We start from the raw sequence: 144179 nt of genomic DNA on the forward strand, positions 1-144179 counted from the left end.
CACAAACACTAGTTTACAACAAATACAACAAAATGCATCAGAAAAATACACTAAAGATGGAGACGTCAATGCAATCATAAATAAAATCCAACTTAGCAACAAGTCTTTTGTTTTGCACTTTGCTTTCGTAACGCTTTTAATTTTCTGCTTTTCCTGTAACGGTGTTGGCATTGTTGATAAATTTTTCATTTAACTTTAGCGCAAAAATAAGACGAAAAAACAATTCTCCACGAAGATATACGGCAACTCATAAAGCAACCCGTAAACACTTTAGTTTTGCCGAAGAATTGTAAGTTACATTCTGTCGCAATGTACTGCCTCATAAATATGCTCTGCTTAAATGTGTCCTTGTTGCGCTACATTGTCTGGTACAATGATGGCGGGTGGAAGGCGCGCGCGACTTGCAACAATAATTGTGAAATTTATTATCGTAATGGAGAACTGAATTGACTGCAAAAAAGGGTAAGGAATTCCAACGTCACTATGCCTTTTTTACATTAAATAATCATCATTATTCTAATAAAAATGATATTGCCTTACATTTAATTTATTGCCATGGTAATCCGCTTAAAAACATGACACACATTCAGACTTGGGTAAAATATATGATTTGGAAGTGGTTCGTTTCGAAAAAAGAAATTGTACAATAAATGATCGCTGAAGAAATTGAAGGGTTTGGAAAATAAATTTTATGTTGTGAGAGCAGGTAGAGAGCAGTAGACGGGAGCATAATATTTGTATTTTGGAGCTTTCGACATTGCCCCTATATTTGCATATAGACTTGTGTCTAAAAATAAATGCGATTTAATCGCCCATGACTCGATTAATTCTCTCCAATTTAATGTAAGTATAAACCAGAAAGGAAAGTTCAAAACGTACCCTTCGCCACTATGCACATTTTGTAGAGCTCCAGTCACAAAATAATTTAATTGAAGAAGATCAGTTAAAATTTGGTCTCAGAGGGGGAAATACTATATGGGAGGCATAATCAATTCTGAATAGATTTTCACTAAATTTGATGGAGACACTTTTATCTTTTATACCAAATAACATTACTATAGATTGCATTATATCACTTCGAGAAGGTTTTTTTTTTTTTAAATATATGTCGGAGCCGAATTCTACAAAATGAAAACGTACGTTCCGAGATTCGCTCCATTTGGGCTGATATTAGCCATTATTTGAAAAATAAACCTGAAATCGGATTAAGGATATATATGGGAGCTATAGCCAAATCTTAGCCAATCTCGATAAAATTTGGCAAAGGTATCTCCGAGCTCTATAAAATATCTGGTACCAAATATCATAGTTGCCGGATGAATATTACGAATGTGAGGGACTTAAACAGCAAATCGGATGAAACATATATATGGGAGATATAGCTATATCAGAACCGATTTTCTCCAAATTTCATAAATTTGCTTCTGTGCTAAATTCCGTCGGAGTGACAAATTTTGGGTCATTTGGAGCACAATTAACCTGATATCGGTTGAAGATATATACATATGGGAACTGTATCAAAATTAAAACCGATTCTCACTAATTTCAATAGGTTTCATCCTTGGGCCAAATAAATATTGTTGGAAATTTTATTTCACTAAGGCCTGCATTTTTCTCACAAAAATACAAGGACAGACGGACTGACTTCATGCATGGCAGAACGTGATTCTATGAAGATCCGCAAAAGTAACTATGGGTCTATCTTGCTTCCTTCTCCATGTTACAAACAAATGCACAAAGACATAATACCCTCACCACTATGTTGTCTACTGTATAAAAAGAGAAAATACAATGTTAAGAGTAGCAGGTTCGGAATACATCACCTCCACTTTAACTATATATTTTTTTTTTGGAAATGTTAAAACTTTTGTGGTGGATGCACATCACACTTCATATAATACTCAATTAAAGTTGTAATTCTGAATTTCAAACAAAACTTCTGAATTTTTTCCGAGTATGACCATCTTTGGTCTCGACTTAAGTTAGGAAGGAATACTACAATGTACCGGAGAAGTGTAGTGCTATCTGGCCTATCTATGACAGACAAACATATCGGTGAAATAATCTTCAAAAATGTGAACCGTACTGTAAATTTAAATAAGATTTCAATTATTCTTCTGAAAAACTTTTCTATGGCTCTTATAAGTCACCCTATGTAAATGAGATTGGTGATGAGTGACTCATTGACTGATTCATCAAGGCCCACTGATTCTGAAACGGCTGAATCTAGCTAGAATCAAGAATCATGCATGTAGGTCAATATTGGTGTGTAGGGGTGTGGTACGGCTGCATTTTTTAAAAAGTCGAACCATAAGTGTACTAAACGTTACCGATAATTACATCCATTATAGTGGTCAAACGGATAGAGGTAGCATTATGAAATTTGGAATTAGGGGCGCTGATGGAGTGTAGGATAGGTGTGCCAAAAATTTTTTTTTTTTTGCTTTAATCTTCACATTTGTCGATATTTGGAGCTGGATTTGGAAATATGTACTAAACAAGTAAGCAAAGACTACAGTCGAGCGGGGCCGACCGTTGAATACCCTACAACACTATAATAAACGATACAGTTTATATAGGCGCGATACTCGAAAGAATTCCACAAAATATTGTGACAAATATTAAAAGAAAACCATCAGGTTTCGTTCTCTAATTTTCGAATAATAGCAACTTTAACTAATTTGCTCATTTCCAATTTATTGGTAGATGTTGCACGTAAATGGTCTTCCTAGATCTGGAACCAATATTTCCCAAAGACCTATAATCTCTCAGAAGTGGCAAAAGATTAACATTTATTATTGGTTTTTGACTGAAACGCATCTATATGAGATACAAACATTTGACTATATTCTTCAACGAAATAGTCAGAAGTGCGTCTTTCCTGCATTTGTGAATTCTCCAAAAAGTCACTGGAATGAACATTTTCGTATTTTGTCTACAAAAAACTTTTTCACACATTGAATATTTTTGGATGGCCATCCGAAACTGCTTGGCTTTTGCAATGTCCGGTAACCCCCATTCAAATATGCGTAAGGATCGGGCGATAATTATGACCTGCTGACAATTTTGCAGTTTTTTGGTCCATTTCAACCCCTAAATATATAGCGATCATCTCTAAAAAGAGTAGACATCTATTCTGACCCTCATCTTATCCCCATGTTAAATTTCGTAAGGATCGGGCCATAAATGCGATCTGTATATGATATCCTGATATCCTAACTACTTAGTTTTGTTAGCTGTAGAAATATTACCAAATGTTTATTGAAAATGAAAATATGCCAAAAATATGACAAAATTGAAGAAAATATGAGAAAATTTTACAAAATCAATATTTTCATCATTAGAGAGATATTTTTATGCGATTTTTTTAGACGTTTTTTCTTTCCTGCCAAGAGGCCATTCTGAATTTATGAGAACTGTTGAAATCAGTTCAGCAGTTCTCGACATATAAGAGATCTTTCAAGCATATCTTCTTTGATAGACATATATATAGCACATATTTTGCTATATATCCGATTTGTTGGATGTTAACATGAATGTAAAGATCAGAAGTAACCTTGTCATGGCTTTGTGATTTCGCCGGGATTTCAAATATTCGCGGTTTTATGAAAAACAATTTTTTTTTCAACAAAAAAAATATGGCCTATTTTACCCGCTAAATATTATTCGATGACCACCCAAATTGGTAGGCTTCTTCCCCGCCCTAAACTCTAGCTGCATGCGAAATTCCGCGTCGATTGGTCTATAATTGCGACCTGTATAGCTACTGCAAAATCCGACATTTTTTCAGTATTTGGTCCATTTCAACCCCTAAACATTTGTCGATCATCTCCAAAAGAAATAGGGTTCTATTCTGAACCTAGCCCCACCTCCATTCTAAATTTCGTGAAGATCGGGCCATAATTGCGACCTGTAGAGTGATTACAAATTAACATGGACAGACGGACAGACGGACGGATGGACATACATAGCTAGATCGACTCAACTCGGCGAGCTAGGAAGATCCATATATACTTTCCTATGTGGGAAATCAATATTTCGTGGTGTTACATAATTTTTGGCCCAATCAAACTTATAATACCCCCAACACATAGTGTTGTAGGGTATAAAAAGTACAAAACGTATTTGGTGTATGAAGCAGGGATAGAGCTGGAAAGCTGAAACTTGGATTGAGGGTTTTTGATGCGGTTTATGGTAGATGTTCCAACGAGTTTTTGGAAAGTAATAAAACAAATGTAAATTTAGTAAAGAAAGATGTCTTTCTAGATATGTGTACAATAAGTGAACGAAATGACACTAAATTTGACATGTAGGGTGGGAATAGAAATGGAATTATTTAGGAATTGGGATCACTGTAATTACGATACGATAACGAAAAGTGCAAAAAGTTCTGCATTTGAGGTAAATTGTAGGAAAGGGTTCGAATTGTGATTATATGTAAAGCGTAAAGATAAGGATTTGCATTTTTAAACCCGTAACATATCATCTGCGAAAAGTACCAAATGTTACTAAATTTGTGATAAGTGTAGGAATTAAGCTGGATTTTGCTATAAGGGTAACTGTGAGTTAGAAGGCGACAGTTTAGAAAAGTACGAGTAGGTATGTACGTGTGAATTTATATATATATATATATATATATATATATATATATATATATATATATATATATATATGTATATATATATATATATATATATATATATATATATATATATATATATATATATATGTATATATATATATTTATATATATATATATATATATATATATATATATATATATATATATATATCTCAGGCCAAATAAAGTAAATGTTGGCAAGCCATTTCGAAGTCATATAATGCACTCAATAGCAATGTTATTTGGTATAAATGTTAAGAGGTATAAATGCTTCCGTCAATTTTGGAGGGAATCGATTCAGAGTTGGATATACAGGGTGAGATGAAAAAACTACAACCAACTTCAGACTGCCTTCGTTAGAGCACTCCAGCATTTGAATGTGAATACATCTTTTGTGTCTCGTACCATCTGTCGTTACCGTGATACTGGTAGCGTAGCCCGACGTCAAGGAAAAGGACGGAAGAAAACAGCAACATCAGCAGAAATGCTTCGAAAAGTAAAGAAGCGACTTGATCGAAACCTGCGTCGCAGTGGCCAAAAAATGGCTCATGAGCTGAATATATCGCAATATTCCATTCGCCAAATGTTGAAAAATAAGTTCGGAGTAAAGCCATTCCAAAAAGTGCAAGTACTTATATCGCAACAGAATGAAAATAGACTCAAAAGAGCTAAGGAGTTGCTTCGCTTGGCCGAAAGTGGTGAAATGCAGAATTGTTGTTGTTTGCAAACAAACAAAATTATCGTGTTAACTTGTCGAAGAGGTCAGCTGAAAATGTGCTCCTTTGGTTGGCCACCAGAACTCAAGCGCCGGCCATGGTGATAGTGTGGGCCGCCATAACAGTCGATGGTCGCTCTCCGCTCGTATTAATCGACCGTGGCATCAGAATAAATGCCGAATATTATCGCGAAAATATTCTGAAGGGTGTATTAAAGTCTTGGGCACGCAAAGATTTTGGCCGCAGACCTTGGACATTCCAACAGGAATCGGCACCGTCGCACTCAGCACACGCCACCCAGGAATGGTTACAAAATGAGGTTTCTCGCTTCATTTCCAGCGCACAATGGCCACCAAAATCTCCGGATACCAATTCGTTGGACTATTGTGTCTGGAGTATTTTGGAAAGCAAGATACAAATGTGTCGATCACCTCAAGCAAGCGCTTCGCCGGGAATGGACCAAAATAGCGCAGAGCAACATTCTGGCAGCGTCTGACGGTTTCATTGTCCGTTTGAAGGCCATTATTCGTGTCAAAGATGACCAATTCGAACAAATCTATACTTATTGTAAACTTTGATACTGTTTCCGACATTTTTTTCTTTCTATTAGTAAAATTAAAAAAAAAAATGTAAAATTTATGGCATTTGACTTTGTTGCAATTTTTTATATCTGACCCTGTATATGGGAGTTGTATCTAAATCTATTCCGATTATCACTAATTTCAATAGGGTTCGTCCTTGGGCCAAACAAATATTGTTTGGAAAATTTCATCTTAGTACATGCGACCTGCATTTGGTAGCACTACTAAATATGTGTAATGTAATGTACCATATAGTCGCTGTTCACCAGCTTGACTTTAATTTAGTCCTTTATCGTCTATAGTCATCTTGTAATATATTCAAATTGAATAGTATAATTTATGCCAGTAGAAATTTACTCCACTAAAGTATATTGTCTAAGAACTATTTAGTACTCTGCCTATTCATTCAATGACATACAATTTATTTCCCACCCTTTTCAATGTAGAGCACAATTAATTCGTAGGATACATTACCAATAATTTCATTTTTCATTTCGTCCCATTTACCTGCCTCAAATATAAAGATCATATACTTTTATTGTTATACCTCCACTTGCCTTAATCCTCCATGTGAAAAAATTGCATGGCACCATAAAAATAACAACAATAACAAATAAAATAACTTCTCAAGAATTACTTTCCTTGCAACTTTCGGCTGAGAAAAACCAGTTAGCTGAAGCATAAATTTAATTTCCATTTCACACCTTCACTGGCACAAAAGAAGAAAAAAACGAAAAATATCCACAAAGCGAACGAAGATTCTTTTTGGCCAGAATAAGGAGAAAAAATCACGAAGTAGTGTGACTTCAAGGATGTGCCTTTAATGATAAACTTTAGCGTACATAAGTGATCCACAGAGTGAAAACACACATACCCACATACACGTTGCAGGTTCACATTTTCCATCGGATGCCTTTTATTTTCACATTTTTTTCCTTTTTTTGCTGTCGTTTGAATTTTTGTAAAATAAATTTAAATGAATATTGTTTTTTTCCCTTACTCATTTCACTTTGTAGATAGCAACGAAAATATTCAATGGATGAGCTTCTCTTAGGTGCACTCTTAATAAATGGATTTAAATGTAATTTATCTGAAATTAGAAGTAATCCATTTTGATAATATCCTCAATTATTGTTATACACACGTGGGAAGGTTGGATAGTAGGGCAGATAAGTATATGTGTCTGGTACAAATCGTTTAGATCTACATCAACGGAGAAGTGATGTAAATATTTGAAATTTTAAGCATATAACCCTTTTTGTACTATATACATTTTCATTTAGCTCCCACATGTTGAAGGTTTTGATAACATTTTGCGGAGGCTATAATTTGGTACATGAGACAGGAAACTCCATACAATCGATATAACTTCACGATGGTCCTCATATAATGGTGCCTTCCGAATTTAGGTCTTTTGAAGATTTGACCCTGTTTATCAATGGAATGGGCCACAGTTTGGTATATGAGGTTCTCAACCGTATTGACATTTAGGGTGAGTTAAAAAAACTACAACCCATTTCACACAGCTGTAATTTCCAAGCCACTCATCCGATAGCTGTTAAAATTATTACGATGACAGCTCATTATATTGTTTACAAGCGTGCAAAAGCATTTTGGTGAGCATTTTCCAAAAATAAAGTTATTCGTGATGGAATTCAAGCGCGATAGTGTGATTTCTTTATATTTGGCTGGAAAACCACAAATGGCTATCGTTGAAGCACTCCAGCATTTAAATGTGAATAAAAGAGTTGCTTCGCTTTGCCGAAAGTGGTGAACTGCCGAATTTGGTTTTCTCCGATGAGAGAAAACATTCGTTGTCCAGCAGTTTATAAACAAACAAAATGATCGTGTTTACTTACCAAAGAGGTCAGCTGAAAATGTGCACTTTCGGTTGGCCACCAGAACTCAAGCGCCTGCCATGGTGATTGTGTGGGCCGCCATAACTGCCGTGGAATCAGAATAAATGCCGAATATACTAGCGAAAATATTCTGGAGGGTGTATTAAAGCCTTTGGCACGCAAACATTTTGGCCGCAGACCTTGGAAATTCCAACTGGACTCAGCACCATCACACTCAGCACACCCCCCCTTAGAAACGTTACAAAATGAGGTTCCTCGCTTCATTTCCAGCGAACAATGGACACCAAAATCTCTGGATACCAATCCGTTGGACTATTGTGTCTGGAGAATTTTGAAATCTTAAAAATACTAAAGTGTCGATCACCTGAAACAAGCACTTCGCCGGGAATGGGCCAAAATACCGCAGAGCAACATTCGGGCAGCGTGTGACGGTTTCATTGGCTGTGTGAAGGGCATAATTCGTGCCAAAGGTGACCAATTCGAACAAATCTAAACTAATTCTAAAATTTGATGCTATTTCCGACAGTTTTTGCTTTCATTCAATTAAATTAAAAAAAAATGTAAAAATTATAGACTTCACTTTGACTTTGTTGTAATTTTTATTTATTTTATTTTTATTTTTTATTTAACGATGTCCGTCTGTCTGGCTGTCTGGTGAAATCACGATGCAGCCCACATTATTTGACGTAGATCGCCAAAATTTAGCAGAGCAATTTGTGTTGTGTCTAGGATGGTTGGTACTGAAAATGAGATATATCGATCCACGTTTTGGTATAGTTCCCATATGATAATTTTTCACGGATTTTTCTGAAATTTGGTATTTGTAGGTTATAATGGGTCCTAGTTCGTGTGGCGAGTCATTGTATGTATAGGTCCATTCTTTGGTATAGCCCCCATATATTCGGTACCTCTCGATATTCGGTATTTTGATGATTTTTGTCACATTTGTTTACGGATTTGGTAATTGGTATTTGTAGGTTATATTGGGTTCTAGGTCCACGTTTTGTATAGCCCCATTTAGCCGTATTTCTCGACATTCCGTATTTTGATGATTTTTGGCACATTTTCCCATGAATATGTTTAAAAATTTGTATTTGTGGGTCATAATAAGCTCTAATGTTTCCTCTACCCTAAGGTGGAGGGTATTAAAAGTTTGGCCCGGCCGAACTTAATGTTTTTTTTTACATGTTTTTATCTCACCCTGTATCTCATATAGAGCGAAGGAAGTTGCGTCTAAACCTGGCACGCCGCAATATTTATATCATATTCATTTTAGTCCGATACGAAATAAACAATATTGTCTAATTCCTTCGGAACATAATCATAACAGAAGTCAAAATATATCTAAATTATCGAACATTGGCTGCGGGTATGCATCTGTCGGCATATTTAAGTACCAAAAAATAAAAAAACACACTTCCTGCCTCTTTGAACCCAATTTCTGTTATATTTATTTTAATTCGATTAAATGCGATTGATGAGAAGCCCTAACGAATTCATGTGTAAGAATTTCAAGAGATTTGCTTGGCAATTTTTTTTACCGAGCCCTTGATGTCAATTCAATGCAACATCCATTGGAACGATCTATTGAAACTATTGTTGGAGTATTTCGCTTGCAATTGGCACCATTTGAATTGCAGCAACAACAAAAGCTACGTCACTTAAGTGTCAATGCCTCAAAGTGATTTCAGCAATTTGAATACATTTTATAAATACACATTACTCCTGACCAACATTCCGGAATGACAGGGTGTTTTTTTTCAACCAACAACCGTGGCCATTACATGTTTCCCATTTGGAAATTCTGCAGCAGTTTGAAGGCATCCAACTCTTTTCGATACGAGATTCATTTCATATTCGAATGCGAAATAAAAATTGTACTCAGCTATGCAGAGTTGCGAACGGCCACATTGACACGTACGGGATGTGTAGTGGATTGTGTTAAATGGGAAGAAAACGGAGGGAGGGGCGTTTGTTGTGAAGGGCGAAAGTACCTTGCAACTGTTACGGACATGTAATGGAATTTTAACTATTTACAGACATTTGTAGCTACGTACAATTCCACTCATGTGTATTATAGGTATGTGTGTGTGTGTGTGCATCACGGTATGCATAACCAAATGTCACTGAATTGTTTATTGAAAATTCTACATTCTGTACGCAAACGAAGAGTAATAACTTCGGGAATGCAGAATGTTCGCTAAAGGACAACAAGTGCACCAGCAGCAGCCATAACAACATTGCCGACGATGAAAAATACAGAATTCGTTAAACTTTCGTACACAAGTATAATTGAATCCGTTTCTGTGTGCAACAATAAATTTTTAAAATGTAAGCGAATGACAAAAATGCTAATAAAAACAAGAAAAGGAAAAACATTTGCTAGCGGGAACGTAGCTGGTTTTAGGATCAACATCCAGGAACTAGCAGAAAAAGATTTGTACGAAGATCTTTAATGCGTGGTTCGAACGGGTTAAAAAACACTTAATTTGAGTGAAATTGGAAGGAGAATGTAGATATGGTTTATCGTGGAGTATATTAGTAAAACCATTGCACAATGGACCTACATCAAATATTTTTGTCCAAAACTATTTCAACGTGTTTATATATAAACCCTAGATACCAACAGACATCCATTCATCAAATTTGACATCAATATCATATTTCACAATTCCTTTCACCCAGTGCCTAATTTAGTAACATTAAGTACGCATATCCAAAAACAATCTACATTTTTCCATCTTAGACACAAACAGCAATCGAAAATTAATACCATTTAGAATTTTTCGAACAACCATAGATACTAGCAGACACCTCAATATCAAATTTCTGGATCCAGATCTAGACATTTACGCATTACTAATCCCTTCACCGAATACCAATTTTAGTAGCATTTAATTCTTTTATCTTTAATTAAGTAATATGAATATAACAGCTCAGAATTTTATCTCTATCCCTTCACCCACTATCCGATATATAGGATGAGATGAAAAAACTGCAACAAAGTCAAACGCCATAATTTTCATTTTTTTTAATTGTATTGAATGAAAGCAAAAAATGTCGGAAATAGCATCAAATTTTAAAATAAGCACGAATTATGGTCTTCGAACGGCCAATGAAACCGTCACACGCTGCCCGGATGTTGCTCTTCGGTATTTTGGTCCATTCCCGGCGAAGCGCTTGCTTGATGTGATCGAGACTTTGGTATTTTTAAGTGCCAACCTTATTTTCCAAAATACTCCAGACACAATAGTCTAACGGATTGGTATCCGGAGATTTTAGTGGCGCTGGCGCGTGCTGAATGCGATGCTAAGCCCTGTTGGAATGTGCATGGTCTGTGGCCAAAATGTTTGCGTTCCCAGAGCTTTAATACACCCTCCAGAATATTTTCGCGATAATATTCGGCATTTATTCTGATGCCATGGTCTATTAATACGAGCGAAGAGCGACATCAGCAGTTATGGCGGCCCACACCATCACCATGGCCGGCGCTTGAGTTCAGGTGGCCAACCGAAGGTGCACATTTTCAGCTGACCTCTTTTGCAAGTAAACACGATCATTTTGTTTCTTTACAAACTGCTGGACAACGAATGTTTTCTCATCGGAAAAAAACAAATTCGGCAGTTCCCCAGTTTCGACCAAGCGAAGCAACTCTTTAGCTCTTTTGAGTCTATTTTCTTTCTGTTGCGGTGTAAGTTCTTGCACTTTTTGGAATTTCCATGGCTTTACCCCGACCTCAATTTTCAATATTTGCCGATATGTTCAGCTCACGAGCCATTTTCGGTCACTGCTACGCGGGTTTCGATCAAGTCGCTTCTTTACTTTTCGAACCATTTCAGCTGATGTTGATTCTTCCGTCCACTTCCTTGACGTCGGGCTACGCTACCAGTATCACGTTAACGAGCGTTGGTACGAGACACAAAAGATTTATTGCCATTTAAATGCTGGAGTGCTCTAACGATAGCCACTTGTGGTTTTCCAGCCAAATATAAAGAAATCACACTATCACGCTTAATTTCCATTACGAATAAATTCTCACCAAAACGCCGTTGTACGTTTGTGAACAATATAATTAGTTTTAATAATTTTAACAGCTGTCGGACGAGTGGCTTAGAAATGACAGCAGTCTGAAGTTGGTTGCAGTTTTTTTATGTCACCCTGTAGTACTATTCAATACTTTTCGCACATTCGTACAATTAAAGTATACAATTCCAAAACCATTTCTATATGTCCAGGATATACGTGAACAGCGACCCCAATAGCAATTTTCAGATTTCAAACCATTACTGTTCACCCAATAAAATACATATAAAACCAGTAAACAAGCAGTAAGTTCGGCCGGGCCGAATTTTGAATACACTCCACCACTTGAAACGAATTAGAAAATTTTCAAAAAAATAAAATCCATTAAAAATTCAGTTAAGATCTTTAAAATACCTAAAATCGGAAGGTGCCGATATATGGGGGATACACGATATTGTGGACTTATATAGACAAATCTATGTCTGAGGGTAAAGTACTCACAAAGAACTCCTTTTGTAGATTTTCAGACAATTTCAGACAAAATGTGGCTAAAATCGTCAAAATACCTAAAATCGAATAGTTACCGTTATATTGGGCCTATACGATATCGTGGACTTATACAGATAATTATCTTACAGGGGATAAAGTACTCACAAGGAACTCTTTGTGTGGAATTTCAGACAATACCATTGGAAAATGTGGCTAAAATCATCAAAATACCGAATATCGGGGGGTACCGTTACATGGGGGCTATACGATATCGTTAACCTATAAAGATAATTGTCTGCCAGGGGGTAAAGTGTTCACAAGGAACTCTTTGTGTGGAATTTCAGACAATACCATTGTAAAATGTGGCTAAAATCATCAAAATACCGAATATCAGGGCGGTACCGTTATATGGGGCTATACGATATCGTGGACCTATATAGACAATTCACATTCAGGGGATAAAGTACTCATAAGTAACTCCTTGTGTGGATTTTCAGACAGTTTCGTTGAAAAATGTATCTAAAATCGTTAAAATACCGAATATCGGGAGTACCGTTATATGGGGGATATACGATATCGTGGAACAATATGGACTATTCTCATTCAGGGGTTAGAGTGCTAAAAAATAATTCCTTGTGTAGAATTTCAGACAATTCCGTTGAAAAATGTGGCTAAAATCATCCAAATAATGGATATCGGGGGTACCGTTATATGGGGGCTATACGATATCGCGGGCCGATATAGCCCATCTTCGAACTTGATCTACCTGCAAACAAAAGACAGATCTGTGCAAAATTTTAGCTCCCTATCTTAATTCGTTTTGACTGTAGCGTGATTACAACATACGGACATGGCTAAATCGTCTTAGAATTTTACGCTGATCAAGAATATATATGCTTTGTTGGGTCTAAAATGATTATTTCGGTGTAATATACCCTCCATACTGGTGGAGGGTATAAAAACAGCAAAGTTTACGATTTTTAAAATTGTACGAACTTCAAATGCGAAATTCGACGGAGGTACCGTCATATGGGGCTATACGAAGTCGTAGAGATTCATATGATTTTTATGCCATAGGTTGTAGTACCCATTAAGATCTTCCAACATGAGATTTGAAACGACTTCGATGAATAATATTGCTGAACTTATCCAAATACCTACTATCGTGAGGTATTGTTACACGGGGACTATAGGAAGACGTGCACCTGCCGAATTTTAAATATGAAATTTGAAATAATAAATGACAAATCTAATATACCCTCCATAGAATGGTTGGGGGTATAAAAGCGGTACAAAATGTAATGCTATTTAGTACTTTTCGTGTACTTGTAATACACATTCCCAAAACCAAACTCACTGAGCTACTATTGACAGGAAGCCCAATACAACATTTCAAAATTCCAGCTTCTTCAGTTCACACCTAACTGTTATAAATTTAGTACAGTTCCCTCACTTAGCACACATATATCAAAGTTAGTTTCCAACCTGATTCTGGTATAAAATTTGAAGTTTTTAGTTTTCTCCGTTCACATAATTTCAAAAGGTGCCATTTTAGAAGTTTAGTAAAATTTTAAAAAATTTCCTAAATTTAAAGTTCGAATTTTCAATAACTCTTTGGTACCATCTATCATCTATGATGCACTCCATCAGTGACTCTCATTGCAAATTCTATTTCATTCCGTTTGTCCAATACAAAGTATTCATTTTTTAGTACATTTTAGTATTTTTCGCACGCTTTAAGTACGACTTTCCAGCCTTGTCAATTGCCAACGCACCAAGATTTACCCTAGCAAGATTTAAGGTTCAGCTTTTTTGTCTGGTCGTTGATTCTCCGTCAGTCACTATTCTTTTACATAAATGGCAGATATTACAATACGCGGACCGATCTATACAAATTTCAATTAAAAGTGTAACGATAGTCATCTAAGTCGACGTCTGCTAAGACAACTAATGAAATACAATAAAAACAAGTACAAAAGCTGTAAGTTCGGCCGGGCCGAACTTTGAATACCCTCCACCATTTGGAAAGAACTTGGCATTTTTCAAAAAAATAAAATCCGTTAAAAATTCTGCTAAAATCTTAGCATAGGTAACTTGTGTCATAAGCTATTACAATATTCAAATACGATTCTGTTTATAATTTACCTATAATCATCAAAATACCGAATATAGGGAGGTACCATGACAGTTATAAAACGTGGACTTGCACAGACAATTTTCTGGCATAGGCTGTAATATCCATTACGAACTTCAAATACCAAATTTGAAAAAAATCTGGTGAATAATGTCGCTTAAATCATCAAAATACGGAATATCGGGAGGAACCGTTATATGGGTCTATACGAAAACATGTGACAGCTACATTCGGTATTTTTAAGATTTTAACAAAATTTTTAACGGATTTTGTTGTTTTGAGAATTGCCAAATTCGTTCCAAATGGTGGAGGGTATTCAAAGTTTGACCCGGCCGAAGTTAAAGCATTTTTACTTGTTTCAAATTTCGCATTTGAATATTGTAAAGGTTATTAAGTTGCCTATACAGGTCCACGTCGTCATATACATACGGCTACATTCGGTATTTTTAAGATTTAAAAGGAATTTTAAACGGATTTTATTTTTTTTTTAAATTGCCAAATTCGTTCCTAAGGGTGGAGGACATTCAAAGTTTGGCCCATCTGAACTTACAGCTTTTTTACTTGTTTTAATTGTAGCATGAGCCAAAACATTCATTTATATTTGACTATTTACTCAGAAACACCCAATTATTCTCTGATTCATAATCAACGAATTATCTGCATCCGAAAAATAATTTCCTGCCATCACACTGATTGCCCGATTCGTATCAAATTATTATTATTTTTATTCCATGCACGTATTTGTATAATTCCCATTTTTGCCTTTGCTAAAACTCAAATCCCAAATATGCGCGTGATTTTTTAAAAATTCAAGTGATTATTCAGCAATTTGGCTGTTAACAACGGCAGAGCATGAAAACAGGGATTTAATTCAAAAATGGAGAAGAGTTAAGAATGAGATTATTATTTGAAATTTCAAGAGTAAAAGATTAAATGTGAAATGATAATAATAAATTCGGGATTTTTTACATGATTTATACACCCTGCACCCCACCATGTGGTGGGTTATTATGTCATTGTGCATTTGTTTGTAACATGAAGAAGGATGCGAGGTAGACCCATAGTTGCTTTTGAAGACCTTCATAGAGTTACTTTCTGAGTCGATTTATGCAAGTCAGACCGTCTGTCCGTCTTTCTGTCAATGTATTTTTGTGAACAAAATGCAGGTCGCATTATATAATTGTGCACCAAATGTCTGCGGTTGCCGCATTTTCACATATCCGACCGAATTCAGTCCAGAAGCAAGTACATCAAATTTAATGAAAATGGATTCAGATATAGCTGTAGCCCCATATATATGTTTCATCCGATTTGGAGTTCAAGTCCCTTACATTACCAATATGGAACCCACAAGGATGATATTCTGAACCAGATATCAGCCCAGAAATACCTCTGCAGGATGTACGTTTTCATTTGGAGAAACCCGGCTCCGATATAATTTCTTTTATTGAATATAAACCTTCTCGAGGTGATATCATGCACTCTACAGCAATGTTAAAAAATAAAAATATCTCCATCAAATTTAGTGAAGATCGATTCAAAATTGGATATATTTGCCATATAGGGTGAGATAAAAAACTGCAATAAAGTCCAACGCCATAATTTTATATATTTTTTTATACCCATCACCAAAAAAGGTATGGAGGGTATATTAAGTTCGTCATTCCGTTTGTAACTCATCGAAATAATCATTTTAGACCCAACAAAGTATATATATTCTTGATCAGCGTAAAATTCTAAGACGATCCGTCCGTCTGTCCGTCTGTTGTAATCACGCTACAGTCTAAACGAATTAAGATAGGAAGCTAAAATTTTGCACAGATGTCTCTTTTGTCTGCAGGCAGGTCAAGTTCGAAGATGGGCTATATCGGTCCACGATATCGTATAGCCCCCATATAACGGTACCCCCCGATATTCGGTATTTTGATGATTTCACCCACATTTTTCAACGGAATTGTCTGAAAATCCACACAAGGAGTTCCTTGTGGGTACTTTATACCTCGGCAGAGAATTATCTACATAGGTCCACGATATCGTATAGCCCCCATGTAACGGTACCCCCCGATATTCGGTATTTTGATGATTTTACCCACATTTTTCAACGGAATTGTCTGAAAATCCACACAAGGAGTTCCTTGTGGGTACTTTATACCTCGGCAGAGAATTATTTATATAGGTCCACAATATCGTATAGCCCCCATATAACGGTACCCCCCGATATTCGGTATTTTGATGATTTTACCCACATTTTTCAACGGAATTGTCTGAAAATCCACACAAGGAGTTCCGTGTGGGTACTTTATACCTCGGCAGAGAATTGTCCATATAGGTCCACGATATCGTATAGCCCCCATGTAACGGTACCCCCCGATATTCGGTATTTTGCTGATTTTACCCACATTTTTCAACGGAATTGTCTGAAAATCCACACAAAGAGTTCCTTGTGGGTACTTTATACCTCGGCAGAGAATTATCTATATAGGTCCACAATATCGTATAGCCCCCATATAACTGTAACCTCCGATATTCGGTATTTTGATGATGTTAGCCACGCTTTTCAATGGAATTGTCTTAAAATCAACACAAGTAGTTCCTTGTGAGTACTTCACCCCCTGAGAGAGAATTGTCTATACAGGTCCACGATATCGTGTATCCCCCATATAACGGTACCTCCCGATATTCGATATTTTATGATTTGACCCACATTTTTCATCGAAATTGTCTGAAAATCCACACAAGGAGTTCCTTGTGGGTACTTTATACCTCGGCAGAGAAAAATATCTATATAGATCCACGATATCGTATAACCCTCATATAACGGTACCCCCGATATTCGGTATATTGATGTTTTTTGCCATATTTTTCAACGGAATGATCACAAGGGGTTCTTTGTAAATAAGGGGTTCTTTGTGAGCACTTTACTCCCCGACAGAGAATTCCCTATATAGGTTACGATAACGTATAGCTCCCATATTACGGTACCCCGCGGTATTCGGCATTTTGATGATTTTAGCCACATTTTCCAATCGTATTGTCTGAAAATCCACACACGGAGTTCTTTGCGAGCACTTTACCTCTGAAACGGAATTGTCTATATAGGTCCACAATATCGTATATCCCCCATATAACGGTACTCCCCTATATTCGGTATTTTGATGATTTTAGCCACTTTTTCCAAGGGAATTATCTGAAAATCCATACAAGGTGTTCCTTGTGAGTACTTTACACGCAGACATAGATTTGTTTTTATAGGTCCACAATATGATATATCCCCCCATATATCGGCACCTACCTATATTATATATTTTAAAGATTTTAAAAGAATTTTTATTGAATTTTATTTTTTTGAAATTTTTCTAATTCGTTTCAAATGGTGGAGGGTATTCAAAGTTCGGCCAGGCCGAACTTACTGCTTTTTTACTTGTTAAATTTTATTGAATGAAAGCAAAAAATGTCGGAAACTTTAGAATAAGTTTAGATTTGTTCGAATTGGTCACCTTTGGCTCTAATTATGGCCTTCAAACGGCCAATGGAACCGTCACATGCTGCCTCAAAGCTGCTCTGCGGTATTTTGGCCCATTCCCGGCGAAGCGCTTGTTCGAGGTGACCGACATTTTTAATGCCAACCTTGATTTCCAAAATACTCCAGACACAATAGACCAAGGGATTGGTATCCGGAGATTTTGGTGAGCATTGTACGCAGGAAATGATACTCGCTCATTTTGTAACCATTCTTGGGTGGCGCGTGCTGAGTGCGATGGTGCTGAGTCCTGTTGGAATGTCCAAGGTCTGTGGCCAAAATGTTTCAAAATGTTTGCTTTAATACACTATCCAGAATATTTTCGCAATAATATTCGGCATTTATTCTTATGCCACGATCGATTAATATGAGCGGAGAGCGCTTGAGTTCTGGTCGCCAACCGAAGGTGCAAATTTTCAGCTGACCTCTTTGGCAAGTAAACAAGATAATTTTGTTTCTTTACGAACTACTGGACAACGAATGTTTTCTCATCGGAGAAACCCAAATTCGGCAGTTCACCACTTTCGGCCCAGAGAAGCAACACTTTAGCTCTTTAGAGTCTATTTTCTTTCTGCTGCGATATAAGTTCTTGCACCTTTTGGAATTTCAATGGCTTTACCCCGAGCTCATTTTTCAATATTTGCCGAATGGAATATTGCGATATGTTCAGCTCACGAGCCATTTTTCGTTTTCGGCCACTGCGACGCGGGTTTCGATCAAGTCGTTTCATTACTTTTCGAACAATTTCTGCTGATGTTGCTGTTTTCTTCCGTCCACTTCCTTGACGTCAGGCTACGAGTGATGGTACGAGACACAAAAGATTTATTCACATTTAAATGCTGGAGTGTTCTTACGATAGCCACTTGTGCTTTTCCAGCCACATATAATCACACAATCACGCTTGAATTCCATCACGAATAAGCTCTTCTTTTCTGGTAAATTCTCACCAAAATGCTTTTGTACGCTTGTAACAGTATAATGAGCTGTCAATGGAATAATTTTAACAGCTGTCGGATGAGTGGCTTAGAAATGACAGCAGTGTGAAATTGGTTGCAGTTTTTTCATCTCACCCTGTATATTAGTTCCCTCTGAAACCAAACTGTAAGTGCTCGAAAGCCAAATATTGATATGTGGTATGATATACTTCAAATGCATTTTTGAGGTGTAGCGTATCATATAGTCGGCCACGCCTGACTTTTTACTTCGTATCACAAATTTATTACAAATTTATTGGATTTCAATGTCAGAATTTATTCCTATGCTGACATTTTTAAAAATCACAGTCATATCAATCGAAGAGTCAATGCAGTCTTTCAGCACCTGGCAAAGAGCTGGATAAGTTAAAATAAGGGGTTCCTTCTTTAATTCTAATCCGATACAAACTTTACAAAAAATCAACCCCAAGTAGTGCTCAAACATGTTACAACATCTTGGTGCAAATTCAATTTCTGAGAATTTAAATAGAATGCGGCTGTGCCTTCGAATCGCCGCCGTGGTGGAAATAATGCAAAACAACTGCAAAAATTGTTAACAATTTGAGGAGCAATTGATTTAGTTCCGTTACAAGTGCGTTTAGCTTACAAAGCTTTTTATTTGTGCAAGTATTTCACTTTACGAATAGTACCAACCTACTAACCATAGTTGCCAACAGCAGCTAGAACAGCAACAACGATAAAAATTGCAAAAGGAGCGAACGGTAACAATAACAGCAAAGCAATAAAATCGTTGAGTATTTCAAACGTTAAACCGAAACGGGTACAGGAATTCCTTCTTTTGTTTCGTCCTTGTGGATGTAGAGTGTAGTGTGTGTGTGCGTGTGTATGGGTTTAGTTTTGTTGTTATGTTGCAAACGGGAATCGTGTATATTCGTTTGGTTATTTTGTTGTTGTTACATTTTACCATGTTGCCGCGAAACACATGTGAGTCGTTGCAACGCTGGAGCTGGAGGTTTGCTTTTTTTCCACCATTTGTGTCTGCATGCACGGGAGTATATCAAACTTTACAAAAACGGAAATTTCTCTTGTTTAATATCCTTTTTCAGTAGCTTTATTTCTATGTGCGGATGTAAGCAATGAACTAAATCCTAATATAAACAATAATATATATATTTTTTTTTGTTTTGCATCGAAAGCCCTTCAGCGAAATAGACTGGTGCCTCTTTTCTGTGTCGGGAAATTCAGTGCTTTGAAAATGATTCAAATAAAGTTGAAGTTATTTTCAACGGATTCGTAAAGATTTATTTTGCAAGGTAAGTGGCGTGGAAACTTATAAAAATGAGAAGAAATAATTATGACATTATTATTTTAAATTTTAATAGGAAATGAGCAATATATACACTACAATGTAAAAGATTAAAACTGACTGCCTCATCAACGTCTAGAAGAAAGGACTAGGGCTTAATCTGGAAGTTCGGCGGTGTTTTAGGTTATTCTTACAAATACATATTAAAAAGTTCTAAACACAATACAATTGTGATACAATTCTATACTTTTGTAGTCTGCATCTTAAAATTATTCATGTTTCAAGCATCGTTTGTATACCCTCGGCCATATGGCTAGTGATTTCATTTGATACGGCCAAAACGTTCCTCATCGAAATAACGGTTTTGGACGATAGGTCTCTTTGGACCAAATCCGTTTCAGGACATTCGGAGTCGATCTAGCGATATCCGCCCGTCTGTCTGGTGCGCACGATATCTCTCGATATCGTAATATTATTGTCAAACTTAGATGGAGTTTGGAAATGGACAATATCGGTCCACTCCTTCTTGTACCTCCCCCACAAAAGTTCAAAATTTTCAAAGAAGTTAAGTTTACTGCACAGAAGGAGAAACGATAATCCAATTTTGCTCAAACTTTGCAAATCATAATATTTGCGTCAGTGCTTGGTCAGGACAATATCGTTCAACTCAATCAAGTACCTCTCCCATAAAGGGAAAACATTTTGAATAATTATAAATCTTATAAAATGTGATATAAGTTTCCGATTGTCTTCAAATTACACACATCAATGTATTTGTATTAACCCAAGATCTTGCGTGAAGATGGAATGAATATATCGGTCCACTCCTTCAGTACCTCTCCCACATAGGGTTAAATTTTTTAATAAACATAAAGCTCATAAAAAGCAAAAATAACCGATTCCATTCAGACTTGGAACCACTTAATATTTCCATCAACACAAGATCTGTTGTAAAGACGGTAGAGATCGGACCATTTCTTCTGGCAACCTCTCCACAAAGGGACAACATTTTGAATAACTAAAACGATACGAAAATCCAAAATTAGCATCCGGTTCTCTTCAAATTTCACAAATGCCATCACCTTCTGGTACCTCTCCCACAAAGGGTCACAAATTTCAATATTTATTTCTTTCATAACATGCGAAACGAGTCGGCAATTCTATACAACTTGATATATCTAAATATCTCCTAACCAGAAATCTGATAAGAATATGTAATTTTTTCGGAATATAAGATTTCGTATAAATTTGGATATAAATGTTCGATTCCCTTTAAATTTTGCGCTTACTAATATAGAATCTCCATAGAACCACTTTCTGAGTCGATTTATGCATGTCAGTCCGTCCTTCTGTCCATGTAGTTTTGTGAACAAAATGCAGGACTCATTTATTATGAAACTTTCTAAACAACATTTGTTTGGACCAAGGACGAACCCTATTGAAATTTAAATATAGCTCCCATATATTTCTTCAACCAATTTCGGGTTGAGTGTGCACCAAATGGCCAATATCAGTCCAAGTTACCTGAATTTTGGCAATTTCGACTGAATTCATCCTAGAAACAAGTATATCCAATTTAGCGAAAATCTGATCATGTATAGCTATAACTCTGACATATATTTTATTATATCCTCAACTGATTTCGGGTTACTTGTGCACCAAATGGCCTATATCAGTCCAAAAGTCCTGAATTTTGGTACATCCGACCGAATTCTAGGAGCAAGTACATCAAATTTGGTAAAAATCGGTTTAGATGTAGCTATAGCTCCCATACATATGTTTCAACCGATTTTGTCAAGATCTGTTAAAAATTTAGGTATAGCTCCCTTAGATATCCTCAACCGATTTCGGGTTAATTGTGCACCAAATAGCTAAGATCAGCCCGAATGGAGTGAATTGTGGCAATCTAGAAATAAGTATTTCAAATTGGGTGAAAATCGCTAAGTTTCATCCGATTTGGTGTTTTAGTCCCAAAAATTCGTAATATGTATTCGACAATAATGATATTTGGTGCCAGGTATCAGATGCAGCTCAGAAATAAGTGCCAAGTTCGGTTTAGATTTGGACATAGCTCCCATATATAGCGTCAACCGATTTCGGACTAATTGTGCACCAAATGACCAATATCAGTCAAAGAGTCCTGAATTTTGGTACATCCGATCGAATTCAATCTAGAAGGAAGTACATCAAATTTGTTGAAAATAAGTTCCGATATAGCTATAGGATTCTATATATATGTTTTATCCGATTTGTGGTTTTAAGTTTCTCACTTGCGTAATATGGACTCCACAATAATGATATTTGGTACCACATATCAGATAAAGCTCAGAAATACCTCTACCAATTTTTATCAAGATCGGTTCAGATTTGGATATAGCTTCCATATAGACCTATATCAGATATCATGTTTATTGTGCACGAAATTACTAATATCAGCCCAAATGGATTGAATTTTGGCACTTTCGACTGAAATCAGTCCAGAAACAAGCACTTTAGATTTGGGGAAAATAGGTTCAGATATATCTATAGCTCTCATATATATATTTCATCCGATTTGGGGGTTTAAGTGCCTCACTCCACAAGAATGGTATTTGGTACCAGATAACATGTAGCTAGCATGGAGCTCAAATATAACTCTGTCAAATTTTATCGATATCGGATCAGATTTGGATATAGCTCGCATATATATCTTTATCACATATCGTATATCTCCCTATAACGGCTTTCCTTTAAGCGGTATTATTCCACGCATTGTTTTAACTTTTTCAAGTTCCTTCAAAATGATGGAATGAATTAAATTTTTGCCCGGCCGAACATAGCTGCTTTTTATACCCTCGAGAATACTATGGAGGGTATATTAACTTTGTCATTCCGTTTGTAACTCCTCGAAATACTCATGTGAGACCCAACAAAGTATATATATTCTTGATCAGCGTAAAATTCGAAGTCGATTTAGCCATGTCTGTCTGTCTGTCCGTCTGTCTGTCTGTTGTAATCACGCTATCTTTCGAAGGAATTGAGATAGAAGGCTAAAATTTTGCATGTTTATTTTTCCAGTAGGCAGGTTAAGTTCGTAAATGGGCCATGTAGGTCCACGTCTTCGTATAATCCCCATATAACGGTACCTCACGATATTTTGATGATTTTAGAGACATTATTAACCGGATTTGTTTCAAATTTGGTATTTGAAGTTCGAAATGGATACTACAGTCTATGACAGAAAATTTTCTGTGCAGGTCCACGTCTTCGTATAGCCCCCATATAACGGTATTTCCCGATATTCGGTATTTCGATGATTTTAGCGACATTATTAACCGGATTTGTTTCAAATTTGATCTTCGAAGTTCGAAATGCATACTACAGCCTAAGACTGAAAACTGTCTGTGCATGTCCACGTTTTCGTATAGCCCCGATATAACGGTACCTTCCTATATTCGGTATTTTTATGATTTTAGCGTCATTATTCACCGGAATTGTTTCAAATTTGGTATTTGAAGTTCGAAATGGGTACTACAGCCTTAGACAGGAAACTGTCTGTGCAGGTTCATGTCTTCGTATAGCCCCCATGTGACGGTAACTCCCTATATTCGGTATTTTGATGATTTTAGCGTCATTATTCACTGGAATTGTTTCAAATTACGTATTTAGAGTTCGTAATGCGAACTACAGTCTGTGACAGAAAATTGTGTATGCAGGTCCAGGTCTTCGTAAGTGCATAATAAATGCTACAGCCTATGACAGAATGGTTATTATGATTTTTGCCACATTATTTACCGTTTATTTAAAATTTCGAATTTGAATATGGTTAAGTCATTACCAAATGCCACGTCGTATAGACACCAATATAACGGCTATATTCGGTATTTTTAAAATGCTAACAATTTTATCTTCAAATTCATTCCAAATGGTGGAGGGTATTCAAAGTTACTTACGGCCGAACTTACTGCTTTTTAACTTGTTTTACTTGCTTTTATTTACTGCCGTCGAATTCACCTTTGCATGTAGGTGATAGCAGTATTAGAACTAAATTATCTCATGTCAACAAGACAACGCTTATTGAGATATTAAGAAAATTATGTTCGCCATGTCACACCACTTCCACATTGCCTACTAAGTGCTTATGATGCTCTCTCTTATACACACATCGATTCGAATGATTAATTGTCACTGGAGATTAGGAAACCTCTTGAAGTGCTCCATCATCAGATGATGCCAATTAAGGTGCAATTAAGAATTGATTTCTTGCAGTTGGGCAATACTAATTGGTAATTTCAAATTAGATCATATTGGTTTGTGGAATATATTAACATATGCCATTTGGCCAGCAGCAAACTACGGCCTATTGGATATGCATGATGGGTAGGTAAGTGGGGAGTTGGTGTGTGTTAAGCAATATTATACACTTAGTAAGTCAGTATTATATATTTTAGTCATTATTTCTTCAAAGTTTCAATGAACACTTGTCTGACAACACTCGAACTTGGCTTGATCAACTATAAATGTCCTGTAACGGATTTCGTCCAAAGAATCCTAGGGTCTAATTCGTTACTTCGATGAGGTATATTTTTAGGTCGTATAAAAATATATTTAATTAAGTAATATATTATTCATCTATTTATTTTTTATATCCACGGCCATATGGTTATATCTATATCTAATTTCATACGGCCAACACGTACCTCATCGCAATAACTGCTATAGACCCTAGGTCTTTTGAACAAATTCATTTCAGGACATTTGGAGTCGATTTGGTGTGTCCGTTCGTCCGTCCGTCGTCTGTCTGTCTGGTTGGCTGGAGCGCACGATAACACTCGAAGGAAGTATACGATTTGGTCCAAACATGTTACATCGCAGTATTATTGTCAAACATAGATCGAGTTCGTAGATGGGCAACAACTTTCCTATCCTTCTGGTACCTCTCCCACAAATGGTCAACATTTCAAAGAAAATAATTTACCTAATAAAAAGAGAAGGGATCCTTCGGGTTTGTACAAACTTTGCAAATCACAATATTTTTGTCAGTGCTTGGTCAGGGGCGGGGATGGACAATATCGACCAACTCTATTCAGTACCTCCCCCAAAAAAGGCCAACAATTGGAATAATTATAACTCTTATAAAATGTGAAATGAAAGTCGGATTGCCTTCAAATTTCACATATCCTAATACTTTTATAAACACAAGATCTAGTGTGAAGCTGGGCGACATCATTCTACTCCTTCTGGTACCTCCTCCACAAAAGATCAAAAATTTCAAAGAAAATAATTTACCTCATAGACAGAGAAGGAATCATTCGGTCCTCTCCTTCTGGTACATCCCCCACAACGGGCCAGAATTTGGAATAGCCATGAAGGCCGTAAAACAAGAAAATAGCAACCGATACCTTTCAAACTCGGTACATATAAATGTTTCTATTATCGGTCTACTTCTTCTGGCACCTCTCCAGCAGCAGGTCAATTTTTTTAATAAAAATATCTCTCATAAAATGCGAAATAAACATCCGATTCTCATTAAATTTCACACATTTCAAGATCTGGTTTGAAAATAGGATATATCGGTTCACTCCTTCTGGCACCTCCCTACAAAATGTCGAAATTTAAATAAAATATTGTTACAAATGTAAATTTAATAAATAAAATATTTTGCTGCACTGAAAGAGAAATGATAATTCGATTTTGATCCAACTTTGCAAATCATAATACTTGTATCAGTGCTAGGTCAGGATGCGAAAATGGCATATATCGGATGCACACCTTCTGTAACCTCCTCCACAAAGGGTCAAAATTTTGAATATCCATGATGCTCATAAAACGTGAAATTAACTATCCGATTACATTCACAATGACAGTGCACAGTTCAATATTTCCATCAACACAAGATCTGTTATAAAGAGGTCAACATTTTGAATAACCAAAACGATCATAAAATCCGAAATGAACATCCGGTTCTCCTCATATTTCACATATCCTATTATTTCTACTGACACAAGATCTGCTGTGAAGATGATATATATCTGCGAACCCCCTTCTGGTACCTCACACACCAAATCTGGCACGTTGCAATATTTGTATCATATTTATTTAGGTTCGATCCGAAATGGACAATATTTTCCCAATTTTTGAATAATCATAGCAAAAGCCAAAATATATTTCAATAATCGAACATTGGCTGAGAGTTATTATCCGATTGAAATGAAATTTTCCAAACAATATTTGTTTGGCCCAAGGACGAACCCTATTGAAATTGTTGAGAATCGGTTCCTATTTAGATACATCACCCATATCTAACTTCAACCGATTTCGGGTAAATTGTGCACCATGTGGCCAATATCAGTTCAAATGACTTTGGTACATCCGACCGTATTTAGCCCAGAAGCAAGTACATAAAATTTGAAGAAGAAAATCGGTTCAGATAAAGCTATAGCTCCCATATATATATATATATATATATATATATATATATATATATATATATATATATATATATATATATATATATATATATATATATATATATATATATATATATATATATATATATATATATATATGTGATATCCGATTTGGGGTTCTAAGTCCCTCACATGCGTAATATAAACTCTATAATAATGATGTGATGATAATACTTCTGTCAATTTTTACCGAGATCGGATCAGATTAGGATATAGCACCCATACATCAGTCCAAATGGACTGAATTTTTGGCAACTCCGAATGATTTCATTCTAAAAGCAATTATTTCGAATTTTGGTGAAAATCGGTTGAGATATAGCTAGAGCTCCCATATATATGTTTCATCCGATCAGATTTGGATATAGCTCACATATATACCTTTATCCAATTTATGTTTATTGTGCACGAAATGGCTAATATCAGCCTAAATAAAGGGAATTTTGGCACTTCCGACCGAATTCAGTCTAGAAGCATGTACTTCAAATACAGCTATAGCTCCCATATATGTTTAATCCGATTTGGGGTTTTAAGTCCTCATATGCGTAATATGCACTCTACAGCATTGATCTTTGGTACTGGATATTAGATACAGCCCAGAAATACCTCTGTTAAAATGTATTGAGATCAGATCAGATTTGGATACAGCTCCAATAAATATCTTTATCCGATAGTAGGTTTGTTGTGCACCAAATGATTAATATCAGCTCAAATGAACTGATTATTGGCAATTCCGTCTGAACTCATCCTAAAAACAAATACTTCAAATTCAGTGAAAATCGGTTCAGATATAGCTATAGCTCTAATATAAATGTTTCATCCGATTTGGGGTTTTAAGTCCCTCACATGAGTAATATACACTTCACAAAAATTACATTTGATGCTGGACATCAGATACAGCTCGAAAATGATTCTGCTGAATTTTATCAAGATCGGTTCAGATTTTTATATACCTTCGATATACATCTTTACGGTTATTGTCCACCATATATATATATAATATCAGCCCAAATTGGATAAATTTGTTCATATTCAGCCGAATTATTTTCTTTTGAAACTCTGTCCGGTATATCTATTGCTCCAATAAATATTTTTTAATTTTATTTGGTTCTAAAGCAAAGCAGGTACAAAAGCCTCCCTCAAATTCGTTGAAAATCGATTCAGAGTTGGATATAGTTCCCAGATTGTGACTACTCTAAAGCCTTGATACGCATTCAAATAAGGTTCATAGTTTTTTTTTTTCTTACGGGAGATTTACTGTAGACGCATAGTGGTATAATGTATCATATAGACGGCCCCGCCCGACTTTTGATCTTTCCTTACTGTTTTTTTTGCATTTGTGCATCACGGGAGGTTTTACCCAATTCCTTGTAGGGGTATGTGTATTCCGGCCTAACTCTATATGAATTATGTTAACATAAACCTATACATATATTCTTGAACGTTACATGTTTGAATGCTCTATTGAACTACAATAAATAATGCACAGTAACGGTTATTGTGCCTATGCATATGCATATAATTGTTGTACTACAAACATGCACATACATATTCATATTGGTGGGTACATTTAGCATCACATAAATATTTACTTTCAAACAATGTACATACATATTGCCTCATAGAATACACACCCTAACAAACTTTAACGACAGCCTGTGCTGGGTTTGGATCACGGCGCACATGCACACACATACATAATTAATGGTTACCAATGCTTATAACTCTTCAGGGTGTAAGTGTGCGTGTGTACGTATCGATTTCGGTAACGACGGACTAATTTAATTTTTAATGTTTGTAATTAAGCTGTCATAGTTTGTCGATGTTGTTGTAATAATTATTATCATTTTTATTGGGAGGGGAGGCACAATGATCGTGCATGGCTATGATGATGTATGTGCATAAGCACACACACACACACTCATATGTATACACTTGTTGTTAACAGTACTTGGTGTTGTTGATTGGTTCGTGCTGATGACGATGGTGATGGCAATGATGTTCGTTGGAACTGAGCGCACCTTGCTCTCATTACGGTGCTTAACGTATTTATAATCATGCAATCGATTTATATTAATTGGTGAGTAAACACGAAGGTTGCCATAAAAACCCTTCATGAGAGCAAATGTGGTGAGGGGAAAATTGAATTATTATTAATTGAATAAAGTTAATGGAAGAAATGTTCCACATCCAGTAGAGTATATGTTGCACATACTTATAAATGTATATGTAAATGTGTTTTGCATAACTGAACTGAATTCCACGAGATATGCTTATTAGACAATTCAATACACTGAAGTTTGATAAAGTATCGTTTTTAATGAATTTTTGTGAACATTGTTAACAAACTTAAATTCGAGGAAAGATTTTGTTAAATAAGGGAGTAATATTGAAAAGTTCCTGGAATTGTGATAGGGAGACTAAGGAGTTGGAATATAAATGCCTCTAAAGCCAAGACGCAGTAATCAGCTTCCAATGAACTTCCCTCAGTCCATGTCCATTTATGAAAATATATTTTGACTTTCCCGATATAGACAAACTAATTTTTTTTTTTGGCGGACGGACCCAGGACCCCAAATCCGAAAGTCCGAGTTCAAGACCCAGATCCACTTTCCCGGTGTAGGCAATATAGGTGTCGTTAGAACCTACCTATCGAACAAGTGGGCACATTATGGTGTTATTTATAAGCGGCTCGAAAGTTATAGTCAAATTATCGATTTTTCGAACCCGGATTTTTTATAAAAAAAGCTCATTATGGAGGTCAACAAAATTGATGCCAAAATGCTACAATTTGTGCCGCCTGTATGTTTAGGTATTTTAATAAGCTTTCAAACGACACCTATATTGCCCCCATCGGGTAAGTGGACTTGGGTTTTGAACTCGGACTTTCGGATCTTGGGTTCTGGGTCCGTCCGCCAAGTAAAAGTTTGTTTCTCGGAATCAGGGTAAAAATACCTACCTCTGGACAAATTTTCGAAAAAATTGAATTGTTTTTAATAAACTAGAATTAAGCCTTCCTTTCTAACTCACGACTTATATAAACATTTAACGTGCGTTTGGACCGACGATAGACGACTTCCTGCATTTAATAGGAGAAGTACCCGCTACTTCATGAGCGAAAACTCCACCTTAAATTTTTTTCTTGGACAAAATTTCTAAACAATATTTCGTAAACTGTACTAACTTTTCAGCTGCACCAGGTAACGTATTATTTAAACTTAAGTTTTTCCTTTTTTATTATCCTTTTTTGAAAATCTAAAAAGTTAAAAAGTATAATTCGGTTTTGCCGACAGATGAATACCCTCAGCCAATGTTCGATTATTTAAATATATTTTGACTTCTGTTATGATTATTCGAATTGTTGACCACCTACGGATTAGGCTCCGAAGAAATGGACCAATATTTTCCATTTTGCATCGGACCTAAGTAAATATGACATAAATATTGTCATATTGATCCCTTAATTGATATTGCCATACTTCCTTCACTTTACATGAAATATGTGATAATTTTTAGAAAATGTTAAAGTGTGCGTGATGTACCAGATATAGTGGACCGAAGTATTCCATTTTCATACTTCATCTAATACAGATAAAATATTGGTATAGGCAAAATTACAAGAAAATCAAATATTTATATCCAATTTTATGACAAATCAAAAATTCCATATTCATTCCACGTTTCTGGTTGAGAGAAATATATAGGTATTGCAAGTTGTTAAGAATCGCTGAATTGTTTCGCAAGTTATGATAGATAAAAGTATTGAAAATTGTGATCCTTTGTGGGTGAAGTACCAGAAGGGGTTCGCAGATATATATATATATATATATATATATATATATATATATATATATATATATATATATGTAATATTCACAACAGATTTTGTGTTAGCAAAAGAGTTGAGAGAGTTGGATGCTTACTTCGCTTTCTTTGAGCGTTTTGTTTTTCAAAATCTTGTACCCTATGTGGGAGAGGTTACATCCTTATACCAGATCTTGTATTAATTGAAATATTGAGATGTACCAAGTCTGAATGGAATCGGATGTTAATTTCGCGTTTTATGAGTTTTCATGTATATTCTTTTTTGACCCTTTGTGGTACAGAAGGAGTGGACCGATATATCCCAACTTCACAGCAAATCTTGTGTCGGTAGATATAATGTGTAATAACGTGCGAAATATGAAGAGAACCGGATAGTTATTTCGAATTTTATGATCGTTTTGGTTATTCAAAACTTTTACCCTTTGTGAGGGAGGTACCAGAAGAAGTGGTCGGATCTCTACCGTCTTCATAGCATATTGAAATGTACCAAGTCTTAATGGAATCAGATGTTAATTTCGCGTTTTATGTGCTCCATGTTTATTCAAAATGTTGGCCCTTGTGGGGGAGGTACCATAAGGAGTGAACCGATATAATCCATCTTCACACCAGACTTTGGGTTAATAAAAATATTGAGATGTGTGTATTTTGAAGAAAATCGGACTCTTACATCAAATCTTATAAGACCTATAATTATTCACATTTTTGATCCTTTGTGGGGAAGGTATTTGAAGGAGTGAACCGAAATTATCCCAAAAAGTCCTCAAAATCGTTCATTTTGAAGTTTATCCAAGATAATATTAGTTTAACACTGGCACAATGGTTATATTTCTCATTTACAAAACCACCATACCTTAATTCCAGTTACCAACAGAAGCTCAGTACCAAATTTTACCATTTGGTACTTTTCGTTTACATAGCTATTCATTTCTAAAACCACTTCATATATCGAACCTACGCACCAAATTTGGACCAAAATTCAAATTTGAGTACTATTTAGTAACTTTCGTACATCTACAGTATCTATTTCTACAATCATCTCTATATCCCAATACTAAACACCAATTCTGATTCCAAAACAACTCTCGTGCAAAATTTCAATATTCTAGCTTTAGCCTTTTGGTGTCGGCGTTGACTCTGCTCTTTTATTTTCAATTTATCTAATTTCTAATAACAACGTACTAATTCTTAATTTTCGTGGCGAATTTAGCGAATTTAAGTCGGCCATGTTCACAATGCCACTTAACCTGATATCAAACGGAAACGCCTATTTCCTGTATTAGCCTAAACGTTGGTTACAATTGCTTGGCCAAAAAGAGGTAGCACATCCGACGCAAACTGAAAAGGAACCTTAAAGACGTGATATTTGATCAAAAGTGTAAAAGGGAAGCAGCTATGTGCGGAGGAAACAAGACAAAAGGCCAACAAACACGAAAGTTGGGCATCGAATCGTTTCCAAACGGAAACACTAATGCCCGTACAGGCCAAGTTGAATTGTTTATTCACCAAAATGTCTATATTTAGATTGTGTCGGTACACAGGTTTGAAACATTACGCTAAATGCAAATGTAAACAATTTGCAATTGGCTATTTAGATAAAATGAGGAAAAGAGAATAACATTTAATGTAAATAATTTGTTTAACGTTTTAATGATATTTACAAATTTATTTTGTAACAACAAAGGAAGATGGAGTGGATCTGGGCTGCTGAAGTTCAAACTATAATGGGAAAAATTACAGAGGCCCATCAATGTTTAAAACCAATGGAGCATCTCTATTATAAGTTATAACAATATTTATATGTTATTGTATTTAATTTAACAATTTATATTGACATACAAATTTTTATAATGGAATTCGCTGATATCTTTAGGACAATCCATTTTAAATTGTAATTGTGTGAATAAAACAGTAAGGAATTGTAAAAAAGTCGGACGAGGCCGACTATATGATACCCTAAACCACTATGCGTATTAAGTAGAGCTCACATAAAAAAAAGTTCATATTGGCAATTTATGTGAAGTAGATCATACCAACTATGAGCAAAATAACATTGCTATACTCTGTGTATGATATGACTTTGATCAGGATTATATTAAAAAACCAGTAAGGAAAAGTCGAAAGGCTATATGATACTCTACACCACTACGCATATCTAGTAGAGCTCCCGTAACAAAATAATTCATTTGAGAAGAATTATTTTAAAACAAATAAAACCCAGTAAAGAAAGTCCTAAAGTCGGGTGGGGCCGATTTTATGATACCCTACACCACTTTGCTAATTTAGTAGAGCTCCACATAACAATTAAAAATTTTTATAGGAGAATTTAATCATACACGCTATGATTATAATTATAATTTAAAGTTCAAAGGACTAAATATGCCGAAGCATTTGTATCTTTTAAATTCGGACTTGTATTGCCCATTTGGTGCAAAATTAATTTGAAATCCAAATCGGAACCGATCTCCATAAAATTTGGCAAAGATATTTCTGAGCTGTATTTGAAATATTTCCCTGAATATCGTTGTTACGGAGTCCATATTACGTCTGTGAGTAACAAATACAACAAATCGGATGAACAATATATATGGGAGCTATAGCCACATCTGAACCGATCTTCACCAAATTTGGCATACTACCTTCTAGACTTCATTCGGTCGTTCGTCCCAAATTCATTTGGGCAAATATTAGACGTTTGGTGCACAATAAAAGGCAAATCGGACGAAGTTATATATGGGAGCTATATCCAAATCTGAACCGATCTCGATAAAATTTAGCAAATGTATTTCTGAGCTGCATTTTATATATTTCTCCAAATATTGTTGTTACAGAGTGCATATTACGCCTGCAGAGGACAAAAATAACAAATCGGATGAACAATATATATGGGAGCTAGAGCTATATCTGAATCGATTTCGATCAAATTTGGCATACTTATTTTCAGACCAAATTTGGTTGTATGTGCAAAATTCCACACTATTCGGGCTGATATTACACGTTTGGTGCACAATAAAAGGCAAATCGGACGAAGATATATATGGGAGCTATATCTAAATTTTTACCGATTATCTCCAATAGGGTTCGTCCTTGGGCCAAACAAATGATTTGTGCAAAATTTCATCTCAATCGGATAATCGGAGAGACGGACTGACATGCATAAATCAACTCAGAAAGTGATTCTATGGACATCCTCAAAAGTAACTATGGGTCTATCTCGCTTTCTTCACCATGTTACAGACAAATGCACAAAGACATAATACCCTTACCACTAAGTGGTGTAGGGTATAAATATTAAGTTCGGCTGGGCCAAACTTTTAATACCACCATCAAGAAAACATTTTTTTATAAAAGTATTTGAATTCAAACGTGTTCCTCTTTAAACTACAAATACCAGTAAGACCGTTTGGATAATGATGTTAAAGTGGGTTAGGCCGTTATATGGAGCCATACCAAAACGGGAACCTCTTTTATACAAATCCGTGAAAAAATGTAACAAAAATCATCAAAAGGCCGGACATCGCTAGATCCTCTTAGAATTTTACGCTGATCCAAAATATATATACTTTGTAGGGTCTATTCTGAATGAGAAGTTACAAACGGGATGACTTCCATAGAATGGTGGAGGATATAAAAATTTATATCGGAACCGAATTCCACACAATGGAAACGTCCGGCCCGAAATTCACTCTATTCGAGCTGATATTAGCCACTATTTGCACAATAAACCTGAAATCGGATTAAGGATATATATGGGAGCTATATCCAAATCTTAGCCGATCTCGATAAAATCTGGCAAAGGTATTTCAGAGCTCTAGTATTTCTGAGCTATATCTGATACCAAGTATCATTCTTGTGGGGTGCATATTACGAATGTTTGTTACTTAATTTCATGTTCAGGCTTCTCGACTGAATTCGGTTGAATGTGCCAAAATTGAGGATATTTGAACTTATATGCACAATTAATCCGAAATCGGTTGAAGATATATGGGAGCTGTATCCAAATCTGAACCGAACTTGATACAATTTGGCAGAGGTATTTCTGGGCTGTATGTGATATCTGGTACCAACTACTATTTATGTGGAGTGCATATTACGAATGTGAGGGACTTAAACACCAAATCGAATGAAACACATATATGGGAGTCATAATTATATATCGGTTCAGAAATAGCTTTAGCTACCATATATCAAGGAATGATATCTTTTACCGGATATCTTATAGAGCTCGGAGATTCCTTTGCCAAATTTTATCGAGATTATTGTGAAAATAATGGCTAAAAGTGAATTTCGGGACGTACGTTTCCATTTGGTGGAACTCGGCTCCGACATATATTTTTTTAATATAATCCTTCTCGAATTGATATCATGCACTCTATGCAATGTTATTTGGTATCAAATATAAGACAGTCTCCGCCAAATTTAGTGAAAATCGATTCAAAATTGGATATGTCTCCCATATATTTGTTCCCTCTGAAGCCAGATGTTAGTAGGTGGTACGATATACTTCAAATAAATTCTTTTGTTACGGAAGCTCTACTAAATATGCATAGTGGTGTAGGGTATCATATAGTCGGCCCGCTCGACTTTTGACTCGACTTTTGACTCGATTTTCCTTACTGGTTTCGAAATGCAATTAACTGCAAATTGCAATGGAAATATTTCTTTAGATACACAACAATTTCTATGTAATCAAAATGCAAATAAAGTCTATTGGAATTGCCTTGCCCACTTCAAAGTTAATCTGCGGATGATTTAAAATACGAGAGAGGTTTGGTGCTGACAAATAGATATTCGATTGCTCGTTCCCTGCAGCATCAACAATTGATATTAAGATTATTTTTAGATAAGTTTAATGGGAGCACAAGTTAACTAATAAAAAATGCATTTTCGGTACAATTCGAATATTTTTATATTTCCGACCATAATACGGAGGCTGTATAAAGTTTGTCATTATACCTACGCCATATAGTGGTAAGGGTATTATATATTTGTGCATTTGTTCGTGACATGGAGAAGGAATTGGGATAGACCCATAGTTACTTTTGAGGATCTTCATAGAATCACTTTCTACGTTGGCTTATGTTCCAAACAATATTTGTTTGGCCCAAGGACGAACCCTATTAAAATTGGTGAGAATCTGTTAAAATTTAGATTTAGCTCCCATATATATTTTCAACCGATTTCAGGTTTATTTTGTACGAGATTGTTAACATCAGCCAAATGGATCATCAGACATCAGACCGAATTGGTTCTAGAGCTGCAAAAGCCTCCGTCAAAGTTGTTGAAAATCGGTTCAGAGTTGGATATAGTTTCCAAATTCTTTTCTTCTCTAAAACCGTGATACCCACTAAAATAAGATTCATAGTTGGTATGCTCTACTTCACATAAATTCCCAAATACAAACTAAGCTCTACTAAATCCGCGTAGTGGTGTAGGACCTTCCTTACTAGTTTTAATGTGGTACATGTGGTACACTATGATTTTTTAGTGCCCCGACTGCAGTAAACTATGATTTTTTAGCTCTCCGAGTGTGGTGCATTACGATTATCGTTGTGTTCCGGTACTATATCACTAAAATATTTTTTTAGTGGTAGCGTAACGTTACACTTCACCTAAAAAAGGTTAGTGATAACCGGTACAGTACGCTATCATTGTGTACTGTTTATTTCCGGAAGAAGCTAAAACTTTGAAATTCTATACGAAGGCCAACATAAAGCGATAATTATGGAATGATTACGAAGAAGTCCGAAAATCTATAAGAGCATAAGCGAGTTCATGATCTCTCATTTTTATGGTACAAAAAGTAAAAAAAAGGTACAACAGTACCTTTTCTTTAAGTTAGGAAAAAATCTCAGATGTTTTTGATTTTTTTTTTTTTTTTTCTAAATGTAGGTATTTTTATCCTGAGTGTTTTTTTAATTCGCGTAGCCGGTGTTGCACATACCCAGAGGAGAAAATCCGAAGAAAATCAAAAGAAGTATCAAATTTAGAAAAACTTTGTTTCGCGTAAATCTCAAGTCCCAGGCGAAGACCGGCTTCTTAAAAGGAGTATCAAATTTAGAAACATTTTAGTGCACAGAGGAGTAAATCTCAAACACGGCCCAAAGCAGTACACTTTTTGGAAAAACTGAACATAATATGCTCGTCCAGGTTCAAAGACCCATATTTCATAGGCTTGGTCGACGATATACAAAGTTATTTTTTACATCGTTATTTCGGCTTTATAATTCTGTGACAAAAGTTTTATTTCGATATTATTATAAAGCCCAAGAAACAGTTAGTACAAAATATCCATTCTGGACGATTTAATGCAGATTAATCTTGTTATATGTATATATTCATACTTACTCATTTAATGAAATTCTTTCACATACCTGCAAAGAAATAATTATTAATATAAACTTAATTAATTATTAATATAATAATTATTAATATAAATGTCACAATTAACGATAAATCAATGAAATGTTTAAGAAATTGCTTAGACTATCTGCGTGGTACGTACATTCATCACGTGGAATTAGAGATTTCAGATATCGCGAACATAGAAGACTGTTTAAATTTAAAATAGGTTAAAACGGGACTATGAAAGCAATATCTTATTCGATTTCCACTAAACTGACTATCAGAATCAATATCTATAAAAGAGGAACATCTTTGTACGTTTGATTGTTTGTTTGTAATTTATACTCTCAACAACTGCTAAACAGATTTTCCTGAAATTTTCCAAATATACTACAGTATAGGCTGAAAATAACATATACAGGGTGAGATAAAAACTGCAACAAAGTCAAAAGCCACAATTTTTACATTTTTTTAACTTTTGAAAGAAAGCAAAAAATGTCGAAATAGAATCAAATTTTAGAATAAGTTTGGATTTGTTCGAATTGGTCACCTTTGGCACGAAATTTGGCCTTCAAACGGTCAATGAAACCGTCATACGCTGCCAGAATGGGGCTCTGCAGTATTTTGGCCCATTCCCGGCGAAGCGCTTTCTTGAGGTGATCGACACTTTGGTATTTTTTAGTGCCAACCTTGCTTTCCAAAATACTCCAGACACCATAGTTCAACGGATTGGTATCCGGAGAATTTGGTGGCCATTGTGAGCTGGAAATGAAGCGAGGAACCTCATTTTGTAACCATTCTTGGGTGGCGCGTGCTGAGTGCGATGGTGCTGAGTCCTGTTGGAATGGAGTCCAAGGTGTGCGGCCAAAATGTTTGCGTGCCCAAGGCTTTAATGTACCCTCCAGAATATTTTCGCGATAATATTTGGCATATATTCTGATGCCACGGTCGATTAATACGAGCGGAGAGTGGCTATCGGCTGTTATGGCGGCCCACACAATCGCCATGGACAGGCGCTTGAGTCTTGGTGACCAACTGAAGGTGCACATTTTTAGCTGACCTCTTTGGCAAGTAAACACGATCATTTGTTTGTTTACAAACTGCTGGACAACGAATGTTTTCTCATCGGAGAAAACCAAATTCGGCAGCTCACCTCTTTCGGCCAAGCGAAGCAAATCTTTAGCTCTTTTGAGTCTATTTTCTTTTAGTTGCGGTGTAAGTTCTTGCACTTTTTATACCCTCCACCATGGAAAGGAGGGTATATTAACTTTGACATTCTGTTTGTAATACCCCTAAATATTCGTCGTAGACCCCATAAAGTATGTATATTCATAATCAGCATAAAATTCTAAGTCGATTTAACGATGTCTGTTTGTCGATTTGTATTGTGTCTAAGATGGTTGGTGTTGAAAATGAGAGTTGTCTGAAAATTGGTATTTTAAGGTTACAATGAGTTCTAGCTCCGGTGGCGAAACATTGTATGTATAGGCCCACGTTTCATAACACCCATATAACGGTACCTCACAATATTCGGCATTTTGATGATTTTTGCCACATTTCTTCGCCATTTGTCTAAAAATTGGTATTTGTGGGATCAAATGGTTATAAATCCGTTGGCGAAACATTGTATGTGTATGTTTACGTTATTCGTATAGCCCTATATAGCTGTACCTCCCGATATTCGGTATATTGATGATTTTTGCCATATTATCCCAAGGATATGTCTAAAAATTGGTATTTGTGGGTCAAATGTTTCCTTTACCCTAAGTTGGAATGTATTGAAAGTCCGGCTGACCTTAATGTTTTTTTACTTGTTGGAATTTCAATGGGGCTCATTTTTCAATATTTGCCGAATGGAATATTGCGATATGTTCAGATCACGCGCAATTTTTGGCCCACTGCGACGCGGGCTTCGATCAAGTCGCTTCTTTACTTTTCGAACCATTTCTGCCGATGTTGCTGTTTTCTTCCGTCCACTTCCTTGACGTCGGTCTTCGTAAAGCCCATATATAGCCCCCATATAACGGTACCTCCCGATATTCGCTATTTTGATGATTTTAGCGACATAATTTACCGGAATTATTTCAAATTTTGTATTTGAAGTTCGTAATGGATACCGCAGCCTATGCCAGAAAATTGTCTGTGCAAGCTTATGACAAACGTTGCGTATGCAGGTCCATGTCGTCGTAGGGACCCTAATATACGGCTACATTCGGTATTTTAACAAAATTTATAATGGATTATAATTTTTTGAAAATTGCCAAATTTGTTCCAAATGGTGGAGGGTATTCAAAGTTTGGCCCGGTCGAACTTATAGCTTTTTTTACCCTACACCACATAGTGGTAAGGGTGTTATGTCTTTGTGCATTTGTTTGTAACATGGAGAAGGAAGCGAGATAGACCCATAGTTACTTTTGAGAATATCCATAGAATCACTTTCTTAGTTGATTTATGCATGTCAGTCCGTCTGTCCGTCCGTCCGTCTGTCCATGTATTCTTGTGAACAAAATGCAGGTCGCATTTATTATCCGATTGAGATGAAATTTTGCACATATAATTTGTTTGACCCAAGGACGAACTCTATTGAAATTGGAAATAATCGGTCAAAATTTAGATATAGCTCCCATATATATGTTCGTCCGATTTGCTTTTATTGTGCACCAAACGTGTAATATCAGGCCGAAAATTATGGAATTTTTCATATACAACCAAATTAGGCCTTAAAATAAGTATGCCAAATTTGATCGAAATAGGTTCAGATATAGCTATAGCTCCCATATATATATATATATATATATATATAAATATATATATATATATATATATATATATATATATATATATATATATATATATATATATATATATATATATATATAGATATATATATATATATATATATATATATATATATATACATATATATATATATATATATATATATATATATATATATATATATATATATATATATATTGTTCATCCGATTTGTTATTTTTGTCCTCCGCAGCCGTAATATGCACTCTGTAACAACAAAATTTGGGCAAATATATCAAATGCAGCTCAGAAATACATTTGCTAAATTTTATCGAGATCGGTTCCGATTTGGATATATATCCCATATATAACTTCGTCCGATTTACTTTTTATTGCGCACCAAACGTCTAATATATGCCCAAATGGGATGAAATTTAGCACTCATGACCGAATTGAGTCTAGAAGCTAGTATGCCGAATTGGATGAAGATCGGTTCAGATATAGCTATAGCTATCATATATATTGTTCATCCGATTTGTTATATTTGTTACCCACAGCCGTAATATGCACTCCGTAACAAGAATATTCAGTGAAATATATCAAATGCAGCTCAGAAATATCTTTGCCAAATTTTATCGAAATCGGTTCAGATTTTGATATATCTCCCATATATATCTTTATCCGATTTCAAATTAATTGTGCACCAAATGAGCAATACAAGTCCGAATTTAAAAGACACAAATGCTTCGGTATATTTACTCCTTTGAACTTTAAATTATAATTATAATCATAGCGTGTATGATTGAATTCTCCCGTAGAAACTTTTAATTGTTATGTGGAGCTCTACTAAATTATTAATGTGGTGTAGGCTATCAAAAAGTCGGCCCGCCCGACTTTAGGACTTTCTTTACTGGTTTTAGTTGTTTTTTTACTTTTGGTCTTAATACGACTCAATGCAGATACAATGAAGACAGTACATCATAATAACTTACACATACACATACATGACAACTATTGTGTCACGTGGTTCAATATGTCACATCTTACATAAATCCCTCTTATATTCTTGTCAATTCGTTTGGTTTTTTGTTACTTTCTTTCGTTTCGTTTTGGCAACTGTTTGTTTGTAGTTTTATTTTCTTTACCACCCTTCTGCTTTATTGGTTTGCTTTTCTTCAATATTATATTGCAATTTATCATCGCAGCCATGACATACACTGGCTGATAGCGAGAGCGCTCGGGTACAGCCAGTTACTGGCGCTGTTTGTTGCTTCTTCGGCATTGATGTTTGTTAACCATCTGCAGCTTTTTAAATGGATAATACTTGTCATTCTTTCAAGTGATTGAAATAAATTTCATTCTTTTATTATCAAATAGTGCACCCGTTCTAAGAAAGCGAACACAACAGCAGCAGCTGCCAAACGAACCGAGTATTTTGATTGAAAATTGAAAATGAAATGGTGTGGGTGGCGTATGAGTAACACGGGCGATGTGAGCGGTCAGCCAGGGAAGCATCATACGCCATAAAGACTTATAATAAGATTGAAAGTTTTCCTTTCCTGCATTTCTATTGAGGCATTAATGTTTGTTTAAAAAATGTATATTTATTTAGAATTTAATGACTTCTAGAACATTCCTTGCAATTTAAAACATTTTTCATGTTTCATAGAAATTGCATCATTTCGAATGCAAAATGACTGCTCTATGAGCCAAAACATTGCCAAAGAGTAAAGGCTCGTTGCATCCTCATATTGAAATTGAAAATTTCCTCAGTCTGAACCAAACAGAAATTGGATTGATTTCCCATATGTTGACATCATCTTGAGTGTAAAGTACATTTACCAGGATAATTGTCGTATCATTTAGCAGAGACACAATTTTAATTGCAACATGACTTGGCTCAAATGATGTGAACCAACGAACAAAAGTCAAGCATAGCAGGCTTTGAAAGAATTTTCTCTCTCTTTCTAATGGGGGTAGATAAATAGTACTGCAATTAAAAATGCAAAAAAAATGATGCAATATTCTTGACGTCGATTGTACGATATTGTGATGGGAAATATGAATGGCAATGCGGTGAAGGTTTTTGTTCAATGTCCAAAAAATATTTATTTTTCAGTAAGAGGTTCGAGAATGAGAAAAATATGACTTATATTACAGAAGTTAAGTTTAAATCATCCTTAAATGGAATAAATAAAATATTTAAGGGTGTTTAAAGTAATTCTTGCTTAAAAAATGATGTGTCTTTAACTCGTCTAACAGAAAGAAAATATATATAAAAAATTTTAATTGAAGTGATGGAAAGGTTTCACCGAAAAAAAATTATGGAAATTTTTTATTTTTTTTATTTTTGGTGATAAAACAATATTTTCTCTTTCATCATATACTGATTTTTTTAATCAATCCAAACACACCTTTTATGTTTAGTGGTTTCCCCCAGCATAATACCTTTGTAAAAGCACGGCATCAAGGAAGTGGACGAAAGAAACCAGGAACATCAGCAGAAATGGTTCGAAAAGTAGATAAGCGACTTGATCGAAACCGCGTCGCTGTGGCCGAAAATAGACTCAAAAGAACTAAGGAGTTGCTTCGCTTGGCCGAAAGTGGTGAACTACCGAATTTGGTTTTCTCCGATGAGAAAACATTCGTTGTCCAGCAGTTTGTAAACAAACAAAATGATCGTGTTTACTTGGCAAAGAGGTCAACTGAAAATGTGCAACTTCGGTTGGCCACTAGAACTCAAGCGCACGCCACGCACGTGTGGGCCGCCATCACAGCCGATGGTCGCTCTCCGCTCTTATAAATCGAGCGTGGCATCAGAATAAATGCCGAATATTATCGCGAAAATATTTTGGGTGTGTATTAAAGCCTTGGGCACGCTAAACACCGCACTCAGCACGCCACCACCCAAGAATGGTTATAAAATGGGGTTCCTCGCTTCATTTCCAGCGCACAATGGCCACCAACATCTCCGGATGCCAATTCGTTGGACTATTGTGTCTGGAGTATTTTGGAAAGCAAGGTTGGCACTAAAAAATACCAAAGTGTCGACCAGCTCAAGCAAGTGCTTCGCTGGGAATGAGCCAAAATACCGCTGAGCCACATTCGGGCAGCATGTGACGGTTTTATTGGCTGTTTGTAGGCCATAATTCGTGCCAAAGGTGACCAATTGAAAAAAATCTAAACGTATTCTAAAATTTGATGCTATTTCTATGCTTAATTATGACGTTTGACTTCGTTGCAGATTTTTCATCTCACCTTATATATGGGAGCTATAGCTATATCAGAATTTACACTAAATTTGAAGTACTGGTTTCTAGGATGAATTCAGCCGTAATCGCCAAAATTCAGTCCGTTTGGGTTGATATTGGCCATTTGATGCACAATAAACCTTTTATCGGATTAAGATGTATATTTGAGCTATATCGTAGTCTGAATCGATCTCGATAAAAGTTGACAGAGGTATTTTCGAGCAGTATCTGTTGTCCGGTACCAAATATCATTCTTCTGAATAAAATATTACGCATGTGAGGGACTTAAAACCCCAAACTGGATGAAACATATATGGGAGCTATGGCTTAATTTAAACCGATTTTCTACGAATTTGATTTACTTTCTTCTAAACTGTATTCGGTGGGATGTACCAACATTCAGGTCATTAGGACTTATATTGGCCATTTGGTGACCAATTAACCCGAAATCGGTTGAAGATATATGGGAGCTGTATCTAAATCTGATCCGATTATCCCCAATTACAATAGGGTTCGTCCTCGGACCAAAAAAATATTGTTTGAAAAATTTCATCTCAATCGGATAATAAATGCGTCCTGCATTTTGTTCACAAGAATACATGGACGGACGGATGGACGAACGACGAACTGACATGCATAAATCTGAAAGTGATTCTATGAAGATCGTTGAAAGTAACTATGGGTCTATCTCGCTTCCTTCTATGTGGTATAGGGTATGAAAAATAAATAAATAAAAATATAATCCGTTAAAAATTCTTTTAAAATCTTAAAAATACCGTAATTTCGGGGTCTATACGAGGACGTGGACCTGCACAGGATATTTTCTGTCACAGGCTGTAGTACCTAGTTGGAATGGACAAACTTTATTGAAATTGTTAGTAATTGGACCAGATTTGGATACAGCTTCCATAAAAGTAGCTCCTACACAATTCACATTTTAACCTCTCCAAAGCTGTAATACATATTTAACAACATTCATAGTTGATATGATTAATTTCACACAAACCACCAATATAGGCATACATTTCTTATGGATATAGATGTAGAGTATCATAAAGTTGACCCCACCCGAATTGTGCCATTCTTTCTTGAAGCGTTTCTTTATAAACGCTTCAGTTAGCCTGTTCTTAGCGTTGTCGTATACTTGAATTTTGAATACAGTAATATACTTTATTTTTTTTAGAAGATTTATTGCAGAACTATATATGTTTGCATGCTTAATCTTGCATACACATTTGACATTAAATACTTTATGGTTACTTAACATCAAAACTGACTCACACAAATACACACCCACATCATGAAATAAACTTTGGATATGTCGTTCATACGACACAGGGAATGCAATTTCTTTACTTGTTTTTTTTTTATTATTTCCATCATCTTTTGCCATTCGTTTAGATACCCTTTTTTACAATCTTCTTTTGCTACACCGTCAGTTTTCATATATAAAACGAGATTCATTCATATTTAAATTGCATTTTTCTCTTTATTGGAAGAGCAATGGAAAAATAGAAAAAGAAACATTTTTTATTATTCCAATAAAAGTGGAATGGGAACAGAATTAAGAGGCAGAATGCCATGCAAAATCCCAGATGTCATGCTGTGACCAAAGGGTGTACATTTTGGGATGCCAAGTTTGTATTTGTAAGTTTGTCATTCTCGAAATATACATTTTAGACCCTACAAAGTATATATATATTCTTGGCCAGCATAACATTTTATGTGAATTTAGCGATTTCCGTCCGTCCGTCCGTCCATCCGTCTTTCCGTACGTCCGTAAAAATCACTCTAGCTTCCGTACGAATTGAAGAAGGTTGATAAAATTTTCCTCAAAAATGTGCCTCGCCTGCAGGACTTTTGGTATCGGGCTATAATGGGCTATATAGGTCCATGTTTAGTTATAGCCCCCATATAACTGTGCTTCGCTATATTCGGTATTTTTTATGATTTTAGCGACATTGATCACCGGAATTGTTTCGAATTTCGTATTTGAAGTTCATAATAGGTACTTCAGCCTATGACAGAAAATTGTCTATGTAGGTTCAGGTCTTCGTATAGCCCCCATATGTCGGTACCTCCATTTATTCGTTATTTTGAGAATTTAAGCGACGTTATTCCCCTGCATTGTTTCAAATTTCGTGTTTGAAGTTCATAATGGGTACTACAGCCCATGACAGAAGTTTACTTATGCAGGCCCACGTATGAGTACTGCAGCCAGTGACAGAAAATTGTCTATTGCAATTCAGTCTAAAAGCAGTAAATCTTGGTGAAACTATGGTGAAAAACGGTTCAGATATAGCTGCAGCTCCAATATATATATTTCATCCGATTTGGTGTTTAAGTTGCTGACATGGGTAATATGCACTCCACAACAAAGATATTAGGTACCGGATGTTAGATACACCTCAGGAATAAGTTTTTAAAATTTTGTCGAGATTGATTCAGATTTGGATATAGCTCCCATATAAATCTTTATAGGATTTCAGGATTTTTGTGTACCAAATGGCTAATGTCAGCCCGAATAGAGTGAATTTATGGAACTTCCGACGGATTTCAATTTGGAAGGAAGTACATAAATTTTGGCGAAAATCGGTTCAGATGTAGTTATATCTCCCATAAATCCGATTTAAAGTCCCTCACATGCGTAATATGCACTCCACAGCAAGGATATTTGATACCGGACATCTGATGTAACTGGAAAATACCTCCGCCAAATTGTATCGACATCGATTCAGATTTTTATATTCCTTCGAAATTCATTTTCTTCCGATGTTATGGTTTTGGTTCACCACATATGTAATACCAGCCCAAATTGGATAAATTTTTCACATTCGACCGATTTTTTCCGGGATAGAGATTCACTATCACGTATATCTATTGTTGCAATTTTTTTTAAATATTATACTTATCGAAGTCATATCATGCACGATTCAGGTATGTTATTTGTTACTAGAGGTACAAAGGCATCTGTCAATTTTTTTTTAAAATTATTAAAACTTTGTCGACATCGGTTCAGCTTTGGATATAGCTCCATATATTTGATTTCAGTTTTTTTGTGCACCAAATCGCTAATTTCAGCCCAAATGGAGTAAATTGTTACTTTTACCATATTTCAGAAATTTTTCAATTTTCTAAAAATATTGCAGATAAAATATTCTGTTATTGAATTAGGACTTTGCTACAAAAAAATATTCTTATTGAATTGATTTTTCTATACATGTTTGAAATCCATCATTCTTAAGAACCTTACTTGTATCATCGTTGCGATAACTTTGAGTGACTTCATAGACTCATTCACTATTTGTGTATTACAAAATTTGCATACGTTTGCATTATTATTATGGGGGCCATCAAAGATTAAATGCACTGAAAAGTTAAATATATATCGACTTGAGTCTGAAACACATGTTCGAGGGAAATTTGGAAAGTTTTTGTTATACAAAATATATCTATACATGCAAACTAACAAATTCCCATAGTACAATAAAAAGGTAAGGTAGAGCTACCAGTTGATTACAATTTTTTTCTAAGTGTGCCCGACTTCTGCCCAATTTTATGTATGTATTTATTGTTTTGAAAAATAAAAACAAAATATTTTCAAAATCAATGATTGGATTGTGGGGCGCGCTTTGAAGATATTAACAAGTTTTGCCATGGAATTAAAAGATTGGATTGGATAATATTTTTAAAAGAAAATCCAAGCACTTCATTCATCTTTCGCTTTATTTAAGTCATTTTAAAATTGAGGAAAAAATTGAAATTAATGATAACAACCTGTTGCATATCATTTTAAATAATTCTGACAGGAAGCGGGCATAGCCTCAGGGCTGTATTTCTGTAGTTTTACGAAGCTGTTCTACCTCCTTATTGTACCATGCAAATACTGGCTACTTCTCTAACGGAAGTTACAAATATTCGAAAAATTACTTTTAAAAATTAAAATGTTTCTCAATTGATCGAAATCCATCATTTAATTCCGAGAGTACATAATTCGAACTAGTTGTGTATGCGATACCTACGTTACATGGTACAATAATTATTAACTATCTTATATCATTACCCTTAAAGTGTGAAGTTCCGAAATCCCCGCAAGTTTTTAACAAAATCGAACCGCTATTTCTTTGAATGAACCATACAGTGAATCAAGACATTGTATAAAAAAAACTTTTGAATCTAAGCAAAAAACTTATTTCAATTCAAAAGAAGTTAAACCAGTAAAGAAAGTTTTAAAGTCGGGCGGGGCCGACTTTATGATACCCTACACCACTTTGCTATTTTAGTAAAGCTCCGCACAACAGTTAAAAGTTTTTATGGGAGAATTCAATCATACACGCTATGATTATAATTTAAAGTTCAAAGGACTAAATATGTCGAAGCATTTGAATCTTTTAAATTCAGACTTGTATTCCCCATTTGGTGCACAATTAATTTAATATATATGGGAGCTATATCCAAATCGGAACCGATCTCGATAAAATTTGACAAAGATATTTCTGAGCTCTATTTGATATATTTCCCAGAACATCGTTGTTACGGAGTGCATATTACGGCTGTGGGTAACAAATATAGCAAATCGGATGAATAGTATAATGGGAGCTATAGCTTTATCTGAACCGACCTTCACCAGATTTGGCAAACTAGCTTCTAGGCTCAATTCGGTCGCATGTGCCAAATGCCATCCCATTTGAGCAAGTATTAGACGTTTGGTGCACAATAAAAGGTAAATCGGACGAAGTTATATATGGGAGCTATATCCAAATCTGAACCGATCTCGATAAAATTTAGCAAATGTGTTTCTGAGCTGTATTTGATATATTTCCCCAAATATTAGTGATACAAATTGCATATTACGGCTGCGGAGGACAAAAATAAGAAATCGGATGAACAATATATATTAGAGCTATGGCTATATCTGAACCGATTTCGATTAAATTTGGCATTCTTATTTTCAGGCCTAATTTAGTTGTACCTGCAAAATTCCATACTATTTGGGCTGATATTACACGTTTGGTGCACAATTAAAGGCAAATCGGACGAAGACATATATGGTAGCTATATCTACATTTTTACCGATTATCTCCAATTTCAATAGGGTTCGTCCTTGGACCAAACAAATGATGTGTGCAAAATTTCATCTGAATAGGGCATTTTTTGTTTACAAAAATACATGGACAGACAGACGGACAGACATACATATATCGACTCAGAATATGATTCTATGCAGATCATCAAAAGGAACTATGGGTCTATCTCGTTTCCTCTTGCCTGTTACAAACAAATGCACAAAGACATAATACTCTGACCACCTTGTGTTGTAGCGTATAAAAATATAAGTCGGTTTTGCCGACAGATGTATTCTCTCAGTCAAAGTTCGATTATTTAAATATATTTTGACTTCTGTTATGATTATTCATATTATTGACCCTCTATGGAGGTGGTTCTGAAGGAATGGACCAATATTATCCATTACGTATTGGATCTGAATAAATATGTTATAAATATTGCGACGTGTCAGGTTTGGATTATATGGGTCACTTTCTTCATTTATATGAGAAATCTGATAATTTTTAGAAAATTTTACAATGTGCGCGATATAGTTGACAGAGGTATTCCATTTTCATACTTCAGCTAATACAGATAAAATTATTGGTATGGGCAAAATAAGAAGAAAATCAAAAATTTATATTCAATTTTATACGATATCTTAAATTTCATTTTCATTTCAGGTTTCTGGTTGAGAGAAATATTTAGATACAACAATTTGTAAAGAATCCCTGACTTTTTTCGTAAATTATTACACATAAAGGTATTGTGACCCTTTGTGGGTGAGCAACCAGAAATGGGTTCGCAGAATGTTTGTATGTGTGAAATTTGAGAGTTATATGCTTATTTCACTTTCTTCGAGCGTTCTTTTTCAAAATCTCGAACTCTATGTGGGGGAGGCACCAGAAGAAATGCCCCGATCTCTACTATCTTTCTAACAGATCTTGTGTTGAGGGAAATATTGTGATGTGCCAAGTCTGAATAGAATCGGATGTTAATTTCGCGTTTTTTGAGCTTCATGGGTATTCAAATGTTGCCACTTTGTGGGGGAGGTACCAGAAGGAGTGGCACGATATATTCATCTTCACAGCAGATCTTGCGTTAGCAGAAAAAATTGGATGTGTGAGTTATGAAGAGAATCGAATGTAAATTTAAAATTTTATAATCGTCTAAAAGTATTATTTCGATGAGGCACGTTTTGGCAGTGTCAATTGTAGCCATATGGCTAACGGTATAAAAATGTGGTGTATATAGGCAATTTTCTGCCAAAGGAATTGGTACTAATTACCTATTTAAAATCACAAACATGCCTGATACATTTTTCCATACTATAGCAAATCGTGTAAACGCTAATCGGACGAACAGAAATATAATTTTACACCGCATGAAAAAACTGTAAGTGAGGTCAAAGGTCGGGCGGAGCCGATTACATGATACCCAACACCACCATGCGCATTCAGAAGAGCTCCCGTAACAAAAAAGTTTGTATTGGAAATTTGCGTGAAGTTGAGCATACCAATTATGAATCTTATTTGAATGGGTTTCATAGTTTTAGAAAAGTAACAATTTGGAAACTATATCCAACTCTGAATCCATTTTTAATAGATTTGACGGAGCCTTTTTTCCTCTAGTACACACGGTGATATCGTATGAAGATGTACACCGAAGCTATAAAAAATCTGAATCCATCACAATAAAAATTGGCAAATCGGATAAAACATATATATGGGAGCTATTGCTATATCTGAAGCGATTTTCAGCACATTTGATGTACTTGCTTCTAGGCTCAATTGGGTTTGAATTGTTGCACAATTAACCCAAAATCGGTTGAAGATATATATGGGAGCTATATCTAAATTTGAACTGATTCTCACCGATTTTAATAGGGTTCTTCCTTGGGCCATACAAATATTGTTTGAAAAATTTCATCGCAATCGTATAATAAATGCGACCGGAATTTTGTTCAAAAAATACATGGACAGACATTCGTCCGTCTGTTCATGTATTTTTTGAACAAGAACGGACATAAGAACGGACAGAATCGACCCAGAAAGTAATGCTATGAAGATTCTTAATAGTAACTATTGGTCTATCTTGATTCCATCTCCATGCTACAAGCAAGTGCACAAATATATAATACCCTTCCACTATGTAGTGTAGGGTATAATGACAAACTTTATACACTCTCCATATTATGATCGAGGATCAGATTTGGATACTTATTTATTCTACACCAAATGACTGATATCAGCCCAAATTGACTGAATCTGTTCAATTCCGACTGAATTCATCCTAGAAACAAGTACTTCAAATTAGGCGAAACTCGGTTCAGATGTAGATATAGCTCCTATATATATGTTTCATCCGATTTATGTTTTCAAGTTCCTCACATGCGTAATATGCACTCCACAACAACGATCTTTGGTACCTGATATCAGATACAGCTCAGAAATAAGTGTCTAGAATTTTGTTGAGGTAGGTTCTGATTCAGATAAAGCTCCCATATATATCGAGGTCGAGGATATAAAAATATTCGAATCGTGCTGAAAATTCAACTTTATTGTTGGTAAACTTGTGATCACTTTAAGCTTATCTGAAAATGACTTTACCATCAGTTTTTGATGTCGGAAGGAAGTGGCAATCGAATATCACAATTTGTCAGCACCGAACTACCCTCGCATTTTAAATCATTCCTAGATTCACTTTGGAAGTGGGCAAGGCAATTTCAATAGACTTTATTTGCATTTTGATTACATAAAAATTGTTGCATATCTAAAGAAATATTTCCCCTACCATTTCCAGTTAATTTCATTTCGGAAAAAGAGCACCATCATCCTGCATCGATCAGGATCAGATCAGACTATCTTAAACCTATTACATTCCCAATTTTTTGACTGAAAATTAAATTTAGTTTCATGCTAAGACGAAGTTCCAAATGTCATTGCCAGTTTTCCCAGGTTGGGGACTTTAAAATGCTCACCTTTTAACACTTCAATGGTCAACACAATTTAGGTCAGAGTAAAACTTTTTGAATTTCACCATTAAATGTTTTATTTCAAAGTGTCGACTTAATGTTCCTTCAGTGTTTGTGGATTTGTGTGTGTGTGTATGTAATTTGACATTAATGTTGTGGCTGTGTGTGTGTTGCGTGTTTGCAAACAAACATAAGTATTACTTTTTATGAGTTTTTAATGTTGGTTAAATGCGGTTTCACGGTACTGGTGCCGGGCATCTACAAAACGACCAAAACGCCGGTAGATAGCTTCAGCTTTTAAAAGTATTTCCGTTTTGGTGATGCTACAGTATTTTATGGTCTCGGAGAACATTAAAGGTATTTGCGTTATGTAATTTAGCAAATGTTTTATTTTGAAAACATGACCGACTATTGCATAACTTAAAGAATGGAGAGAAAAAGTTCATAAATTTATGAAGATAAAGCCTTAAAGAGGAAAATATGCAAATCACTTCCCAGTGAGAATTCTAAAACGGGTTGGATAGATTGTAAAGTGTGTGGGTTAAGATTTGGTATGAAACTTAATGATCTTCTAATTCAAACTTCACAATATTGGGTCCCGAAGCCGACAAAATATTTGTTATTAATTTGGTTTGGAGAACATTGGAAACTAATTATATCCTACACCAAATAGTTTTAAGGGTACTATGCCTTGGTGTATTTGTTTCTAACATGGTGAAGGACCCATAGATATTTTTAGGATCTTCATAGAATCACTTTCTGGGTCGATTTATGCATGTCAGTCCGTCTGTCCGTGTATTTTTGTGACAAAAATGCATTTATTATCCGATTAAGATGAAATTTTCTAAACAATATTTGTTTGGCCTAAGGACGAACCCTATGTTGAGAATCGGTACATATATTTTTAACCGATTTCGTGTTAAATATACACCAAATGGCCAATATCAGTACAAATAACCCGATGTGAATGCACATCCGACCAAAAAAAGTCTAGAAGCAGATACATCAAATTTGGTTAAAATCCGTTGAGAAATAGCTATAGCTCCCACATATATGTTTCATCCGATTTGGTGTTAAAGTCGCTTACATGCGTAATATGAACTCCACAAGAAATATATTTTGTACCAGATATCAGATGAAGTCCAGAAATACATCTGTCAAATTTTATCGAGATCAGATCAGATTTGAATATAATATATACAGGGTGAGATAAAAAACTGCAACAAAGTCAAACGCCATAATTTTTACTTTTTTTTTAATTTCATGGAATGAAAGCAAACAAGTAAAAAAACATTAAGTTCGGCCGGGCCAAACTTTTAATACCCTCCACCTTAGGGTAAAGGAAACATTAGAAGAAATGTGGCAAAAACCATTAAAATTCCGAATATCGGGAGGTACCTTTATATAGGGGCTCTACCAAATCGTGGACCTACACATGCAAGGTTCCGCCAACGGAGCTAGAACCCATTATGACCTACAAATACCAATTTTCAGACAAATACGTGAAAAAAGGGGCAAAAATCATCAAATTACCGAATATCGGGAGGTACCGTTATATGGGGGCTATACCAAAACGTGGACCTATAATTACAATGACTCGCCACCCGAACTGGGACCCATTATGATCTACAACTACCAAATTTTCAGTGAAATTCGTGAAAAAATCAGTCAAAAATCATCAAAATACCGAATATTGGGAGCTACCGTTATATGGGGACTATACCAAAACCTGGACCTATACATACAATGTTTCGCCACACGAACTAGGACCCATTATGACTCACAAATACCAATTTTTAGACAAATCCGTTAAAAACTGTGGCAAAAATAATCAAAATATCGAATATCGGGAGGTACCATTATATGAAGGCTATACCAAAACGTGGACCTATACATGCTATGTTTTGCCACACATACAGGGACCCGTTATGACCTACAAATACCAATTTTCAGACAAATCCGTTAAATAATGTGGCATAAATCATCAAAATACCGAATATCGGGAGGTACCGTTATATGGGGACTGTACCAGAACGTGGACCGATATATCTCATTTTCAATACCAACCATACTAGACACAATACCAATTGCTCTGCTAAATTTTGGCGCTCTACGTCAAATAATGTGGGCTGTATCGAGATTTCAACAGACAGACAGACAGACAGACAGACGGACATCGTTAAATCGACTTAGAATTTTATGCTGATTATGAATATATATACTTTATGGGGTCTACGACGAATATTTAAGGATGTTACAAACGGAATGACAAAGTTAATATACCCTCCTTTCCAAGGTGGAGGGTATAAAAATGTCGAAAATAGCATCAAATTTTAGAATAAGTTCAAATTGGTCATCTTTGGCACGAATTATGGCTTTCAAACGGCCATTGAAACCGTCACCGCTGCCCGAATCTTGCTCGGTGGTATTTTAGTCCATTGCTTGCTTTAGGTGATAGATACTTTGGTATTTTTTAGTGCCAACCTTGCTATCCAAAATACTCCAGACACAATAGTCCAACGGATTGGTATCCGGAGATTTTGGAAGCCATTGTGCGTAGGAAATGAAGCAAGAAACGCATTTTTGTAACATTTATTGGGTGACACGTGCTGAGTCCTGTTGGAATGTCCAAGGTCTGCGGCCAAAATGTTTGCGTACCCAAGGCTTTAATAAACCATCCAGAATATTTTCGCGATAATATCATAAATAAAATCAGAATAAATGATTCCACGGTCGATTAATACGAGCGGAGGATTAGAGAGATTTTTGTTAAAAACGATTTTTTTAGTGCACTTTAAATGGGATAAGATCATATGTGATGGATTTCTTCGTTGCTACATGTGTTTTCTTTGAGTTAGATTAGAAAATGTAACCTAGACTTCAGACTGATAAGTATATATAGCATGTTTGCTTGCAACATGTGAGATACCTATGTGCGTTTACGTCCCCTTCTACATTTGATATCTGTCTTTTATACATTTTGCTTAGTTAGGTTAAATCATATTATCACAAGTAGTTCTTACGAAAAATTTTTAAAAGAAATTTTAAGTGTGGCTAAACAGTCATCCGTTGAAGACCATTATTCCGCATACAAATATCATATGCAATTTTGTAGCTTTGAATAGTTCCTTATTCCAAATTTTATATTTTTATATTTTGCCTTGTGAATTTAAATTATAGATGTTTAGATTTTCTTCATTAATAAATATAAAAATTACAGCTGTTTTAATATATAACTCTTAAAAAATATTGAATATTATTTAAATTAATCCCCATATTCTTCAGTGCGTCATTCTTCTTCCTGGGCGGGTTTTGCGTCATGTTGATATGATTTCAAATATCTAACAAATTTATTAAAATAAATCTACAGTTTCTTTTCTCAAAATAATACAAAAATACAATGCTCTCTAAATTCTCAGCGGGTATTGCATATGCAGTAACTAACGGGATAATTGAAAAATGTTCTTGTATTTTCTTTCATCTACGTATTCCATATGGTTCTTTAGTGAACACATATATGTTTGCATATGCAAATGTAGAGAAGTTAAAAAAAAAAAAACATTCAATCTGCCACAGTTAAATATAGCTTTTTTCTCAGTCTCTACACTGTCATGTGGCATGTATTATTTTAGTCATCTGTTGAGGACTATGACTGTCGGAAAATGGATCCAAAATGGACCCATAATGTTGCTCTGAAAAGTAAGAATTTACCCACTTTTGAGACAAGCCAATTCTGATATAAATAATGCAATGTGAGAACTTCGACTACATCAAATATATCCCCCCATTTCATACCATATATTGGTTTAATTATTTACTTTATTTGAAAGTATTGAGCGATAAATATAACAAAAATATTATAATATGGGAAGCTTGCAGCAAATCAGCACTGATTTCACAAATAAAAGTTAGGTTATATAGCCGATTTTTATACCCTACACCACATAGTGGTAAGGGTATTATGTCTTTGTGCATTTGTTTGTAACATGGAGAAGGAAACGAGATAGACCCATAGTTACTTTTGAGAACCTTCATAGAATCACTTTCTGAGTCGATTTATGCATGTCCGTCCGTCTGTCCGTCCGTCCGTCCGTCCGTCCGTCCGTCTGTCCATGTATTCTTGTGAACAAAATGCAGGTCGCATTTATTATCCGATTGAGATGAAATTTTCCAAACAATATTTTTTTGGCCCAAGGACGAACCCTATTGAAATTGGTGAGAATCGGATCAAATTTAGATATAGCTCCCATATATATCTTCATCCGATTTCGGGTTAAATGTGCACCAAATATCCACTATCAGTCCAAATTACCTGAATTTTGGCACACCCAACCGAGTTCGGCCTAGAAGCAAGTATATCAAATTTGGAGAAAATCGGTTCAGATATAGCTATAGCTCCCATATATATCTTTCATCCGATTTGATCTTTAAGTTCCTCACATTCCTACTATGCACTCCACAACCGTGATATTTGGTACCAGGTATTAGATGGAGCACAGAAATAGCTGTTTTAAATTTTATCGAAATCGGTTCAGATTTGGATATAGCTCCCATATATATCTTCATCCGATTTCGGGTTAATTGTGCACCAAATGGCCGATATAAGTCCAAATGGACTGAATTTTAGTACATCGGACCAAATTCAGCCTAGAAGCAAGTATATCAAATTTAGTGAAAATCGGTTCAGATATAAATATAGCAACCATATATATGTTTCATCCGATTTAGAATTTTAGTCCCATACATTCGTAATATTCACCCCACAACCGTGATATTTGGTACCAGGTATTAGATGGAGCACAGGAATAGCTGTTTTAAATTTTATCGAAATCGGTTCAGATTTGGATATAGCTCTCATATATATCTTCATCCGATTTCGGGTTAAATGTGCACAAAATGGTCAATATCAGCCCAAATCACCAGTCTAGAAGAATACGTAAAATTTGGAGAAACCCGGTTCAGAGATAGCTATAGTTCGTAAAATGTACGATAGAATTAGATAGATTTTAATTTTGTACCAAATATCTCATAGAGCTCTGAAATGCCCAGTATAAACCTTTTTACGAGAGCTCTACTAAATATGCATAGTGGTGTAGGGTATCATATAGTCGGCCCCGCCCGACTTTTCAGCATTCCTTACTGGTTTCTGGGTGTTTTAGCCACATTTTTAAACCGAACTTACTGCAAGTTGGCAGTTTTTGTATATAGGAAACATCCTTGCAAAGAACTGTCCATGAAGGCCTAAGTTTTGGTATAGATATTTGGTATTTGAATGATTTTGGCCACACTTCTCGCAGGAATTATTTCAAATTTGTTTGCAATGAGTACGTACTACTGTCTATGATAGCAAATTTCTTATACAGACAAACGTCTTCTTATAGCGCCCATGCGACGCTACCTCCTCAGATTCGATACTTTACAAATTTTTAGCTACATTTCTCAATAGAATTATCTCAAACTTGGAGTTGTAATATGCGCTTTCTCTGACAGATAATTGCCTCCGAATCACACAATATTCGGTATTTTGATGATTTTAAGTACATTTTTCGACACAATTTATTAAAGTTTTGTGTTTGTAGTTCGTAGTAGACGCCGCCTTCTCTGACGTTTAATTTCGTATTCGTATTGTCCCATAAAAATAAAACACCTGATATTCGGGATTTTAACGACATACCCTATGGCTGAGGGTAAAAGCCATATATATCATTTGGTACGACCAAAACGTGCATCATCGAAAAAATGGTTCTTTGGACCAAATCCGTTTCAGGACATTTGGAGTCGGTCTAGCGATGTCCGTCCGTCCGAATGTCTAGCTCGCTGGTTGGTGTGCACGTTAACTCTCGAAGGGAGTATCCGATCTGGTCCAAACTTGGTAGATAGTAATATTACTATCAAACATAGATCGAGTTCGCTATGGGCAATATAGGTGCACACCTTCAGGTATCTCATCCAAAAGTTCAAAATTTTCAAAAAAATTTTGCTCCAACTTTGCAAATCCTAATATTTGCGTCAGTTCTAGGTCATAAAATGAACAATATCGGTTCAATCCATCAAGTACCACCCCCAGAAAAGGTCAGAATTTTGAATAATTACAACTCTTATAAAATGTTATGTAAGAGTCCGATTGTCTTCAAATTTCACACATCCCAATATTTTTATTTGCTCAAGGTCTGTTGTTAAGATAGAATACATCGGTCCACTCCTTCTGATAACTTCCCCACAAAAGATAGGAAAAATATATTTTCTGCACAGAAAGAGAAGCAATAATCCGATTTTGCTCCAACTTTGCAAATACTAATATTTCCCTTAGTTCTCGGTCAGGTGCAAAAAATGGATAATATCGGTTTACACCATCAAGTGCTTCCCCACAAAGGCTCAAAATTTTGAATAAATATAACTCTTATAAAATGCGATATAAGAATCCGATTGTCTTAAAATTTCATATATCCGAATATTTTTATTCGCCCAAGGTCTGTTAAGATGGAATACATCGCTCCACTCCTTCTGGTACCTCCCCCACAAAAGGTCGAAATTTTGAATATCCATGAAGCGAAATGATCATCCGATTCCATTTAGACTTAGCACATCTGAATATTTTCATCAACACAGGATCTATTTTAAAAACGGTAGAGATCGGAGTATTCTTTTTGGTATCTCCTCTACAAAGGGTCAATTTTTTGAATATACATGAAGGTCATAAAACGCGACATAAGCATGGGGTTCTCTTTATATTTCACACATCCCATTATTTCTACTAACACAAGATCTATGGTGAAGATGGGATTTATCGGTACACTCCTTCTGGTACCTCCACAACAAACGGTCAAAATTTTAAATCTCCATGAAACTCATAAAACGTAAAATTAACATCCGATTCCATTCAGTCTTGGTACATCTTAATATTTTCATGAACACAAGTTCTATTATAAAGATGGTAGATATCGGACCATATCTTCTGATACCTTTCACAAATAGCGTTCAAGATTTTGAAAAACAAAACGCTCAAGGAAATTGAAATGAGCATCCAACTGTGTTCAAATTTCTCACATGCATACATTATTGTTAAGGTTTTAGTAAAGGTGATAGATGCGAACCCCTTCTCATTGACTGAGGGCATACATCTGTCGGCAAAACTAACTGTTATTTTACTTATCTTGATTATTTTTATACCCTCCACCAAAAAAGGTATGGAGGGTATATTAACTTCGTCATTCCGTTTGTAACTCATCGAAATAATCATTTTAGACCCAACAAAGTATATATATTCTTGATCAGCGTAAAATTCTAAGACGATTTAGCCCTGTCCGTACATCTGTCCGGCTGTTGTAATCACGCTACAGTCTAAACGAATTAAGATAGGATGCTAAAATTTTGCACAGATCTCTCTTTTGTCTGCAGGCAGGTCAAGTTCGAAGATGGGGTATATCGGTCCACGATATCGTATAGCCCCCATATAACGGTACCCCCGATATTCGGTATTTTGATTATTTTAGTCACATTTTTCAACGGAATTGTCTGAAAATTCACACAAGGAGTTCCTTGTGGGTACTTTATACCTCGGCAGAGAATTATCTATATAGATCCACGATATCGTATAGCCCCCATATAACGGTACCCCCAATTATTCGGTATTTTTATGATTTTACCCACATTTTTTATCGCAAATGTCTGAAAATCCACACAAGGAGTTCCTTGTGGGTTCTTTACGCCTCGACAGAGAATTATCTATATAGGTCCACAATATCGTATAGCCCTTATATAACGGTACCCCCGATATTCAGTATTTTGATGATGTTAGCCACACTTTTCAATGGAATGGTCACAAGGGATTCTTTGTACACAAGGGGTTCTTTGTGAGCACTTTACCCCCCGACAGAGAATTCTCTATATAGGTTAACGATTACGTATAGCCCCCATATAACGGTACCATGCGATATTCGGTATTTTGATGATTTTAGCCACATTTTCCAATCGTATTGTCTGAAAATCCACACAGGGAGTTCTTTGTGTGCACTTTACCCTGCACTTTACCCTGAGAGAGAATTGTCTATACAGGTCCACGATATCGTATATCCCCCATATAACTGTACCCCCCGATATTCGGTATTTTGATGATTTTACCCACATCTTTCAACGAAATTGTCTGAAAATCCACACAAGGAGTTCCTTGTGGGTACTTTATACCTCGGCAGAGAATTATCTATATAGGTCCACGATATCGTATAGCCCCCATATAACGGTACCCCCGATTATTCGGTATTTTTATGATTTTACCCACATTTTTTATCGCAAATGTCTGAAAATCCACACAAGGAGTTCCTTGTGGGTTCTTTACGCCTCGACAGAGAATTATCTATATAGGTCCACAATATCGTATAGCCCTTATATAACGGTACCCCCGATATTCAGTATTTTGATGATGTTAGCCACACTTTTCTATGGAATGGTCACAAGGGATTCTTTGTACACAAGGGGTTCTTTGTGAGCGCTTTCCCCCCCGATAGAGAATTCTCTATATAGGTTAACGATTACGTATAGCCCCCATATAACGGTACCATGCGATATTCGGTATTTTGATGATTTTAGCCACATTTTCCAATCGTATTGTCTGAAAATCCACACAGGGAGTTCTTTGTGTGCACTTTACCCCTGAAACGGAATTGTCTATATAGGTCCACAATATCGTATATCCCACACATAACAGTACTAACCTATTTTCGGTATTTTGATGATTTTACCCACATTTTTCAATGGAATTTTCTGATAATCCACACAAGGAGTTCTTTGTGAGTACTTTACTCCCTGAAAGAGAGTTGTCTGTATAGGTCCACGATATCGTATATCCCCCATATAACGGTACCCTCTGATATTCGGTAGTTTGATGATTTCAGCCACATTTTTCAACGGAATTGTCTGAAATTCCACACAAGGCGTTCTTTGTGAGCACTTTACCCACTGACATAGAGTTCTCTATATAGGTTAACGATATCGTATAGCCCCCATATAACGGTACCCCCGTTATTCGGTATTTTGATGATTTTAGCTATATATTCCAATGGTATTCTCTGAAAATCCACACAAGGATTTTTTGTGAGCACTTTAACCCCTGACAGGTATTTGTCTATATAGGTCCACAATATCGTATATCCCCCATATAACGGTACCCCAGATATTCGGGGTTTTGATGATTTTAGCCAAATTTCCCAATGGAATTATCTGAAAATCCACACAAGGATTTCCTGGTGAGTACTTTGCCCCCAGACATAGATTTGTCTATATAGGTCCACAATAGCGTATATCCCCCCATATATCGGCACCTTCCGATATTAGGTATTTTTTTAATTGTTATGTTCTGAAATGTTTTCTGAGATAAAGACTTCTTAATTAAATTTTAATTTTTTTTCAATTGAACATTTTTGAACATTGAACACTTTCTTAGATACATTGTTTCATCGTAGTGTAAGAGACATTGCTGTCTCCTTCAACTAACAAAAAATTCTCCTTACTTGCTTAGCACATTGCTGCTGGTGCAAACAAAAACGTCTCTGTGTCTTTGCATGCTGTTGGCATTCCTTGACGAGGAATAACAAAATGCAGAGACATTTTCTCAGGCTGTCTGGCTGCTTGGATAGTTGACTATCTTTGGGAATGCACCAAGAAAAGAAAAAAGAAACATTTACCCAAAATATGTTCCGCTGCATTCAGTGGTGAGGTAAGTCTCTGCAACGTATCTATAAAAGAGTGTGACAAAAGAATAAAATTCCAGCAAAAACCTACTCTAAAAAAGAAAAAATTGACAAATACTTTTTCCAGGCCTTTTTCATTTAATTGTTATGCAAATAGAACTAGTCTGATTGTACGTTGATTTTTTTTAGTCTCTACAAAAATAAGAGTAAAATATTTATGTGAAATTGAATCTTGTTTTGTTACTATCCTTACTTACTTACTTACGATTTCCAGTGACATAAAGGACTATGAATACGAAACTACTCTACTATTTGCTTTTCCAGTAGACAAATATACTGGCATTGGCAAATTTGTAAGAAAAAGTCCAACAACACACATTCAACAAACACGAATGTCTTCTGGTTTCTATCGAAGAAGATGCGATTTATTGTTTTTGTGGAAAACGCCTACGATCGTAGGAGGGTGTAAATCAATTTTTATGGCAGCAATGGTAGGGGAACAGTGTTATAATATTAGCCAGACTAGTAAGTTTTCGCTACTTGGTTAGCGAAAATGGGAAATATTTATACATTTCTAACAATACATTTGATGTTGGTTCTCAAACAGTTGACAATGTACTTTTATTACAAAGATCTGAATAAAGATGAATTTAAAATATATAAGGGAGCCCAGAAAGTCAGCTATATGTCGAAAATTGTCGATACGAAAAGAGAATACAGATCCCATTTAAAGCATTGTTTTTACCCGGCACCACACTGCATAGTGGTCCCACATATATGGAAAGGTGTGACAAAAATGTTTCTATACAACTAATAGATCTGATTATTTTAGAGAATAAGTGTGAAGATTGGTCCACGTTTAGGCATAGACCCATATAACGGTACTCTCCGAATTAAAGAAATTTGAAGATTTTAGGTATGTTTTAAATTAAAAACGGGTGAATCTTGGCATCTATGGGTCCACAGTTGCATGTAGCTCCCATAGAACCCTACTCCCGATTTTATTTCTTTAAAGGGTGTTTATCGTATGTTTCAATCGATTTTGCTGAAATTTAAAATTTATCAAATTGATGTGTCAAAAATTGTCAACTTTGAACATGTTTTTGATATAGCTACCAAAGAACCATCGGGGTAGGGTTTTGGGGATTTTTCACAATTTTGGCAACAATTTCAACAGATTTTGATGTTATATGGCATTTTGAATTCTGAATACAATATATACCTTGGTACAAAAAGTTGTAAAGAAATATTCATTCTTTGGTATAACTCCCATGTTAGGCACCTCGTCATTTACAGTATTTTAAAGGTTAAAGTGACATTTTGAAATATTAGGAAGATACACAGACGCAGATTTAATCTAAACACTATGTCCGTATTTAAAAAAAAAAATTGGAAGTGCCTAGGTAGTAGAACTTAACGTCTTTTAACGGTATACTGCGAAAAAATGCTAAAAAGTCTAAGTGTGTATTTCTACTGCATTTAGAAGTGAAAATATGAATATGTATTTGAGTAAAAACAAGTAAGGAAAGGTCAAAAGTCGGGAGGGGCCGACAATATTATTTCGCAAGTTAAGCATGGGGGGGGGGCTTAAATCACAAATCGAATGAAACGTATACAGGGTGAGCTGAAAAAACTGCAACTGTCTTCAGACTGCCGTCATTTCTAAGCCACTCGTCCGACAGCTGTTAAAATTATTCCAGTGACAGCTCATTATAGTGTTTACAAGCGTACAAACGCATTTTGGTGAGAATTTTCCAGAAAAAAAGTTATTCGTGGTGGAATTCAAGCGGAATTTCCTTATATTTGGCTGGAAAACCACAAGTGGCTTTCGTTAGAGCACTCCAGCATTTAAATGTGAAATGTGGTTCTGTGGCTCGTGCCATCGCTCGTTACCATGATACTGGTAGCGTAACCCGACGTCAAGCAACATCAGCAGAAATGGTTCGAAAAGTAAAGAACCGATTTGATTAATACCCGCGTCGCAGTGGCCGAAAACTGGCTCGTGAGCTTTCCCATTCCATTCGGCAAATATTGAAAAATGAGCTCGGAGTAAAGCCATTAAAAGTACAAAAAAGTGTAAGAACTTATACCTCAACGGAAAGAAAATAGACTCGAAAAAGCTAAAGAGTTGCTTCGCTTGGCCGAAAGTGGTGAACTGCCGAATTTGGTTTTCTCCATCTCCGACGGGAAAACATTCGTTGTCCAGCAGTTTGTAAAAAACCAAAATGATCGTGTTTATTTTCCAAAGAGGACAGCTGAAAATGTGCACCTTCAGTTGGCCACAAAAATTCAAGCGCCGGCCATGGTGATGGTGTGGGCCGCAATAACAGCCGATGGTCGCTCTCCGCTCGTATTAATCTACTGGGACATTAGAATAAATGCCGAATATTATCGCGAAAATATTCTGGATGGTGTATCAAAGTCTTTTCATGGTGTATCAAAGTCAGTCACGCAAACATTTTGGCCGCAGACCTTGGACATTCCAACAGGACTCAGCACCATTGCCCTCAGCACGCGCCACCCACGAATGGTTACAAATTGAGGTTCTCCGCTTCATTTCCAGCACACAATGGCCACCAAAATCTCCGGATACCAATCCGTTGAATTATTGTGTCTGGAGTATTTTGGAAATCAAGGTTGGCACTAAAAATACCAAAGTGTCGATCACCTCAAGCAAGCGTTTCGCCGAGAATGGGCTAAAATTCCTGCCAAACGTGAACAATTCAAAAAAATCTTAACTTATTCTAAAATTTGATGCTATTTCCGAAATATTTTGGCTTTTGCTTAAAAATGTAAGAATTGTGGCATTTGACTTTGTTGCAGTTTTTTTTTTATCTCACCCCGTAAGTACTATTTTCCAAAAGTGTGTACATTACCCAGTCCAAAACTCCGAAAGTAGCCTTAAATCTGTATTTCAGAATTGCAGACCTTTGTTATATCTCATTTAGTACTATTTAGATCATATCCCAATCATACACTTCAGCAGAAATCTTTTCTCCAAATTTCAAAATTTAAGCTCCGATAAAGCCACTTCACAATTCCAATTTGTGGCAAAAATTAGGCTCATTTAGTACACATAAGTATGAATTTCTACAACTTCCTACATACCCCAATCCTACACACCAACAGCAATCTTAATTCTAAAGATCAGGATTCCAGCTCTCCGAAATTGTACACAAATTTAAAACACATAAGTACAAAATTCCATAACTACCTACATCATACAATCCAATAGAAGCCTTATTTCCAAATAACAGGATTCGAACTCTACTGGTTTTCTTACAATTTAAAATGTTTCAAATTTAGTTCCTTTTAATATACATCAGTACGAATAACTAAAATTTCCTACATACTCCAAATCTACATCAGTACGAATTTCCAAAACTACCTACATTCCTCAGTCCCACAATGCAATAGTAATCTTATTTCCAAATTTCAGCTTTCCAGCTATAGGTCACCCAATTCGAAATTGTACCAAATTTAGTACCATTTAGTACTTTTCGTGCAGATTAGTACAAATTTCGAAAACTAACTCTATATACCAATCCTAAACTATGCCAAATTTCAGAGTTCTTATACCGTCCACAACTACCTCGTTACATCGACCCTTCTCCTCAACCTTGATTCCCATTCCAAATTTCAAATTTTAGCCCAAACCGTTCGCTTTATATGGAAATTTAGTGCGTTTTAGTACTTTTCGTACACTTATAGTGCGAATTTCCATAAACTTCTTCTGTTCTCTCGTCACACACTTCTTCTGTTCTCTCGTCACACACTCCATCAGTGAATCTCATTAAAAATTTAAGAGTTCTAGCTTTGCTGATTTATCAAATACAAAGGGTACCTTTTAGAGCATTTCCACCGTTTAATTATTCAACGGTACTTAACTAACAAACGTTACCTTATAATGAACGATGACAAATATAGAGCATATGCCAAACCCCTATTATAATCTCAGGACTTAGTTCCATACATTCCAAATCGCTTTCCTATTATTGAAAGAAGTGCCTACGATTATAATTTTATTAATCCACAATTTTATAGGTGTACAGCCTTTCCACTTATTAAATCGATATATACATAAATACGAATCACATTTTTTTATTTAGCAAATGATGGGCCGTAGGAATGGTTCATTGAGTGCCCAATGATACCTACATTTCATCGAATTTCCTCCACATCCAATCTTAATTAAAAACGTGACTCCCAAAAAAACCATTTGTATATATTTATATAACTACCAAAAATCAATGTGGACCAATGGAAAATAAAAACAAATGAAGATCCGCAAAGTAATTCATTTTTATGTGCAATTCCGAGTTGATTACATCAAGTTCTCCTCGTACATTAATTCCTTCGCCTTAACTCCCAGAGCTTTGATGGTGGAGTGGTCGCGTGGCGTGTTGGCATGACCTGGCTGCATTTTTACTTGTTGCAAATTTCTCGTAATACAAATTAAATTTCAAGTTTGCCTCACGTTATGCACGTATTGCAATGTGACTTCCTCCGTCATGGCCATAAATCTTATCGATGGCGGGAAGAAGAAAAAGAAGAAAAACGAAAATGCCGGAAAATGCAAAATGGCAACATCATAGTGTGTAGATTGTGTGCAGGTTAATATTTTGTATTGCAAAATGGTCGCCGGTCCGATGCTCGCTCTCCCTCTCCCTACCTCCCTATGTGTCCTTTACATTTCCATTATAAATCATTATTTTTTCCTGCCCATACAAATGGTTAAAAAGGGTTCACTTGTGGGGGGCATCGATGCCGTTGTACAACCGTAAGTAATATTTATATGACGCTCTCTCTCTCTCTCTCTCAATAAAGCTTCGTATCCGTTACAAATAAGGAACACAACAACAACAGCGTCAAGTCAGCGTGAAAAAAACATGCAGACCCACATACATATCGGAACTGTTTGGTATGAATTATGACCAAACATATTAAAAGGTATTTTCAGCAATATGTTATCGATTCACATAAATTCCATTCGAATTCTTGATGTATTTTATGACAAGCGGCGGCGGTAGTCGTTGGGAATAAATACATTATTGATTGATTTAAATCCGCATGCAAATATTTATGAAGTAATTGAATTGAATTTAGCACAAAAATGTGAAACACAAAAATAAAATACATTCAGTATCTCTAAAGCAATGCTCCGCCCTTAGTAACCTTAGTAGGAAGTTTTAAAAATGAGATAAAATAAGTTAATATTTAATTAAGTGATATTGTATATATTATCGGTCATAGTTTATATAATATATCGGTCTACTCCCCCTTGTAATTTATGGGAAATCTTTAAATGTGCTCAATGTACCAGATCCAGTGGATTAAAGGATTCCACTTCATCTAATGCTGATAAAAATATTTAGATGTGCAAAATTAAAAAAAAACAAGTAAGCAAAGGCTACAGTCGAGCGGGGTCGACCGTTGAATACCCTACAACACTATAATAAACCATACAGTTGATATAGGCGAGATACTCGAAAGAATTCCACAAGATTTTGTGACAAATAATAAAAGAAAACCATCAGGTTTCGTTCTCTAATTTTCGAATAATAGCAACTTTAACTAATTTGCTCATTTCCAATTTATTGGAAGATGTTGCACTTAAATGGTCTTCCTAGATCTGAAACCAATATTTCCCAAAGACCTATAATCTCTCAGAAGTGGCAAAAGATTAACATTTATTATTGGTTTTTGACTGAAACGCATCTATATGATATACAGACATTTGACTATATTCTTCAACGAAATTAGCGTTAACCAAATAGTCGGAAGTGCGTCTTTTCTGTATTTGTGAATTCTCCAAAATGTCACTGGAATGGACATTTTGGTATTTTGTCTACAAAAGTTGGCAAACTATTTCACACATTGAATATTTTTGGATGACCATCCGAAACTGCTTGGGTTTTGCAATGTGCGGTAACCCCCATTCAAATGTGCGTGAGGATCGGGCTATAATTACGACCTGCTGAAAATTTTGCAGGTTTTTGGTCCATTTCAACCCCTAAATATATGGCGATCATCTCCAAAAAGAGTAGGCTTCTATTCTGACCCTCATCTTATCTCCATGCAAAATTTCGTAAGGATCGGGCCATAAATGCGACCTACATATATTATCCTGATATCCTAACTACTTAGTTTTGTTAGCTGTAGAAATATTACCAAATATTTAATTCAAAATGAAAATATGCCAAAAATATGACAAAATTGAAAAAATATAAGAAAATTTTACAAAATCAATATTTTCATCTTTAGAGAGATATTTTTATGAGATTTTTTTTAGACGCTTTTTCTTTCCTGCCAAGAGGCCATTCTAAACTAATGAGAACTTTCGAAATCAGTTCAGCCGTTCTCGACATATAAGAGATTTTTCAAGCATATCTTCTTTGATAAACATATATATCGCACATATTTTGCTATATATCCGTTTTGTTGGATGTTAACATCAATGTAAAGATCAGAAGTAACCTTGTCATGGCTTTGTGATTTCGCCGGGATTTAAAATATTCGCGGTTTAATGAAAAATTTTGAATTTTTTCAACACAAAAGATATGGTCTATTTTACCCGCTAAATGTTATCCGATGACCACCCAAATTGGTAGGCTTCTTCCCCGCCCTAAACTCTAGCTACATGCGAAATTCCGCGTCGATTGGTCTATAATTGCGACCTGTATAGCTACTGCAAAATCCGACATTTTTTCAGTATTTGGTCCATTTCAACCCCTAAACATTTGGCGATCATCTCCAAAAGAAATAGGGTTCTATTCTGACCCCAGTCCCACCTCCATTCTAAATTTCGTGAAGATCGTGCCATAATTGCGACCTGTAGAGTGATTACAAATTAACATTGACAGACGGACAGACGGACAGACGGACGGACGGACATACATAGCTAGATCGACTCAGCTCGGCGAGCTAGGAAGATCCATATATACTTTCCTATGTGGGAAACCAATATTTCGAGGTGTTACATAATTTTTGGGCCAATCAAACTTATAATACCCCCAACACATAGTGTTGTAGGGTATAAAAAATGTACGGGAAGGTCAAAGGTCGGGCGGGCCGACTATAAGATACCCAACAGCACTATGCTCCCTTAACAAAAATTAGGGATTTTGTGAAGTAAATCAACAACTACTACCATTGTTGTGGAGTGTATATTACGCATGTGAGGGACTTAAACACCAAATCAGTTGAAACATATATGGGAGCTGTAACAATATCTGAACCGATTTTCGTCAAAATTGGAATTGGCAAAATTCAGATCATTTTTAGGCACTTATTTCTGAGCTGTATCTGATATCTGGTTCCAAAGATTATTGTTGTGGAATGCATATTACTCCTGTGAGGGACTTAAAACCCCAAATCACATAAAACATATATATGGGAGCTATAGCTATATTTGAACCAATTTTCACCAAATTTGACGCAATTGTTTCTAGGATTAATTCAGCCGGAATTGCCAATATTCGATTCATTTGGGCTGATATTAGCAAGTTGGTGCACACTAAACCTGATATCGGATAAAGATATATAGGAGCTATATCTAAATCTGATCCGGTCTCGATAAAATTTTACAGAGGTATTTCTGTGCTGTATCTGTTATCTGGTACAAAATATCATTATTGTGGAGTGTAACATGTAAGGGACTAAGAACCCCAAAGGCGGATGAAACATATACAAGGTAAGATGAAAAAACTGCAATCAATTTCAGACTGCTGTCATTTCTAAACCACCCGTCCGACAGCTGTAAAAATTATTTCAGTGATAGCTGATTATATTGTTTACAAGCGTACAAAGACATTTCGATGAGAATTTTCCAGAAAAGAAGTTATTCGTGATGGAATTCAAGCGTGATAGTGTGATTTCTTTATATTTGGCTGGAAAACCGCAAGTGGCTATCGTTAGAGCACTACAGCATTTAAATGTGATGGATATTAGTATCCATTTCGAACTTCAAGTAATAAATTTAAAATAATTCCGGTTGTGTCGCTACAATCGCCAAAATACTGAAAATAGTGAGGTACCATTATATGGGGGCTATACCAAAACGTGGACCTACATGGCCCATTTTCACCAAAAGGCCCGCAGACATAATATTAATTTGAGTAAAAATTTATCAATCTACTTTATTTCGTTCGGAAGCTAGAGTGATTTCCACAGACGGAGAGACGGATAGACCGACGGACATCGCTAAATCGACATAGAATTTTATGCTGATCAAGAATATATTTATATTTCGAGGTGTTACAAACGGAATGACAAACCTAATATACCCTCCATACTATGGTGGAGGGTATACAAATATATTTAGTTATATGATTTCAACCCTATATTTTAAGGAATTAATCGGTTCATTTACAGATATAGGGTTTTGGTTCGATTGAAACCCGGTTTGGTTCAGAAGCCCTGTTTTTTCGTGAAGACATTCAATTCAATCCGAATCGTAGTTATCGGGTAAGACCAAAACAAGCAGTTTTGTCCCGCATAATCAAATTCCAAGTCACTGTGTAACATAAAAAGGAATGAGGCGAAATGTTTGCCACCATTTGTTTGCCATGGAACGAAAAATAGTAGGTTGTGCCCGAATATAAAAAATGTGCTAACAACATCATTATCCATTATCTTGTAATAATTCTGTGGCATTTTAAAGTAGCTAATTTCAAAGAGGCTAATTATTTATTTCAGAAACAAGCGAAACCTCAAACTGTTGCTTTAAATAATTAATAGGGCTAATTTTATGCATGTTTTCTTTTACTTCTTCTCACTTGGGAGGTTGGTAGGGAAATGTTCGCATATATGGATTGTGAAAATACTAAGGTGATTCTTGTTTAACTTGTATTGAAAATTAAAACACCGATGAAAATATGGAGTGGTCCAGCATAATACATATTAAAACCTGATCTTGTGTTGATAGAAATATTGAGATGGTTAAGTTTGAAAATAATCGGATGTTCGTTGAGCCGTTAGTAAAAATATTGAGATATATGAAGTTTAAAGAGAATCTGATGCTTAATTCCCATTTTATGAGAGATATAATTAATCAAAATTTAGACCCAGTGTGGGGGAGGTATCACAAGGAGTAAGCCGACATATTCCATCTTCACACGAGATCTTGTCTTGTCAAAGATTTGGGGATGTGTGAAATTTGAATTTTTTGAAAGATATAATTATTCAAATTTCTAAACCGTTTGGGGGAGGTATTAGAAAGAGTGGGTCGATATTATCCATCATCACATCGGAACTTGTTTTGATAGAAATACAGAGATGCGGAAGTTTGAAAATAGTCAAATGCTCATTTCGCATTCGATGAGAGTTTTGTTATTCAAAATATTAATCCCTTTGTGGAGGATTATTGGGATGTATGAAATTTAAAGAGAATCGAATGGTTATTTCACTTCTAAGAATTACAATTAATCAAAAATTTGACCAATTGTGGGTGAGGTACATGATGAACTGATACGCCATAGCACAAGTAGAAATATTGGGATGTGCAAAGTTTGCACCAAATCGGATGATTTGTTCCGGTTCTATGAGTTAAATTATTTTCTGTGAAAATTTTGACCTTTGTGGGGAAGGTACTAGAAGGATTGGCCGATATTGTCCATCTTTGAATTCGATCTAATTTTGTGGCAATGTACCAAGTTTGGTAAATAATAACGGAAAAATTTTTTCTATGAAAATTTTTGCCTTTTGTGGGAGGAGGTACCAAAAAGATTGGACAGATATATTCCATCTTCACACCATATCTTGTGTTATCAAATATGTTGGGATGCGTGAAATCTGTAGAGAATCAGGTGGTTATTTTGCATTTTATAAAAGTTTCAATAATTCAAAATGTAGACTTTTTTGGGAGGGAGGGGGTATCTTATGGAGAGGGCTGATATTGTCTATTTTCGCATCTAACATACCACACGTACAAATATAGGGATTTGGAAAGTTTGCACCAAATTGCATGATCCTTTCTTGTTCCGTACCGTAAATTATTTTCTGTGAAAATAATGTGGGAGGTACCAGTAGGAGGGGACAATAATATGACGATGTACTAAGTTTGGATACTACCCTTCGAGAGAGGTCTAAAACCGTAATTTCGACTAGGCACGTTGTGACCGCATTAAATGATATATACCCTCTCTAGCCATATGGCTGAGAATATAAAAAATACTTCAAATAAAGTATATACCTCCTACGCGAAGTGGTTCGTACTGTTTTGAGATCTCCTAATAATTTACACGACCATTTTAATCGCCTCGTTGACCAAATTTCTCAAACTTCCCATCGTACAATCTTAAATGTCGTCGAGTGACTGCATTTGCAACGTTCAATATGCTGTGGCACACTTTTGCGGCCAGAGCCTAACCGCGAAATGCAAATGCCACATCTAATACTCCAGACTCCTTCTGCTATCCTAGCCGAACATAAACATTAAGTATTTTTCTAGCAGCCAGCACCACTTCAACGCAAAACATGCGGTAAGTGGAACTAAATAAAGAGTGCAAGAAAAAAACCCGGTACACACACACTTGAGCACTAGCTGCGAAAGTGGGCGAAAGGAGAAGCAGCGAGTGCTCGAAAGAAATGACGATGGCAAATTGACTCTGAAACTAATTTTAATTAAAAGCTTAAGTGGTGTAATTATAACAGGCTTTAAATTGCATATTGCCTGTATAAAACTAATAAAGCTCATACTCATAATAGCCTAAGGGCTGGTTGGTGCATGCCACCCAAACGCTGTTTTAGTTTTTTTTCCCATCCCAGTAAACAATTTTTTCCGACTGCTCTGATTTTAGATTTTTTTCCGAAATTTCTGACGTTTTTTTCAGAAATTTCTGATAGAAATTGGTCCGATTTTCTAAACGTTTTTTTTTTAGAATTTCTGCACATTTTCCTGTGTTTTTAAGCGAAAAAATCTCGAAAAATGTACAAACGGAGAGAGTAGATTTTCTATTGCTCTGGCATATTCTCTCCCACATGTAAACGGATGGTGGTGGTTTGACACATTCTCTCCCATAGTAGTTGTTGTTGTGATCATTCATTTCAAGATCTCAACAACAACAAAGCGCAAAGCAAAAATGCTATTTGTTATTGTGAACTGTTAGATTTTCCGTTGTAAAAATGTGCGTTTTGTTGTTGTTGTGAATCAGCCTCTTTCTCTTTCGTTCCCAAAAAATATGATGGAAAAAAATTGCAAAAACAACTACATACCGGTTTTCTGTGTGCACTGCTTTTTATTTTTAGTTCTTGTTTAGCAGTTGAAACAGAAACGTGCTACTGTATGTTATGTTCCTAATAAAAATAATATTTATAATGTAAATGTATTATAGATGTAATATTTAAACTACATTTTTACGAAACCCGAAATAAATTGTTTGTTTGTTTTTTTTTTTTTTTTTTCATTTTTAAGTGATGTGACGATTTTTTCGATATTTCTTCCGAATTCTGAACGATTTCTTTCAGAAAATCGGAACTTTCTCCCGAATTCTGAGCGTTTTTTTTTCAGAAAATCTGAATTTTATTCCGAATTTTCTTTCGAATTCTGACCGATTTCTTTTAGAAAATCTGAATATTCCGCCGAATTTCCAGACGAATTCTGCCCGATTTCTTTCAGAAATTCGGAGTTGTCCTCCGAATCTTTTCCGAAAATCTAATTTTTTCTCCTATTTTTTCAAGAATTTTCACCGAATTCGTCCAGAAAATCTAATATTTTTTCAGATTTTTTTCAGAAAATCTTTCCGAATTCGGTGACCACGTCCATACAACTTTCGTACCGAAATCGGAAGGAATTCGGAATCAGAATCGGACATTTTTTCAGAGATTCTGACAGAAATCGGACCGAATTCGGCAAAAATTGTTTACTGGGATAACACTCTGTGTGTGTGTGTTTGAGTGTATTGAAAATGCAAGTGCATTGGATGTCTAGGACAGTCTATGATGCACTGTGTCTAGGTCTATGGTTTGAGAGAGCGAGAGAGAGGGCTTTTATTAAAAACCTAATAATAAACAGGGTGAGATAAAAAAAACTGCAACAAAGTCAAACGCCATAATTAAATTTTTTTTTTTTTTTAAATTTATTGAATGAAATCAAAAAATGTCGGAAATAGCATCAAATTTTAGAATAAGTTTCGTTTTATTAGTCACCTTGGGCACGAGTTATGGCTTTCAAAAGGCCAATGAAACCGTCACACGCTGCCCGAATGTTGCTCTGCGGTATTTTGGCCTATTGCCGGCGAAGCGCTTGCTTGAGGTGTTCGACACTTTGGTATTTTTTAGTGCCAACCTTGCTTTCCAAAATACTCCAGCCACAATAGTCCAACGGATTGGTATCCGCAGATTTTTGTGGCCATTGTGCGCTGAAAATGAAGCGAGGAACCTCATTTTGTAACCATTCTTGGGTGGCACGTGCTGATTGCGATAGTGCTGACTCCTGTTGGAACGTCCAAGGTCTGCGGCCAACATCCCTAGGTCCAAGGCTGTAATACATTCACAATATTTTCGCGATAATATTCAGCATTTATTCTGATGCCACGGCCGATTAATACGAGCGGAGAGCGACCATCGACTGTTATGGCGGCCCACACCATCACCATGGCCTGCTTGAGTGGCTTAAGTTCTAGTGGCCAACCGAAGGGGCATGATGATTTTGTTTGTTTACAAACTGCTGGACAACGAATGTTTTCTCATCGGAGAAAACCAAATTCGGCAGTTCACCACTTTCTGTCAAGCGAAGCAACTCTTTAGCTCTTTTGAGTCTATTTTCTTTCTGTTGCGGTGTAAGTTCTTGGACTTTTTGGAATTTCAATGGCTTTACCGCGAGCTTATTTTTCAATATTTACGAAATGGAATATTGCGATATGTTCAGCTCACGAGCCATTTTTCGGCCACTGCGACGCGGGTTGCTGTTTTCTTCCGTCCACTTCCTTGACGTCGGGCTACACTTCCAGTATCACGATAACGAGCGATGGTACGAGACACAAAAGATTTATTTACATTTAAATGCTGGAGTGCTCTAAGGATAGCCACTTGTGATTTTCCAGCCAAATATAAAGAAATCACACTATCACGCTTGAATTCCATCACGAATAGCTTTTCCTGTAAAATTCTCACCAAAATGCTTTTGTATGCTTGTAAACAATATCACTGTCACTGGAATAATTTTAACAGCTGTCGGACGATTGGCTTAGAAATGACAGCAGTCTGAATTTGGTTGCAGTTTTTTCATCTTACCCTGTAAAACAAGGCTGGAAATTAGAGTTGGGTTTGGCTTGAATTTTTCACATTTCGACCACTGTAACGTAGCCATTTGTTAACCGATCTTACGAAATGTATGGGTGAAACTTCTTCCTTAAAGAATAGTGGTTAACAATAAAAAGACATTTATCGCAACTTCGACCGATAACAGGTCTTTAGACATACATTTACAATTTTGTCCTACAAAATATTTCTAACTTCTCAGTAGAATCCAAATACTGTTTTCAAGTCATCGCCAAAAGGGGCTAAAAGTCGTAGCTAGGGTACAGTGGAGCCCCAATCAAGATGATTACATGTGATCATCCAATGTGTTCACATCAGGATGAAATATTCAGACGTGGCAATATTTCCCGATTTAGAACAAATTGATGTTATTAAGCCTCGAATGCCTTTGTAGATCCCTATTGAGGACCCACTGTAATTGTACTATGTTCTCCTCCTTTTGCCATTGTTTTATGAAATGCTTCATGACTTAGAAACTCATCTGACAGTAAATCTGTACTGGGTTTTTGGTTGTTTTCTTTTCGCCTCAGTTTTCGCTGCGAAGCGATGTTGAGAAGAATATTTCTTTTATTCCATTACTTCTATCTGCGTGCGTAGCAGCCACTTTAATGGGTTAGCTGCTGGGAAGTGAACAGAACTATGCTACTGTCACTTTTTAATAAAATTGCATTTTCCCAAAGCATTTAATTTTTTTTTTACTTAACCCAAGGGCTCACAAGAGATTCTATTTTATTGAAATTGAAGTTGGTGCTAGTGTTGTTGCAGATTGCGGTTTCTATAATCTCTAATTTCTTATATCAATTAAAAATAGCATTAGCTTTCACTTTATAAGGAGATAAGTTTGAAGAGTCTTTTGTGAAATGAAGAATTTGTTAAAATTTGATAAGCAAATTGTAGAGAAATGTGGTGGGGAATGTTTTAGTTTAACTAATGCAGGGTGTAGTGGAATTTAAATTTGAAATTTAAGCAACATTTTTATGAAATATTTTTGAATTTTTTTCACAAAGAGAGCAGTTTCTGTTTTCAAATTGGAAGCGAGGTGCGTATACGTACGTACGCAATGTGTGGGTTAATTGATCATACGCACCGGAGTTTCAATATAAACAAGTAAAAGGCCGTGCCGAACTTTTATTACCTTCCACCTTTAGGTGAAGTAAACATTGGAACCCATTATGACATGTGGCAAAAATCATCAAAATACCGAATATCGAGAGGTACCGTTATGTATGTTTCGCCACTGGAGCTAGAACCCAATATGACCAACAAATACTAATTTTTAGACAAATCCGTGAGAAGTGTGGAAAAAATCATCTAAATAACGAATATCGGGGGCTACCGTTTACCGATATATCTCATTTTCAACAGACAGACATATATATATATATATATATATATATATATATATATATATATATATATATATATATATATATATATATATATATATATATATATATATATATATATATATATATATATATATATATATATATATATATAGTAAGGAGTTCTTTGTAAGTACTTTACCCACTAGAAGAGCAATATCTATATCGGTGTGCGATATCGTATAACCCCCATATAACGGTACCTCCCGAACTTCGGTACTTTGGTTTAGCAAAGTAGCCAAGTTGTTCAAAATTAACACAAGAAGTTCCTTCTGAGTACTTTACCCCCTGAAGGATATACGATATCGTGGGTATATAGGTACACGATATCGTATATCCCCCATATAACGGCACCACCGATATTCGCTATTTTGATGATTTTTTATTGGAATTGTTTCATATTTCATATTTGAAGTTCGTAATGGGTACTACAGCCTATGACAACAAATTGAGCATGTAGGTCTACGTCTTCGTATAGCTCCCACATAACAATACCTTCCCATATTCGATATTTTGATGATTTTAAAGGCATTGTTCACTGGAATTGCTTAAAATTTCATATTTGAAGCTCGTAAAGGCTACTACAAACTATGACGGAATATTGTGTTAAATTTGTTCAGTTTGACATAATTTGTTAATCACGACTCTACGTATTGTACTAAATTTTTAGGCTTTCAAGGTTTTATATAAAACTTCCTTTTTCGGAAACAAATAATAGGAAAATGTTTACTTTAAGAGAAAAAAATCTTCAAAATTTTATATTTTAATATTTATGGAGGAGGATATTAATAACACCCTTGCACAATCGACTCATACCAAATCCAAAACTATTTTAAGGTCTCCATATATAAACCCTAGCAAACACAGTAATCTCAAGATCAAATTTCGGATTCAAGCTCAATCCATTCATTGAGATGAAAAAAAGTGCAACCAACTTCAGACTGCTGTCATTTCTAAACCAATCGTCCGACAGCTGTTAAAATTATTCAAGTGACAGCTCATTATATTGTTTGGGTGAGAATTTTCCAGAAAAAAAGTTATTCATGATGGAATTCAAGCGTGATAGTGTGTTTTCTTTATATTTGGCTGGAAAACCAAAAGTAGCTATCGTTAGAGCACTCCAGCATTTAAATGTGAATAAATCTTTTGTGTCTCGTACCATCACTCGTTACAGAGATTCTGGTAGCGTAGCCCGACGTCAAGGAATTGAACGGAAGAAAATAGCAACATCAGCAGCAATTGTTCGAAAAGTATAGAAGCTACTTGATCAAAACCAGAGGCGCGGTGGCCGAAAAATGGCTCGTGAGCTGAACATATCGCAACATTCCATTCTGCAAATATTGAAGAATGAGCTCGGGGTAAAGCCAATGAAATTGCAAAAAGTGCAAGAACTTTTACCGCAACAGAAACGAAATAGACTCAATAGAGCTGAAAGTGGTGAACTGTCGAATTTGGTTTTCTCTGATGAGAAAACATTCGTTGTCCATCAAAATGATCGTGTTTACTTGCCAAAGAGGTCAGCTGAAAATGTGCACCTTCGGTTGGCCACCAGAACTCAAGCGCCGGCCCTGGGAATGGTGTGGGCCGCCATAACAGCCGATGATCGCTCTCCGCTCGTATTAATCGACCGTGGCATCAGAATAAATGCCGAATATTATCGCGAAAATATTCTGGAGAGTGTATTAAAGCCTTGAGCATGCAAACATTTTGGCCGCAGACCTTGGACATTCTAACCGGACTCAGCACCAACGCATATGGCACGCGCCATCTAAGAATGGTTATAAAATAAGGTTCCATGCTTCATTTCCAGCGCACAATGGCCACCAAAATCTCAGGACACCAATCCGCTGAACTATTTTACCTTTTTTTACACTAAAAAATACTAAAGTGTCGATCACCTCAAGCAAGCGCTTCCGGGAATGGGCCAAAATACCCCAGAGCGACATTCGGGTAGCGTGTGACGGTTTCTTTGGCCGATTGATGGCCATAATTCGTGCCAACGTGACCAATTCGAACAAATCTTACCTTATTGTAAATTTTGATGATATTTCCGACATTTTTTGCTTTCATTCAATAAAATTTAAAAAAAATATGGCGTTTGACTTTGTTGCATATTTTTTAAAATCTCACCGTTTGTTGGCAATGTTATGCCACAGAAAGTAGAAGATATTATGAACTCTAAATACCGAATTTTAAACTTTTTCATTAGAGAGTGTGTCTAAAATCATCAAAATATTGAATATCGGGAAATACTTGAATATGGAACTATATGAAAACGTGGTCCTTTATGGACAATTTTATGCCACAGGAGGTAGATCCTAATACAAACTCTAAATACCAACGGTATTCCCCGATATTCCTTATTTGTATTATTTTAGCGACATTTTTTACCAGAATGGTTTCAAATTTCCCATTTCAAGTTCGTACGGTTCGTTCTACAACCTATGACAAAAAATTCCGTATGCAGGCTCACATCTTCCTATAGCCTATAGAATATAACGATTTTCATTTGTGCGGTGTTTTTCGACAGATTTCTTGTTGTACATTTTCATATGCCTTCAAAATGGTGGATGATATTAAAAGTTTGGCCCGGTCGAATTTATGTTCTCCTTTTACTTGATTAGTATGAAATCTTTTTCTAGGTGCGTGAGAATTTTTAGTACAGTACTATTACGTCCTTGTACATATTCAAAACGAATAGAAGAAACGCAAATATGAGTTCAGTTTATTGTGTTTTTATCGCATAAAGTTCATATGCTTCATATCTGATAAAAATACAGTTCACACTCTATTTGTCCATATGAAAACAATAACTTATTTGATTTCTTCCGAATTTCTCATTCACACACAAACTCAATTTATTTCTTGTGTACTTATAATAATAAAAAATACTCTAAAATCTAACCTGTCCAAACAATCAAATCAGCAATAGTCCCAAATACTCTTATTCGAGTGATTTTTTCTAAATGACAGAAACTGTTTCTTTTTTATTGGCTTATCACCCACTCGCTCACTCATGGGACAACAAACAAACTTCTATTTTCAAATATTTACTAAAAAAAATGTCACAAAAATCAACTTTTTTCCGTACCCTATGACTGCTTGCTACTTTTCATCGAAACGATTGTCCATAAAAAAGCAAAACTTGAACAACAATTTTGGTTTATCTCTTTGGAAACACATAAGACCGGCCAGTGTTGTTCACGTTTTATATGGCCACTAAATCCTAAACTCCAACACCCAGACACACAAACATACCCAAAAACCCCAATCGAAAACTTTTCCAATAATTCGCATTGTTATATGGTGTTTGGGGTTAGGTTAGGATAGTTGGGAGAATGTCAGTGCACAGGATAAAAAAAGCAAATATTAAATTTGATTTATTGCCCTGGCAATCAATAACATTCACAAAACTTTGCTAATAAAATGTTTACACAAACATTCAGTCATCGAAACGAAAATCGAAAATATTTCGAAAAAAAAAACAGCAAGAACTCAATCTCAGTGCCCAGTGCGCCGCCATTCATTGTGATCTTTTAGTGAAATGTATCCTGTGGTGAAATGTTTAAATGGATGTGTGATATGCCACTGTAGGTGGCCAACCGGCCCATGGAACAACATTGAAATACACGCTCACTCACACAAACACCAACACAAATAGTCACAAAAGTGGTATCTCAAAGGGGGCAAATAGAGAGCGAGAGAGAGAGATACAATTTTTGTAACAAAACTAACTACTAATTCTGAGAAACGACATCAGAACAAATATCAACAATCCCCGATGACATATTGTGTGTGACAAAGATAAATGAGTTTGTTTATATGCGATTGTTGCTGATGTGAAAGGGTTATTAGATATAGAGACGATACTTAGAAATAAATCTTTAGAGATACATAGAACATGATTTTGAAAAGAAATTTTAACCATTCATTCAGTTTTCGAGGTTTTTTATTATTTATCAAAATCAACGCAACAAGTTGTTTGGTTTTTTTTTGATTATTTTGATAGTAATTCTGACATTACAAGCCAAACAGGTAGACCTCTATACTTGCAATTTTTTCAAAGTTATCCTACCTTGTCTTCCTTGTACAATGCCTGGTACCAAATGTCACTGTTGTCGGATAGATATTACGAATTTAAACACCAAACCGGATTAAACATATATGTGGGAGCTATAGCTATATCTGAACCAATGTTCACCAAATTTGGTGTACTATCTTCTAGAATGAATTCGGTTAAATGTCCCAAAATTCAGACTATTTGGATTTATATTGGGCATTTGGTGCACAATTAACCCGAAATCGGTTGAAGATATATACGCGAGCTATATTAAAATCTGAACCGATCTTAAATAAATTTAGCAGATGTATTTCTGGGCTATATCTGATATTTGGTATCAAATATCATTCTTGTGGAGTGCATATTAAGAATGTGAGGGACTTAAAACCGTAAATCGGATGAAACATATATATGGGGGCTACAGCTATATCTGAACCAATTTTCTCCAAATTTGATGTACTTGCTTCTAGACTGAATTCGGTTGAATGTTCCAAATTCATGTTATTTGGATTTATATTGGCCATTTGGTGCACAATTAACCCGAAATCGGTTGAAGATATACAGGGTGAGATGAAAAAAACTGCAACCAACTTCGGACTGCTGTCATTTCTAAGAGAATTGTCCCACAGCTGTTAAAATTATTCCAGTGACAGCTCATTATATTGTTTACAAGGGTACAAACGCGTTTCGTTGAGAATCTTCCAGAAAAAAAGTTATGATGAAATTCAAGCATAATACTGTGGCTATCTTTAGAGCACTTCAGCATTTCAATGTGAATAAATCTTTTGTGTCTAGCACCATCGCTCGTTACCGTGATACTGATAGCGTAGCCCGACGTCAAGGAAGTAGACGGAAGAAAATAGCAACATCAGCAGATATGGTTTGAAAAGTAAAGAAGCGACTTGATTAATACCAGCGTCGCAGTGGCTCATGAGCTGAATATATTGCAATACTACATTCAGCAAATATTGAAAAATGAGCTCGGAGTAAAGCCATTGAAATTCAAAAAAGTGCCAGAACTTATACCGCAACAAAAAGAAAATAGACTCAAAAAAGCTAAAGAGTTGCTTCGCTTGGCCGAATGTGGTGAACAGCCGAATGTGGTGAACAGCCGAATTTGGTTTTCTCCGACGAGAAAACATTCGTTGTCTAGCAGTTTGTAAACAAACAAAATAATCGTGTTTACTTGCCACAGAGAGGTCAACTGAAAATATGCACCTACGGTTGGCCACCAGAACTCAAGCGCCGGTCATAGTGATGGTGTAGGCTGCCATAACAGCCAATGGTCGCTCTTCGCTCGTGTTAACCGACCGTGGCATCAGAATAAATGCCGAATATTATCGCGAAAATATTCTGGAGGGTGTATTAAAGCCTTGGACACGCAAACATTTTGGCCGCAGACCTTGCACATTCCAACAAGACTCAGAACCATCGCATTCAGCACGCGCCACCCAAGAATGATTACAAAATGAGGTTCCTCTCTTCATTTCCAGCGCACAATGGCCACCAAAATCTCCGGATACCAATCCGTTGAACTATTGTGTCTGGAGTATTTTGGAAAGCAAGGTTTGCACTAAAAAATACCAAAATGTCGATCACCTCAAGAAAGCGCTTCGCCGGGAATGGGCCAAAATATCGCAGAGCAACATCCGAGCAGCGTGTGACGGTTTCATTGGCCGCTGGAAGGCCATAATTCGTGCCAAAGGTGACCAATTGGAAAAAATCTAAACTTATTCTAAAATTTGATGATATTTCCGACACTTGTTGCTTTCATTCAATAATATTCAATAAAAAATGTAAAAATTATGGCGTTTGACTTTATTGTAATTTTTTATCTCACCCTGTAGGTATATAAAATATCTGGCTTGATAATTTGGGGTTTCGTAATTTAAGGGTGCAAAAAGTACTAAAAGGAACAAAATGGCACTTAATTCCCGAACATTTTGTAAAGCTTAGAACTTTAATGTTTTGCACTATCTAAGAGGTACTCAATTGTGAAACATTTTTTATTAAATGATGGATAAGAGCTGTAGTATAAATAATTTACGTGAGGGTCACTCTAAGGCGAAGTAATGTGAGATTATTCTCTAAAGTTTCGAAATGTCAGCGATCAGCCAGGACATAACAATGGAAACTTAAACATGGTATGAGATATATATGATCTTTCGAAATTAAAAGTTACGAAATGGTAAAACATGAGCGTTCTATAAGAGCTAGAACTTTGAAATGCTTTATCCGGTTAAGTTTTAGATAATTCTGAAACATTTGTTTGCAAAATCTCATTTTTTGACAATAAACTATTTTTTATTTTGGCAGTAATGACCAGAAAAGAAAAATGAAACCCTGCAGATGTCATTTATTTTGTCAACCCTTAATATTTTTAGGATGCTACCTTGAATAAAATGTCACATAAATTTCGTATTGTTTGCACTTGGTTCTGTTTAATTCAATGCTGAAGTCATATCAATCTTGATTATAAATTATTTTTTGTGTCATAACTTAGAATGCTAAATGGGTTTTTAAATGCAATAATACAATTACAATCACTAAACTTCTGAAGGATTATCGAAAAAGGCTTTTTCATCTCGGAGGTAATAAATTTAGATACAATTTATGAGAATAATAAAAAAAATCTTGTGTGGAATTTACCTTCTTTCACAGAATATCAGCATACTTGAAGAAATTACTTCGTGAATCGCTTCATATTCTTTCAAGGATGGTGCAATTGATTCGCATCCTTAGTCATAACAATGTATCCATTGACATCAAATCAATCAGTGTTTTGTGAGGGCCCAGAAAATTTTGGTTTCAATGTTTAACTCAATTGGATTCTTCTTTACATGGTTTGCCAATTAAACATTCAATGCTTTTCTCCTATGACCGATTTAGATTTGATGTTCCAATCGTCAGCTGGAAATTCCGTAAATATGCGGATGAATAATTTCTTCAGATTTGTATTCAATTTTCTATTTATTTATGTCTATTTTTGCAATATTTATTCTTTACGAACCGAAAGCTAAAATTCGAATAAAAAAAATTCATTTAAAATTCAAAGCATTCTTTTTGCAAAATATGAACATTTTTTAAGTAGCTCCCATACATAGTGGTCATGTGGGGGACATGACTCTTTCTGGTTGCTCTATTACCAGGGCTGCGGAGTGGAGATATTTTTAATCAGAGTTCGACTTGGATGTTATCTTTTTGAACCTCTCCGACCCTTTAGTCGACTCCGGTACCCGGACTGAACTCTCTAGTCCTGTAAACCGACAATTATACTGAAATCTTACCCAAATTCCAAATCGTGGACTTACAGTCCAGATATTTTAGGAGGATGTGTTCCCATAATTAAGATTTCAGAGTTACAGACTACAAAACGATAGTGCGATTTTTTATTTAATAAGAACTCAAAAGAAATTGGAAATTGGGAATGAAGCCCTCGAAATGCCGAATTAAATATACCTTATATATCAAATAATTTATCAATGTTGGAAATTTTCGGCAGTGTAGGAATATACCCTTTGAAAACATGGCATACCGAATTACAGTTAATTAGATTGGAATATGCATCTAAATCCCCGAAAACACGGATAATCCGTAGGCTGTATAAAATAAATGATATTTCAAATAGTGAACTAATATAGACAATAAAAAATTACACAAACAAAAAAAAAAAAAGCGGAAATGCTTTTGATATTCTGAAATAAATGTCAGTTATCTTGCACAATACAAATTGTTGTGTCGAATTCAATGCTCCCTTTTTTTTAACAAATTTGTTTAACAAATAGAGGGACGTCTTTAAATTGCCTAAGAATTGTATGGTCTTCAAGAATAGACACATACTTTTTATGAAGGTTCTAGGCAATATTTTTCGAAAAGGAAAACACAAGATCTGGCAGATATTTCTTCTATTTTCTTCTTTTTTCCATTCGAAACGAAAACTCGTAAAAGCAAGATAGAAATTATTAGTCGGGTTTGCCGACTGTTGTATACCCTCAGCCAATGTTCGATTATTTAAACATATTTTAACTTCTGTTATGATTATTCAAATTTTTGACCCTCTATGGAGTATATTCCGTTGGAATAGGCCAATATTGTCCTTTTCGTATCGGACATAAATAAATATGATAAAAATATTGCCAGGTTTGGACTATATCAACTACTTCCTTCACTTTCGACGAAGCTCGTTTTGGCCGTACAAAATCATATATACGCTCTCTAACCACACGGCTGAGGGTATATTAAGAGAGAAAAGAGAAAAAGTTTGGAAGGGCCGAATTTTGAATACCCTTTGGAAGGAACTTTTAACAATTAAAAAAAAAACGCGAATATTGGTTAGGACAATTATATGGAGAATATACGAAAAGGGGGACTTATATAGCCAATGTCATGCCAGATAAGGTAGTGCCTATGAAGATAATTTTCTATCGGAGAAGGGTGTACCTATTGTCAATGCCAAACACCAAATTTGAACAGTTCAACAATGTCTCTGAAATCATCAACATTTTAAAAATAGGAAGGTTCCATTATATGGGGGCTGTACGAAGACGTGGACTTCCATAGGCAATTTCCTCTCACAGAAGGTAGTACCTTTCAAATCTGAACTTCAAATACAGAATTTGAAACAATTCCGGTGAAAAGTGCAACACAAATCATTAGAATACGGAATATTTGAAAATGTAATTATATAGGGTCTATAGCAAAAACTTGGACGTTTGTTGATAGTTCTATGAAAGAATATTTCGCACATCCTGGTAAGTTTCCGCCAGACAGACTGGCGGACGGAAAGACAAGCCTAATATACCCTCCATAGAATGGTGAAGGGGTATACATAATGTAAAAATTTGAATAGATTAATACCTCGAAATAACTTAAAATTCTTAAAGGAAACCCGTTTTATGGAGGCTATACGAAAACGTGGTCCTGCATATATAAGTCTTATCATACTCTCTTCATTACGAGCTTCAAATACGAAATTTGAATTCCGGTAAAAGCGTCGATAAAATCATCCAACTAGCGAATATCAGGAAGTACAGTTGTATGTGGGCTAAACGATATCGTGGACCTCTTTAGACAATTCTCTTACAGAGGGTAAAGTACTCAGAAGGAACTCCTTGTGTGGATTTTCTCAGGCCCCAACTCCAACAGAAATTTTCTAATTCACAATCTTGACAAAAGTTGAAAAGACACAACAGTTTGTGTCACTCATTTCATAACCCTTTTTCCAAAAAAAAAAAAAAAAAAAAAACGAAAACAACACAACAAGGAATTCTAAATTTATTGATGACATGATTCCGAGAATTTTTATTTTTAAATCAACAAATGTTTTCAATTCATTTTTCTTAATTACATATTTTATTAAATTCGATGGCGATTACTTCATCTGGAACAAACTCCATATTCCCTCCACCATGAGCGAAGGAACACTCTAAAGATACGACAATCCGATTTATTGTCGTTACAATGCTATAATTGTGAAAAACGCATCAAAAAAACAGGATTTTTTCTTCGTGCTCTTCTTCTTCTGATACCAAACAGTAGTATTATTTATTTTTCTTAAAAAGTGAATTTTATAAGATTTCAAAAACAGAAAAAACATTAAAATCGGCGTTCAAAATTTTAGAAAGGCGTTGTTAAAAAAATAAATCTTGCACATTCAAAGGTGAAAATCCAAGAAACTCGGACTTTCTCTATATTTACTGTTATAAAATCAATTTTCGAAATGACCCAGAAAACTCCAAAGGTACATCCAACATCTCTAGGCACCCACAAATCGGAATTGGAACATTAATGCCAGTGTGTGTCGCACAGTGTAATTGTACTGCAAAAACTGCATACCTGAATTGCAGAATATTAATTTGAAAATGTATCTGGGGTCTGTATAGTAATTAAGACATAGCGTTCAACAAATTCTTCAATATTATTCTTGAAATTTAGTTTCTTTATTTCAAAATATCAGAAAACATTTTTATACCCTCAGCCGTCCGTACATCTGTCTGTCTGGATGGCTGGTGCGCACGATAACTCTCGAAGGGAGTATCCGATTTGGTCCAAACTTGCTACATCGAAATATTTTTGTCAAACTTAGATCTAGTTCGGAGATGGGCAACATCGGTCTACTCCTTCTGGTACAACCACCAAAAAGGTCGAAATTTTCAAAAAAATTATCTTTTGCACAGAAAAAGAAACGATAATTCGATTTTGCTCCAACTGTGCAAATCTTAATATTTGCGTCAGTGGTAGGTCAGTTGAGAAAATGGACAATGTCGGTCAAATCCATGAAGTACCTCCCCCATAAGGGGCCAGCATTTTGAATAATTACAACTTTTATAAAATGTGATATAAGAGTCCGATTGTCTTCAAATTTCACATATCCCAATATATATGTTAACCCAAGGTCTGATGTTAAGATTGAATATATCGGTCCATTCCTTCTGGTACCTCCCCCGCAAATGGTCGAAATTTTAAAAAATATATATTTTTTTCACAGAAAAAGAAACGATAATCCGATTTTGCTCAAACTTTGCAAATCCTAATATTTGCGTAGGTACTAGGTCAAGTGTGAAAATGGACATAATCGGTCCACTCCATCAAGTACCTCCTCCATATTGGGTCAAAATTTTAAATAATTACAACTCTCATAAAATGTGATGGAAGAGTCCGATGGTTTTCAAATTTCAAACATCCCAATATTTATATTAACCCAAGGTCTGGTGTTTAGATGGAATATATTGGTCCACTCCTTCAGGTACCTCCCACACAAATGATCGAAATTCCTGATATTTACGTCAGTTCTAGGCCAGGTGCAAAAATGGATAATATCGGTCCACTCCATCAAATACGCAAAATTAACACCCGATTCTATTCAGACTTGGTGCTTCTCAATATTTTCATCAACACAAGATCTGTAATAAAGATGGTAGAGATCGGACCATTTTTTCTGGCACCTCCCCACATAGGGTCCAAGATTTTTAAAAACAAAACGCTCAAGGAATTGGAAAAAAGCATCAAAATGCATCCATCCATCTCCTCAAAGTTTCCACATATAGACATTATTTCTAACACGAGATCTGTTGTGAGGATGATATACATCTGCCAACTTACATCTGCATAACTTTGCGAAACAAGTCGGCGATTCTTTACAACTTGCTATATCTAAATATTTCTCTTAACCATTATTCTGATATGAATATGTAATTTGTCGGAATTTACGATTTCGCATAAAATTGGATACGAATGTTCGATTTCCTTCAAATTTTGTACATACCAATATATTTTATCTGTATTAGATGAAGTATGAAAATGGAATACTTCGGCCCGCTATATCTGTTACCTGACGCATATTTCCATTTTCCGAAAATGTGCTCATATCTCATATAAAGTACAAGAAGTAGTCGATATAGTCCAAATCGGTCACGTTCATAACTCAAGGCTGAGGGTATACATCTGTCGGCAAAATCGACTGATACTATTTTACTTGTTTTAAACAGTTTCAAAGAGTGGAGGACATTCTTAATTTTAAAATACATTAACACTACGTGCCATACCAATTTTTTTTGTTCGTTCAAATTTACAACATATTTGTCAAACCCAAAATTACCACCAAAATTACCACCAGATTTAAAATGCCATATAAATTATGCAGGAATATCCTGGATTAATTCGTTTAATTTTTGTTGGAAATTTCTCATTGCTGCAAACTGAATTTTTCAATTTTGTTTCCGGATACCTTTTGTTCTTTTTTTTTTTTTTTTTTGGTTTCATTCATTTCAGTTTTGTATTGTGCAACATTATAATTATGCCTCTAGGTTATGCTTTTCGCCATGGTATTTATTTTGTACCGCCTTTATATTAACGCAATTGCATTGGAGCATTAATGCTCAGTTGATTCTTAGCTCCGCAATACAGATATTGATAAAAGGTGTTTTATTTTTGGCATAGTCTCACGGATTGCATTGTTTAATTAAACAAATTTGCTTAAGTTACATCACGCTGAGCCCTCACAATCCCTATTCGCATCTGGATATATCGCAATAATGATGTACTCGTCAGTATTTGTATTAACTGCACTATAAATAGCTCGAGGCTAACAAATGAATGGTTTCATTTCATCATGTACCAATCTATGGCAGTGATGAACAGCCCCACACTCACACACCCACTCATCTTCCACGAAATAATGCCACCCAGCATCCGATGCGCCAAAAGATCGATATGTCCATATTAATTGTATAGCTTGTATGCAATTTCAATTTTAGCTTGCTAACATATGTATTTGGTGTGTACTTTTGATGCATATATACACACACACACACTTGCGTATATGTGCATGTTAAACACAGTATAAAATGGCACTATGTATTTACAAAACACTACAACTTTAAATATACACATGTATGTGAGTAGTTAGTTGGCTTTTGCATAAATATTTATGAACATTAGCCGAAGGATGGATGATGGAAATGGTTGTCAACGAGCGAAAGCGGCGTATAGTTTGATCGGAACCAAACAATACATATATTCCATATATATATAACAATTTTAACAAGTAAGAAAACGGTAAGTTCGGGCCGAACTTTTAATACTCTCCACCATTTGGAACGAATTTGACAATTTTCCAAAAAATAAAATCCGCTAAAAATTATTTTATAGGGTCTACACGACAACGTGAACCTGCATAGGCAAGTTTTTTCATAAGACATTACAATATTCAAATGCGAAACTTGAAAAAAAATCATCAAAATACCGAAAATAGGTAGGTAAAATTATATGTGGGCTACACCAAAACGTGGACCTGCACAGACAATATTCTGTCATAGGCTACAGTATCCATTACGAACTTAAAATGCCAAATTTGAAACCATTTCGGTGAATAATGTCGCTAAAATCATGAAAACACCGAATATCGGGGGTACTGTTATATTGGGTCTATACGAAGATATGGACCTGCACAGTCAACTTTCTGTCTTAGGCTGTAATCCCCATTACGAACTCCAAATAACAAATTTGAAACAATTTCGGTGAATAATGTCGCTAAAATAATCAAAATATCGAATATCGGGGGTACCGTTATATGGGGGCTATACGAAAACGTGCACCTACTCAGACAATTTTCTGTCATAGGCTGTAGAACCAGTTTCGAACTTCAATTATAAAATTTGAAAAAATTTCGATGAATAATGTTGCTTAAATCATCAAAATACCGAATATGGCATGGTATCGTTACATGGGGGCTACACGAAGACTTGGACCTGCACAGACATTTTTCTGTCATAGGCTGACGTACCCATTACAAACTTCAAATACCAAATTTGAAACAATTCCGATGAATAATGTCGCTAAAATCATCAAAATACCGAATATGGGGAGGCGTCGTTACATGGGGGCTACACGAAGACGTGGACCTGCACAGACAACTTTCTGTCATAGGCTGTAGTACCCATTACGAACTTCAAATACCAAATTTGAAACAATTCCGGAAAATAATGTCGCTAAAATCATCAAAGTACCGTATATCGGGAGGTACCATTATATGGGGGCTATACGAAGACGTGGACATGCATAGGCAACTTGCCATTAACTAAGCCATTACAATATTCAAATGCGAAATTTGAAAAAAATCATCAAATTACCGAAAAAAGTAGGTACAATTATATTGAAGCTACACCAAAACTTGGACCTGCACAGACAATTTTCTGTCATAGGCTGTAGTACCCATTACGAACTTCAAGTACCTAATTTTAAACAATTCCGGTGAATAATGTCGCTTAAATCACCGAAATACATAAAGAAGGGAGGTACCATTATATGTGGGCTATACCAAAACGTGGATACTACGTGAATACTACTACTACTACTATATGATACCCTACATCACCATGCATATGAAGTAGAGCTCCCGTAACAAAAGAATTTATTAGAAGTAGTTCATACTACCTATCAACATTTGGCCATGGAACAGTTATAATTTGCTTTCAGAGGGAACTAATATATGGAAGACATTTTCAATTCTGAATCGATTTTCACTATATGGAAACGCACGTCCCGAAATTCACTCCATTTGGGCTGATATTAGCCATTACTTGCACAAAAAACCTGGAATCGGTTGAAGATATATATGGAAGCTATATACAAATCTGAACCGCTCTTGATACCGATCTTTAGGTATTTCTGGGTTGTATCTGATATCTGATACCAAATACCATTCTGTAGGGCGCACCAAATCGGATGATACCTATATATGGGAGCTATAGCTATATCTGAAGAGATTTTCTCCGAATTCGATGTAGTTGCTTCTGGACTGAATTCGGTCGGATGTTCCAAAATTCAGGACTTTTAAACTGATATTGGTCATTTGGTGCACAATTAACCTTAAATCGGTTAAAAATATATATGACACCTATATGCAAATCTGAACGGATCTTGATAAAATTAGGCAGAGGTATTTCTGGGCTGTATCAGATAATTGGTACCAAATATCATTCTTTTCGAATGCATGTTACGAGTGTGAGGGACTTAAACACCAAATCGGATGAAACATATGTATGGGTGCTATAGCTATATATGAACCGATTTTCTCGGAATTCAATGCACTTGCTTCAGGACTGAATTCGGCCGGATGTACCAAAATTCATCACGTTTGGATTGATAGTGTATATATATATATATATTCTGAACAGATCTTGATAAAGTTTAACTGAGGTATTTTCGAGCAGTATAATGTAAAGTATAACTTTAGACCTATCAAAGTATATATATTCTCGATCAGCATAAAATTCTAAGACGATTTAGATCTGTCCGTCTGTGCTTCTATTGAAAACGCGAAATAGTCAAAACTAATTAAGATAGGAAGCTAAAATTTCGCACAGATCATCGGTCCACGACATCTTCATAAATCTGTACCTCCCGATGTTCGGTATTTTGATGATTGTAGCCATTTTTATACCCTACACCACAAGGTGGTCAGGGTATTATGTCTTTGTGCATTTGTTTGTAACAGGCAAAAGGAAACGAGATAGACCCATAGTTCCTTTTGATGATCTGCATAGAATCACTTTCTGAGTTGATTTATGCATGTCAGTCCGTCCGTCCGTCCGTTCGTCTGTCCATGTATTCTTGTGAACAAAACGCAGGTCGCATTTATTATCCGATTGAGATGAAACTTTGTAAACAACATTTGTTTGGCCCAAGGACGAACCCTATTGAGATAATTGGAGATAATCGGTCAAAATTTAGATATAGCTCCCATATATATCTTCGTCAGATTTGCCTTTTATTGTGCACCAAACGTGTAATATCAGCCCGAATAGTATGAAATTTTGCACATACAACCAAATTAGGCCTGAAAATAAGTATGCCAAATTTGATCGAAATCGGTTCAGATATAGCTATAGCTCCCAAATATATTGTTCATCCGATTTGTTATTTTTGTCCTCCGCAGCCGTAATATGCACTCTGTAACAACAATATTTGGGGAAATATATCAAATGCAGCTCAGAAATACCTTTGCTAAATTTTATAGAGATCGGTTCAGATTTGGATATAGCTCCCACATATAACTTCGTCCGATTTACCTTTTATTGTGCACCAAACGTCTAATATTTGCCCAAATGGGATGGAATTTGGCACATACGACCGAATTTAGTCTAGAAGGTAGTATGCCAAATTTGGTGAAGATCGGTTCAGATATAGCTATAGCTCCCATATATATTGTTCATCCGATTTGTTGTATTTGTTACCTACAGCCGTAATATGCACTCCGTAACAACGATATTCAGGGAAATATATCAAATATAGCTCAAAAATATCTTTGCCAAATTTATCGAGATCGGTTCACATTTGGATATAGTTCCCATATATATCTTTATCTGATTTCAAATTAATTTTGCACCAAATGGGAAATACAAGTCCAAATTTAAAAGATACAAATGCTTTGGCATATTTAGTCCTTTGAATTTTAAATTATAATTGTAATCATAGCGTGTATGATTGAATTCTCCTATAAAAACTTTTAATTATTAAGTGGAGCTCAACTAAATTAGCAAAGTGGTGTAGGGTATCATAAAATCGGCCCCGCCCGACTTTAGGACTTTCTTTACTGGTTTTCAATGTAATTGTTTGATGGAATTGTCGTGCTCGCACTAAAGGTACTCCCGATATTCGCTCTTTTGACGATTTTATCGACATTATTCCCCGGAATGGTTTTAAATTTCGTATTTGAAGTTTGTAATGGGTATTACAGCCTATGGCATGCAGGTACACCTCACCCATATAACCCCACCACCGATGTTCGTTACTTTGATGATTTTAGAAACATTATTCATTGTTTTTTATTTTTTTTTTTTTCAAATTTTGAAGGTGGTAATTTGTACTGGGTACTACGAAATTATCCGCGTATTTGCGCTTCTTCTTATAGCCCACTTATAACGGCACCTCTCTTTATTCAGTATTTTGATGATATTAGCGACATTATTCACCGGTATTGTTTCAAGTTTGATGATATTAGCGACATTAAAGTTCGTAATGGGTACTACAGCCTAAAATAGAAAATTGTCTGTGCAGGTTCACGTCTTCGCATAGCCCCCATATAACGGTACTCCCCGATATGCGGTATTTTAATGATTTTAGCGACATTATTTACCGGAAATGTTTCAAATTTCGCATTTGAAGTTCGCAATGGATACTACAGCCTATGACAGAAACTTGTCTGTGCAGGTTTACCTCTTCGTATAGCCCCCATATAACAGGTATAACGGGTTTCCTTTGAGCGGTATTTTTCGACGGAATTTTTTTTGAAGATTTCCTTCGAAATGGTGTAGGGTATTAGAAGTTCGGCCCGGCCTCACTTAACTGCTTTTTTAGTTATTTACTACTGCAAATTTCCATTTCAATAAATTAAATTACTATGAAGTAGTTGTTGTCTTTTCTTTATCAACTGTCATTTGCAATTTGTTTTAAAGTGTTTTCTTTAACTGTGGAAAATAAAAATACGACACTTCATATCTTTGCAAGAGATCTCTGTTCCGTTGCTTTGTTATCATTTTCTCCTGAAATAACCGGCAACTATGCAATGTAGAGAGGGGGGGTGTGCTTTCCTACTTTTGCTAAAACTCTAGGTAAATATATTCCACAACAATTTATCTTTCTTCACAGTAAAGTCGTTGTTCTTATGCAACTCATTCCGCTTTAGCTCTTTCTGTCAGTAGTATTGCCGGTTTTCTTTGTGGGCGTCTTTCTTAAGATATCCAACAATGCAAATGTGTAACTATTAGATAACTCATTTTACGTGTGGCGTTGGATACACAAACTCACAATCGCAGCATAAATCATTTGAAATAGTTATGCCGAAGAAAGAAATCTTTTTTTATACCATCCGCCATAGTATGGAGGGTATATTAAGTTTGCCATTCCGTTTGTAACACCTCGAAATATACATTTTCGACCAAAGTATATATATTCTTGATCAGTACAAAATTCTATGTCGATTTAGCGATGTCCGTCCTTTTGTCCGTCTGTAGAAATCACTGTAGCTTCCGAACGAAATGAAGTAGGTTGATAAAATGTTACTCTAATGTATATTATGTCTGCAGGACTTTTGCCATTGAAAATAGGCCATGTAGGTCCACATTTTGGTAGAGCCCATATATAACGGTACCTCCCGATATTCGGTTATTGATGATTTTAGCGACATTATTCATCGGAATTGTTTCAAATTTGGTATTTGAAGTTCGAAATGGATAATACAGCCTATGACAGAAAATTGTCTGAGCAGGTCCACGCCTTCGTTTAGCCCCCATACAACGGTACCTCCCGATATTCGGTACTTTGTTGATTTTAGCGACATTATTCACCGGAATTTAAAGTTCGAAATGGATACTACAGCCTTTAACAGAAAATTGTCTGGTCAGGTCCACGCCTTCGTATAGCCCCCATATAAAGGGACCTCCCGATATTCAGTACTTTGTTGATTTTAGCTACATTATTCACCGGAATTGTTTCAAATTTGGTATTTGATGTTCGTAATGGATGCTACAGCCTATGACAGGAGATTTTTTGTACAGGTCCACGTCTTCGTATTTTTCGGTATTTTTAAGATTTTAACAGAGTTTTTAACGGAGTTTATTGTTTTTGCGAATTGCCAAATTCGTTTCAAATGGTGGAGGGTTTCAAATTTCGGCCCGGCCGAACTTTCAGCTGTTTTACTTGTTTGGTACTTAGAATTATACCCAACCTAAATTATCCCATGTTTTGGGATTGATAATCGCTAAATCTAGAAATTATAAAAATTCGCACATAATTTATTACATTGAAAATCACCCCCGATCGACATCCCTAGTCTGGAGGCGAATTGTTTAATAGTATTTGCCAGATTTTAAGACTTTTAAAAATAAGTTTCTTTGTTTTTATCAGGATACTTTGTGTGACTGTAAGAAGAGTCGAGTTAGTTTTATTCTTCTCCTCCTGCATTGTCTTTGTGGCAAAGAATTAAAGTCACAACTACAAAAGATTTCTTTGGATAAGCTTGATATCGGATGTGCATACGTAGTGATATCTTACAAATTTACCTTGGCTTTGTGGAAGTAGATTACTTTCTACTATGTTTTCCGATACTCCTTATCTACGATTCAACAAAAACAATATCTGAATACAATGAGTGTTGATGTAGAATAGAATCTCAACATACAAAAATGACTTGAGAATAATATTACTATAAGCCTAAGAACATTAACCTTAAGCTTGAATAAAATCTTGAGAAAATATTCAAAAATGTTCCTGTACGAATGTGTAATAATTGAAATTGAACCCTTATTCTAAAGCTTACTAGCAAGTGCTCGATACATCGTCAGCGAAAAGACCACCTTAAAATTTTAGAATTGCTCCAACAGTTCGTGTTATGCCTTTTTATACCATCCACCATATATAGTATGGAGGGTATATTAAGTTCGTGATTCCGTTCGTGAATCATCGCAATGACAATTTTAGACCCAATAAAGTATATATTCTTGATCAGCTAAGACGATTTAGCCCTGTCCGCCCGTCTGTTGTAATCAACACGCAATGAGAAAACATTCGTTGTCCAGCGGTTTGTAAACAGACAAAATGATCGTGTTTGCTTGTCTAAGAGGTCAGCTGAAAATCTGCACCTTCGTTTGGACACCAGAACTAAAGTGCCGGCCATGGTGATGGTGGGGGCCAGGATAACAGCCGATGGTCGCTCTCAATCAACCGTCGCATCCGAATAAATGCCGATTATTATCGCGAAAATATTCTGGATGGTGTATTAAAGCCTTGGGCACACAAACATTTTGAAGGCAGACCTTTGACTTTCCAACAGGACTCAGCACCATCGCAGTTAGAACGCGCCACCCAAGAATGGTTACATAATGAGGTTCCTCGCTTCATTTCAACAATCATCACGCTATAGTCAAAACGAATTAAGATAGGAGGGTAAAATTTTGCACAGATCAATCTTTTGGGTGCAGGCAGGTCATGTTCGAAGATGGGCTATATCGGCCCACGATATCGAATGACCCCCATGTAACGCCCCCCTACCCCGATACTCAGCACTTTTAGGCACATTTTTCAATGTAATTATCTGAAATTCTACACAAGTAGTTCTCTGTGGGTACTTTACTCCTTAGAAGAGAATTGTCTATATAGGTCCACGATATCGTATAGTCCCCTTATAACTGTACCTCCCGACATTCGGTACTTTAATGTTTTTAGTCACATTTCTCAGTGACATTGCCTGAAATTCTACACAAGAAGTTCTTTTTGGGTACCCGCTTTCTATATAGGTCTATATAGGTCCACGATATCGTATAGCCCCCATACAATGGTACCTCCCGATATTCGGTATTTTGATGATTTTAGGCACATTTTTCAATGGAATAGTCTGGGTTCTCTCTGAGTACTTTGCCCTTTGGAAGATAATTGTCTACATAGGTCTGCGTTTTAGTATAGCAATCATATAACGCTACCCTGAGATATTCGGCACTTCTAGGATTTTTGCAACATTATTCACCGGAATTGTGTCAAATTTCGCATTTGAAGTTCTTAATGGGTACTACAACTTATGACGGACAATTGTCTATGTAGGTCCATGTCTTAGAATAGCCCCCATATGAAAGTACCTCCATTTATTTGGTATTTTTTGATATTAGGGACATTATTCATCGGAATTGTTTCAAAATTCGTATTTGAAGTTCGGAATCGGTACTACAGCCTATGACAGAAAATTGCTTATCCAGCACTACGTCTGCTGCTAAATATCATTATTTGGGGCGTATATTGTGAAAGTGATTGACTTTTCTCCTGATTTGATATACTTGCCTAGGCTCAATTTGGTAGCATGTGACAAGTTCAATCCCATTTGATCTAACATTGAACATATGATGCACACTAAAAAACAAACAAATAAAAAAACGCCAAGGTTCTGCCGGGCCGAACTTTTAATCCACCATTTCATAAAATAGAGGTTAAATAAAAATGAAATTTGAAACAATTCCGGTAAAAAAGTGACGCTAAAATCATAAAAGTGCAGAATATCGGGAGGTATCGTTACATGGGGGCTATACGAAAATATAGACCAACATATTCCACTTGCGGATTTAACTGTCAAAATAAGCTTGTATACAAAATTTTAGCCTTCTATCTCAATCCGTTCGAAAGATAGGGTGATTATAACAGACAGTCAGACAGACATCGTTAAATAGACTTAGAATTTTATGCTGATTCTGTATATACATATATACTTGGTGGAGCATATAATAAGTAAAAACGTATCTGAGCTTGACCGGGCCGAACTTTTACAATTTTGCAGGAACTGCAAATATTTCCAAAAAGTGCATAAGTAATTTTTTGTCTTAGGCTGTATTACACATTAAAAATATTATATACGAATTTTGAAACAATTCCGGCGAATAATGTCGCTAATATCACGAAAATACCGAATAAAGTATGGGTTATACGAATACGTGATTCTACATAAGAAATTTTCCATCATAGGATGTACTCTTAGTACCCATTAGGAGCTCCAAATACGCAATTTGAAGCAATTCCGGTAAAAATTGTAGCTAAAATACCGAATATAGAGGGGCACCGTTGTATGAGGGCTATACAGGATGAGATGAAAAAAAACTAGAACCAATTTCAGACTGCTGTCATTTCTAAGCCACTCGTCCGAGAGCTGTTAAACTATTCCAGTGACAGCTCATTATTTGTTTACTAAAACTAAAAAAATGGCACTAAAAAATACCAAGGTGACGATCACCTCAAGCAAGCGCTTTGCCGGAAATTGGTCAAAATACCGCAGAGCAACATTCGGGCAGCGAGTGACGGTTTCATTGGTCGTAATTAAATCATTGATCGTAAAATGAAGGCCATAATTCGAGTCAAAGGTGACCAATTCGAACAAATCTAAACTTAGTCTACAATTTGATGATATTTTCGACATTTTTTTACTTTCATTCATTAAAATTCAAAAAAATCTAACAATTATGGCTTTTGACTTTCTTGCAGTTTTTTTTATCTCACCATGTACGATAGACAATTCGCTTCCAGAGGGTAAAGCATTTTGAAGCAACTTCTGGTGGAAATTTTCCAACAATGCTATCGAAAATGTAGTTAAATGCGTCAAAACACCGAATATATGGAGGTGCCGTTATATGGAACATATACGATATCGTGCACCGATATAGCTCATCTTCGAATTTAACCTGCCTGCATACAAAATACTGATCTGAATTTTAGCTATCTGTCTTAATTCGTTTTGACTCTAGCGTGATTACAACAGACGAATGGACAGAACTAAATTGTCTTAGAATTTTACGCCGATCAAGAATATATGTATTTTGTTATGTGTAAAATTATTATTTCGATGAGTTACAAACGGAATGACGTACTTAGTATATCGTGGGGGTCCAGGGGTTCGTACAGATATTTTATTTTTGAGACAGGAAGAGAAAGACAGTGGTTTACGTTTTAATATTACTATGTTTTTATTTTAAATGAAATTTGAACTATATATAACTATAGATTAAAATAACTATCCTACTCGTCTTCGGTCCGGGATTGGGGGTTCTTCCACTCGAGACCTGGATAAGTACTCAAGGATACAGGAACAGGGTGTTCAGGATTCGGGATGGATTCTCTGCGAGAGACCTGGATAAGAACTCAAGCAGGCTACAAGATATTCAAGGATACGGCTGCAGTAGATCTTTCGCTACAAGGATATAGGATACGGTTGCAAGAGACCTTAACAAGTACTCAAGCACTACAAGGATCTAGGATACGTTTGCAAGAGACCTTAATAAGTACTCAAGCACTACAGGATATTCAAGGATATGATTGCAAGAGACCTTAATAAGTACTCAAGCACTACAGGATATTTAAGGATATTATTGCAAGAGACCTTAATAAGTACTCAAGCACTACAAGGATTTAGGATACGTTTGCAAGAGACCTTAATAAGTACTCAAGCACTACAGGATATTCAAGGATATGATTGCAAGAGACCTTAATAAGTACTCAAGCACTACAGGATATTTAAGGATATTATTGCAAGAGACCTTAATAAGTACTCAAGCACTACAAGGATCTAGGATACGTTTGCAAGAGACCTTAATAAGTGCTCAAGCACTACAGGATATTCAAGGATATGATTGCAAGAGACCTTAATAAGTACTCTAGCACTACAAGGATCTAGAATACGTTTGCAAGAGACCTTAATAAGTACTCAAGCACTAGAGGGTATTCAAGGATATGATTGCAAGAGACCTTAATAAGTACTCAGGCACTACAAGATATTCAAGGAGAATGAATTAACTCACAAGGATGTTGTTAGAATGGGTGGGATATTCTCAGGATACACACGGATGCCCAGGCTTCGACGAAATGTTAGTTTACTTACCGAGCTCGATGTTTTCACTTTCAAGGTCTGGCGCTGACTGCCCCGATTCTGCCATTGCCTGCTCTTGTAACGGGAACTTGTTTACAAAAAATTTGGTTATTACAACAACATCACATGTGCTCATCACCGCCAATGGTAGTGATGAGTGATGTTGTGTGTTGTTGCGATAACGGTTTACCTCTCTTGAGTGTGGTTGCTCGCAAGAATTTTGCTAGGCAGTTGGAATTTAAGATAGCGTTTTGTGTGGGCAAAAATGACGAAAGATTTTCGCCGTCACACTTCCTCCCTTCCAGGGGTGGGGTTCTTTAAGCTCGAGGTATGACAACTACGTGACCCTTGCGTCCTACCAATACTAGAAATTTACGGCTTTCGACCGCAACCACTCGCTTGTACTGCTCTCCTGGCCTATGTAATTTAATGCTGCCCTAATATGGGGCTGCTGACTTTCGCACACATCCGCGGAAATCCCTACTTCACAAAGAAAGTTGACGCCACACTCCACTCTCGCCGGTGTAGCCGCCACGCTTCTAAGTTCTTGGGGTGGTCTGGATGTTTCCTCTTTAAAATTTTCCATAAATACTGTGATACTACCTGGAGTCTTCGTAGCGGCGTTGCGATGGGTGGCAACGGTTGAATTTCTCATAGAAGTAATTGAGTAATTGTTTGGCTACGATATTTGCACTGACTTCGGCGAAGTCGCGGGTCGGGGATATTTTGATGTTGTGTAAATGTCTTGTTTCCTAAGTTTCGGAGCTGTGCCATGTTTGTCGTTCGCCGAAATGCATGTTACCATTGGTACTGGTTCCGCTTTTGGAACCCTTTTTTCAGGTGTTATTATTTTGGCCATACTGGTTTATTTCACATTCGGGACCGATTAACTGGCCGCCTAGATCATGCGATTTATAGCCTGTAGAATATTTTTTTTTTGTGTGACTGTGTCAAAGCTCATGTCTATACAGACGAGCTCACTGCAGTTGACACATTGAAAGACAACATAGTAGCATTTATTCGTGGGATACCGGCAGAAATGTTGGTAAGAGTATAATTGTCTAACTTTTCCAAGAAGAAATGTTTAAATATTATATTATACCATTATTATGGACCATACTATAAATTCGAATAAAGATTTCATGCATTGATTTTTATGTGTATTTTTTCAATAACTTTCTTATAATTCTCAAAAAATCACTCTTTATAATGTTAGTAGTAAGGATATCAGTTCCTTTACCCTCTAGGCATTTACTGCCACTATTATTCTTAAGAGCAGTATTGTGTACGTATTAAAATTCGAATACAACGAGAATGAAAATTAATATCTTAAAATATTACATGACATAAATCATTTACAATAGACATAATTAACATTGAGGGCTACTTTATTTATTATGCAGATATAGTGGTTTCATATAACACAGACATTTTATGCCGAGGGGTTCATTAGAACAATGATGCTCAGTTGCTGAATGATGACAATATGCTATTTCCACGAACAAAAACCAATTTTCCAAAAATTCGAAATATTTCATTATTCATATTCATATATACTCAAACGCCAACAACTGCATATCCTAACAATATGGATATCTATTTGTTCATTTGTATCGGAAAATACTTGCAGAATTAATTATGGCCTCTCAATTATTTGAAAATAATTTTAAAACTCTAATGCAACAAACACTGTCATCGACAAACAATAAAAATAAGTTAAATTTACATTACCTGAGTTGTATTTGACATTTCAGCACAATATTGTAATAAATTTACGTGAAATCGAAAAAAAAAATTAAATATTTTTATTCATTTTGTTTTATAATAATGTTACAGTTACATATACATAACAAATAAATCCTAGTCGATATATCTTTATGTTTCTTTCAATAAATCACTGAATCTGAATTGCGTGTGTATTAGTTTTTATGCGACACATTGACACATTGATATTCTAAAATATGTACACATATACATATGTATGATCAAGAGTTGCTTAATATTAACATATGTAATCCAGTGCGAAAAAAAAAAACAATAAAAAAATTATGTCAAAAAGATAAATTATATTCTATTCTGACGATAACACTACCGCCATTACTGACTAGTTTTGCAATGCATATATTTCAGATAATTAATATGTACAATAACACTGTGCGACAAAATTAAATTTTTCCCATAATTACATTACATTATATCCAATAGATTAAAAAAAAAAAACAGTAAAGAAAGTCCTAAATTAGAGCTCCACATAACAATTAAAAGATTTGATGGGAGAATTTAATCATACACGCTATGATTATAATTATTATTTAAAGTTCAAAGGACTAAATATGCCGTAGCATTTGCATCTTTTGAATTCGGAATTGTATTGTCCATTTGGTGCACAATTTATTTGAAATCGGATAAAGATGTATATGGGAGCTACATTCAAATCTGAACCGATCTCGATAAAATTTGGCAAAAAAATTTCTGAGCTGAATTTGATATATTTCCCTGAATATCGTTGTTACGGAGTGCATATTACGGCTGTGGGTAACAAATACAACAAATCGGATGATCAATATATATGGGAGCTATAGCTATATATGAACCGATCTTCACCAAATACTGCCTTCTAGATTCAATTCGGTCGCATGTGCCAAACTCCATCCCATTTGGGCAAATATTAGACGTTTTGTGTACAATAAAAGGTAAATCGGACGAACCGAACCGATCTCGATAAAATTTAGCAAAGGTATTTTTTGATATATTTCCCTAAATATTGTTGTTACAGAGTGCATATAACGGCTGCGGGGAAAAAATAACAAATCGGATGAACAATATATATAGCTATAGCTCCCATATATATATATGGGAGCTATAGCTATATCTGAACTGATTTCGATCAAATTTGGCATACTTATTTTCAGGCCTAATTTGGTTGTATGTGCAAAATTTTATAATATTCCGGTGGTGCACAATAAAAGGTAAATCGGACGAAGATATATATGGGAACTATATCTAATTTTTCACCGATTAGCTCCAATTTCAATAGGGTTCGTCCTTGGGTCAAACAAATGTTGTTTGGAAAATTTAATCTCAATCGGATAATAAATGCGACCTGCATTTTGTTCACAAGAATACATGGACAGACGGACGAACAGACGGACTGACATGCATAAATAAACTCAGATAGTGATTCTATGCAGATCATCAAAAGTAACTATGGGTCTATCTCGTTTCCTTCTCCATGTTACAAACAAATGCACAAAGACAAAATACCCTTACCACTATGTGGTGTAGGGTATAAATATAAGACAGGTGTATCGGCGTTTTGAAAATTTACATCAAATAGAGGGGACAAATATCCCCCCTTCCATACTTTTGGACATTTTCGGATTAAGATTCCTCAAAATCCCTTCATTTTAGATATATAGTGTCTCCGGCAATATTGCAGATTAAAATACGATGAATAATTGGAAATTTTAACCCTTGAGGAAATTTTAACCCTCAAGCGTATCACTAAATTTGTTTTTTGGTTCATTTTTCAAATATGGTTAAAAACGCGCTTTAAACGGGATCAAAGCAAATCAAAATATTCTACAAAATTATCTGCCATAAAATTCTACTATCGGTCCTAGAATATACAGGGTGAGATAGAAAAACTGCAACAAAGTCAATCCCCATATTTTTTAAATTTTCTTTTAAAATTTATTGAATGAAAGCAAAATATGTCGGAAATAGCATCAAATTTTGGAATAAGTTTAGACTTGTTCGAATTGGCCACTTTTGGCACGAATTATGGCCTTCAAAAGGCCAATGAAACCATCACACGTTGCCCGAATGTTGCTCTGCGGTATTTTGCCCTTTTCCTGGCGAAGTGCTTGCTTGAGGTGATCGACACCTTGGTATTTTTTAGTGCCAACTTTGCCTTCCAAAATACTCCAGACACAATGGTCCAACGGATATGTATCCGGAGATTTTGGTGGCCATTGTGCGCTGGAAATGAAGCGAGGAACCTCATTTTGTTACCATTCTTGGGTGGCGCCTGCTGAGTGCGATGGTGCTGAATCCAGTTGGAATGTCCAAGGTCTGCGGCCAAAATATTTGCGTGCCCAAGGCTTCAATACACCCTCCAGAATATTTTCGCTATAATATTCGACATTTATTCTGATGCCACGGTCGATTAATACGAGCTATTTATTCTGATGCCACGGTCGATTAATACGAGCGGAGAGCGACCATCGGCTGTTACGCTTGAAATCTGTTGGCCAACCTACGGTGCACATTTTCAGCTGACCAAGTTTTGTTTATTTACAAACTGCTGGCAACGAATGTTTTCTCATCGGAGAAAACCAAATTCGGCAGTTCACCACTTTCGGCCACGCGAAGCAACTCTTTAGCAACTCTTTTAATCTATTTTCTTTCTGTTGCGGTGCAAGTTCTTGCACTTTTCGGAATTTCACTGGCTTTACTTCATCGTATGGAATATTGCGATATGTTCAGCTCACGAGGCATTTTTCGGGCACTGCGACGAGGGTTTCACTTCCTTGACGTCGGGCTACGCTACCAGTGTCACGGTAACGAGCGATGACCCGAGACACAAAATATTTATTCACATTTAAATGCTGGAGTGCTCTAACGATAGCCACTTGTGGTTTTCCAGCCAAATATAAGGAAATCACACTATCACGCTAGAATTTCATCATGAATAACTTTTTTATTTGGAAAATTCCCACCAAAATGCGTTTGTACGCTGGTAAACAATGATCTGTCACTGGAATAATTTTAACAGCTGTAGAACGAGTGGCCTAGAAATGACTGCAGTCTAAAATTGGTTGCAGTTTTTTCATCTCACCCGTACAAAGGAAAGGGAAGTTAGCTAGAATGCCTATATCTCAAGAATGGTTGGACCTATTTTAACAAATTTTGTCAATTCGGAATGCATTAATGATGTTAATATGGATTTTTTTTATTTTTTTCATATTTTTTATAGCATGCGTTTTTTTCAATGTGACTTATAATATTGAACTGTACAGGGTTGTCCATATTCGACGGACCCATGACTCTTTGGGCCCATTCCAATCGACGATGCTTGTCCGCATTTTAGCCTTACAACACAGGTTAGGATTATTATATGTAGATAACAATTATCGTCCGATCCTCACGAAAATTTTCATAGGGGTAGGGTTAGGCTCAGAAGGGCAATAAACTTAGGAGTTGAAATGGACCAACAACTAAAAATTTTCCTGATTTTTCAGCCGTTATAAAGGTCACAAATAGAAACCAAAGGACCCAAAATCTGGAATGAAATTTGAGTTTAGGACAGCGGGTAGAATACACCACAACTTTTGTGTGAAAAAAATACCATCATTTCCATTCTACCCAAAATATGGCGAACTTCTGGCTTTTTAGATGAGTCTAAATTTGGAGACACAGAGCAGCCTCCTGCTTTTGGAGATGATCGCAAAATATTTGAGGGTTCAAGTGAACCAAACACAGAAAAAATTTCGCAATCACAGAATTGAAACCAATCGAGTTAAGAACAGCGAAGAAGTCTAGCATTTTGGATGACCTTTGGATTATATAGAGCTGTAAAATGGACAACAATAACTAAAAGCCGGACGGAGTGCGTAAATAGTGGGCAAATGTCCCTGATCAAAAAGGTAAGGGCAGTGCTCTATGACATAATTTCAAAAGCTACATCTTCCAAAATGGATTTGGACATAAGGGGGCTTCTAACATATTGTAGTGTTGCAGGGTATCACATGGTCGGCCCAGCACAATAGCCTTTGCTTACTTGTTGTACCCTTAGCCATAGGGCTAGAGAGGGTATATATCATTTGATACGGTCTAAATGTACCTAGTCGTAATAACGGTTTTAGACCCTAGGTTTCTTTGGACCAAATCGCTTTCAGAATATTTGGAGTCGTTCTAGCGATGTCCGTCCCGTCCATCCGTCCGTCTGTATGAATGTCTGGCTGGCGCACGATAACTCTCGAAGGGAGTATCCAATTTGGTCCAAACTTAGATCGAGTTCGGAGATGGATAATATCGGTCACCTCCTTTTGGTACCTTCCCCACAATATGTCGAAATTTTCAAAAAATATATTTTTTGCACAGAAAGAGAAAGGATAAACCGATTTTGCTCCAACTTTTCAAATCCTAATATTTGCGTCAGTGATAGGTCAGATGTGAAAATGGAGAGTATCGGTCCACTCCCTCAAGTACCTCCCCCACAAAGGCTCAAAATTTTGAATAATTTTAACTCTTATAAAATGTGATGTAAGAGTCTGATTGTTTTCAAATTTCACACATCAAAATATTTACATCAATGTCTGGTGTTAAGATGTAATATATCAGTTCACTCCTTGTGGTATCTCCCCCACAAATGGTCGAAATGTTCAAAAAATACATATTTTTTGCACAAAAAGAGAAACGATGATCTGATATTGCTCCAACTTTGCAAATACTTATATTTGCGTCAGTGCTAGGTCTGGTGCAGAATTGGACAATATCGGTCCACTCTATCAAGTACTTCGACCACAAGGGGTCAAAATTTTGAATAATTACAACTCTTATAAAATGTGATGTAAGAGTCTGATTGTTTTCAAATTTGACACATCCCAATAATTTTAGTAGCCCAAGGTCTGGTGTTGAGATGGAGTATATCAGTCCACTCCTTCTGGTACCTCCCTCACAAAAGGTCAAAATTTTGAATATCCATGATGCTTATAGAAAGTGAAATCAACATCCGATTCAATTCCAGACTTGGTACATCTCAATATTTCCATCATCACAAGATCTTTTACAATGATGGTAGAGATAGGACCATTTATTTTGCTACCTGCCCCACATAGGGTTCAAGACTTTGAAAAACAAAACGCTCAATGAAAACGAAATAAGCATCCAACTTACTTTTTATTGAAATTAAATTAAATAAATTTTTGTAAGTTGGCCCCATATGTGGTCTCTCTTTTATTTCTAAACTTAATTATTTTTTTTGACTTATATTTAATAATAATTATAACAATTTCATGGAAAATACATCTAATCACCAAGCAAGCCAATAAAACATATATTCACTCTACAATGTATACCAAATAATTTATTTCTCAAATCCTCCTGATTTGCCATGCGGAAGAGGTCATCAATTCACTTACGCCAGGATAACACAATGGCAAAAGTCCATAACACAAAACTCAATACAATACCATACAATATGTTGTAGAACAATACACAGATCCTGTTGCCATATAAAAATAATAAAGTCTCCTTCCTGATTTTGCTTCCATTTCCTTCGAAAGCAGCAATCTTTCGAAACAATAAATTTCACACATTTTACATGCGATTGAACCGATTGGGGTCAACTGCAATAGCCAACGACTATGACAAAACGCACAAACACACTCACATACTTATGTGGAGAGGAGGGAGAAGAAGAAGAATCTGCTAAGAAATATTTACAAAACTTTATGTTTAATCCAAAATGACTGCTACTGGCTATTGCCGCCGCTGCAGATGCCCTGTTTTTAGTGCAATATGTGGTCACTCCTCTATTACTGGGGTCTGTCTATACGCTTCGACAGAAACAAACACCAACAACAACAACTATGGATCCCATTTGGAACCCTCCGTGCCATACAAAACCAAACGGAAATTTATGGCCTCACAAGAGGAGAACTTTGTAAACAGCACTCAAAACATTATTGTCACTTCACCTATTTTGCCACAACGAAAATCTCTGGACCATGGAAAAAGCCAGCAGGCCACAAACCAGGGAAGGGGGGCGATATGTTGAGAACAGTTAGCAAGGCAAACAAACAATCGGCTAAAACAAGGCATGTTGATTTGATAGTTTTGATATTAGGTATAGTTTGCGAAAGGGGGATTGAAAGGAGGGATGGAGGCAAGGCGATTGTTTGTTTTGTGAATGAGCGAGAGAAAGAGGTTGAGTTTACGGCCCTTCGCAAATTACTTGAAACAAAGTAGAATGCAATAAGGAGGAATTAAACAAGGTGTGTTTTATAAGGTGTGTTTTATAAGGCTAATGAGGTGTGTTTTATAAGGCTAATATTAATCCGACTTACAACTAATTGTAATTTGAAAACTGTTGTAGAATGTTGGTCCTGGATTTATCCTCTAATGTCAATTAATCATCTCAATTATATTATTTCCTAATAATCTACAAATCTTTAATACATGTCCCGAAGACAATTCAACAAATCGGGTGATCTGCACTATAATTGACTTCTAAATTAATATATATATATTTTTTTTTTTTTTTTTGGATGAAGGACACGAAGCTTGGACACGAATAATAGCAGAAGTACAGTTCTCTTAAATAGGGACTTCTTTCGGAGGGGTTTCTGTTCACGAAGAAACCAAAATACTAATTTTCAGTCAAAACATATGGCCACATGACCCTAACAATAACTAAAATGTTTAAATAAGCCCTGTACTAAAGGTGGAACCATATGGAAAATTTGTAGCATTTAGTACTCTTCGAATAATTTCAGTACGCATTTTTAAACCAATATCGATGTCTTAACCTCAGATACCAACAGTGATCTTAAAATAAAATTTCACCTCTTTAATTGCCCCCATTACAAAATCTAGTACGTCAATGTGACCTCGGAGATCTCAATGTAAAATGTCGGAATTTCAGCTCTATTCCTTCACCCAATACCAAACTCCTAGCAATTAGATCTTTTCGTACAGTTAAATTAGTAATTTTTAAAGCAATCTCCATATCTCATCCTCGGATACCAACAGTGACCTTAATATCTAATTTCAGAAATTCGGCTCTTTAATTTCCCCATCACAAAATCTAGTACCATTTAGTAGGTAGATATATTCAAAACCAGCTCCTTCTCTCAACCACAGACACAGGGATATCCTTGTAAAAATTGAGAATTCCAGCCCTATCCCTTCACCCAAAATCTATTTTTAGAATTTCGGCTCTTTAATTTCTGCTTTTACAAAATCTAGTACCATTTAGTACAATTATAGTATGCATATCCAAAACCAGCTGCTTCTCTCAACCACAGACATCAACAAAGATATCCATATAAAATCTCAGAATTTAAGCTCTATCCCTTCAGCCAATACCATATCTTAGTGGCATTTAGTAATTTTCGTACAACTCTCGTACACATTTCCAAAAACCACTTCCATATCTCAATTCCAGATACCAACAGAGACCTCATAATGAAATTTGTAGTTTCCAGCCCTATCCCTTCACCCAATACCAATTTACGTAGCAATTAGTTCTTCTCGTGCAGTTAAGTTACTCATTTTTAAAACAATCTCCATGTCTCAACCAAGATTGACTTAATATCAAATTTCATGATTTCAGCTCTTTAATTGCCTCCATTACAAAATCTATTACCATTTAGTAGGCATATCCAGCTGCTGCTCTCAACTACAGACACCAACAGGGATATCCATGTCAAATTTGAGAATTCCAGCCCTATCCCTTCACCCTATACCAAATTTAGAATCATTTTTCGTAAAACTCTAGCACACATTTCCAAATACCACTATCATATCTCAATTCCAGATACCAATAGAGAGCTTAATATCAAAATTGTGGTTCCCAGCCCTATACCTTCACCCAATACCAAATTTAGTAGCAATTAGTTATTCTCGTACAATTAAATTATAATAATTTTTAAAATAATCTCCATATCTCAACCTCGGATTCCAATACTGACCCTAATATCAAATTTCAGAATTTCAGCTCTATAATTTCCCCCATTACAAAATCCAGTATTATTTAGTACAATTATAGTACGCATATCCAAAACCAGGTCCTACTCTCAACCACAGACATCAACAGTGACATTCATGTCAAATTTGAGGATTCCAGCCCTATCCTTTCACCTAATACCAAATTTAATAGAATTTAGCACTTTACGACCAATTTAGTCCACATTTTCAAAACAATCTCCTTTTCTCAACTACAGTCACCAAAAGTGACATCCACGCCAAATTTGAGATTTCCAGCCGTATCCCTTCATCCAATACCTAATTTAGTACCGTTAGTACCATTTAGTATTTTCATACAAATATGGTACGTAATTTCAAAACAATCTCTATATCTCAACCTCATATAGCCACAGTTCAGAATTTTATCTTTATCCCTTCACCCAATACCAAATATAGTACTATTAAGTACTGTTCATACAATCATAGAACACACTCCTGAAAACACATCCATATGTTCCGGCTACACATGAACAGCGACCCAAATACCAAATTTCAATTACACCCAAATATGGATATTTTGAGAACCCAATGGATATTTTGACCGAGAGGATCGCACATTTTTTGTGTAAGTGATGATATTTTGTAGGGTTTGGCACATGACACAAGGCAAATCTAAATTAAGGAAACCCGATTTTATCATAATATAAATGTTTAATTTTATCTCTATCGCTTCATCCAATACCAAATATAGTACTATTAAGTGCTTTCATACAATTATTGTACACATTTCCGAAATCATCCACAGAACAGCCATCGTAATAACAAGTTTCAGATTATAAGCACTATCTGTTCACCCAATATCAAATTGTACGAAATATGGTACTATACAGTACTTTTCCTACACTTATTGAACACATTTCCAAAGCCAACTTTAATTTTGAATCCTATACACTAACAGTGACCCTCAAGCAAAATTTCAGATTTTAAGCAATATTAGTTCCATTTGTACGCTAGCTGAACGAATTTCCAGCTCCAACTCTTTATCTTAACCCTACCAATAGCAGTGACCTCAATGCCGACATTTCAAATTACCAGCTTCTTCCGTTCACCCAAAGCAGAATTGTAGCAAATTTAGTACAGTTCTCATACCAATTTTCAAGATTTTACCACTATTCGTTCACAAAATTCCAATTTAATACTTTCCTCAAATACCAATTTTTGTACCATTTAGTACTTTTTAGTATGAATTTCCAAAACCACCTCCAAATTTCAAACAAAATTAAAGCTCACGTTCCAGATTTCTAAACCTATTCGTTTCCCAAATATCAAAGTACTAGTTAGTGGTTTTCGTACTTTTTAGTACGTATTTCCAAATACCCCGTAATGCATCAACCACACAAAAGGTGATCCTAATGGGAAATATTTTGGCTTCTAATTCAATGTTTTCTTCAAATACGAAAATTCAGTACCATTTAGTACTTTTTATTGCGTATTCAATACCAACCAGTAAAGAAAGTCCTAAGGTCGGGCGGGGCCGATTTTATGATACCCTACACCACTTTGCTAATTTAGTTGAGCTCCACTTAATAATTAAAAGTTTTTATGGGAGAATTCAATCATACACGCTATGATTATAATTATAATTTAAAATTCAAAGGACTAAATTTGTATCTTTTAAATTCGGACTTGTATTGCCCATCAAAAATCAGATAAAGATATATATGGGAGCTATATCCAAATCTGAACAGATCTCGATAAAGTTTGGCAAATATATTTCTGAGCTGCATTTGATATATTTCCCTGAATATCGTTATTACGGAGTGCATATTACGGCTGTGGGTAACAAATACAATAAATCGGATGAACAATATATATGGGAGCTATAACTATATCTGCACCGATCTTCACCAAATTTGGCATACTACCTTCTAGACTAAATTCGGTCGTATGTGCCAAATTCCATCCCATTTGGACAAATATTAGACGTTTGGTGCACAATAAATGGTAAATCGGACGAAGTTATATATGGGAGCTATATCCAAATCTGAACCGATCTCGATAAAATTTAGCAACGGTATTTCTGAGCTGCATTTGATATATTTCCCCAAATATTGTTGTTACAGAGTGCATATTACGGCTGCGGAGGACAAAAATAACATATCGGATAAACAATACATATGGGAGCTATAGCTATATCTGAATCGATTTCGATAAAATTTGGCATACTTATTTTCAGGCCTAATTTGGTTGTATGTGCAAAATTCCATACTATTCGAGCTGATATTACACGTTTGGTGCACAATAAAAGGCAAATCGGACAAAGATATGTATGGGAGCTATATCTAAATTGTTACCGATTATCTCCAATTTCAATAGGGTTCGTCCTTGGGCCAAACAAATGTTGTTTGAAAAATTTCATCTCAATCGGATAATAAATGCGACCTGCATTTTGTTAACAAGACGGACTGACATGCATAAATCAACTCAGAAAGTGATTCTATGCAGATCATCAAAAGGAACTATGGGTCTATCTCGTTTCCTTTTGTCTGTTACAAACAAATGCACAAAGACATAATACCCTGACCACCTTGTGGTGTAGGGTATAAAAATATGTACTTATATCAATACTACTTCCCAAACGTATATTGTATATCAGATGTAAAGATTTTAGCTGTATCCGTTCACAAAATATCAAAGGGTAAGAAATTTAGTAATTTTAGTCCCTTGCAAAAATGGTCCTGTAGTGAGTCAGTTAGTTTACTACTCTTTTATATATAGAGATAGATTATAACATATTATCCATGTGGGAGCTACATCCGAATCCGAACCGATTCCTACGAATTTCATTAGGATTCGTCCTCAATTTTTGACTTTTTATACCTTATACAACGTAGTGTATGTTTTTGTGCATTTGTTTGTAACATGGAGAAGGAAGCGAGACAGACCCATAGTTGCTTTTGAGGATCTGCGTAGAACAAAATGCAGGTCGCATTTATTATCCGATTGAGATGAAATTTTGCAAACAACATTTGTTTGGCATAAGTACGAACCCTATTGAAATTGGAGATAATCGGCAAAAATTTAGATATAGCTCCCATATATATCTTCGTCCGATTTGCCTTTTATATTGCACCAAACGTGTAATATCAGCCCGAATAGTATGGAATTTTCCACATACAACCAAATTAGGCCTGAAAATAAGTATGCCAAATTTTATCGAAATCGGTTCAGATATAGCTATAGCTCCCATATATATTGTTCATCCGATTTGTTATTTTTGTCCTCCGCAGCCGTAGTATGCACTCTGTAACAACAATATTTGGGGAAATATATCAAATGCAGCTCAGAAATACATTTGCTAAATTTTATAGAGATCGGTTCAGATTTGGATATAGCTCCCATATATAACTTCGTCCGATTTACCATTTATTGTTCACCAAACGTCTAATATTTGTGGAATTTGGCACATACGACCGAATTTAGTCTAGAAGGTAGTATGCCAAATTTGGTGAAGATCGGTTCAGATATAGTTATAGCTCCCATATATATTGTTCATCCGATTTATTGTACTTGTTACCCACAGCCGTAATATGCACTCCGTAACAGCGATATTCAGGGAAATATATCAAATACAGCTCAGAAATATATTTGCCAAATTTTATCGAGATCGGTTCCAATTTCATATAGCTCCCATATATATTTTTATCCGATTTCAAATTAATTGTGCACCAAATGGGCAATACAAGTCCGAATTTAAAAAAAACAAATGCTTCGGCATATTTAGTCCTTTGAATTTTAAATTATAATTATAATCATAGCCTGTATGATTGAATTCTCCCATAAAAACTTTTAATTATTAAGTGGAGCTCAACTAAATTAGCAAAGTGGTGTAGGGTATCATAAAATCGGCCCCGCCCGACTTTAGGACTTTCTTTACTGGTTTAATATAATAATATAATTTTTCAATTCGTTCCAAATGGTAGCGGTTATTCCAAGTACCACCCGGCCGAACTTATTGCTTTTTAACTTGTTTACGCTAAAACTGCATTACAAATTCCTAACAGATATTTTTTGAGGGTACAAAAGTATATATCTCCGAAACACCCACAGCCCATTTTCTATTGGCCATGAAGGTGCAAATGTTTTAGCCACCAACCTAAAAAACCACGTTCGTTACGATTAGTGTTTCGAATCACAAATAACTCAAAAGTGACAATAACAATTTACCATGGAATTGATGGTCACTAAACCGGAAAGACTGATTCAAAGGTGGTGCGGTTGTGTTGTATGGTTGAGAGGATCAAACTTTAAACAATTCCATGAGAGGGGGGAGTAAAACTTTTAAATGGACTTTTTGACGTTAAGACAATGACGAAAAGTAGAAAATTTCCTGTCAACCAAAAACACTTATTGGAATTTGAAATTATATTGCAGTTGACTGTTATTCGGGGTGGAACTGATGAAAGCTTCTATTTGAAAATACGAACTAACTTTGGTAATTAATATTGGCAAAGTTGGCTGTGGTAATGGTATTTGAAATATATTAAAAACCAAACTTTTTTGTATTGGGAAAAATATTAAAAAAAATATATTTTAGATTTAGTAGAGGAAAAGGACAAACAAAAGTAAATATTCCATACCATATATGCTCGAATATGACACATATTGCATAATAAGTTACTAAAAACTGAAAGTAACAACTTTACATGTTTCAATTACATGTTCGATTGCAATGAATTATTTGCAAGACAAACTATATCCAACGCATTGGCTGGTACAAAATAGCAATTATCAAATAAACAAAATCGACTCATTGCCAAAGAAAGTTTAATTAAAATTGGGTAAAACGTTTTAGCGCTCATTCGCGCACGCAGTTTTTAAATCAATTTTCACTTCCACCAACGGAGGTAGCAGCAGCATGAACACAAATCGAGCTAAAATAAGTAAAACTAGTAAAAAAGCTGCAAGTTCGGTCAGGCCGAACTTTGAATACCCTCCACCACTTGGTACAAATTTAACAATTTCAAAAAAATAAAATGCGCTAAAAATTATGTTAAAATCTTAAAAATATCGAATGTAGCCGTATATTAGGGTCTATACGACGACGTGAACCTGCATAGGCAATTTTTTTCACAAGCTATTACAATATTCAAATGCGAAACATGAAACAAATATGTTTATCATGTAGCTGAAATCATCAAAACTCCGAATATAGGGAGGTACCATGGGGGTTATAAAACGTAGACCTATACACACAATTTTCTGTCATAGGCTGTAGTATCCATTACGAACTTCAAATACAAAATTTGAAATAATTCCGGTAAATAATATCGCTAAAATCATCAAAATACCAAATATCGGGGGGTACCGTTATATGGGGGCTGTAAGAAGACGTGGTCCTGCACAAACAATTTTCTGTCAATTCTCTTCCAGTGGGCAAAGTACTCAAAAGAAACTCTTTGGGTGGATTTTCCGACAAATCCATTGAAAAATTTGGCTACAGTCATCAAAATACCGAATATTAGGAGGTACCGCTATATTGGGGATATACGATATCGTAAAACTATATAGACAATACTCTTCTACGGGGCAAATTACTCAGAAGGAACTTCTTGTGTAGAATTTCCCACATCTCCATACTATGTATGCTGGAGGGTGTAAAATGCCTAACTGGAACTGTTAAAATGAATTAAAATTTTAAGGTGGACTTCGTCAGCGAAAAGTGGTCACTTGCCAGTACCAAAAAATGTTGCTCTGTCATTGTTCTGCAAAAGCATCTAAGGCAATTTTTATACCCTCAGCCATATGGCTAAAGAGGGTGTATATCATATGATACGATCAAAACGTGCCTAGTCGAAATAATAATAACGGTTTTAGACCCTAGGTCTCTTTGGACCAAATCCGTTTCAGGGCAATTGGAGTCGATCTAGCGATGTCCGTCCGTCCGTCTGTCTGTCTGGCTGGTTGGTGCGCACGATAACTCTCGAAGGAAGTATCTGATTTGCTCCAAACTTGCTACATGGTAATATTTCTGTCAAACTTAGATCGAGTTCGGAGATGGGCAATATCGATCCACTCCTTTTGGTACCTCCCCCACAAAATATCGAAATTTAAAAAAAAGGTTATTTTCTGCACAGAAAGCGAAAGGATAATCCGATTTTGCTCCAAATTTGCGAATCCTAATATTTTGTGCTAGGTCAGGTGCGAAAATGGACAATATCGGTCCATTACATCCAGTACCTCCCCCGCAAAGGTTCAACATTTTGATTAATTCTAACTCTTATAAAATGTGAAGTAAGAATTCGATTGCCACCAAATTACAAACATCAACATATTTTTATAAACCATAGGTCTGGTTTGAAAATGGAGCATGTCGGTCCACTCCTTCTTGTGTCTCCACCACAAAGGGTCAAAGTTTTGAAAACGCAAAACGATTATAAAATCCAGAATAAGCATCCTGTTCTCTTTATATTTCACACATCCTATTATTTCTACTAACACTAGATCTGATGGAATGTATCGGTCCACTCCTTATGGTACCTCCCCCACAAAGAGTCAACATTTTGAATATTCATGAGACTCATATAACGCCAAATTAAACATCCGATTCCATTCAGATTTTGTACATCTCAATATTTCTATCAACACAAGATCTGTTATAAATATGGTAGAGATCGGATCATTTCTCCTGGTGCCTCCCCCACATAAGGTCCAAGACTTTGAAAAACAAAACGCTCAAAGAAAGCGAAATTCTCTTCAAATTTCACACATACAAACATTTTTGCTAACTTGAGATCTGTTGTGAAGATGATATATACCTGCGAACTCCTACTGGTACCTCACCCAAAAAGGATCGCAATTTTCAATACTTATATCTGTCATAAATTACGAAACAAGTCAGCGATTCTTTACAACTTGCTATATCTAAATATTTCTCTCAACCAGAAACTCGAGATGAATATGGAATTTATGATTTCGCATAAAATTGAATAAAAATGTTTGATTTTCTTGTAATTTTTCCATATCAATATTTTTATCTGTATTAGGCGAGATCTGAAATTTAATACTTTGGTCGACTATATCTGGTACCTCACACACATTTCATCATTTTCTAAAAATCACATATGTCATATAAAGTGAAGAAAGTATTCGGTATTTAATCATATTTATATTAATTTATTTATTACATATATAACATATTAGTTCGGATACTACTCTATAGAGGGTCAACAATTTGAATAGTCATAATCGAAGTCCAAAAATATTTTAATAATTGCACTTGGACTAAGGGTATACATATGTCGGCAAATCCGACTGATACTTTATAACTTGTTTTTTTTTTTAAGTTTTGAGTTTTGCCTTCTTGAGGCGAAAATCGTATGTTTATAATTTATTTATTTGTTTTTTTTTTGTTTTTTTTTTATCAAGTCAAGCACCGTCTTGTCAAAAATTCCCTAATCTAACATTCCTTTGTGCCAAAATACCCATTTTACTACATTTCAATATTTTTACACAAACTTAATAACGAACTGAATATGCCCTTCATTCCATTGTAAATGCTCTCCCCTGGTTTATCGATTCACTTTGCAGTTACTCTGCCATCGAGAAAACTTGAAAAGTTGTTAAAGTTTACAACGAAAAGAAGTGCAACCATTTCCCAGTTTTGTATGGCACCGCATCGCATTTACCTTGCAACATAATGGTGCACACACATTTGAGTTGCAGTGGCACAATGATTGCTCTCACATCGAACGGAACAACCCCGAAACGAAAAAAGACGTCACAACATGACGGAAACTATTTGAAACTTTTCTCGCTTAAGTTTCCATTGCCGTTTTGAATTTTCCGGTGATGATGCAGCAACTACGAGATTTTCACAAAGAATGCTTATTAAAGTTATGCATGCTCACGTTAATTACTGATTTTACTTTTAACGGAGAGGTAGGGAGAGAGAGAGAGAAAGAGGGAAAAAGGCTGAAGAGAAAAAGTGAAAACTAAAAGTATTTTAAGGTAGGAAAAAATGAAAGTTGTGGGAACTTTTAGTTGGCATACATTGCGAAGCGATTGTTGTAAATGAGTTTCATTTAATTGTCATGTGTTTAAGACAAATATTATGATAGGATTTAATTGGTGAATTCCCTGAAGGATTACAATCCAATGCCGATCGAAGTAAGATATATAGTTTTGGTTAAAGAAGAACTGGTTATACATTTAAAAGTGATGAAAAAAATACACAGAGGTTTTTGTAATTAATGACCCTGATCTCAATTTTCTTGAAAAATGTGACTAAAACCTTCTATATGTAAGAAATCGGTAGGTACAGTTAGGTTCTGAAGTTGCCGCACATTGGTCATTGTTAGGAAAAAGTTTGACACACATTTCGGGGAAAGGATGAGAAACATTAACCTTACATAGCAATACTCTTTCAAGGATTTCTATAATTGTGGGATGTGATTTTTAGCCATTATCTGTTTGATAATACATTGTTTAAACAGGTAATGCACGTTTCGTGTGTATTGAACCCCGAATCCAAGGTACAATAAAAAGGTAAGGTAGAGCTACCAGCTGATTACATTTTTTTTAATTTGTGCCCGACATCTGCCTATAAAAAAACGGAATATTTTCATAATCAATGATTGGAAGAAACGTAGATTATGGGCGCGCTTTAAAGATGTTAATCAGGTTTGTCATGGAATTGAAAGATTGGACACTCTGGATCATATTTATTAAATAAAATCCAGGCACTTCATTCATCTTTCGCTTTATTTAAAACATTTTAAAAATGTCATAGAAGTTATTTTTTAAAATAATTTCTGGGGAGAATATCCCAAACAAAAACCAGTAAAGAAATTCCTAAATTCGGGCGGGGCCGATTTTATGATACCCTACACCACTTTGCTAATTTAGTTGAGCTCCACATAACAATTAAAAGTTTTTATGGGAGAATTCGATTAAACACCCTATGATTATAATTTAAAATTCAAAGGACTAAACAGCCGAAGCATTTGTATCTTCTAAATTCGGACTTATATTGCCCATTTGGTGCAAAATTAATTTGATATCAGATAAAGATATATATGGGAGCTATATCCAAATCTGAACCGATCTCGATAAAATTTGGCAAAGATATTTCTGAGCTGTAAAATATATTTCCCTGAATATCGTTGTTACGGAGCGCATATTACGGCTGTGGGTAACAAATACTACAAATCGGATGAACAATATATATGGGAGCTATAGCTATATCTCAACCGATCTTCACCAAATTTGGCATGCTACCTTCTAGACTTAATTCGGTCGCATGTGCCAAATTCCATCCCATTCGGGCAAATATTAGACGAATATTAGAAGTTATATATGAGAGCTACATCCAAATCTGAACCGATCTCGATAAAATTAGCAAAGGTATTCCTGAGCTGCATTTGATATATTTGCCCAAATATTGTTGTTACAGAGTGCATATTACGGCTGCGGAGGACAAAAATAACAAATGGGATGAACAATATATACGGGAGCTATAGCTATATCTGAACCGATTTCGATCAAATTTGACATACTTATTTTCACGCCTAATTTCGTTGTATGTGCAAAAATCCATACTATTCGGGCTGATATTACACGTTTGGGGCACAATACAAGGCAAATTGGACGAAGATATATATAGGAGCTATATATAATTTTTTACCGATTATTTCAATAGGGTTAGTCCTTGAGCCAAACAAATGTTGTTTGGAAAATTTCATCTCAATCGGATAATTAATGCGACCTGCATTTTGTTCACAAGAATACATAGACAGACGGACGGACGGACAGACGGACTGACATGCATAAATCAACTCAGAAAGTGATTCTAAACAGATCATCAAAAGGAACTATGGATCTATCTCGTTTCCTTTTCCCTGCTACAAACAAATGCACAAAGACATAATACCCTGACCACCTTGTGGTGTAGGGTATAAACAAGGGAACTGATGAGGATTAGCGGCTCTTTCCGAAACCTAGGTATTCTCTGCCTTACCCCCTGGTAAACATTACCATCGTTCTTCACTAATAAACAAAGTTTGTTTTTATAAAAACAACAATAAAGGGATTAATTTTGCAACAACAAAATACTATGGTATCCTGAACAAACAAAGGCAACACTGTTCTAGTGAGTAAAAATGGGAAATAAATGATAACAACTTGTTGCATATAATTTTGAATAATTCTGACAGGAAGCGGGCATAGCCTCAGAGCTGTATTTCTATGGTCTTACGAAGCTGTTTTACTTCCTTATTGTACCACGTATGAATCGTCTTACAAACGGACAACACTTACAAATCGTTTAAATGTATTACCAAAACAAGTACGCAAAGGCTATAGTAGTGCGGGGCCGACCGTGTGATACCCTACAACACTACGATATGTTAGAAGCCCCCTTATGTCCAAATTCATTTTGGAAGATTTCGCTTTTGAAATTATGTCATAGAGCATTCGTAATATGCAATCCACAAGAATAATACTTGGTACTAATTATCAGATACAGGCCAGAAATACTTCTGTCAAATTTTAACGCGATCGGATCAGATTTAGATATAGCTCCCATATATATCTTCAGCCGATTTCGGATTAATTGTCCGACCGAAATCAGTCAAGAAGCAAGTAATTCAATTTGGTGAAAATCGGTTCAGGTATATCTATAGGTCCCATATCCGATTTGGTATAAAGGCCCTCAATGCGTAATTTGCACTCCGCAATAATGATGTTTGGTACCAGATAATATATGGAGCTCAAAAATGTTTATGTCAAATTTTATCAAGATCGGATCAGATTTGGATATAACTCCCTTATATATCTTTACTCGATATCAGGTTTATTGAGCACCAAATATTGGACAGTCCAAATGACCTGAATTTTGGCAATTCCGACTGAATTCATCCTAGAAGCAAGTACTTCATTTTGTTGAAAATCGGTTCAGATATAACAATATCTCCCATAACTATTATTCATCGTATATGATGTTTAAGTCCCTAACATGTGTAATATTCACTCCACAACAATGATCTTTGGTACAGGTTTTTAAGATACAGCTCAGAAATTGGTGCCTAAAACTTTGTCAAGATCTGTTCAGTTTTGGATATAGCTCCCATTTATATATTTATCCGATTTCAGGTTTATTGTCCACCTGATGTCTAATATTAGCCCAAATTGATTGAATTTTGACACTTCCGATGGATTTCAGGCAAGAAGTAAGTACTTTAATTTTTTCTGAAAATCGGTCCAAATTGAACAGATTTTTTCATATTCGAGTACATTTTGGTGAAACTCGGTCCGGCACCCTCGGCCATATGGCTAGAGGAGGTATGCATCTTTTGATACAGCCAAACCGCGCCTCGTAGAAATAACGGTTTTAGACGCTAGGTCTCTTTGGACCAAATTCGTTTCAGGACAATTCGAGTCTGCCTGGCTGGCTGGTGCGCAGGATAACTCTAGAAGGGAGTATACGATTTTCCAAATTTGGTACATCCTAATATTAGTGTCAAACTATGATCACGTTTGGAGATAGGCAATATCAATCCACTCTTTTTGGTACCACCCCGTCTATCCGTCTGTGGAAATCACTCTAGCTTCTGAATGAATTGAAGTAGATTGATAAAATTTTACTCATATGTATATTGAAAATGGGCCATGTAGGTCCACGTTTTGGTATAGCCCCATATAACGGTACCTCCCGATATTCATTATTCACCGGAATTATTTCGAATTTGATATTTGAATATAACGGTACCTCCCGATATTCGGTATTTTCATGATTTTATCGACATTATTCACCGGAGTTGTTTCAAATTTGGTATTTGAAGTTCGTAATGGATACTACAGCCTATGACAGAAAATTCATAGCCTCCATAATACGGTACCTCCCTATATTCGGTATTTTGATGATTTTAGCGACATTATTCACCGGAATTGTTTCGAATTTTAAGTTCGTAATGTATACTACAGCCTAAGACAGAAAATTGTCTGTGCTGGTCCACGTTTTGGTATAGCCCCCATATAATGGTATCTCCCGATATTCGGTTTTTTGTTGATTTTAGCTATATAATTCAAAGATATTTTTTCAAGTTTCGCATTTGAATATTGTAATGGCTTATGAAAAATTTTGTCTATGCAGGTCCACGTCGTCGTATAGACCTTAATATAATGGCTACATTCGGCATTTTTAAGATTTTAATAGGATATTTACGGATTTTATTGTTTTGTGAATTGCCAAATTCACTCCAAATGGTGGAGGGTATTCAAAGTTCGGCTTACAGCTGTTTTAATTGTTTTGTTACGGGAGCTCTAAAAAATACGCAGAGTGGTGCAGAATATTATGTAGTTGTCCCCGCCCAACTTTTAACATTTTCTTTACTGGTTTTATTTGAATTTTGTAAATTTTATTTAGGTAAATAGATGGGTAACTGTTCAAAGTTTACCCAAACCTGTTTTTCGTTATACTTTTGTATTGGTATATCTATTGACTATATTGTTATAGTACTATATAATTCCACCTCAGTTTTCTTAAATCCATTATATAGAGTTATAAGGCCTAATCCCTAGGTAAATATTTTTTTCACTAAATAAACATTGTTTTAATAATTAATCTAAAATGAAGAATGGGACTAAGCTTCACTATTTTCATAGTTAAACATAGAATATCCCAATAAATAAACGCCAACTAAATAAATAATTTTCAAATAATTCATCTATTATATATAGCTGCCAAAAAATACCTTAACTTCCGATTTACTTATTTCCCATAATTCTTGTAATATTAATTTTAATTAAATCTTCTTATCTTCCAACTTCTACCCTTACATAATCAACTGTTTCCCCTTATAATTTCACTCACTTTCACTCTTTTATAAAGTGATTCTGCTAAGTAGTCTTAACTGACACTAAGCCATGGAAAGAGAAGCAGCAGCAGAAGTAGCCAAAGTATATAGCTTCTCTGGTAGCCCTCATTACTTTTTGACTAACCACTTCTAATGCCGTTCTTTATGAGATTTGTTATATTTTATTACATTTTGATCTTCTTTTTTTCTTCGTTTTGCTTTTGGTAGGTTATTGCATTTCCAATTTCGCCGTTGATGACCAACAACAATTCATAATCCTAAATTATATTTCATGGCATTAATGTGGTGGTTGCTGTTGCTGTTGCTGTTGCTATTCTTGGCGTTGCTTCATAAGTCATTTGTGATTTAAGTAATTTGTTAAAAGGATTTTCCGTTTATAGCTATGAAGTGTGGAAGAAATAAAATTTACTGCTGAAAGAACGAAAGATTTGTTAGCGAGTATGTTTAAGTGAAAGTGAAATAACTTCAAGTGATAAATATAATTGTTGGTAATATCAAGTGAAATTTTGATTCGAAAAGAATATATAATAAAAAAGGAAAAAGCTTTAATTGAGGGCGGAATAATTATTTTATAACATTCAGAAACTTTTTAAAAATATGGAAATACAGGATGAGATGAAAAAACTGCAACCAATTTCAGACTGCTGTCATTTCTAAGTCAATCATCCGACAGCTGTTGAAATTATTCCAGTGACATTTCATTATAATGTTTACAAGCGTACAAAAACATTTTGGTGAGAATTTTCCAGAAAAAAAATATTCGTGGTGGAATTCAAGCGTGATTGTGTGATTTCCTTATATTTAGCTGGAAAACCGCAAGCGGCTATCGTTAGAGCACTCCAGCATTTAAATGTAAATAAATCTTTTGTGTCTCGTACCATCGCTCGATATCGTGATACTGGTAGCATAGCCCGACATCAAGGAAGTGGACGGAAGAAAACAGCAACATCAGCAGAAATGGTTCGAAAATTAAAGAACCAACTTGATCGATCGCAGTAGCCGAAAAATGGCTTGAGAGCTGAACATATCGCAATATTCCATTCGGCAAATATTGAAAAATGAGCTCGGGGTAAAGCCATTGAAATTCCAAAAAGTGCAAGAACTTACAGCGTAACAGAAAGAAAATAGACTCAAAAGAGCTAAAGAGTGGCTTCGCTTGGCCGAAAGTGGTGAACTGCCGAATTTGATTTTCTCCGATGCGAAAACATTCGTTGTCCAGAATGATCGTGTTTACACCTTTGGTTGGCCACCAGGACTCAAGCGCGGGCCATGGTGATAGTGTGGGCCGCCATAACAACCGATGGTTGCTCTCCGCTCGAATTAATCGACCGTGGCATCAGAATAAATGCCGAATATTATAGCGAAAATATTCTGGAGGGTGTATTAAAGCCTTGGGCACCCAAACATTTTGGCCTCACCACCATCGCACTCATCACGCGCCACTCAAGAATGGTTACAAAATGAGGTTGCTCGCTCCATTTGCAGCGCACAATGGCTACAAAAATCTCCGGATACCAATCCGTTGGACTATTGTGTCTGGAGTATTTTAGAAGGCAATGTTGGCACTAAAAAATACCAAATTGTCGATCACCTCAGGAAAGCGCTTCTCCGGGAATGTTCCAAAATACCGCAGAACAATATTCGGGCAGCATGTGACGGTTTCATTGGCCCTTTGAAAGCCAAAGGTGACCCATTCGAACAAATCTAAATTTATTCTAAAATTTGATGCTATTTCCGACATTTGATGCTTTCGTTCAATAAAATTAAAAAAACCAGCAAAGAAAGTCCTAAAGTCGGGTGGGGCCGAATTTATGATAACCTACACCACTTTGCTAATTTAGTAGAGCTCCACATAAAGACATGTATGGGAACTATATCCAAATCTGAACCGATCTCGATAAAATTTGCAAAGATATTTCTGAGCTGTATTTCATATATTTCCCTGAATATCGTTGTTACGGAGTGCATATTACGGCTGTGGGTAACAATACAACAAATCGGATGAACAATATTTATGGGAGCTATGGCTATATCAGAACAGATATTCACCAATTTCACAACTAGCTTCACATACTCAGTTGGGTCGTATGTGCCAAATTCCATCCCATTTGGGCAAATATTAGATGTTTGGTGCACAATAAAAAGTTAATCGGACGAAGTTATATATGGGAGCTATATCCAAATTTGATCTCGATAAAATTAGCAAAGGTATTTCTGAGCTGCATTTGATATATTTCCCCAAATATTGTTGTTACAGAGCGCATATTACTGCTGCGGAGGACTAAAATAACATATCGGATGAACAATATATATGGGAGCTATAGCTATATCTGAACCGATTTCAAATTTGGCATACCTATTTTCAGGCCTAATTTGGTTGTATGTGCAAAATTCCATACTATTCGGGCTGATATTTCACGTTTGGTGCACAATAAAAGGCAAATTGGACGAAGATATATATGGGAGCTATATCTAAATTTCTACCGATTATCTCCAATTTCAATAGGGTTCGTCGTTGGGCCAAACCAATGATTTGTGCAAATTTCATCTTAATCGGATAATAAATGAGACCTGCATTTTGTTCACAAGGATACATGGACAGACGGACGGACGGACTGACATGCATAAATCAACTCAGAAAGTGATTCTATGGAGATCCTCAAAAGTAACTATGGGTCTATCTCGCTTCCTTCTCCATGTTACAAACAAATGCACAAAGACAATAATACGCTTACCACTATGTGGTGTAGGGTATAAAAATGTAAAAATTATGGTACTTCATTTCTCATTATACACCTTGGCCTTATATTCATAAAAAATACGATCTGTAGTTTTTTCACAAAAATGCATGAACAGACTTAATGCGTATTATTTATTTAAGTTTTAAACTAAATCATCATACGCCAACGCGACCCTTTTTTCAAAGACATGTAAGAAATGCGTATCTTCAAATGGTTTCATTGGAATTTCTATTTTCGAATCTATTGAGATTTGTTATACATTTTACAAGTCTTACATACCCATACGAAACGGCGAACAAAGTTTGAATCTTGAATTTTTTTACGAGGGCCGGGATTGGTTCATAGTTTTAGAAAAGTGTGAGAAAAGTATTCAAAATTGTATTGGATAAACGGAATGAGCTAGATTTATAAAATATGATATTGAGGTCACTATTAGTTTCTTCTGTTTACATGTGGAGACGTTTTGAAGAGGAAAATTGGATGTGGGTCCAATGGTTTAACTAATATCCCACTCGGAGAACCACTTTAACACAAACCTACCACCAACAAGGACTCAAAAACAAAACTTCAACTTCATCCATTCAACCTAAACCAAACTGTTAATAATTTAGTACCACTTTGTACAGTTCGCACACTTAGTACACATTTCTAAAAGCACCTTACTTTCCAAACATAACTCCCATTATTCGTTCACATAATAACAAAGGGTACCGTTTTAAAACTTTTCGTAACCTTAAAGTTCGAATTTCGTATTACGGATGTGAGGGACCAAAAAAAGTTTGAGACAACTGTCCTGCACTGCATCAGTGGCACTCATTCCAAATTTCAGAATTTTAGCTCATTGAGTTTGATCAATCCAAAGTATAACTTTTTGGTACATTTTAACATACTTTTCGTACCCTTTTAGTGCATATTTTCAACAATCAAGACTTATCACACGACTATTTACTGAAAATTTCGGACTTTTTAAAGTTTTAATTTTTTGTCGTTTTTGAGCCTACATGAATGTTTACCTATATTGTGCTTCATTTGCAATTATCTACCAATTATAGTTTATATTTAAAAAAGAAAAAAATACGTGCACTTTTTTAAATTTTTAAACAATACTTTATTATCTTAACAAAGTTAATTGCACTATGCCCGCACACACATATACACATGACCAAACACACACACAACCAACACATGTACAAATTAAGTGACATAATATTTACCCTCTATCGGTGTTTTAATTAATCAATTTTTATATTGAAGCGTCGATCATTTTGTTGCGGCAGTTGACAAATGACACAATTATACGAATTAATAAATGTTACGGCTGAGTGCTGGTGTTCGAGGGATATGGGCGCCCTTGAAAATTGGCAACAAGTGGGCCTTATAAAAAAATTGTCCTTGTCCACAAATTGAGTTTCTCGACCCCCAGGAATAGTCAATTCTTATGTAATTATTATACCCTCAACCATATGGCTACAGAAACTATATCATTTGATACGGCCAAAGCGTACCTCATCGGTTTTAGACCATAAATCTCTTTGGTTTAAGACCCTATGTCTCTTTGGACCAAATCCGTTTCAGGACATTTGGATTAGACCTAGCGATGTCCGTCCGTCCGTCTGGCTGGCACAACAACTCCCGAAGGGAGTATCCGATTTTGTCCGCACTTGATACATCGTAATATTATTATCAAACTTAGATCGAGTTCGGGGATGGGCAATATCGCCCCAATCCTCTTCACACACAAAAATTAGAAAATTTCGAAAATAATGTTTTACTACACAGAAAAGGAGAGGATAATCCGATTTTTACAACTTTGCAAATCCTGATAATTGCATCAGCGCTAGGTTAGGTGCGAAAATGGACAGTATGGGTGAAAATTTTGAACAATTTTAACTCTGACAAAATGTGATGAAAGAGTCCGATTATATTCAAATTACACACATTACAATATTTTAATTAATCCTGTGCCTGCTGTGAAGATAGGATATATCCGTCCACTCCTTTTGGTACCACCCCCACAAAGGGTCAAAAAATGCGAAATTAACATCCGATTCCATTACGACTTGAAACATCTCAATATTTTTATCGACGCGGACAATTTTTTTTACCATAAAATAAAATCCGAAATAAGCATCCTCTCTTTATATTTCACACATCCCATTATTTCTTCTAAAGCAAGATCTACTGTGAAGATGGGATTTATCGGTCCATTCCTTCGGGTACCTCCCAACAAAGGGTCTAAATTTTGAATAACCATGAAGCTCACAAAATGCGAAATTATTATTCGATTCCATTCAGACGTGGTACATCTCAATATTCCCATTAACACAAAATATTTTATAAAGATGGTAGCGATCGGCCAATTTCTTCTGGTACTTCCCCACAAATGGCAAAGGTGTTGAATAACCAAAACGATCATAAAATCCTAAATGAACATCCGGTGCTCTTCATATTTCACACATTCCATTATTTCTACTAACGCAATATCTGCTGTGAAGATGTGATATATCGGCCCACTCCATCGGGTACCTCGTCCACAAAGATTCAAAAATTTGATATCCTTGAAGATCATAATACGGGAAATTAACAACAGATTCCATTCTGACTTTTTATATCCTCCGCCTAGGAAAGGCGGAAATTCTAAGTCGATTTAACGATGTTCGTCTGTCTGTCTCTTGACATCACGATACAGCCCACATTATTTCACATAGAGCGTCAACATTTAACAGAACAATTTGTATTTTGTCTAGGATGGTTGCTTTTGGAAATGAGATATATCGGTCCACGTTTTGGTCCCCATATAACGGTACCTCCCAATATTCAATATTTTAGGTTTTTTGCCACATGTTTTTCACAGATTTGTCTGAAAATTGGTATCTGTAGGTCATAATGGGTTCTAGTTTGTGTGGCGAAAAAATGCATGTATAGGTCCACGATTTGGTATAGATATAGATATAGAAAAATGGTATTTGTGGGTCATAATGGGTTCTAGCTCCGGTGGCGAAACATTGTGTATATAAATCTACGTTGTTGTATGGCCCCATATGACGCTAACTCCCGATATTCGGTATTTTTATGGTTTTTGCCAAATTTGTTCACGGATTTGTCTGAAAATTGGTATTTGTAGGCCATAATGGGTCCTAGTTCCCGCGGCGAAACATTGTATGTATAGGTCCACGTTTTGGTATAGCTCCCATATAACGGTACCTCCCGACATTCCGTATTTTGATGAATTTTTCCCCATGAATATGTCTAAAAATTTGTATTTGTGGGTCATAATGGGTTCTAATGTTTCCTGTACCCTAAGGTGGAGGGTATTAAAAGTTAGGCCCGGCTAAAATTAATGTTTTTTTACTTGTTTTACACCTCAATATTTCCATGAATACACGATCTGTTATAAAGATGTTAGAGATTGAACCATTTCTTCTAGATCAAGATTTTGAAAACCGAAACGCTCAAATGTAGGGAAATAAGCATCTCACTCTCTTCAAATTTCACACATACAAACATTTTTGGTAACTCAAGTCTGTTGTGAAGATGATATATACCTGCGAACCCCTTCTGGCACCTCACCCACAAAGGGTCACAATTTTCAATACTTCTATCCGTCATAACTTTGCGAAACAATTCAGCGATTCTAAATATGTCTCTCAACCAGAAACCTGAGATGAAAATGGAATTTATGATTTCGCATACATTTGGATAGAAATGTTCGTTTTTTTGTAATTCTCCCATACCAATATTTTTATCTGTATTCGATGAAGTATGAAAGTGGAATACTTCGGTCGACTATATCTGGTACCTCACGCAATTTGAATAATCATAACAGAAGTCAAAATTTATTTAAATAATCGAACATTGGCTGGGGGTGTACATGTGCGTCAAAATCGAATTATGCTTCTTAACTTGTTATACCCTCCACCATAGTATGGAGGGTATATAAAGTTTGTCATTCCGATTGTGACACTTCGAAGTATACATTTTAGACCCCACAAAGTATATATGTTCTGGATCAGCATAAAATTCTCTGTCGATTTAGCGGAGTCAGCCCTTCTGCCATCTGCCTAGTTTCCGAACGAAATGAAGTAGGTTGATTAGATTTTACTCAAATGTACTTTATGTTTGGTATTGAAAATGGGCCATACTGGTCAAGTTTTGCTATAGCCCTACATAATGCGAGATTTTGTCGATTTAAGCGACATTATTCACTTGAAATGTTTCGAATTTGGTATTTGATGTTCGTAATGGATACTACAGCATATGGCAGAAAATTGTCTATGCAGGTCCACGTCTTCGTATAGCGCCCATAAACGGTACCTTCCCATATTCGATACTTTGATGATTGTAGCGACATTATTGGCTGACAGAAAATTGGCTGTGCAGGTCCACGTCTTCGTATAGCGTCTATTTAACGGTACCTCCCGTATTCGATATATTGATGATTTTAGCGACAATTGTTCTCCGGAATTGTTTCAAATTTGGTATTTGAAGTTCGTAATGGATACTAAAGGCTATGACACAAAATTGTCTGTGCAGGTCCACGTTTTGGTATGGCCCCCATATAATGGTACCTTCCGATATTCGGTATTTTGTTGATTTTAGCTACATTATTCACCGATTTTTTTTCAAGTTTCGCACTTGAATATTGTAAAGGCTCGTGACAAAATTTCCTATGCAGGTCCACATCGTGGTATAGGCATTAATTTAACGGCTACATTCGGTATTTATACCCCACACCAGGGTCAGAGTATTATGCCTTTGTGCATTTGTTTGTAACAGGCAAAAGGAAGCGAGATAGACCCATAGTTCCTTTTGATGATCTGCATAGAATCACATTCTGAGTCGATTTATGCATGTCCGTCCGTCCGTCTGTCCATGTATTTTTGTAAACAAAGTACAGGTCGCATTTATTGCCCGATCCAGATGAAATTTTGCACAAAACATTTGTTTGGCCCAAGGACGGACCCTATTGAAATTGGAGATAATCGGTACAAATTTAGATATATCTTCGTCCGATTTGTCTTTTATTATGCACCAAACGTGTAATATCAGCCCGAATAGTATGGAATTTTGCACATATAACCAAATTAGGCCTGAAAATAAGTATGCCAAATTTGATCGAAATCGGTTCAGATATAGCTATAGCTCCCATATATATTGTTCATCCGATTTGTTATTTTTGTCCTCCGCAGCCGTAGTATGCACTCTGTAACAACAATATTTGGGAAAATATATCAAATACAGCTCAGAAATACATTTGCTAAATGTTATCGATATCGGTTCAGATTTGGATATAGCTCCCATTTATAACTTCGTCCGATTTGCCCTTTATTGTGCACCAAACGTCTAATATTTGCCCAAAGCGGATGGAATTTGACACATACAACCGAATTGAGTCTGGAAGCTAGTATGCCAAATTTGGTGAAGATCGGTTATAGCTTCCATATATATTGTTCATCCGATTTGTTGTACTTGTACACAGCCGTAATATGCACTCCGTAGCAACGATATTCAGGGAAATATATCAAATACAGCTCAGAAATATCTTTGCCAAATTTTATCGAGATCGGTTCAGATTTGGATATAGCTCGCATATATATCTTTATCTGATTTCAAATTAATTTTGCACCAAATGTCCGAATTTAAAAGATACAAATGCTTCGGCATATTTAGTTCTTTGAACTTTAAATTACAATTATAATCATAGCGTGTATGATTAAGTTCTCCCATAAATATGTGGAGCTCTACAAAATTAGAAAAGTGGTGTAGGGTATCATAAAATCGGTCCCGCCCGACTTTAGGACTTTCTTTACTGGTTTTTAAATTATAATAACATTTTTAACAGATTTTGTTATTTTTGAAAATTGCCAAATTCGTTCCAGATAGTGAAGGGTATTCAAAGTTCGGGCCGGCCGAACTTACAGGTTTTTTACTTGTTTTTGAACATTATTAATATTTTTTTTTATTTTTTATTTAACAAGGCCAAATGCCATACATTCCTGACCATGTTTTGTTAACAAGTGTATATATATTCCACAGTGAATGCCATTTAAAATCTAGCCCATTTCCCCGTAGCCGGAGATAATGCATAAAAATAATGTATTTTTAATTATTATCACCCGATAATAGGAGGAGCCCGGTGGGGATGGATAGCTTCAATGATTTGCTCGATGTTTGTGCAACTGGCATCAATGGTTTATTTTAATGAAAATTATCTGTTAAAGTCGCTGCCATTGTTGTTGTTATTCTTGTTGTTGTTGGCACAATGAGTTAACGCTCGAGGGTGGTATTTGTTGTCACTTATAAACGGTTTTAATGAAAATGGATAAACAGTCGCTTTAATGAATTTTATAAAACATTTAAATGTATTTTCTGCTTGAATATTTATTAAAGCATTAGTTTTTCTTTTTTTCTGTTTGTATGGCGAAAAGTAACAATTCCCATTAATTGTCATCCCCCCGTAACCCATTTAGGGAGCTTTGTGTTAGAGACAAAAGTCTAAAAAGGGAAATGGGGAAAAATATATATACTGTGCACAAAGGGCTGCTGGCAATTCATTTCTATACAAAAAAAGAAACTATATAAACGTTTGACTTTTGGCTACATGTTTTTTCTCCATTTTTTTTGTTTTTTTTTTTTATATCCAGCAACAAAGACGTGAAATAAATTTCCATAGTGCCAAAAACATGCAGCCAAAGGGGGATTACACAAATTGTTAGACAAAAAGCTTTGAACTCAAATGGAAGGGATATAGAATGGAATGGAGACAATTGCGGCCACGCCAAAAGAGATCCGTATTTTCCGTTTCTCGGGAATAAAATTAAAGTAAATAATATTCAAAAAATTAAACTGTTCAAAAAGTAAAAAATCTTAAAATTGTCCTTATTTCAAAAAAATATATGTTGCAAATAATCTTAACCCAAGTGTAATTTTTATACCCTACAACATTATGTGTTGGGGGTATTATAAGTTTGATTGGGCCAAAAATTGTGTAACACCACGAAATATTGGTTTCCCACATAGGAAAGTATATATGGATCTTCCTATCTCGCCGAGCTGAGTCGATCTAGCTATGTATGTCCGTCCGTCTGTCCTTGTTAATTTGTAATCACTCTACAGGTCGCAATTATGGCTCGATCTTCACGAAATTGAAAATGGTTGTGAGGTTAAGGTCAGAATAGAATCCTATTCCTTTTGGAGATGATCGAATGATATTTAGGGGATGAAATGGACCAAAAACTGAAAAATTTCCTGAATTTGCAGTTGCTCCACCAGTCACAATAATAGACCAATCGAAGCGAAAGTTAGCATGGGGCTAGAGCTTAAGGCTGGCCAGAAGCCTTCCAATTTTGATGCTCATCGGGTAATATTTATTGAAATAGACCGTGAAATAGACCATGACATTTGTGTTAAATAAAAGTCAAATTTTCCATTAAACCAGCCGTTAGTAAATATATCGGATATATAAAGCGAAATATATACAATGTATATAAAAGAGGAAGGGGATGTTAGCTAGAATGCATATATCTCATGAATGGCTGGACCGATTTTGACAAATTTTGTTAATTCAGAATGCCCACTTGGCATAAAAGTATAAAATCTAAAAAAATCGCATAAAAAGGTGGGAATAATGATGTTAATATAGATTTTGTAGTATTTTGTGACCTTTTTTATTTTTTCATATTTTTTATCGCATGCGAGTTTTTCAGTTTGACTTATAATATTGAAATATACATTTTGTAATATTTGTTCACCTTACAATACAGGTTGGGATAATATACACAGTTTGCAATTATCGTCCGATCCTTACGAAAATTTACATAAGGGTAGGGTTAGGCTCAGAAGGGCTAGGCCTTTTGTTTTCAAAGATGTCCGCAATATATTTAGGGGATGAAATGGACCAAAAACTAAAAAAATTCCTGAATTTGCAGTTGCTCCACCAGTCACAATAATAGACCAATCGAAGCGAAAGTAGCATGTGGCTAGAGCTTAGGGCTGGCTAGAAGCCTTCCAATTTTGATGCTCATCGGGTAATATTTAGTGAAATAGACCGTGAAATAGACCATGACATTTGTGTTAAATAAAAGTCAAATTATCCATTAAACCACGAATACAGGCCAATTCTGACCATTACGTAGATGCCGTTAGTAAATATATCGGATATATAAAGCGAAATATATACAATGTATATAAAAGAGGAAGGGGATGTTAGCTAGAATGCATACATCTCATGAATGTCTGGACCGATTTTGACAAATTTTGTTAATTCAGAATGCCCACTTGGCATAAAAGTATAAAATCTAAAAAAATCGCATAAAAAGGTGGGAATAATGATGTTAATATAGATTTTGTAGTATTTTGTGACATATTTTATTTTTTCATATTTTTTATCGCATGCGATTTTTTCAGTTTGACTTATAATATTGAAATATACATTTTGTAATATTTGTTCACCTTACAATACAGGTTGGGATAATATACACAGATTGCAATTATCGTCCGATCCTTACGAAAAATTACATAAGGGTAGGGTTAGGCTCAGAAGGGCTAGGCCTCTTGTTTTCAAAGATGTCCGCAATATATTTAGGGGATGAAATGGACCAACAACTAAAAATTTTTCTGATTTTGAAGCCATTATAAAGTCAACAATTATAAACCAAAGGACACGAACTCTCGCATGAAGTTAGAGTTTAAGACAGCGGGTAGAATGGACCACTACTTTTCTGGGGAGAAAAATACCAACATTTCCATTCTACCGAAACGCTGAAAATAACATACAAGCAATATCCGAAATGCACAAATGGCGAATTTGTGTCTTTTTTATGCTGATTTCTTAAACTAATATAGTTAATTATCGTGAACAAGCAAATCATATAGATAAGTCTAAATTTAGAGACACAGAGGGGCCTCTTGCTTTTGGAGATAAACGCAAAATATGACACAAAAACTGAAAAATCCTGATCACACAATTGAAGCCGTCGACACGCCTGTGAATAGAGTTAATGACAGGGAAAAGTTCTAGCATTTTGGGTAGAATTCTTGCATTTTGGTTGACCATTGGATTATATTTAGCTGTAAAATGGACCACAACTACTAACAGCACGACGGAGTGCGTAAATGTATGGAAAATGGCTGTGGCCAAAATGCTAAGGGTAATATCTGGGCAATATTCCGGGACATAATTTCAAAAGCGAAATATATTGTAGTGTTGTAGGGTATCGCATGGTCGGCCCCGCACGTCTATAGCCTATGCTTACTTGTTTTGAATATTATGTGTGAAGAAGAGTATTATCTTCTTCTGCTTAATTTAGAAACGCTGTTTAAGATGGTCAGTCAGCCATTAATTTGGAAGGAAAAAGCCATTGAAATCTGTCTACTCCTAATTACTATATTCTTGTTGTGGTAGGAGAGACAGAATATCGCATCTTATCATCGGCCACAGGTACATATTGAGCGTACTGGTTCCATTTGGGAAGCTTCGAAAATACTTGTCTCCATAGTGCGGACTTAACATCAATTAAGAACCTGTTTTGAATGTGTATTATAGCTTTAGAGCAGTTGTAATTTGGATCAGATTTGAGTCAATTCCCACCAAATTTAAAGTACCTCTCGTACCAAAAAACATTGCTATAGAGTAGATGATATGACTTCCAGAAGAATTATTTTATAAACTTTTATGTGCAATAGAGTCACGTGTTGCAAATAAACGTTCATATTGGAAATTTAGGTATTAGTAGCGTATTAAGGCTTTTGTGCGGATAAAATTTGAATTAGGTTTAAAACAAATCTTTACAAGCTATATGTTAATCACTTTCCCCTAAACATGACTGAGGTAAATTTATGTTGTATGTGACCTGTTGAATTAAATATCTGTGCTATGGAGTGCAGATAATGAATTTTTGAATATTTAAATATAACATCGGATGAAACAACTTTATTTGGTCAAAATGTAGCTTCCATGATATATTATTTACATAGAATTATAGGAAAATATATATTAGAGACATATCCAAATCTGGACAGAACTCACCAAAACTTGGAAAAGTAATTTTTAGGATGTACCGAAAATCCTTGTTTCGGAGTGTATTATACGGAATTGGGTGACATAGTTAAAAAATCGGATGAAACATATATATGGGAGCTATAGCCATATCTGAACCGAAATCTAACACACATGACTACAGGCTATATTTGGTAGTCTCTGCCAAAATTCATCCCATTTGTTCTAATATTAAACACTTGGCCACCAATATACTTGAAAACGAACGAAGGTATATATGTGAGATATTTCCGAATCTGAACCGATCTCGATAAAAATGGACAAAATTATTTCTGAGCTGTGTCTGATATCTAGTACCAAATATATTTTTTAGAGTGCATATTACGAATGTGCAGAACTTAAACACAAAATCGTATGAAACATATATATGAGAGCTATAGCTATATCGAAACCGATTCTATCACATCTGATACACTTTCTTCTTGGCTGAATTAGGTCATATGTGCCAAAATCCATTCTATTTGGGCTAATAATAACCATTTAGTGCACAAAAAATCTGAAATCGTATAAGGATATATATGAGAGCAATATCTATCTGTCTCGATCTCGATAAAATTTGCAGACATATTTTCAAGTTGTATCTGATATTTGGAACCAAATATAACTGTTTTGAAGTGCATATAACGAATGTCGGGATTAAACCCCAATCGAGGTTTAGTATCAAAACTTAGCATAGAGAGTAGGTGGATTTTGGGTTAATTGGGGGAATTATATAAGGAAACTCTTAAAGAATATATACATAAGTGTACTAAAAACTACTCTATTCAGTAAAATCTTAAAAGTACCAAAAGGACTAATGTTCCTAAAGTTGTACTAAAATGTTGCTTTGAAAATTGTACCAGTACGGAGGTACATCCCTCTTATCCCCAAAATAGTGTAAGATGGCTTGTATTGACGTAGGTACAGGGTGGAAAGCAAGGTTAATTATTCCAGTGACAGCTCATTATATTGTTTACAAGCGTACAAAAGTTATTCGTGATGAAATTCAAGCATAATGCTAGGAACACAATTGGAGCGAACGACGAATTTCGCCCTACGCGGCGACAAAATGAGCCGCGAAAATTCGTCGTATGGAACACAATAAAGCTAATTGAGTTCGCGGCGACCGACGAAATTTTCGCCGGCGCCGTGATTGTGTGCACTTCCATATACACACATGTTCTTTATTTTTGACGACGAACATACGCCGCGAAAAAATTCGTCGTTCGCTCCAATTGTGTTTCTAGCATGAGAGTGTGACTTCTTTATATTTGGCTGGAAAACCACAAGTGACTACCGTTAGAGCAGTCCAGCATATAAATGTGAATAAATTTTTTGTGTCTCGTACCATCGCTCGTTACCGTGATACTGGTAGCGTAGCCCGAAGTCTAGGAAGTGGACGGAAGAAAACAGCAACATCAGCCGAAATGGTTCGAAAAGTAAAGAAGCGACTTGATCGAAACCCGCGTCGCTGTGACCGAAAAATGGCAAGTGAGCTGAACATATCGCAATAACATAGTAAAGCCTTGGACATGCAAACATTTTGGCCACAGACCTTGGACATTCCAACAGGACTCAACACCCTCACACTCAGAACGCGCCACCCAAGAATGGTTACAAAATGAGGTACCACGCTTCATTTCCATCTCACAATGGCCACCAAAATCTAAATACCAATCCATTAGACTATTGTGTCTTTAGTATTTTGGAAAGCAAGTTTGACACCAAAAAATACCAAAGTGTCGATCACCTCAAGCAATCGCTTCACCTGGAATGGACCGAAATACCGGAGAGCAACAATCGGACAGCGTGTGACGGTTTCGTTGGCCGTATGAAGGCCATAATTCGTGCCAAAGGTGACCAATTCGAACAAATCTAACTTATTCTAAAATTTTGGCGTTTGACTTTGTTGCAATTTTTAAAAGTTAACAAGTAAAAAAACATTAATTTCGGCCGGGCCAAACTTTTAATACCCTCCACCTTAGGGTAAAAGAAACATTAGAAGAAATGTGGCAAAAACCATTAAAATTCCGAATATCGGGAGGTACCGTTATATGGGGGCTACACCAAAAGGTGGACCTATAATTACAATGTTTTGCCACACGAACTAGAACCCATTATGACCCACAAATACCAATTTTTAGACAAATCAGTGAACAAATGTGGCAAAAACCATCAAAATACCGAATATCGGGAGGTACCGTTATATGGGGGCTATATAAAATCATGGACCCATGCATGCAATATTTCGCCACCGAAGCTGGAACCCATTATGACCAACAAATACCAATTTTCAGACAAATCCGTGAAAAAATGTGGCAAAAATCATCCAATTACCGAATATCGGGAGGTACCGTTATAAGGGGGCTTTACCAAAACGTGGACCTACACATGCAATGTTTTGCCACACGCTCAGGGACCCATTATGACCCACAAATACCAATTTTTAGACAAATCAGTGAACAAATGTGGCAAAAACCATCAAAATACCGAATATCGGAAGGTACCGTTATATGGGGACTATACCAGAACGTGGACCGATATATCTCATTTTCAATACCAACCATCCTAGACACAATGCAAATAGCTCTGCTAAATTTTGGCTCTCTACGTCAAATAATGTGGGCTGTATCGTGATTTCAACAGACAGACGGACAGACAGACAGACGGACGGACAGACAGACAGACAGACGAACATCGTTAAATCGACTTAGAATTTTATGCTGATTATGAATATATATACTTTATGGGGTCTAAGACGAATATTTAAGGATGTTACAAACGGAATGACAAAGTTAATATACCCTCCTTTCCAAGGTGGAGGGTATAAAAATGTTACAAACGTGAGAATGTTGAGAAAAATATATGTCACCTGAATAGTTTATGTAGAAACGGTTATATCTCTTTAATTCTCCATTACTTATTGCATGTTAATTACAATAAAAGCCCAACTCATGAAAATTATATCGAATTCTCAAACAAATTATTACTAACGAGCTTACGTCAACTTGTATCAAAAGTGTCAACGAAGTCAGATGTCCTCAGGATATTTACACTTTTTGAAAGTTCGCTGTTCGCTGTCATGTCTTAATATTTAAATTGCTGACTTGTTAAGTTTACTTAGCAAATATTTTCTTTTATATTTTCATTATGAAATACAAATGACATTGGTTGAGTCATCATCATCGTCTTCGTCATAATTACAAACATTTATCGTTATGATGAACCTTGAAGACTTCACGTCAAGAAGCCACCGACAGCCACACCGATGTATTTTGTTAACCGCCATTATCAACCAGCGTTAATGTCAACATCAACGTTTAAATATGTTTTCCTAACAAAATCGTTAACATTAACATTAATATAAACATAAATGTTAACGTTAATGCCTTCTGAACAAAGCAGAAGAAGAAAAAAAATATATTTTGAAAAGGTTTTGTATTTTTTTTTTGCTACCCGTAAATAAAAACATAAATAAATGTTAATGATTGTGGTTGAAAATCGATGGGAGCATTTGCAAATTTGATATTAAAAAATTATAAATTGGTTTTTCTAAGTACAGAAATGGTCTTAAGGAGTAGTATAAGCTCCAATCAAAAACAATTGTAAATGGTACCTTATGAATAGAGATACCTAACTTCGTAAACATTCATTAAAAAGAGTTTTCATTTTTGGAAGCAACTTCACTGCCTCATGTCGTTTCCTAGTTAGAGAGGAGAATTTTGGAACATATTTTTGGTGTAAAATATGTTAAAGTTAAAATTGTATATGGTCCTTACTAAATAGTTAACTTAACCTGTGCTCAAATGTTTAAAATGTTCAAATGTTTCGCAAACAAGAACACTACTTACGGGGAAGCCTGTATTTCAAATTACTGGAATTGATATCAAAGCTTCAAAATTTGGAAAATATGTTAAAATTTGTACAATCGCGAATTTCGACTTTACTGAGAGCGAACATTGAAATCGGATGGACTTATATACAGGGTGAGTCAAACGCCATAATTAATACATTTTTTTTTTTTTTAATTTTCATTGAATGAAAGCAAAAAATATCGGAAATTTATTTAGATTTTGGTACGAATTCAAACCGTTAATGAAACCGTCACACGCTGCCCGAATGTTGCTCTGCGGTATTTTTGCCCATCCCGGCGAAGCGCTTGTATGAGGTGATCGACACTTTGGTATTTTATAGTGCCAACCTTGCTTTCCAAAATACTCGGGACACATTAGTCGGACGGATTGGTATCTGGAGATTTTGGTGGCCACTGTGCGCTGGAAATGAAGCGAGAAATCTCATTTTGGGTGGCGCGTGCTGAGTGTGATGGTGCTGAGTCCTGTTGCAATGTCCAAGGTCTGCGGCCAAAATGTTTGCATGTCCAAGGCTTTAATATACCATCTAGAATATTTTCGCGATAATATTAGGCATTTATTCTGATGCCACTACTGGACAACGAATGTTTTTTCATCGGAGACGGAGAAAACCTAATTCGGCAGTTGACCACTTTCGACCAAGTGAAGCAGCTCTTTAGCTTTTTATACCCTACACCACAAGGTGGTCAGGGTATTATGTCTTTGTGCATTTGTTTGTAAAAGGCAAAAGGAAACGAGATAGACCCATAGTTCCTTTTGATGATCTGCATAGAATCACATTCTGAGTCGATTCATGCATGTCCGTCCGTCCTTCCGTCTGTCCATGTATTTTTGTAAACAAAGTACAGGTCGCAGTTATTGCCCGATCCAGATGAAATTTTGCACAGATCATTTGTTTGGTCCAACGACGAAACCTGTTGAAATCGGAGATTATCGGTCAAAATTTAGATATAGCTCCTATATATATCTTCGTCCGATTTGCCTTTTATTGGGCACCAAACGTGTAATATCAGCCCGAATTGTATAGAATTTTGCATATACACCCAAATTAGGCCTGAAAATATGTGTGCCAAATTTGATCGAAATCGGTTCAGATATAGCTATAGCTCCCATATATATTTTTCATCCGAATTGTTATTTTTGTCCACCGCCGCCGTAATATGCACTCTGCAACAACAATATTTGGGGAAATATATCAAATACAGCTCAGAAATACATTTGCTAAATTTAATCGAGATCGGTTCAGATTTGGATATAGCTCCCATATATAAATTCGTCCGATTTACCTTTGATTGTGCACCAAACGTCTACTATTTGTCTGAATGGGACGGAATTTGGCACTTACGACCGAATTGAGTCTAGAAGCTAGTATGTCAAATTTGGTGAAGATTGGTTCAGATATAGCTATAGCTTCCATATATATTATTCATCCGATTTGTTATATTTGTTACCCCCAACCGTAATATGCACTCCGTAACAACGATATTCAGGGAAATATATGAAATACAGCTCAGAAATACCGTTGCTAAATTTTATCGAGATCGGTTCAGATTTGGATATAGCTCCCATATATATCTTTATCCGATTTCAAATTAATTGTGCACCAGATGGGCAATACAATTCCGAATTTAAAAGATACAAATGCTTCGGCATATTTAGTCCTTGGAACTTTAAATTATAATTATAATCATAGCGTGTATGATTGAATTCTCTCAGAAAAACGTTTAATTGTTTTGTGGAGCTCTGCTAAATTAGCAAAGTGGTGTAGGGTATCATAAAGTCGGCCCCACCCTACTTTAAGACTTTCTTTACTGGTTTGAGTCTATTTTCTTTCTGTTGAGGTGTAAGTTCTTGCACTTTTTGGAATTTCAATGACTTTAGCCCAAACTCATTTTTCAGTATTTGACGAATGGAATATTGCGATATGTTCAGCTCACGAGCCATTTTTCGGCCACTGAGACGCGGGTTTCGATCCAGCCGCTTCTATACTTTTCGAACCATTTCTGCTGATGTTGCTGTTTTCTTCCGTCCACTTCCTTGATGCAGGGCTACGCTACCAGTATCACGGTAACGAGCGATGGTACGAGACACAAAGGATTTATTCACATTTAAATGCTGGAGTACTCTAACGATAGCCCCTTGTGGTTTTCCAGCCAAATATAAAGAAATCTCATCACGAATAACTTTTTTTCTGGATATAATATGAGCTGTCACTGGAATAATTTTACCAGTTGTCGGACAAGTGGTTTGAAATAACAGCAGTCTGAAGTTGGTTGCAGTTTTTCCATCTCACCCTGTACTTTGTGGAGTCTAAAATGTATGTTTCGGGGTATTACACACGGAATGACAAACTAAATATATCCACCATACTATGGTGCAGGGTATAAAAATCTTCATACTGCGGACCCAAAATGTCCTCTTGCTGGCTGTTTGTCTGACAATTGATATTTCCAAAATCCGAATATTGAGGACTTTCCAGTCAGAATTATGGAAGAATTCAAGATTGTCTTCTTTGGAAAGTTTCGATTTTTTAACGAGTTTAAGTATATTACCCCTAGAGATACATTTTATCTGCGAAAAATAACCCACTATTTTATTACCATTTCATATGTATACCTTTTTCCATATTTTCAATCTCTTATGCTGTTACATGACAATACAAATTCTCTGTAAAAAAATTCAAACTATAAAATGCCAACTACCTACATTCCTACAACATGGGCTAATTCAAATTTGTCCGTACAATTTTCGAGTCCTTGCAGTATTTCATGTAATAATATTACCCTGAAGAGCTCGTTAAATTCTCTGCCATACATGTATACTCCCGCCATTGCCAACATATGTATGTCGTCATGTGAATTCCTGTACACAAAATCCCGAATTTGACAATCCCTAACTGTACTGTGTTCGCTCATGTCTTCAAGCACACAATTGCTCATGCTGATATATAATCTTCTCAATTGATTCTGAAATATGAATAAATAACAGTTTTCGATTTAAATATTCTTGGAATTATTTCCAGTTATGACAGTCGCCAATGATGTACGATGCATCATCCCCCACTACCCCGCCGGCTTATGCTCCCCACACAATGGATGTGCAACATTTAATTCCACAATTAGAATTGCAAACGATAATCCTAACTTTAACAAGAGCAACAACAGCCACAGTAACTAACAATGCTAAACAGGACCACCATCACCATCGCCATCACCATCCCCGTGAGGGGCATACATGCACAACAGTAACAACAATGGCAATGTGAAAATCATACATAAAACTAAATATTGTTCAATGAATTGTTGAACATCCACAGATACGAAATGTGCAAATGTTATTTGTCTGTCTGTTTGTTTGTTGTCATAGTGGCGGCAGCAGCAGCAGCAGCAGCATCATTGCCGTAGCCATTCTTGCTATGCCGCTACATGGACGACGACATATAGGGACAGCCAACATAGCTCAGCAATCAGATTCCGATGTAGTTACAGTCAATATTGGCAACATCCATTGTTCGGAAAAATATTGTTGTTAGTATTTCCAAAAAAAAAAGCATCGAAATCACCAGCATCACCAACTCCCCTGCAGCACCAACTCGAAGCAGCAACAGTAGCACCAACAACAAGGACAAAATTTTTGTGAAAAAATTCCAACAAACATAGAAACCATTGGAAAAAACCCAATTTGCAACAACGAAATAGCACAACAACTACATTTTTTGCTGTTTAGAATATAGTTTTTGATCAAGTCCATATATTCAAGTTTAGTTTTTATGCGTTACGTTATGCGAGGAGGTTGTCAGAAGTTTTACTTGACAGCATAATTGTGACCAACAAGAACATCACATGTCGAATCATAACAAGTAAAACAACGTAAAAAGCAGTAAGTTCGGCTGAACCATTTAGAACGATTTTGAAAAAAATCCTTTAAAAACTCTGTTAAAATTTTAAAAATACCGAATATAACCGTTATATTGGTGTCTATACGAAGTCGACCAAATAGGCATTTTTTGTCATAAGTCATTACCATATTCAAATTCGAAACTTGAAATAAACGGTGAATAATGTAGCTAAATTCATCAAAATATCGAATATAGGGAGGTACCGTTATATCGGAGCTGTGCTAATACCTGGACCAGCATAGGCAATTTTCTATCATAGGCTGTGGCATCCATTACAAACTTCAAATACGACATCTCAAACAATTTCGTTGGGTATTGTACATAAACTCGTCAAAATACCGAATATAGGGGGTACTGATATATGGGTCCTATACGAAGACCTGGACCTGCATAGACAATTTTCTGTCACAGACTGTAGTTCCCATTACGAACTCTAAATACTCTAAATAAGTTATTTGAAACCATTCCGATAAATAATGTCTCTAAACTTATTTTGTGCCTTAGGCTGTAGTATTCATTCCGAACTTCTTATACCAAGTTTGAAACGATTCCGGTGAATAATGTCGCTAAAATTATCAAAATACAGAATATCGGGAGGTACCCTTATATGGGGGCTATACGAAGACGTGGACCTGCACAGACTATTTTCTGCCTTAGGCTGTAGTATTCATTGCGAACTTCAAATACCAAGTTTGAAACAATTCCGGTAAATAATGTCTCTAAAATTATGAAAATACCGAATATCGGGAGGTACCCTTATATGGGGGCAATATGAAAATGTGGACTTGCGCAGACAAGTTTCTGTCTTAGGATGTAGCACCCATTAGGAACATCAAATACCAAATTGGAAAGAATTCTGATGAATATTGTCGCCAAAATCATCAAAATACCGAATATCAGGAGGTACCGTTATATGGGGGCTATACCAAAACGTGCACCCACACGGGACATTTTCAATACCAAAAGTCCTGCAGACATTATATACATTTGAGTAAAATTTTATCAATCTACTTCAATTCGTTCGGAAGCTAGAGTGATTTCCACAGACGGATAGACGGACGGACAGACGGACGGACATCTCTAAATCGACATAGAATTTTATGCTGATCAAGAATATATATACTTTGTGGGGTCTAAAATGTATATTTCGAGGTGCTACAAATGGAATGACAAACATACTATACCCTCTACATTATGGTGGAGGGTATAAAAACGGTGGTGTCATTGCAGCTTAAATCTGGAAAACCTCACCTTAATTTAGAAGGTATGTTAAGTTCGTAATTCCGTTTGAAACTCATCGAAATAAAAATTTTAGACATAACAGAGTAAATATATTCTTGACCAGCGTAAAAATCTAAGACGATTTACCCATGTCCGTCTGTTGTAGTCTTTCGAAAGAATTGAGATAGAAACCTAAAATTTTCCACACATCTGTATTTTGAAAGCTGTAATCGTTTTGAGACCTGAAACCAAATTCGTTGGGAGCTTAGAATGAATAGCAAGCAGAGAAAGATTAGACATGACTCAAACCCAAACTGGTTTTGCATCCCTTTCAGTTAATCTAACTGCAGAAGTGATCCCCTTGGAACATTTTAGCAAAACATTTTCTACAGAAAATTCGTAGGTTATGCGAGTAGGGCAATCGACCGTAGACCAGCATCTAAATCCCGCCCTTTGGACAGAGTACCCGATACCGCTTCAAAAAGGCGGGGAGAATTTTTGTTTAAATACGTGGCAGAGATATTTGATCACTTCCTGAACTAGTGCATGGATAAAGGCTATGTTGCTTCCCATATTTTTAAAGGAAATGCTACGGTTATAGATCTATTCCACTTTTATCGATGGTCTGAAAGACTTCAGCATTATTACCGTCGTACAAAGGCGTCCTTTCTTTTAGGTTTTTTTTTATACCCTCAACCATTTTATGCAGGGTATATTAACTTTGTCATTCCGTTTGTAATTCCTCGAAATACTCATGTCAGACGCAACAAAGTATATATTTTCTTGATCAGCGTAAATTTCTAAGTCAATTTAGCGTTGTCCGTCTGTCTGTTGTAATCATGCTATCTTTCGGACGAATTAAGATAGAAGGCTAACATTTGGCAAACATGCTTATTTTGCCAGTAGGTAGTAGTTAAGTTCGTAAATGGGTCATTTAGGTGCACGTTTTTACATAGCCCCATATAACGGTACCTCCTTATATTTGGTATTTTATGATTTTAGCGAAATTATTCACCGGAATTATTTCAAATTTTGTATTTAGAGTTCGAAATGGATACTACAGCCCAGGACAGAAAATTGTCTGTGGAGGTCCACGTCTTCGTGTAGCCCCATTTGAGGGTTCCGCTCTTTATCGGTCATATCGGTCCACGTTAAGGTATGGCCCCAATTATAGCGTAACTTCCTGATTTTCGGTATTTTGGATGTCTTGACTACAATTTCAAAACAAATCATGTGTAACATGACATTTTGAATTCTGATTAGGTATAATCTCACCATGCTAAAACTTTTCAAGATTGTTCAGGTATTTGGTATGGGCCCCGTATTACTGTACCTCCTAATATTCGTTTTTTTTGGTTTCGACAAGAATTTCTAAGCTGACAAAATCTCTCCCTGTTAAATTTTGTGAAGGTAGGTCCACGAATTCGAATGAAACATATATAACGACACTTTCAAATTTTAGGTTTTTTGAGGATCTCTACCTGCAAGATTTTGGAAAGGTACGCCCACTATTATATATAGACACTATATAATGGTACTTCCTTATTTTAGGTAGTTTGAGGGTTTCAGGCCGAGTTTTTGAAAAACTTATCATTTGATATTTTGTTTCTCAGTTGTTGTTTTGTTGGTCTTAGTAGATAAAATCTACAAAAATTGCCAATATCGAACGACCCTATAACGCATGTCTCGGCAGGCCCCAATGGAGTTAAAAACCCAAAAACAAAGATAAATT

This window comes from Musca domestica, unplaced genomic scaffold (assembly GCF_030504385.1).
Source record: "Musca domestica strain aabys unplaced genomic scaffold, Musca_domestica.polishedcontigs.V.1.1 154, whole genome shotgun sequence".
NCBI classification, from domain to species: domain Eukaryota; kingdom Metazoa; phylum Arthropoda; class Insecta; order Diptera; family Muscidae; genus Musca; species Musca domestica.